This window comes from Coturnix japonica, chromosome Z, assembly GCF_001577835.2.
Source record: "Coturnix japonica isolate 7356 chromosome Z, Coturnix japonica 2.1, whole genome shotgun sequence".
In the NCBI taxonomy this organism is placed as follows: domain Eukaryota; kingdom Metazoa; phylum Chordata; class Aves; order Galliformes; family Phasianidae; genus Coturnix; species Coturnix japonica.
Genome location: NC_029547.1, coordinates 11940903 through 12050098, shown reverse-complemented (window position 1 = coordinate 12050098; position 109196 = coordinate 11940903). Strand labels below are relative to the sequence as shown.

Sequence of the window (109196 nt, the reverse complement as noted above, 5' to 3'; positions counted from 1 at the left end):
AAAAAAAAAAAAAAAAGGCTGGGGGAAAAAATAAAACAGCCAACCAACCAAAAACTCCCTAATCCCCCCAAGTTCTCCCATAAGTTAAATCCAGCACAATTGTTTATAATCATCATGAGATGGGGAATAAAGGGAAGAATTATCAAAATCAACAGAAAGGAAGTGGGAAGGAGTATGGATTACCATCCTTTTACTTCTGGAACAGAGAAGACTTAGTGTTGAGTTGGGGAATTTAAAATAGGGCTCCATTGTCCTCAGATCTCCTCCTCCTGTGCTCAAAACAACTCAGGATAAGTCTGTTGGAACTTTCCAGTGCCATCACTTCCTTTTGAATCACTGAGCAAACTGTTTTCAATACTGTAGTCTTCAGTGGCTTAATTCCAGATTTGAAGTCCAGTAGCTTCACCATATGTAATTAAAACAAGGGAGCTAAGTGGATCCTGACCAGAGCAAAAGCAACAGGAGGCACTCCAACTTCCTAGCAGGAATTGAAGAAACCTAGATTTGCTTCCCCCAGCTCCTGTGGATGCATGCATTTCCCGTAACATCCAAATGACAAACATTGCCTCTTGAGCCTGAGCATAATTATCCCTCGGAAAAGGGATCTGTTTGTTCTGGTTGACAGCAGGTTGAACATAAGGCAGCAGTGTGTCCAGGCAGCCCAAAAGGCCACCTGCAACCTGCGGTGCAATGGGCCCAGCATTGCCATCAGGTGAGGGGAGGGGTTGTCCCACTCTGCTCTGTGCTGTGTGGCCTCACCTCCTGCACTGGGTGCCACTGGGGTGACACAAGATAAGGACATAATGCTGTGAGAGAGCATCTGAAGGAGGACTGCAAAGGTGGTGAATGGTCTGGAGTGCAATGGGTGCTTCAGTGTTTCTGTGATTTATTTTGAATTTCTTTTTCCAGATCTCAATAAAGCAGAATTCTGTGTTGTGGTAGTAAAAGTCTCTGTCAGAAATACCCTAAAGATCTGCACAGAGAAAACAGGCAATTTAAGCACACGTGTACTGATAACAGCATGAAGCAACAGACTTAGTCAGTGGGAAAGAGTCTCACAGAACTGGTACATACAAGATTAATTCATGCTTATTTGTTCTGCTCTTAAAGAGGACATTACTCCATGTGAAATACTTCTTTACTTTGTCTGGGTAAGAAAACACAGGATCTTGCAACAAATATTTCACGTTAATGCTTTAAGTCAGGTACTGAGGCTGAACTTTATTTCTTCCGTTCCTTCTACCATTGACATTCCTCTTTGTGTGACAGAGCTGTGACAATACTGAATTGAAGTGTTTTACATGGCTGTGATCTTACAGTTCTGCAGTATGATCGTACAGGGACTTCGAAAGCTTTGGAAGTTTAAATTCTTTTCTCTAATGCAAGCTGCAGTGAGCATTCAGTCACTGGAATAGTTAAGATACAACCGTTGAGAGCACTAGTTGTAAATAAAAGAATGGTAAAAGCAATTTACTGTATAAAAAACAGAGGTTCAACTCATCTGAATAAAAACCCATTGAAAAAAATGTTGCATCTATAATAAGAAATAATGAATATATATCTTTCACCAGAAACACCGTTCTTCAAATATACACAGTGCAGCATTTTAATACATAGCAACCAAAAGTAAGGTTCTATTACAGTTCTAACAAAAATATACCTTATATACATTTTTTTTTTTTTCTCTGCACATAACATTTTATGAATGTTTCATTTCGTTTTCCAAACTTGGTACAAAACATACAAAAAAGGTTGGCACGTTACCTAAGCTACCTGCAGTAAAACAATCGCTGTCGCCTTTCTTCCACAGCTACCTAAAGCTCCTTTTATTCTTTCCTTAGTTCAGTTGTTGATACGCTGTGAGGGTGTGGGGGAGAGTCTGTCTTGAGACCCTTCGTTTCAACTCAAGTCACTGATCTGACGCTTTGCCTGCAGTGCAAAGAGTTCGAAAATCAGCAGTTCTGCCATGATTTATTAACTGAATAATCAGAGAATAAGTCTAAAACCTGAACTCGTGTTCACTGTCTGCATGTGGTTAAAATGATACGTACAAAAATATGCGTTTGTGCTTAGGAAGCTTTAGCATAAATTTCTTAGTTTAAAACCAATGAAAAACTGTGTTTGGTTTTTTACTTATTTACAACTTTTGGAATGTTTTTTTTGTTTTGTTTTTGAACATGACCAAACAAAGCAGCATTTTGTTAGGAAGGAAAAAAGCAGTACAAATTGTAATGCTGTTATAAATTATAACCTGGAAACTTTATTTATTTATTAAAGATGAAGGCTCATCTGCTAAGTAAGTAGCACAATGTATGGCCTTGTAACGTTTGGATCAGTTTAATCGATGACTGCGTACAACCATCACGTCATAAAAAAGAGATGTCAGTCTACTGCCACAGTGGTTTATATGTAAAGGTAGACAATGTCACATGTTAATATCTAAGATGGCAGAGATAAGCGTGGATGGCACCAATTACACTGAACATACTTATTTTATGGTTTTTATCCTCTGTAATGAAAGTTTTGCTTTAAATGGTGCTAGGTTTGTTTTTAATGTGCCCAGTTTCTTGAGGTTTGCTTGTTCTAGAGTGCATGCTCTCCTTACAACTGTGGTTGAAGAGCTAAAGAACACTGGCAGAACCAGAGCAAATTTATGCTAGGTAACTGGGAAGTGTTCATGGTTGTTGGTCAACTTACTATTTTCCTGGTGACTGGGAAACGGTTGTGCGAAGTGTTAGTGGGTGCAGCTGTATTTGATACAAGATCCAACAGATTTGTATTCAGCACTAGGAGATTAGTTTTGGAAGTACCTTATCTGCCACAGAAATGTATTTCCAAAGTGCACTTGTTTATGGTCTTTCTGAAAATACTTTTGTGTTGAATTCAGAGAAGCTTAAAAAATGATGGATAAAATACTTTGTTCTTGACACACAGTCTTAGTTTCACTTGAAAGGAAACACTATCCCCATTGTATCCAAGTTAATAAGCGATTCACAGTGACACTGGTAGATTGGGAAGTCTGTTTTTCTTGCTTTAGTGTCAGTTGTTGTTTTCTGACGGAAGCCTGAGACTCTTGCATTTTAACTCATCCAGCATTTTCCAGTGTTTGTAGTTATTGGCCAAGTGTTGCATCAGAACAGGCAGGTGTGCAAATGCTGAAACAAGAGGAACAGTTTCACTACATGTACAAAACGTGCAGCAGAACAGCCCAGCTTCGTTTGAAGTCAGTGTTATCCTATCTCCTGTAAGTTAATGCTAACAAGGGGAAGATGTTCTCAGTCTTTCTCCTTCAAGTTAATGCCTTTCTTAGTGTATGAGAAGTTTAGCCATTGTTTCCTGTCATGCAAACACTTTGATATTGGTTTCTGCTTTTCAGAAGACCTACTTAGAATAACTTGGTTTTAAGTCTTTCCCTCTTTATGTAACTATTAAGTACTCAGCTTTTGTGAAATGGGAAATTCTCAAATTCAACTTACCATCCCATGCATCAAACATGTCTGTTATAAAATAGTCAATGAAGGAAATCTGAGACTTGGGAATGCTGCAGGTGTTTCTGTCAAATACAGGCATCACAACAGGCAGGCCCTGTCTCTTCTCTTCGTCTGTCTAAGAAAATGAAACACCAGTTAGCCTCTGCAGCCTTTCATGTTGGAACAGCAAGGCCAGGGGGACTAGATGAGTTGCAGCAGGAGGCTTCAGACCAAACTTTGAACTCCAAAGGTGAACTTCCCATGCTTTGTTTCCTCTGGAACAGGGACTGAAATTAGCATCTCTTCCACCTCACAAGTACTGCTGCAGTGGTGCTGTGACTGTTCTTAGCTCAAGTGAGACAGAGCACTATTATGGTGATTGGGGCACACCAGCTAAAAATGGAAAATGGAGTTTCAGAGTCCTTTAGCAGAGGACAGAGTTGAACTTGTCCACAGCTCTGGTCGCTGTTCCAAACCATTTATCTTTTAAGTAAGAGGGATGCTGCTGCCTGTACTTGCTTTGCTTCTCTTGTGTTAAAAGAATAACAGAAGTCAGAATATGCCATTTAACTCTGACCATAAATGGAAGAGGATTGATTGTGTTATTCTTAGTGTAATGGTGGAGCCAACAAGCCCAATCAGAACACCTTGAACACCTCCAGGGATGGGGCATATCTGGACAGCCTGTGCCAGCACCTCACCACTCTCACAGTGAAGAAATCCCCCCTGACATCCAATCTAAATCTTCCCTCCCTCAATTCAAAACAATTTTCCCTTTTCCTGCTGTTATCTACCCTTGCAAAGAGTTGACTCCCCTCCTGTTTGTAGGCTCCCTTTAGGTACTGGAAGCTGCAATGAGGTCACCCTTCAGCATTCTCTTTTCCAGGCTAAACAAGCCCAGCTTTCTTAGCCTCTTTGTAGGAGAGGAGCTCCAGCCCTCTGATCATTTTAAACACCCTCTTCTGGACCCTCTCCAGCAGCTTTCTTTTTTTGGGGGCCCCAGATCTGGATGCAGTACTCCAGCTGGGGCCTCACAAGCGCAGAGCAGAGAGAGACAATCACCTCCCTATCACTGCTGGCCATCTCTTTTCTGAGGGAGCCCAGGATACCATTTGCTTTCCTAGCTGCAAGAGCACACTGCTGGCTCATGTTCAGTTTTTCATGCATCATTAGCCCCGGCCCTTCTCTGCAGGGCTACTCGACTGCTCCTTCCAGTCTGTATAAATGCCTGGGGTTCCTCTGACCCAAGTGCAAATCCTCACGCTTTGCCATGTTGAACCTCATTAGGTTCACCCGGGCCAACCTGTCAAGCCTGTTGAGGTCCCTCTGAATGGCATCCCTTCCTTCCATTGTGTCAACCTCACCACTCAGCTTGGTGTCATCAGCTGAGGGTGCACTCAATTCCATTGTCAATATCATTGATAAGGATGTTAAAGAGCACCAGTCCCAAGACAGACCCCTGTGGGACACTGCTCATTACCAGCCTCCACCTGGACATAGAACCATGAATCACCACCCTCTGTCTGTGGCCTTTCAACCAATCCCTTATCCACCAGGTGGTCCACCTGTCAAATCCACATCCCTCCAATTTGGATGTCAAAGGCCTTGCTCAAGGCCAGGTAAATGACATTGGTTGCCTTCCCTTTGTCCACCAATACTGTCACTAGACATAGAAGGTACCATTTTAGAAGAGAAAGCATCAGTATCATTCAGTTGAGGTGTTCATCAGGCATGGAATCACTCCTCGTGCTCTGTTCAGGGCAGGTATTGACTAGTAGATAACTAGAAACTAGAAGAGTGATGATGATTGAATGTCAGACAAATAAATGACTTGGTTCTCAGTAGATGGAGAAAGATGAATGTATGAAGCCCTTCTACCACTCTGTTCCACAAGCTTCAGAAGAAACAATAACTTTGGAGTGAATTCTTCTCATGAATGGGGAGAATACTGTACTGTAGTGCCCATGGTGATGCCAGACAGATTCCACTGGAACAAAATAGTCACCTTCTTACACAGGATAATAATCCAGTGATAAAAATGTACATACCTGTGCAAAATATTCCTCAGAAATCCTCCCTGCCCATTCAATACATAGTTCTAGGGGACGACATGGATTTGCTACATCTGCACATTTAATCATCATACGCTTGATCAGTGTTTGGTTATCTGGAAAGTTCTTCATGTTGGCTGTGCATTCACAGTCAGTGCCTTCACTCTGTAACAGAGAGTTGGTTATAAGTACTGATGGCCAGCATCCCTGCTAGGAGTAGATCTATCATTATTAGCAGTGCTTATGTGGCAGGTGGGTACCCAGCCTGGTGCCTTCTCCCTCCATGCAGAGTACCATGAAGTCAGAGGAGAGAGCTGGAAGTCAGAGGAGAGTCTGGAAGCAAAATCTCCTCTCCATTGGAAGCAATGCCTTACAGAGTAGCCTCTGGTGGCAGCTTGAGAGGTTCTCAGAAATAACACAGTTTGTGAAATAAAAAGAGGCTCTGTTAGCCAGGGTAGGTCATCCTCCTCTGCATCCCAGCCTTGCCTTCTGGGAACTGGACCAGAGCAGGGAGTCATACACCCACAGCAAGCTGACAAACCATCATCACTGCTGTGTTTAGAGTTTGGGGGCTGTGATGGGAGGAGGCTGCTTCATCCAGGTGGGTGTTTTCAGATTTAATTCACAGATTAGAAAACTGAGGCAAGCACAGAGGGGTGATGTGATGTGCACAATTTCTTTTGGAGGCAGAAATGCGAGTGTATGCCACTCAGTTCCATAGTGTTCAGTTCCATAGTGTTTTCAATGACACTTGCTCATTTTTTGTGCTGGATTCTGTACCTTGGGCCTGGAATACCTTTTGGTCTTTGGTACCTGCTAAATTTGAGCCTCACCTCTTGTGGGAGATTAACAGTAGGAAAATGGAGTAGTGTCAGACTGAGAGCAGACAGTCTCTGTGTGCTTGCAAGGCAGCCACATAATGAAGCATCCACTGACTGCTGTGGAGAATGAATGGAGGGAACAGAGCATTTGTGAAATGTCTGCTGTGGCATCATCATCTGGGTCCTGAATAGTTTAGAAGGGCACAGGTATATTATGTTCCTTAGTGAGTAATAAAAAGCCTCTACCTCAGCTCAACACGGCATTAATGCTATTCTCAAAATAATACATTTGTGTAGTTATGGCCTCCTTTCACTGCTAAATTCAACTCCGAGTCAAAAATTGAACATAAATACTTTTTACCACCACTGCTAAATTAATGTCTTTGTGGTTTATGGGCAGATACTTTGCAGTTCCCAATTCAGCATTAATCTTCTAACTTTATGTTTAGCAGTTATTTTTTTCAGCGTGGGCAACCCAGGAAAGAGCTGCTAGATTAGACCTGCTCACATACTGCTGTTCAAGATCAAGAACATGAAGAGCCACCATTAAAAATAAGGAACAGAACAACCTACACTAGGGAAAAAAACAAATCAGTAAGGTGTGTGGCTTGTGCTGTACTTGTATGGCTTCTAGCTCATGTATGCTTTAAAAGAGACAGATAAAGGAGGCTGAATTAAAAACCAAAAACAACAACACAAAAAACCCCCCATGTTTTCTACAGGTACATTGTGGTGACTGGAATAGAAAATACAGAGCTCTTATCATTTTTTAGTATAACTGAACTTTACCTTGTTCTTATTTCTTTTCCCCATTTCTAATAAAATACTACTTTATTAGAAATGATAAGTGATAAGATGATCTTTAGGTGAATAAGGCTTCCAGGAGAACCATGTCAGACAATGTTCAACCTCGAGAGGCAACAAATGAAGGTAAAGAGGAGCATGAGCTAGTAAACACATAGGGAATATGTGAAATAGGCCTGGGCTGGCTGTAGAGCCTTAGTGCACATGAACTGACATGAAAAATGGCCCAGATTGCTTTTGATGAAATTAAGAATGGGGCTGGAGTGATGTCAGGAAGCAACAGAGCTGTTCCTCAAGGCTCTTAGACTCCTGATGGCATGGGAACAAAACTGCAGTTTCCTCGGAGACCCAGGCTTAGGGAAATCCCACCACTCAGAGGCAGGATTGTAGGCACAGTGCTGACCTGGTTCCATGTATTTTGCGTGTACAAAAGCATCTACTTCCATGTTTTGTGAATGCAAAAAAAGCTTTGACAGCAAGGCTTACAAAATAGAAGCAGAGTCCAGACAGGCATAGAAGACTGAAGGAAATATTCCTTCACGCACTGAAGTGTGAGATCACAAATCCAGTTGTGTCCTTAGGGCAAGTCAATACAATGTGAATGAAGCGATACCTCATGTTATGGTGGAAAAACTTCACTGAAATGCCGAGAGGTGCAAAGTCACGCGAGTCAAATGAGGTGCAAAGTCATGCGAGCACTCACATGTGAGCTGGTCTCCTCCGATGTCATTGGCTTGTTGATGCTGTTCACAAATTTGTTTACGTGTTCAAAGTGCTTTGTCATCTCTGTTGCCAGAACCATGTCAATAATGGCCTGGCGCAACGTCCGATAGTGATTTCTAGGAAACAAAAGTAGTTTCTGCTCACAAGCCTGCCAGACTGAACCTTGTCCTCTCCTTGTTCTTTCCCAGACTGCTGCAGAACACAACTCAGGGGCTCACCCACATGAGCTGATGCCTTCATAACTAGGAAAGGTGCAGGGTTTGAGAAGGGCCTGCCAGCTGGACCATGCCATACAAGATTACCAGATACCCTTGTGCTTCCAAACAATACAGTGCTGCAAAATGCAGAGCACAGGGGGTGGGGGAATCAAAGCCTATTTTAATATAACATTTACTTGGGATTCTGGAAGAGGTAAATTATCAGTGATGTCTCCATTTAAATGACACTTTCTGGTTCAGAAGTTAGGCTCTTAATCTGCACCAGACCGAAATCCCCAAACCATCAGTCCTCGCAGACACACTGTCCTCCAGCAGACTTACCTATCAATATTCTTGAAAATGTTGCATTTGCTGTCTTTAGCCGTCAGCTGAAATGCCAGTGCTGTGTGATGGCTCTCTAGCACAGCAGTATCATTGTAAAGGACAGCTAATTCACTGCCTGCGTTGCACAGGAAGGAGTTGGTCCGTCCAGGGTGATCTACATCATGAATGGTGGCTGCTATTAATGCAGCCACTTCATCTAAATGGTCAAGGCTTCCCTACAGATGAGAGAGAGATCATGACATGGCCCAGAAATTACAACAAAATAATTTCTGATCATTTATCTGAACTCAAAGATATACAACCTTAAGCTTGAGAGCAGGGACCCACCTCCTTGCAATCATTCCTCACTCACTGTGCGCACTTGGTTAACTCCTCCAAGACCCTCTATGCTCACCCAAATTCTATTAATTTAGATTTTACCTAACAACATCATCCTCTTGTAGGCACTTTTCCACTTTATGCATCTGTCTGAATGACTCTATACTGCTGGCACTCCCACAGACCTTGTATGTTCTGCAAAGCTTTACAAATTACTAAGGAAATAGTCAGTTAATAATATTTTTTTTCCCTGTTGTTGCTAGTTAAAAGCATAAATTCCTTCCTCCTGTCAACGACTTCAGAGAAACTGTGTGGGCCTGCAGGCATCACAGGAAAAGACTTCAAGGGCAGAGTAACCATATGGAGTGAGGACAATTATTTGAGTAAACAAATGACCCTGAATGACACATAGAAAATGGCAGCTCAGAGTGGCACCTGAGCAAGTATACCCAACTCCCAGCTCCTAGGCAACAGTTTTACCTTAACTCTCTCCTTTCCCAGAAAGAAGGCGGTAGCGTGCAGGACATCCGCAGCGTGTGTGGAGTTGTGGTATGCATTGGAGGAGTGGTAGTTGGCTTCCATCAGCTGCAGCCATGCTCGCAGTGTGGCTTCTGAGCAATTCAAAAACTCAGGGACTCCAAACCGGCCGAAAACTTTAAAGCCTAAATAAACTAGTGGCCTAGGAAACAACAAGAGAGGATGGCACTGCTGTAATGTAAGTACTTCTAAAGAGTGATGTTTTCATCAAATAAACCAACAAGACCTTAACAATAAAATTAAACACCTCTAATGCGCACCTGAACCTCTATAAAGCCTAACCAACTAGGTTATGAATGGTTACATCTTCTTTCATTCTTAATGTGTCCTGCAAAGTGGCACAGCTCCACTACAGATTCACCAATTCTTATGACTTTATCTTGGGCTTCAAGAAGCCTCAGATAAAAATGCTTAAAAGCTCTGTTCCTTTGTGTTTTGAGTATTTGTTAATCAATCAAAAATATGTTTGTTTTTGAAAAGAAAAAACACAATTTAAACACAACCACATTCCAAAGGCTAAGAAATAATAAGACAAAGTGCAAACAGTTACAGCTTCATGTAATCTATTGACTTTGTGGGTACAGATTCCTACTTTCTAAATGTATCAGGTTGGCAACACACAAACTATATTGATTATGTCTTATAATCATTGCAATAATCACAATCTCAGTCTCTTATTCCTATCACTGGCTTATCCTCCAGACCAGTTTTTATCCTTAAAACCAAAAGCCATCGTTGTCTCACAGCTCACAAAATCATAGGGTGATTTAGGTGATGGAGGGGAGCAGCTTGCTATTTCCAGCCTGACCATTTGTGCAGTAGCAGGAATGAAGGCATCAGTGGGACACCCAGAATGTAACAATGCTGGGCTTTGATGGCCTGACTTTAGAAATCTGGTGGGAGTCAAACAAGGTAGGAGTTGAAAAGAAAACAACCTGGGAAGGTTGGAGATGCTGTCAGAGAAGATAACAGCCTATAAAGAGATTCCTGTGGCCTATGCATATACTCTAACCCTGATGCATGCTTGGCTTGTAGATGTTGTAGGTAGTATGAACATGTACATGTATGCACACAGAAAACAGGAAGACAGCTCTCACAGACTTGCAGTATCTTTCTTCAGTTCTCCTGAGCAGAGCACTTTATGCTACAGCACCCCAGTAACAGTTTTATGGGCACCCAGAGAAAGAAATCAAGTACCTTTTATTTGTAACAGCTTCCAATTCAAAGATATTGAAGTCCCAGCTTTCCTCATTATCCAGGAGCTGTGCAATACAAGGTGGAACATCACTGACAGTATTTGGCACTGAAAGGTGACTATGGCTGAGGTTCATATCTGATGAAATAGAATTTGGGAATTAAAGCATTTATGGATTTTATTTATTTATTTATTTTGTTCTACATGCAGTGTTCTATTTAGAAAACAGCTCTTTTAAGAAAAACAGCTCTTTCCCTTACAATACGAAGTTTGTAAAAGCCCACCATATGTGGCTTCTGTCACTTCAGATTATCCGGAAATAAATGAAAGAGCTCAACAAATGACAATTTAATTAAGTTTCTGGCCTGATTTTCTACATTTTAAATGCGTTGTTTTAGCTATTTGAACGTGCTTCAGATCCAAAATGGAGGCGGTTCAACACTCATTCTACAGTCACTTAGATGACTATTTCCAATGACATACTACTGCTCCCACTGCTAGCATGAATTTCTCTGTCATTAGCATTTACAAATGAAATTACACATGCAAAGAGAAATTTAAAATGGTGGCTTACTCTTGGAAAACACATACTCATTTCCAGACAGTCTTCTCAAGCCATCCTAAAATAAACAAGGTTATTAAGAAATTGTGGCAAAAATAATTTCCATGCGGTGTTACTTGGAAAAACGCTGTACACATACTGCCTCTTAGCTATTGAGCCTGGGCACTGAAAGTACTGCTCCTACCTGTAGCACTATAATAGAATTATAAGTGTCATTCTTGCTTTACAGCCTTTCAAAACAGACATGAAAGAATCTGAGGAACACTAGCATGAGACCTCCAGAAAGGATATTACCAACCACACAGTGTAGAGCCCTCCTTGACCCCTCCATTCACACCTGAAGCATTTCATCATTCACATTAACCACCATCATTTATCTTCTGTTTCCTTTTCATTATTTTGACAAGGATTAGCTCAGTGCTCATTACAAAATGGGGTAATCCACATTGAAATCCAGGCAGTCTGTCTTTGGCAGACAGCTTTGCTACTGTTAAAGGACCAAAGTCATAACCTGATGAAAGTAAAGGCCACTATTCTCATCTTGTTGTCAGGTTGAGTAGCTGTAGAACAATCCCTCTAATCCCATCTAAGTTTTTAGAGTTTCTAAAAAGTATCTACTTGATACAACGCAGATTAGATTATATGGTTTCTAGTGGTGACTATGTTCACCATTATATGAGGATGAATGCATCCAACAGACTGAGATATAGCTGTGTCTTAGTACACGGTGGTACGTAAGCCAAAACATTTAAGTGAAACAGTGATACATTACAATTCTGCTTCAGCTGCTTTTGGTAGCGGATCACTGAACTGTGATGCACGACTCTGCCAACAGTAATTTCATCTTTTCTAATTTTACTTACAGTCATCAGACCTCCAACAAGATCACTTGTGTGAGGATCTTCATCTTTGGCACCCAGCTGAGGGGAGTAAAGCTCTGTTGTCCGCAGGATTTCCAGAACTCTGTCCAAGGCTTCTGCTACAGTGATGGGGCTGTTTTCCTGGGCAGCATTAATTATGTTAATAACCTGAAAACAGATGAGGGAGGTAGGCAAGGAAGAGTGAATACCAAATATTTTTCTTGCTTTGTAACATTACTAACTGGATTACGCTACTTCTCACTTAGCAAATTATGTGCAGTTTCCCTCAGTCCTTTAACTTGAAAATGTAACTGCTTGCTTTGAGTCCCTGGCACCCTTCTGTTAAAGGTTAAATCTTGTTAAATACAAGATGTGGTAAAGATCTGGATGTACTGACAAAAACTATATATTTCCCAATAAGGGCAGCTCCAAACTCTGAGCCCGCAGAAAAGGCAATGCTCAGGACTCACCTTTGTGATAGGAGCTTCTATTGTCATTGAGTGGATCCTTGCCATAGAAGAGTACCGCCGATTCTGTAAACTTGGAGCTGCCATTAGAGAGAACACTGTTTATGCATAACAGAGTGTAAATCTGACACCATTTAGCCAGTGCCAAAAGCTGCCACTAGGAAACACCATGACAGAGTCCAGCTAGTTTCTGTTTCTCCTGTATCTCCTGCAAGTTTTTGCTTTACTGTTCCTTTTCCTGCATTGCAGACTGCCTCCTGTGCAGCCACCTCTCACTGCTGCTGTCAGATTTTCCCCATCCATCCATCCATCCATCCATCCATCCATCCATCCATCCATCCATCCATCCATCCATCCACCCACCCACCCATCCATCCATCCATCCATCCATCCATCCATCCATCCATCCATCCATCCATCCATCCATCCATCCACCCACCCATCCCACACTTCAGCTATACTGAAAGGAAGATGTACTTACCATACTATACTTCATGCCCAGCAACTCCCACTCCCCCCTTGTTTGCTGATGGATTTGAGTCAGACACAGCTTCTTCTGTGAGAGAATGTAGCCCCCTCATCTCTATGTTGCAGCTGCTCTAATGAAACCCATTAATGCACCCTACAAGGTGTGCTTCTCTCACTACACACTGAAGCAGAAGGAAATCTTTTGCCACCACCATCCCAGGCCTGTCAGTCATAGGTGGGATCAGGACCAGCTCTGCTCTCAATTAACCAGCAGAAATCAGTCCCTCCATGTCCCCCATCAATGAAGCCACCAGTAAAGGTGCCACGCACTGATATGCAGCATAGTTACACTGAGGCTCATGCTGGGGCATTACTTTGCAGTTCAGTATAAAGTCACTGTTGTAAGACACTGAAGAAATCTCTGTTCAATCACTCATGAAGTTGTCTGGTTCCTCTTTCATTCTGTGTTTTTGCTGCCTCTGATCTTTATTTATAATCTTATTCCTAACTGATTTTTATTTTCTTACCATCACTACTTTGTGAAGATATAGACTTAACGTCAGTTGAATCTTTCCTTCTGTTCTTGCATTTGAAGGAATGGGATTCTGTAAATGCAAAACAAAACCTTTTAAAATGTGCCAGTAATAAATGCTTCTCCATCCCAAACTCTGAACATCGTTTAAATAATCTTTACAATACCACATAAATGGGGGAAATACTGTAACTGACAGCTCAGAATGGGGGACTGAGATACAAACTTGGAGTACACCAAGGTACAGCAACTTGCCTAAGGTCACCTGGAAAGATGTTGTGGAAGAAAGACAAAACCATTAATGGAGCAGGGAATTCACCTAACTTCAGCTGCCTAAAAGCAGCAGTTTTTCAGCTTGCCTTTGCCTGAGGTAGCTATCAAAGATCCCTCTGCAGTAATAGAGATGGGCAGTGGCATGCCCATGAACAGGTCACTATACTTCAGGATGGACCCTGCCTGCAACCCTTCCTGCTGTTCTTCACTGACCACTGGACAACTCTGAGCTTAACTGCACAGAAACTTCAATAGGTGAGAAAAACCCCATCTCAGCCAACACTCTCTTTGCCCCAGCACAAGGACTAATCTGTTTTCTCTGTATTAAGACAGCTTTTGCTGTCTTTTCAGTAATTATTTGTATGCTATTTAAGAAAAATGCAACATATTGAGAACAATTACAAACAATTAACCAGTTGCTGTGGAAATTAACCATGCACCAAGCTGTTATTATTGAAATTGCCATTTACTAAAACAAGCAAATAAATAAATAGAAACCATCATAGTCAGACATATGGAAAAAACAGATGAAACAAACTGATGTAAATGACTGGACAACGTCTCAAAGATATGTAGAAAGATCACTCAGTAAAATGCCATTTCCTTCCAACACATTGCAGTCTGCCTTCTCCTTTACCCTTAAGAACAACAACACCCTATCTAGGCAGCTCTGCACATAGTGCCTGCTCACAGAGTACTGAGTAGCACTCAAATATCAGAGACCACAGAAAGCTTTCAAAGGGAGGTAACCACTATGTGAAGAATCAGAAATATCATAAAATTGATATTCTCAACATAAGGATCAACTATTATCCCCTTTGTTGAGACAATATATATGCAGCCTCCTTGTAACAAGGTGTCCTCGTCTTCCTCTGTCTGCAGACTCCATCACCAGGAAAGGAACAGTGAGAAAGAAAACCTGCATTTATTAAAGCAACACAGGAGCAAACCATTTAACACAACACGGATAAGTTCTAACTGCAGAAGTATATAAAGGCAAATGATAGCATTCTAACCTGACTGAGAATTGTCTCCTGAATAATTCTCATCACGGTGACTCTTGCAGAGCTGAAGATGCACCAAGGGTAAATTATGTATGTAAAGGAAAGAAAAAACAAACACAAAGAGATTTAAAAAGGGCTACATTCAACGCTGTCACATTTGCTATTATTTAAAAATTATATATATATTTATATATATATACACATAGGAAAAGACTCCCCTTCAGGTGTAATTATAAGTACAGAAATAATATGAAAGTAAACAGACACTCAAAGCAGGAAATCACAGTTACGACAGTGCTTTTATGTACGAACAATCAGTTCCTGTTTTAATGCCCAGGTCTGTAAGAGAACTGATGTTCCTTTTAGGAAAAGTTTTAAGTACAAATTGCATATAAACATGAAAGATTCCAGAAATTAAATGCAAAAATAGAGAAAAAAAACAAAACCAAACCTAACAAACCCCCAAAACTAAGATGTCATTAGTTTCTTATCATCTGTACAGTATTTTTGACACTATTTTCTTTGTACTGTCTAAGCCCATTTGTATGCACCCTTTCATGGACTAGTGATACAATGGATCATTTTCATTAAAGACAGAAAAGGAACACTCAAAATACTGAGGAAAAGATAGGTCTCACCCACCAGAAATTTGTTTCTCAGTGATTTTTAATCGTTCCCATGAATGAAAACAAACAAACAAACAAACCCATCAGTATCTAATTTGTTTGTGTTTCTGAAACACCTGAAAATATTTCAGTCTTTTCTAGAACTTAAGTAGGATTTTTCCATCATCTTAATGCTTCTACCTACTGCTTTGTAATGCACTAACAGATTAAAAGCTCTTTTGCTTTTCTATCCCTCTCAGAAACAAAGGGAATAAAGGACAGAAACCAAAATTAAGGAGTGATTTACTGTGAGGGGTAAGAATTAAAAAAGGAAGAGGAAATCCTGCAGTAATGTGCTACATAAATCTTGTTTGCGGGAATTTAAGAGGGCACTCTTTCCTCATTAAATTCATTTTAAAAGCTTAAACATCTCTCCTACAACCACACAGAAACTCTCAGAAATCATCTTATCTCAACAGAATAAGATTGTGGAAGCTTGTCATGTATTACAGTGATACAAGGCATCTGAACTGCTCATTCCTGTTCAAAACTGGAGTTATGAGCCCTTGGATACACCTCTTCCTGCTTCCCACTGCTGAAAGAAAACCATGGCACATTCCTTGTGTATATGAAAAATAATCCACATGTCAGTACTGCTGAGGTATTTCTCTTACCCCTTGCTGTAGGCATGACTGAAAGAGCCTAGTAAGTTAAGTAATGAGAGCAGTTATATAGCTTATCTTGAACTGATAAGCTCATAAGAGGAGAAACAACACCTCTGTTATAAATACAACCATGCACAAACACTGGAGACAATCCTGCCAGGCCCCAGTTCACAAACTTAATTAATCATTACCTGGGCTTCAGCACATAAGAACAGTCACATGAGAGTCAATCCTCATTCACAAATCTCCACAATATGAACACTTAATAGTCTCAGAGATATTATTTTATGTGAATAAATCTATTCATTTTTCCTATGTACTATACGTGGCATCGGGTCTTCTCACAGTGATTCCTAATTCCACTGTAATCTCAAATGCTGTGATACACTTTAGAGAGACTGTAATGATGGAGAACATGTTTATTTACATTTTAAAATGTGAAACAATGTACAGGCTCAAAGAAACACAGAAGTGGAGTTGGAAGGGACCTCAAAGAACATCTAATACCAAACCCCTGATTGTGGGCAGGGCTGCCCTCCCACCGGTTCATGCTGCCCAGAGCCCCATCTAATCTGGCCTTGAGTGCCTCCAGGGATAGAGCATCCACTGCTTCTCTAGGCAGCTGTGCCAGGGCTTCACTGTCCTGACTTAAAAATGTCCTCCTCCTTTCTCATCTATATCTTCCCTCTTGCAGTTTAAAACCATTCCCCCTTGTCCTATCCCTATCTCTCCATGTAAAAAGTTTATTTCTCTTCTGTTTATAATTTTCCTTTTAAAACTGCAGCTGACATCATCTACCTGGACTTGTGCAAACTGTTTGACACTGTCCCATGACATCCTAAATGCTAAATTGGAGAAAAATGGATTTGATGGATGGACCAATCGCCCAATAAGGAATTGACTGGATGGTCACACTCAGAGAGTTGTGGTCAACAGCTCAGTGTCCAAGTGGAGACCAGTGACGAGTGGCATTCCTCAGGGATTGGTGTTGGGACTGATGTTATTAGGCATCTTTTAAGGTAACCTGGACAGTGGGATCAAGTGCACCCCCAACAGCTCTGCAGATGACACCAAGCTGGGTGGTGCAGTTGACATGCTAGAGGGAAGGGATGACATCCACAGGGACCTGGACAGGCTTGAGAAGTGGGCCCATGCCAACGCATGAAGTTCAACAAGGCCAAATGCAAGGTACTGCACCTGGGCTGGGACAATCTCAAACACAGATACAGATTGGGCAGAGAAATGGCTTGAGAGCAGCCCTGAGGAGAGGGCTGTGGGGCTGTGGGTTGAGGTAAGATTCAATATGAGCTGGCAATGCGTGCTTGCAGCCCAGAAGGCCACCATATCTTGAGTTGCATCAGGAGAAGCATGACCAGCAGGTTGAGGGAGGTGATTCTGCCCCTCTGCTCTGCTCTCCTGAGATCCCACCTGGAGTACAGTATCTAGTTCTGGGCCCCCAACACAAAAAGGACATGGAGCTATTGGAGAAAATCCAGAGGAGGTCTACAAAGATGATCAGAGGGCTGGAGCACCTCCCCAGTGAGGACAGACTGAGGGAGTTGGGTCTCTTCAGCCTGGTGAAGAGAAGGCTCTGAGAAGACCTGATAGCAGCCTTTCAGTACCTGAAGGGAACCTACAGAAAAGCTGGGGGGGGATGGGACGGGACGACCCATAATAAGAGCAGATAGTGACAGGACAAGGGGAAATGGTTTTAAACTGGAAGGGAAGATTTAGATCAGACATTAGGAAGAAATTCTTACCAAATCTTAAGAATGGTGAGACAATGGAACAGGTTGCGCAGTGAGGTTGTGGATGCCCCCCTCTCTTGAAGCATTCAAGGCCAGGCTGGATGTGCCTCTGAGCAACATGGTCTAAAGGGAGGTGTCCCTGCCTATAGAAGAATTTGGGCCCCTCTCAGTGTTTATTTCACAGGGTACCATTCTTTCAAGGAAATCCCCAAATAATGGCAGCCTCAAAACTTCCTGAACTACATTGACTCCACCATCTTGACAGGACAAGCCAACTCAGCAAGAGGCAGTAGCTTAGAAGGACTATGTATTCTGGATGTTCCTGGCAGGCTGAGGCCTTATGGCCAACAGAAGCCTCACCTGCAATGCTGGTGTTTTCAACGTGTAGATGGCACCTCCTCAAAGGTCACTAAAACAAGCATGGGCTATTTGAGCACTACGGCATGGAAAAACCAAGCATCGCCCTGTAGCACCTGAAGCAATTTCCAGTGGCTGAGAGCACATAATCAACTCACCCAGCTGCTACATTATCAAGGGAGAGGTACGCTCCTTTTTCAGGAGCATACTGACACAAAAGGACAGATGGAAGTGAGGGACTGCCTTCCAGTAGAACCCAAGGATCAGGCATCTAAAGGAACAGATAAGATTACTTGCTCTGAAACTAAAGAACAGGAGTGCTTGTGATGGGCTTGCCTACACTGGAACTTTTTCTATACAATTCTTTGCTTGAGTCTTATTTGACTCAGTGGCAGCACATCTTCAGTGCATTAGGGGGGAACACGGAAAACAGGTACTGAAATTGTTTCCAGCAGGATGATGTACAGCATTTGAAAATACTGCAGTGTAATAAGAACTGTAAACATAAGGAGTACCACAAGGTTAACTAAATAAAAAGCAGCAGGTAATTTTTATACCCCAGAGGCCGTTTTATTAACACTGTATTTGCATTAAATCATTAATAAGCTTATTTTTAATTTTCATCACGTTTTTTGTGGCTCTTCAGTCTGTCCCACCAACTGCTGCAGAAAATGAAGCCCTCCTGAAAAAGTCAGCAGTGCTTTCTCTTTCGTTGAACTTCTCTTTGCCACCAGAGGGTGCAAAACTGCAGTGCTCAAACACTGATCACAATTGAAAAAACACACAGCAGTATCACTGAAAAAATAATTTCAAGAAGTCTTATGAATACAGAACAGGTATTTTCATATATAACCACCATCCCCAATCTAAACCAAAACAAGGCCTCTACATGCTGTTAAGTTTTCTATTTGATGCCAGAGCAGCTGATACTGTACCACAGGCAGGAGAGATTCCTACCACAGAACAGAAACACACAAAAAACCCGCACCTAGTTCTGTGGGCTGTGCCTTATTTTTTTTCCATATAGACCTTCAATCTCTACAGAATATATTTTCTGTCAGGCTGTAATCTTTAACCATTGTAGCAGATTTCTATATCTGTTCAGAATGTTTCAGAGGACATACAACTTTGTCTAAGGCTGCTCAGGAAATAAATATCACAGCATTTGGGCTTTATTTACCAATAACTGCTCATGATTCAGTACTGAAAAGCATGAACTGATTGTGCTTTCCACTGAGCATGGCCTCCAACACACGTTTGTAGATAACATTTTGTTGCTAAGTTTACTTGTTTAGTCCTAAGAACTGGAATATTCCCTTTGCTGTTTTTTGATTGTTTGTTTGTTTTTACAGATGGCTGCAAGTCTGTTAATGTTCTGTGCTGATGATCTTACATAAACCATTCTACATTTACACTGCACCAGCCTTTCAGCTGTGTGTACACTACAGAAAAATACATCAAATGGTACCTCGCTTTCAAATCAACATCAAAGCAGCTGTAAATGCAACAACATGAACAATGAGGTTTTATTAATGAATAAAAAAAGGAAATACTGTGTAATGTTAGTACTTCTTCCATTACAAAAGTCTCCTGCACTCCAGGCTGTACTTTTAAAATCCTGCTACTGTAAATGATACCTCGCTGCTAATGTTAAAATGTGTGTTTTGATCCAAATATGAGGTCAGTTGGAAACATTTCAAGCTTTATTTTTAAGTGGCAGAGCTTCAAAGTTCTTCCAAAAGCTATGCAAATTTCTTCATTGATTCAATACTATCTGTGCAACAGGCATGGTTTTAAATAACAGACAATTTTACAGGATATTACCTGTTAACTTCCAATACTTTTTTTCCAGCAATCTATTACTAAGGATAGGCTTGTTATACTGAAGAACAGGCAACTAGAAATTCGAGTGACCTTCCATGCATCTTTGTGCACACATTGCCTTTAACCACAGAGATGTAAAAGCACACTTAAAATTTTATACAAAACAATATACCTGGTTCCTAAAACCCACATTTTTAGGAAAAATGGAAATTACAGGAAATGTATCATATTCCATAAGCAAATCCTCAGTTTAAATGCTAGCAGCTACCCCTTATGCTCCCTACCTTCCATCTCACCCCTACAGACCTCAGGGAGATTTTACTTTTTGACTCAGAGAAGTCCAGAATTTCTTATTCCACTGGAATAGAACATGCTCAATGGCTTCAGAGGCTCTTTCAGATAGTATGCAGGAGCAGATCAGCCAAAGAGCTTCTCAAGCCTCCGTGGTTTTTACAGGATCTGGTGGATATGTGCCTGTACACGTGTGCAGGGAACCTCCAGTCTCCCAGTATGTGCCCACTGCACCCTGTCCTGGCACTGGGTACCACTGAAAAGAGCCTGGCTCCATCCACTTCACACCCTCCCATTTATAGACACTGATGAGATCCCCCGGAGCCTCCTCTTCTCTGGTCTGTACAGACCCAGCTTTCTCAGCCTTGTCTCACAGAAGAGATGCACCAGTCCCTTCATCATCTTAATGGACTTTTGTTAGATTCCCTCCAGTGTGCACAGGTCTCTGTTGTATGGGTGGCTGAGTACTGGCACCAGTGCTGAGCAGAGGGGAGGAATCACCTTTAACCTGCAGGGAGCACTTTGCTGAGTGCAGCCAAAAGCCACTGAGAGTGGCTCAAATTATGCCCTGGACTGCAATTACATTCCTCTATAACAGACACACTGTGCAGTATATGATACCTCAGGTCCTACACTGAAGGCAATACGACACAGTTTTATTTTATTCAAGATCCATGTATTTACAGATCTTGTAAGAGCTGAGCATAGGTCATTATCAAACGTAAGTATGTCAGATCAGACTGTCGAGAGCCATTGTAGAAACTAACATCTTGAACTCCTTTCCCATTACAGTACATGATGCTCCCTAGTACCACAGACTCATATCTGTGCTCCAGACAATATTAGTCTTTCTCTACTCAGCAGTCCTACAATAAGAGAGCAGCCCAGCAGAAAAAGACTAAACTCGATGCAAATACATTTTCTTCTGCTTCATCTAACAACCAGTGATAATCTGGTAACGGTAATATTTTTTCCAAGGGGATGTGATCTACATCAATTTCTTAAACAAAAAGTATAATTTAGTAAAAGAGATGAGAATTACGACATGGAAGAAACACAGTACCTGCTTGTTGTTTTCATTAGTAGAACGCAGCCTTTTGAGGGACACAAAGTGTCTGATCTTCCTAGCAACAGAAATAATCCATTGTAATTACATCAAATGCTAAAGAAGGAAGTGAAATGACATTCCACTATTTTTTAAAGCTGAATTCTTAATGACTTTATGGAACAAGATATTAAAACCAACACCAAACAACTGACTGAGCAACAAGCAGTGAAACAGCCGTGTTTTCGTTCTAAGATACATGATTCTATTTGTGCTGCAAGAGTTCACTCACACATCTGGGAGCAGAATTTGGCAACATGCACATCATACATGGCAGAAGTGCAAGCACATGCAAGTGTGCACACAAAATGGATCACCTGGCTGCTGACCCTTCCAGTTGCCTGGTTAGCAGTTTGAATACTCTGGAGTAACTTCACAGAGAAATGCATGGTAACATCAACCCAAACATCAATTTTCAGCTGTCTATATACAGCAACACTATCCATTACTATGATTCATGTTTTGTTAGCCAGCAAAGGAAGACACCAAACTGAACAAATCAGTACAAATCATGGCCTTCTTAATGTTGTATATTTATCCTGCACTGTTTGAAGTCAGTGGTGTTACCACCACCCTGCTCCTTAACACATGGAGGTTCATGACAAGTGCACAGATAGGGAAAGCACAGAGAAAAAAAGAAAAAGAAAAAAGCAACTGTGCTCTGGAGATGTTTGTTAGTTACCCTCCTTGACCAATCACTGGTGTTATCTTCACGTGTTGCTGGATACTGTCTCCTGATTTCCTTCTTGCATAGTAAACCCCTTGCCATTCCTAAGAAAACACAGCACAACAGAGAGCATCTAATAATACTTAGCTTGCAGTCAAATATTCATTTATTATCATCTAGTCCTTATGCAGTAAATAATTACATATTATTTCATGTTTATATCCTAAAAAAGTGTAAAATCTTGTAATCCTCAGTATTGCTTTAAGCAGATATTTGCTTGTCTAAGGACAGTTTCAACTTTTTCATATGTTTCTCTTGTGAAAATGTGCCCAACATTTTCAAAACATTTAGGAATTAGAGGAACAGAATTAGGATGGGATATTTGCAACTCAAGAGAACAGAGTCTTGTATTTTTAAACCCAGATATGAAAAAAATAAAGCAGACTGAAAATCCAAATTAAAGTAGCCCAAGCTGATTTTAGTTACCTACCTTTCCCTTTTTAATACATGCGTTGATAGTGTCTGTCAAATCCGCACGGTTTTTATCACTTTTTGGTAGCTCAGTAAGTTCCTTCCCAATGAGCTCTCCCTTGTTATACCCCATCATCTGCTCGAAGGCCGGATTAACATACTGTGAAACAGAAGAACTTCGGGATAAGGAGGTCATACTTAGAAGATGATTACTCACACAAACATACCAAAGTATTTCAGGGCACGCACCTAAATCCAAAACCACCTACAGACTGCCACATAAAATATTATGCAAATGGTGAGAGACTTCACTTGCATTTGTTAGATACATTTTATTTATTTATTTATTTTACGTAAGGCATTGAACATAGAATCTGATATAGAAAGTATGGAAAGAGAACAAGTCCCTTTACTGCACAGGATATCTATTCCTGCAATAGATTTCATGCTTGTTTTATATAAGCAACTGGAAATGATCATATGAATAAAGTGACAAAAGGAAATGTCCTAAAAATTCAGCAAGTGTCAACAGGCAGCATTCAGAAATGCTGCAGAAATATGGCAACAAAAGCAAAACACTGAATTAGAAGAGACATTACTGAACAAAGATCTCTTTCAGGTTTCTGTCTTTGAATTCCACAAAATGACTAATTTTTGCCCCATACCTGAATAACATGATCTTCACTGGTTATTTCTATAGCTTCCTGACAATGTTCTAATGCTGTAAATACTGCATTACATGCCCTGAAATTAGCAAATGATTTACGTTAGTTTTACTGTTAGAACATATTGCTTATCGTAAACAGATTATCACATTGCACTTATCCATAGATTAATCACAAATTAGCCTTCTGTTTCAACCAAACCAAGTAACCATCACCACTGTAATATTCTGTGGGATTTCATCCTTGGACACTCCTGTTGCTGAAATACTCTTCTGAGATCACACTGTAAAATTGCTCAGGGGCAGCACATCACTTAATAGCATGTTGCCTTTTCCAGATTCCCTCTATAGAGCAGGAACTAACAATCAGTAAAAATAACAAATGGCTGTTTACATTGCAATAGAAAGTTTTGTGAACAAGGATAGGGAACACAAAAATCAGCACAGCACATTATATGAATGTATTTGTTCTAAATATATTCTAACACATACCCTAACAAAACATGTCCTGATATACACATAAATAAAATGTGCTGTCCTTATTTTACATGTGCAAATACACATATACATATAAGGACAGACATAAGTTTTTAAGTACAGCAAATGGACCTTGATTATCAAAAAAGTTGTAATGCTACACAATTAGAGGAGATGATTTAAGCCATCACAAAATCTATAATTCACACAGAATAGGATTGATGTTAATATTATTTAATGCTAATTACTTATGTTAATTAAAATAATGTGTTAATTAACACAATAAAGTAAACTATGGAGATGTAGTGCATATTAAAAGATGCAACTCAAACGTATTGTGATAGATCCCAGTCTTTTTTCTGGCCTAAATTCAGACCAATTATCTGCTATGTATGTCTCACTGCAGGGAGCATGAAAAGCACCAAGCATAAACATCCTTGTATACAGCTATAACATAATGGAAACGTCTTGTTCACAGACAGTATAGTGGGGTGTTATTTAATAATGATGATCAGTGCATGGTTAGCACAGAAGTATTCCACCTCTGCATTAAAAAATATAGCCTGTTGGTAGCCCTGCTCATCATAGAAATAACACAGAAACAGACTGGAAATGAAATACACATGAAGGCACACATATACAACAATGTGAATGAAGATTCATAGGAAGAAGTACTGTATACAGAAGACAACTGTACTACTTCAGTCTATACAATAAACTGAGCTGGACAACCTAGCTGTCCAAGTTTGCTCCATGGTGTGACTTTGTGCTATGCAAATAACTGAGGTATCTCAGTGGTAGATCTGGTACACCAGCACTAACAAGTCACTAAGTAGGCTTTCTGCAAGAAAACACAGTGCACTGTTTGCACTATTCAGAACCCACTTTTTGATTTGATCTGGCAATCAAGCTAGCAGGACTCTTTGGTAAATGCAAACATCCTACAGATGCCCAACCAAAATTTAGAATGAAAGAAACAAAAATTCTGTCTAAGAAACAGTGTGCCCATCTGGAATAGGAAAGTCATCTCTGTTCACTGACATAACTTCCAATACTGCTTCCCTGGGCTGGTCCAACATTCTCACAGACTTTCTCTTCTATGCAAACACCCAAAAAATCCTGGATTTTGTCCCAGTGATTTACTTTCTGAGAACATTATGTCTTTCTTTTCACATACAAAGACATATGAAAGACCAGCAACCCTGTGTGGTCAGTATACAGTGCAACATTTTCCCCCCCTTTTCATTAAACCACAAAGATGAAAACATTTGTAACCAAATAGGGCAATAAAATCTAGTTATGCTTAATTTTTCATGGTAAACTCAGTCAGAACATCTGCCTCTTTGGGCAAATGTAGGAAGAAGTCCTTTGTCACAAGGCAAAGCTTCTCTAAGTTACAAGTATGCCCCCTCTGAAAGTTCATCTTTCAGAAGGCTATTTTGATCCACCAGATGTTAGCATAAGGCTTGTTGCATTAAAAAATAACAAAACTCCTCTGTTGTGCTACCAAAGCTTTCTGAAACAGTACTGCACAGAGATGATGTAAATATACAGACATACACATGTGTAGATATATATGTGATGTGTTACTAATATACAAAACACCTGATAACACAGAAAACATCTAGTTGCTATACATTCACATAATTTAAAGGGAAGGAGGTTCACAGTTCACGTAACTGAAATTAGAAAAGTGAGACAAATTACAAGTGGGTGGTACAACACTGTTTACATAAATAATATAATAGAATTGTCAGTACCTGAAAAGCTTCTGAGGGCTGACACTCCTCCAGATTTCAAGATTTTTTTTAATTGGTGATAATTTTAAGTAAACTCACAGAAAAATTTGGCAACCAATGTGAACCACATTCCCTGATTCTGAGTTTTAATTATCTGCATTCATAGTTGATATCACTTACAGAGAGAGGCTTAAACCCTACTGGAACCGAATTCTTAAAGTAGGTTATTCCATTTGTTACAGCAGGTAATTTTCAATGAGAAGGACATAAAGTTTACAACAAAAAGAAATAAAGGAAAACAAAACATAACACAAGAAGTCATTGATAGATACATACACTGATGCTTTAAAGAAAGACAAGGATAATTTCCAATCTTTTATGCTGCAGTAAATAACAAGAGAGAGATGAAAATGGCAAAAAGCTACTACACAGACAGTAATAAGCAATGAATGTTCTTGGCTAAGAAACTGAGGTCACCTGCATTTCTGGTAAGAATCTTACTTGAGACATCATCAGTCAACAAAGTGGAATGTTGTCTAAACTGTGAGAAGTGTGATCCTCAAGACAAAATTCAACAGCTGGAAAAATTTTTCATCTACAGTATGCTTGTTATTACTAAATCTGGTGTATTGGATCTAAACACAAACTACAGGTATTGCTTGTATGGACATAAAGTGATATTTGCTAACTAAATTCACAAGTCACACATTTCACGCTGCATCCACAACTGAACAAAGTCAGGTTCAGCTCTAATTATAACATTTCTGCTTTTTTTCCTGTTGTTGTTTTTGTTTCTTCTGCTGAGCCTTGGAAAATACCTATTAAAATCGTGACATCTTAAAATCCTATTTTTTTCCCTGAAAATTCTACTATAATCATTTTTTACATATTTTTTTGTATACACAAACACATATATGCTTGAACATTAACGTCCTTTGAGAAAGGTTTGCAAATGGAATCTTAAAAAAATCTACTGCCTAAATAGCAACACTGGCTCCAACAGAGAAGTGATAGTATTTTCTGCAGAAGGAGCTGCAACTCACCCATGGGAATCCAGAGAAATATGTTTTCTCTGCATGACAGCTCAAAGGTCTTTTTTTATGTATAGATGAATGGTAAAGACATTTACATGTAGGTGTAAGCACCAGTATTAAATATAAAATCAGTCATGTTAAACTGATTATGCAATTATGTCTTCCTTTTTTATCTTAGTGAGATAATTCTACAATTAAAAATTTCTTATTATGAAAAAAAATTGTGATCTTGGCCTGACAAATCTGGCACAAACTGGGCTAGGAAGATCCAGCCCAACAATGTGCTTAGCTCAAGCTGTCAAACATGAAGTTTCACACATGTAAGATCAAGAATGACTTTGAGAAATTTTCCTGCCATGCCACTTCTCAGCCCATAAACCCTACTTACACACAAGTCATCATTAAAATGCTACCCTTCCCATTAAATGAGCAGAAGCTGTTTTTGCTAAGGGATCTCATTCTGATCGCAATACCAGTGATGGCTGCTGTACTACTGCCAAAAACAGTGTGGGCATTTGAAAGCATATGGGCACAGGCAAGCACCAGAATAAAGGACAAGTACTGCATTTTGCTTTAATGAAAACTATCATTTAAACCACAAGTGAACGAAGCACATCAACAAAGCTTTCTAAAGGTACCACTTACTAAAGTGCTTAAATTTGTCCTGTTTTGTAAATGAGCAAGGAACAAGGCATGGTTAGCATTCAAAGTACATACATCTGCATCTGAGAACACAGACCAAGCAGTCTTTTTTACTTCTTATGCTTTCTTATATGTCTACATACCGTAATTTGAACTGAGATCGCACTTCTCCATGTTCTATTTGAATCAATTCATTGTAACAAGCAGTTATGCTGCTATTCTCCGTGAATCGCTGGAAAACAAACCAAGAGTGCATGAAATAGAACGGAAGGTTTGTAATCTATTATTCCTGTTCTTGCATCTAAAACTCTGACATTATAAAGAGAGCTGGCAACAGGAATGATAAAGGGCCATGAAAATGGGGCTGGAACATCCTTCATATGAGGAATGACTAGATGAGCTGAGACTAGTCAGAACAGAGAAGAGAAGGCTCAGGAGAGACCTCATTAAGGAAAATAATTACTTGAAGAGAGTGCAAAAAGAAGAGAGTCAGATTCTCTTCAGCAGTGCCCAATGTCAGGGCGAGAGGCAATGGGCACAAAATGGAGTACCATAGGTTTTTCCCAGCACCATCCCTGCCAGTGTCAGGATGATGGCTGGACTTGATGATCATAAGGATCTTTTCCAACCTAAATGATTTTATAATTCTGTGCTGTGTGGATGGCTGCACACTGGCAAAATTTCCCAAAGAGGCTGGGACCTTCTTCCTTGGAGATCTGCAAAAGCCACCTGGTTGTGGGCAACAAACTCTGGGCTTGGGCAGGGGTTGGGTCAGCTGCAATGAGAAACTTCACATTCATCACAGAAGTATCAGCACATTCTTTGACTTCAGTTCACGTTTACTGCTCGCTAGTAAACTTTGGCTGTGAGGATTTACATCAGTGATTTGTAAATACATCTGCAGACTTTGTTTTTCACAGAAAATACTCTGTGACATCATTAGATCTCAGAGTACAGCTGCATGCTGAGCCGAGAGCCAGCGGTCAGACCTCTGAAGAACAGAGAGCGTTGTCTGAGGAATCATTGCTTCTCGCCTTTATGAAAAAATGTGATTTTAGAGTCGACAGCTTAAGCCCAAATTTAGAGGTAACTTACCATGGGCCTATCTCACTCCTCATATTAAGACATTAAGTATTTCTATAACTGTCACTTTTCACAGCAGGAAAAAAGGCATTAATATTTATGCATTTGCAGGTGTATCCCCCCCCCCAGAAATATTAAAGGAGCTCTTGGGAATCATCAGCTCTAAATCTGATGCGAAAACTGAAATTCTGTCTATAAAATTCTAGAAAAAAAGTGACAGACTAATTGGCTACAGCATCAGGCTCTTTATTAATCAAGTTGAATCTGCACTTAAAAGACAGGTACCATCAAACAGAACAGTTACAGTAAGAGTTTTGTCAAGGGATAGAGGAAGAACTAGTATGACAAATGTTGATACACTGAATCACTAGATAATGCAAAATAAACTACTGGAAAAGATGGAGTATAAAAATAAAGTTAGGGAAGATAAAGCTGTAATTTGAGCAGCCATGATTTTTCAAAAACCATTTTGTTACACTGTTGAGGAAAAGATCCCCAGATGTGCAGTCCCTCTACTTGGGGAATGTGTTTATTTGGGTTTTTTGTAGCTTTTTTGTATATATATATATAATATAAATAATATATTTTTGTACATATATAATATATATAAATAATATATATATATATTATATATATATAATTGTTAATGGACTTATGGTCTTATAAATCCCTATTTAAGCAGAAATAGTTACTATTCCCTCCAATCTGTGAACACAAGATTTTTGACATCAGGTGTATTTTTAAAGGCTTGAAAATAATTATACTAGGAAATGATTACATGATGTAAACACCATGATATACTTGGGACAGCTGGAGAGAATGGTTAGAGACTGTACACAAACCTCCTTGTTCGCCTGTCAGCACAGCTGGCAGGTGCAAAAAGATCCAACCACTTTCACTTTCCTAGAAGAAAGCATGGCATTGTGATGAATGCACCTCAGTAGCACAGCATGTCCCATGCCTGTACTCAGTACTTACAGCATCCAAAGTTATAATCTAGCCTGCTAAATACAATGTATTGCAGGTTTTCTTTTAATGGAACACCAGACTTGAGAGGAAATTGGCTTCACTTTGAGAAACATTAAAACCTTTTTTTGGTGTGTGTGAGAGAGCTGTACTAAGAAAATGCTAGCAACCTCGACCTGACCTTTCTTTTAGTCCCTGTTTTTCCAGCTATCAGAACACCTCAGAAACCCTTAATGCTTTTGCCCTGCCAGTGCCCTTGCAATAGAGGCAAGAACTATTACCTCTTTCTGGTGATGTTTCACAATGGTGACTCAGGAGCATATTCTTTTTGCAAAGAAACTCAGGCTAAGTATGAATTAGCTCAGATACTAGACTCAGCCTGAAACAATAGGATAATGTTCTTATCCTAATGTATCCTGATAGGGATAATTCTTGTAACTATGTATATTTAATCCCCTCTAACTACAGAGCCTACTGATGAACTCATGTTCAGTATATAACCTTTCTAATGAAGAGCTAGCTTTAAGATTACAGATGTTTTATGTTACATTAGCAAACATTAATGACTACCCAAAGCCACTCAGACAAAGGCTGTAAGATGGTAAGAAACGGAAGCTAGAAAGAACCAAGAATCACTGCACTCCACTAGAAAGGCATTTTAAGAAACAGAGAGAAACAATTATTTCCTCTTCTTATTTCTTGTACAGGACAGCTTACAATGCTCTGAATAGAAAGTGTTCACACCTATGTAACAACTCAATTCAAACCTCACTGAAAAAAACAACAAAACATTGGCTTTTTTCAATTCAGCAGGAGCAGGACAGGGCTGGTACTTTCAGAAAAGATTCCTAGCAGTGTCATGCACACGGACATGTCTAGATTGCTAGGCACACATTAATTAGGGTGACATGACATTGATTTTTAAATGCACTCATAAACAAAATCCACTCACCATCTGTGCAGACCACATGAATTTAATCACAGAATCATTAAGGTTGGCAAAGGTCTCTAAGATCATCCAGTACATGGATGGCAACCACCTACTATCAATCCTGTTCACTGAGCCATACTCTTTAGTACTGTATCTACCCTTTCTTTAAAGACCTCCAGGGACAGAGACTCCAGCCCCCCCACCCCCACCCCACCCCGGGCAGCCTGTTCCAGTACTTCACCACTATTTCTGAGAAGAAATTTTTCCTAATATCCAACCCGACCCTCCTCTGGTGCAACCTGAGGCCTGTTTGTTCTCTTGCTGTTACCTGAGAGAAGAGCCATTCTCCTGCTTATTCTGGAAGGGCTACCTAGATCACAAATCCTCTTATTTCATATGCTTTTCCAATACATTGCTGAATACAAGTGTACCAGTCAACAGTAACTGCTGACTCATAAATACATTTTTAAGAGAAGCAAACATATAGTTTACAAGAAGGATTCATTTAAATATGAGGAAGTAGAAGCGCCTGTAATTTACAAAGCAATCACAGTTACTTTATTAAATACATAATATATGAAGGAAGACATACCCTATCAAAGCCTGCATTAAGAAGGGGAAGAACAGAAGTCTCCTCTTGATCAGCAGATCTACAAGACAAAATGCTGGTCACACAATACGCAAGAACTAGATGGCATCAATTCAACAGTTATCTAAATATAATGCAGTACGAATACTCTTGCATAAAATAAACACATCAAACCATGATATTACAGAAGTTGATCTTCTGAGTGTCTGTTGAAGATGATACAGACGTTTATAGATGTTTGCAGCCATTACTATGGCCAGAAAATAATTCTACAGCAAATTCGATGGGTATTACACAGAGGTCCCTCTTCTCTTCATAGACACACAGGGGTTTCCAACAAATAAATAGATAGATAAACAAAAATAGGATATCCTGTGATATCCTACAAGAAAGAAGCTAAAATAATGCAATTAAGTAAAATGTGAAACAAGCTATAAGGTCTTGTTAAGCAGCAAACATAATCTTTTCTAATCTTGGCAGATTTGTTGTTCTCCTGCTAACTCAGTTTGCTTACTTTCTAATCGAACTAGGAAATCAACAAAATTAGAATGGATTTAGCGTATGTACAAGTATTAACAATGATGGGAAACCACTCTTTTTCTAAAGTATTTGATAAACAATGTATTTAAGTCAGTAAGAACGCATGGATTATGAATTATTCAATGAGGATTTCAGGACGATATAATACCAAGCTTAGTACCATCAGAAATAAAACTGACTCCATTACCTAGTTACCTAATAACCACAGCATTTTATCTGATCTAGTTATTTCCTGTACAACACAACAAACAGTTTTCTATTCTTTCATTTTAAAAACAATTTATTTATTTTTTTTCAGTATGCAAGCCACTTCATAACAATTCTCTGAAGTCAAGGTGATATATTAATCTACATGAAAGGAAGTTACTGAATACTTAAATAGGCCACATACATCATCTAACCATTTCAGGAAAAAACTAACATTAAACTTATTCTGTAAGTTTTTAAACTTAAGAGTTTATATCTTATCTACAAGATACCTTCTGTTATTAGCTAACTTCTGTATCTCATCCTCACAGAGCAAAACAAAAATATTTCACAACACAGAGTAAAACGTACGTGCGTGGAACCACAGCAAGTATTACAGTGTGTTCTGATGGCTTTGTAGCACGAATAGACCTAAGAAAACAACATTTTCTCAGTTACACCACATACTTTCTCAATGTTACGCACAATGTCTTCACAGGCAATACAAATGAAAAACAGTACTGAAAGTGTCCACCGAAGTGTGAAAATAGGACCTAGTGGTCCTCACTTAGACATTCAGTTTCTTTTGGCATCAGCCTCCTCAGAATCTGCACAATACAGTGCAATACAGAGACAATGGTTCCAAATACTCTTCAAACCTAGTAAAGGTTTGTCCTTCTTACCTATTTAATGGCAGGGCAGGCTGCCCTGAAAGCAGGGGTTGACAAGATGCAATACCTATACAGTGCACTCCCAGTATCTGTTAGTTCAACATTTAATTAAACAAGAATCTCCACCACCTTCTCCCACCTTCACAACTGTCATTTTAGGTGTTTTAAAGTCTTCTTTAAGGTGTACAAAGTGCTCTTGTGGCACACTGGTAGGAAAAGAAGGTATAGCAAATACACGTCCCTGTAAAGAACTATCAATCACCACCATGGTACGCAAAATATCACTGCTTCATGTTACTAAGAAACTGAAAATGAACACAACCATGAACACTGCATTCATCTTTCACCAGCAAAACATCATTTTTTCCAAACATGTCACTCTCTCCTGAATAAAGAGTTGTCATATTTATGTGCATTTCTTTTAGAGTCACTTCCATAACCTCAAATCTGTGAACTTTAAAATATTCGTCATAAACAACAGAAATTTCAGTTCATGTGGGACTGAGAAATGTAGCATGCTGCAGTAAAACTGCACCCCAATTTTCCATTTCCACACGTACAGAAGGGTGACGTGAACTTTTGTGAAGAGCTCGCACTGATGTGTGCCTGATGTAGAGGACAAAGAATAGCATTAGTTTCAAGCCTTGCAGCTTAAAACCTTGTTATGGCACTGACTCAGGAAAGCAGACTCAGGGAGAAGCAGATACAGAAAGCACAGAGTGATTTCATAATAGCTGTGGCTTATGCCCTGGATAATGCTCATGATCTGAAGAGAGAATTCTACAGGTCAAGTGTCACCCTGGCCAAAAGCTTATTTTTCAAATTGTACTCCTCTTAGAGAGGTAAGAAAACCTCTTGTACTCAAATTTCCATTCTTTTTTATTATTATTTAATTTTCTTGTTATCAAGAGTATGGATTTTATACAACATATTCCAGAATTTAAGAATAGCTTAAGGCCCTTTAGTTACCTGCAGATATCTTCTGCATCAAAATATCTGGAGTTCCTGTGATCTATTACAATTATTTCCTGGTGCTTATCGAGGAAACATTCAAGTGCTGACTCTGGGGTCCGGGCAATGTTGCACCTGTAACCAGCTCTGTCGCAGGCCCACCAGAATCCATCACTTTGGTTGTCTTCTTTTGCAAAGATCAGCAAAACCTGCAAAGCATGCAAAGCAGCACCATCAGTTTAAACATACAGAATAGTTATTGACATGACAAAAATCTTAACCACTTCTACTATCTGAAAGATCAAGTGCATTCTGAAATATATTGGACTGCAGATGGCAAAACAGCTGGCACACTGGATCACTTTATTAATAGAGTGATTATCAACATAGCATTAACTGTGTAGGACTGATATTTACTGCTTTTGAATAAGCTGTGATTGCTCTGGATGTAATCATGTTAGCAGGTGAGAGGTTACCTTGCTGTGCTTGTTCTTTGAGCATCATGGCTTCAGGAGCACTACTACTATTCAGGCTGTTTTGATGCAGAGGAGCCTACCTAAACAGCCTCCAGGCTCTGTGAGTAGATGTTCAGACATCATTCCCATTCTCAGGTTGTCGGAGTTACACACATTTTAAATTGTAAGGAATTTTCTGAAATGTAACAGCCTTTTTTCTTTCAAAACTGACAAGAACAATAGACAAACAGGCATGGACAGGGCTGGGTAGTAGGAAAAGAATGATTCAGACATTGCAGCTGATCACTAACCATGCCGCTCCATGTGACAGACTTAAAAAACACATTAAATTAATAAAAAGATGCTGTGAGAAAGAAGGGCCTTAAGAAGTCAAAAGTTTGCCTGTAGGTACTCACATCGAACAAAAAGGCAGAAGACTTGTTCTTCAATAAATATTAAGAAATACATCCAAAAGTTTTAATTTATAAGTAAGAGTACGCTGGGTTACTGCCACTCATCAACCAACATAGTAACTACCACTCTACCTAATCCATAATCTCTTCCAGTCATCAAACGCTCAAGAGCAGTTACGCGGTTCAGCTGTAGACCTTTGCATATACTCTGGTAAAGCAGCTACTTTGATTCAATCTTCTGTTTGGCTCCAGTTGCTGTTAGTGAACACGTTTTCCACTGAGCACATTTTGATGTCTTTCTTCTCTCAAAATTCCCAATTTGGAAATACAGGATTGCAAAATTAAACCATCTACCACATGCAAATACTGAAGTTTAATTAAAGCACCTGATCCCCCAGTGGAAACTATCAGTGTGTGAATTGTTCTGAAAACATTAACTTTGAAAGGTACCATTAAAGCATTACAACCATGCCTGCTTATTAAAATTTCTGTGAAGCTTACTATAAAGAATGAAAACACAGCAAAACTCGAATTATGCAAGCTAATGCTCCCAAAATCAAATACAGCAATCTGTGTAAATCAGACCAACAGTATGACAGGAAATTAAACTTAATCTGCATTTCTCGATGGGAAACATTTATCTGTTTTTGGTATATGGTTTGTTAGCTTTGCTGTAAATGGATCGTTTTTACCCAGTGCTGCTTTGGGGTAGGAATACCATAGACTTCTGCTGAGATTTTTTTTTTTTTTTGAGATCTACTGGAATTCCTACCATGTTTTTCTGTATTTGTTTTGCACAGCTGTTGCATGTCTTGTTCCCAGTTTATCATGCAAATTCAGAAAACAGATAAAGATCTGCTTTGAAAATCTCAAAATGCAGGCCAGCTGAGCACAGGTGCAGATATATCAGAAGAAAACAATGAGAAAATCAGAAACAGAACTCAAAAAGTCATAAAACATGATACCAAAACCTTCTTATGCCCCTGCAAGTATCTCAGTGAAATTATTTTAATAGCATCTTTAATATAGCCAGGGGGATATTGTGCGAAACCTTCAATGGGCAGGACAAACAATTAGATGCTGGGCTTCATTAACACTTTGATTGTGGCCCAAGAGGGAAGATCATCACGATCAGAACAGGCCTGGAGCTCAGCATCAACACTGTGAAAGTGAAAATGACCAATGACTGTTGCAAGAGGGAATAAAATGAAGTATTTGAGCAGGGGGACAGGATTAGGCAGCAAAACAAAGTGAGTAAATTATGACAGGTGGCAGACAAACTCTACAGCAGTTCTCTGGAAGGAAGCAAGAGGTATTTGCTTAGACCAAACATGAAAGAAATTCCATTATTGGCACACAAGACATAGACTATGGGGGAAAAAAAGAATAAGCATTTCAGTTTGTGTATTAAAGCCATGAATGAAGAAAAGCACCACAGTAACTGCAGGAAACAAGCACATTCACTTCCAGTATACAAAATTCTGTGAGGAGATGACGGCAAACTTCAACTCAAATGCCAATAAAAGCTTTAGGATTGGTAATTACTACAATTTCTTTGCCTTCCTTGCCTTCCTCTCTTTCCCACTCCAAACTCTTAACTGATTGGTCATTAGGGAAACTACAGCTCATACATGATTTCACTCTAATACAACATAAAAATAACAGAACAAGAGTTTTTTCATTAGTTATTGCTTTAAAAGACATCCAGATTGTATGTTGAAACATAACACAGTCTGACCTTCTGTCTCTGGCCTTACTTTAATAATCATTAAGGTTGCAGATGGAAATTGGCTTCCTGTTTTGCAAAATTGTCCCCAGAAGTTGGTAACAGATTTTTACCTATGATCTGATCTCACAAACCAAGCTCTCATTAATCATCAGCTGAAAAGGTTCCCATTCAATCCATTTGACTTCATGTGAAGGCATTTGATACAAGCCAACTCTTTGGCCATTAAGGAATTATCTCCTCTATCAAAAGCATTAAACCCAACAGAAGTTCCTGATCATGTCCACCGATTTTTCCTGACAATCACTTAGCCTTTCTCCTAGTCTTTAAATCACAGAGGGCACGGACTTAAAAATAATATAGGAAAGTCCCATATACAAATCTCTGTCAATCTTAGTAAACAGCCCTGCAAATGAATACAGTATTTCTTTTACATATGCAGTAGATGTTAACACATCTTTCTCTCATGTCGCTGGGGGAAGCAGCACAAGGGCTGCTCTGAAAGTAATGCCTCTATTTTGTGATGTTGTCCCATGACATCAGAAGCAGATGTTGGTGCTCTGGCAATAAAGGATGAACCATCCTGGCAGTATTCCTTTACATTTTGTTGCCATGTGGCAGATGGCAGCAGAAGGTAGCAATATGGGACTTCCCCACTGAATAAAAAGTTCAAGATGCAGACCTCAGAAAGTCAAGTGATGTGCACTATCTTTTGGGATAGAAAAGTGGTGATCTTTTTGGACTTCCTGGAACCCACACAAACCATGAAGTCTGACTGCTACACCACGATGCTGACTAAGCTGAAGATCTGAACTTCCAGAGTAGTGCCTGAGAAAAAGACAACCTTTCTCTTGCAACACAATAATGCCAGGCTCCATACAAGTCTCAACACCATGGAGCACACTGACTGGCTGGACTGTCCAACTGCTTCTACTGTATGGTTCAGATTTCATGCTTTCCAACTCCTATTGGTAAAACTGATAAAGGATGAATTGCACGGTCAACATTTTCCTACCAACATCATCATCACAGCAACTGTGAAACAGTGGGTCACATCCACTGGTGCGTACTGTTACAAGTACAGTCTGCAGGCTCTTCTTCAACTAAAATGCACAGCTAATGGTGGTGAATGTGTTGAAAAATAGTGTTTTGAAGCTGGGGATTTGCACTATCAAATAGTGTTATTGTGTTCTTTGTATCTGTTGTGTTTTCCATGGAGATCAATAGGAGGCATTACTTTCAGAGTGATCTGTGTATGTACATTTTTCTTAGTCACTTCCAAGGTCTCACAACCCAACTAAGCCAATCTGTAAGCCTTGGTACAAAATCTGGGCTGACACATAAGCTGCATTCTGGGACGGCATTTGGAAGATAGAAGCTGGTACAAACCAAAACATATTTGTCCTCTAAAACAGATGGTCATAAAATCTGAGGAGAAATCTATTAAATGGTTTATGGCAAGTCATAGTCACAACAAAGGTCACCTCCCAGACAAGAAAATACAATCCATTTGCCAGCTGGCATAGGTCTGGTGCCAAACAACAGTTTGAAACATGCACAAGCATACAATGAACATTGCTAAGAAAAGCCCTAGTGACAACTGTTTTAGCAAAGTGAATTATCTTATTAGACAATTAAGAACATGATTAAGAACCACATAAAGGTATTTAAAATGGGACAGTTGGTAGCTCTTTGCTCTTCACAGAGAAATACACACCTCTATCATCAAGATGGAATAAAAGATTAGCACACATTATTTAAATGAATAGGTATGTGTCATCCTTGCCAAATAAGCTGAGGTCATGTAACTTGTTCCATAGAGGAAATGAGTTTATATAAATTATTTTCCCTTAAGTACAAATAATTTAGCATATGGCAAAGTCTTTACAAAATATTCTTCATGTACAAATGTTACTTAAGGCCTGATTTCAGCCTTTTGGAACCTGAAGGGAGTCTATGAACGGGAGGGGAGTCAACTCTTTGAAAGAGCAGATAACAGCAGGACAAGGGGAAGTGGTTTTAAGTTGAATGAGGGAAGATTTAGGTTGGATGTCAGGGGGAAGTTCTTTAATATGAGAGTGGTGAGGTGCTGGCACAGGCTGCCCAGAGAGATTGTGGATGCCCCGTTCCTGGAGGTGCTCAAGGCCAGGTTGGATGGGGCCCTGAGCAGCCTGGTCTAGTATTAATTGAGGAGGTTGGCGGCCCTGACCGTGGCCGTTCTGTGGTTCTGTGATTTCTGTAGCACCACAATTTGTCTCTTCATTAATAAAGGGACAAAATAACAACCACACCTAACTAAATATAAAGATGAATTTCAAGAAGGTTTCTAAACAAAATCCAGAACAATTTCCCTTCTTACATCAAAAACTATTACATGATTAAATTGTCTAATAACAGCAAATACATATAGCATATTTTTGCAAATCCGATTTCTACAAATAAAATAAATTGTGCCATAGCCAGTTAAGTATTCTTATTTAAGTATTACCTTGAGCATCTTGCTGCAGATTATCACAGTCAACTGAGCATTTTCCATAAGAAGTTACGCATATTTACATTGAAATCACTCGCTAAAATTAAGATTGGTCTACTTCTGACCCACAATTATGCAGTCTTTTTATGACATACACTATGACATCTGTTTCAACAGATAAAGCAACTGTCAAGACTTAATTATAATTATTATTATCATACTTAATACAGAAAGAAACATTCAAGGCTTCATGATAGAGGTATGCAGGATTTTTTGACCTCAGGATCAGCACATCATGTCTTCCATGTGTAGGTTTTTCTACTTGTAGGCAGACATGGCAAGAATAAAAATAAGCAAACACAGAAAGAGTGACTGCTAAATATCTCTGAAATTTGCAGTTGACTGACCAAGAGAAAAAGTAAATTTTAACAGACACTGGTTCACAGAAGCAGTATTAAAGATTACACTATATGTTAAAAGTAATGCTCTTGGCATCCCTCTGTTTACAGACAGAGGTAAAAACTGTACAGAAACAGTGCTGAATATGGGTAGAGCTGCTGCTTCTGAAGACAAAATTCAGTGTTCTTGTAGGAACAGATGCCACTTCTTGCAACTGTGACCTGCAAAAATACAGTTCTCTGTCCTGCTGTACAAAACCCAGCAAAACTTGCCTGGTACCTAAACTATATATTACTGCTTTCTGCTGTGGCATATCAGAACTCAGCAGTTTTTAACATCCAGAAGCAGCTGTTTTCCTTGCTAAAGCACACACAAAGGGACACACTCCTGCTGACAGGACATAAAATAAATGTTTTGATGTTGATAGAAATTTGAGCACCTTTTTTACCAATTTAATTTACCCACAGGTCTCTTCTCAAGCACTCAGATAAACTGAAACACCAGTTGTCCAACTCACAGTGCTTGCAGAAGTAAAATGAAAACATTATGCATAACCATGAGGGTTATGCCTTAATTTCTTCACCCGTTAACACTGAATTGACTGTATCAATAAACTGAGAGAACAGCTTACCTGAACTGGATCTTGTGTCAGTCTCATGGGCCCAATTTGTACCTCTGTAGCTGAAGCCTGCTAAGTAAGAGTAACAGAGATTTTTTTCCACTCTACTTCTCAGCAAGATAGCATTTTGCAAGCAAGAATGAAAGATCAAACATAGGCAGTAAGACTCTCAAAGGAAAGCCACACAACCTGAAGCCTTTATTCAGCTGCTTTAAGCGTAGCTTTGATAACATATAACCACGCTCACAATTTTGTTTCATTTCCTTCTAAGTTAAACATTGTAGGGTTTAACACAGGAAAAATCTAACCACCATCTTCCTCCTTCCCCAGAGCACTTCAATTACAAAGGACTCTTATTTTGTTTAAGACTATGGAAAACTATTATTTTTCTGGCCAAATATTGCCTTATTCGTTTGAATGCAATACACACCTTCAAGATCTTTTTATCTTGTATACTGAGAGTAATGTTTTAATATGTTTGGTTAGAAAAAGAGTTTTCAGACAAGTCAATTTGTTTGGGTTATAGATTTTAAAATATTTTCCAGAGCTGTAGCCTTTAATTTACAGGAAACAAACAAACAAAAAAGCAGGCAAACAACAACAACAATACCGATATTCCTAATACGGCTGTTTTCAGAAGACCTGAGAGCACATCACAGTTTAAAACTACAGCAACAAAATCAGCAAACATTGGCTTTGGCTGCTTTGTTGACTTATTTCCTAATAGCTGGACTACCTTCACACTTGTGTTCTGATACATTTCAATATATTCCTCATGTAATGCTGATTTGCTTCACTTTAGATTAGTTACAGAGTGTTCACAAGCAACTGAACATGTCTGTGTCCTCCCACACATGTATGTACTTAAGAAAATTCTTTGAACCCTTTGAATATTGCTCTCCTCACACTTCAGAGGATTACTGACAAGTTAGCAGTATCCAAGAGAGCAAGTTCCCGGCTTTCCTGATATTGATTACTCCATGTGCTTGGGGTAGATAGTTCAAGCACCTGTCCGGTAGGTCAGGTGTTTCAACAAAGCCATAACTGCAGGCATATTTCCAGAACTTTCCTTGACTCCCAGGAATCCTGGATTCTTATTTCTGCTTCATTTTGCTGTGTACTGCTTGTTAGATCAAGCCTTTTACTCGGCTATTACCCTAACCTTAAATATACTGATTTTTCAAAGGACTCTGTCTAAATATTCAATATGGATGAAGTTACTAGGACTTGGTTTTCTTCCTTGGAGAACACACCAGTTTTGCAAGAATTAGAAGCCTTGCCTCGCTCTTGAGACAGTGGAATTACGCTTAGTTACAAATGACATGTTGGACTTTCATGCATCCCTGAGCATTGATCCTTCTGAGTCCCATGTATGCCAGAAGGTAGTAGCAGGTAGTTCTCCAGAATATTAAATCACAAAGCCTTGCCACTGTTTTCCAAAGCAAAAATTGCCTCCAGTATCAGAACAGTTAACCTTTCCACACACGAGAGCTTCACTTCCCACTTGGTCTCCTGCCATGTTGGAGGGGAACGTAACACAAGGAAAGATATTAGAACAGAAATGGAAGTTAGCACTGATCATAAGCCATGAAGTAATTAGTAAACCCGGGGAAACAGAGTTCTCTCAAAGCTCCCATCTCCTCTCCCCTCACAAACAGACCCAAATCAGAAAAAGTATGTTCAAATTACATTGCATTATTTAAGAAACTTTAGAATATTTTTTCAAATCATGAATCACTTTGATTTAAATAAATGTTCTTAAGTAGTCTCATTTGTAGAATCCATATTAAGGGGAACACCCAATGGATACACAACAGGCTTGGGTCTATATCAGTCCAAAATCTTCTTTCTAACATGCACATTAAAATAAACATACACAAAAACAAAACATTGATAAGAGCCTAGCATTCTTTGTGAGGTACGCTTAGGACACCAATAACCATTTTATGACTCATTTGTCAGTGCCACTATAGAACTGACATTCTAAACGAGTAATTTCTTCTTTGCTACCACATCAGAGTGCATTCAGCTTTTATTTCTCAGTTTTGTCCAAGATGTAATAACTTATTATTGCTTAAGAGACAGATCTATGACGTCAAGTCTAACAGATTCTTCTCAGAGATTTCTCCACTTATCTTAGCCCAGGTACTCAAAAAAAAAAAAAAAAGCACATAACTGTGTCTAGGAGCTTCTCTTTGTGCTCCTTTCATATCAGACTCGTAAACAGGAAATACTCAAATGGAAGAACCTGAAAATCAGATCCTGTCTTTTTTTTTCTTCCCACTAGTATTTCAGAGTGTTCCCATACTTGCTGGCAATAGGAAAGCAGCTTCGTGAGGATTAGAAAAATCTCAGCTGCAACATAGGTAAGCTTGTCACAGCCCTGCTCTGCAGAGTTGATTTACTTACAGCCATACAGGTGTGTAGAAATGGTGCTGCTCTACCTGAAAGACTGACATTCTTAAGCCATTCCTTATACAGCACGTGGAAATAAAAGGGGACACCCTCAAATTAAGGCTGATAATAGGACTAAACATGGGAAGACTAATAAACCATCTCATTGGAAAGAACAAGTATGCTCAAAGCCTTCCTTCCTGGACTTGGACTTCTGAGTTTCGTTTTCCTAACTGAATCAATGCTCTAGATATGTACACCTAAATTGCATTTGGTACAAACAACAGCCTCATTTTTCTTTCAAAACATCGCTAGAAGAGGCAGAAGTGCCTCGTTTTCAAAGATGTGGCATGGGTTTTTCCTTGGCCTGAAAGAACTAACTTCAAATCTTCCTAACTCCCAGAAATGTGTGATGATGTGGATGCTGCATACTAATGATACCATGACCATACCTCTGCTCATTTCCTGGCTTAAGTGAACATCTCATTGCTGATGATTTCCAATTAAAATAAATCTCCCATTATTTTACTGACTGGCAGGAAGGACTGCTAATAGACTTGCATCCTAAATCAATTAGTACAGTATTTCATGACAAACTTTTCTGGTAAAACATGCAGAGCTTGTTTCCAAAGAGGTCTGTGAAAAAATTCCTGTTTTCATTGTGCAGAAGAACAGACACTGTAAATAAACTAAACATCTGGGGATAACAGAGAGCTTAAAAACTGTGAAGAAATTTTTGTTTTAACATTTTAAACTGTCTAACATTATTTCCAGTATCATTGTGACCTCCAGAGGAATCAGCTATTAATCAATGAATTAAAGACAAAGTAAATGGTATTTTCTTAAATTGTTTTTATATAAATCTGTGATTATCAATTACCTTCCTTTCAAAGCAGTACATTGAGCAAAATGGAATCACCACTCAATTATTAATTTCTGCTCTTTTAAATCACTAATACAAAAAGCTTCGCTCTTCATATGACATAAGGCCCCTGCAGTTTATGAATCATCAATAATTAATAACACAACTATTGTAAACATGATGACTAATTAGCACAGCAAAATCTTCTTGAATAACTCTTCATTGTTCCAGAGAAACAACAGCAGCTGGAGCCAGCAAAATAGTGTAGCACAGTCTTCTGAATGGTTAGATTTACTAACCAAGCTATTGTGAATCACAGGGAAAAAAAAAAAAAAAGCCCAGTAGAGATCTCCCTTTTTCCCTGACCAAGAACTGGCCCTGAAAAAGATTATAATCACATGTGACCTCCACACTGGACCTCTGTCCTTCCATTCTCTTGGAGGCTTGAATTCCCTTCTGAGACACAGGGCTCATGGCTTTTCTAGAACATCCCCAGCTTGCAGCTGTCAACCAGCAGAGTGAACACATCCTCTTCCATTGTTGAGCAGTCTCTCTTCTTTACTCTGCCTCATGTTGTTCAGCAGAACTATACCCCAAACTTTCTTCCTTTCTCTCTCAAATAATTTATTGTTCATTCGCTGATGTTGTTGTGTAGTCACTTGAGCTCAGTCTTTCTGACTGCTTAAGGCCTCTCACATGCTTCTTTTGTGAACATCAGCTGTTACATATTCCTTGTCCTGTTTGGCAATTTACGTGTGTTGAAATAAAGGCACATTTACAAAAGAGAAATGAAATGTTTTCACAAAGATGCCACCTCAGACTCAGTAAGACCCTTGATCATAATCTGTCAGTAGCTGAGAGAATAAACAAAACAGATCACTATCTGCTCCTCCCAGGGTTCCTGCTGCTGGAGATCTGGTCCTGAGCTAGATGGTTTTTGGGTGGCCTCCATGGCTTTCCCAGACACCATTCCTCCCTGATTCATTCATTTAATCAGTTGTCTCAGATGAGTTTCTCCTCTCACCAGTACAGCTACTCATCCAGCAGAGATCTATCTTTGTTGTAATGTACTCCCCAATAATTCAGAATGCTCCCATCTGATTTTTTACTCTTCCTTTTCTGCGGCTTCCAGTTGATCCGTGGTTTTGCTTTCCCAGCTGGTCATGCCCTGCATTTCGTTGGTTCTCACTAGAGGGCTGTAAAGCCACTGCTCTTCTCAATGCCAGCCAGCTGCCATCTTCCCAGAGTCACGTTTATTAATTGAAAATAGTGATCAAACACAGATACTGCCTAGAAAAAATAAGGCCTTGTTGTTGACTTAGCTGATTAGCCACTGCAAACTGCAGTCAGGAGGTGATTGTCCCCCTCTACTCCTGTGAGGCCCCATCTGCAGTACTGCATCCAGTCCTGGGGCCCCCCAGTATAGGAAGGATGTGGAGAGGGTCCAGAGGAGGGCCACTAAGATGATCAGAGGGCTGGAGCACCTCTCCTATGAGGAAACGCTAAGGGAACTGGGCTTGTTTAGCTTGGAGAAGGCTCCATGGAGACCTTATTGTGGCCTTCCAATACCTGAAGGGAACATATAAGCAGGAGGGGGAATGGCTGTTTACGAGGGTGGATAGTGATAGGACAAGGGGGAATAGTTTTAAACTGAGACAGGGGAGGTTTAGTTCAGATATTAGGAGGAAGTTTTTCACACAGGGGTTGGTGGCACACTGGAACAGGTTGCCCAAGGAGGTTGTAGATGCCCCATCCCTGGAGGCATTCAAGGCCAGGCTAGACCATGCTCCAAGCAACCTATCTAGCTGTGGATGTCCCTGTTCATTGCAGGGGAATAGGACTAGGTGATCTTTAAAGGTCCCTTTAAATGTTAAAGGAAACAAAGCATAGTTCCTAGATGACATTTTGAACTCCCCAAGGAAAGCTAATGTATGTTTAGATGTGGTACTGAGGGACATGGTTTAGTGGGGAGATACTGATGGTAGGTGGACTAAATGATCTTGGAGGTCTTTTCCAACCTTGGTGATTCTTTGATTCTGTGACTGATTCTGTGATCCAGTTTTCACAATGCTGGCTGCCACTCAGATCAGTTTAAAGAACAGGTAACACACCATCGTTATTATTAAAGTTATTCAGCAGTTTCAGGTTTATGTGAATTCCTAGGTGAATATGCCAACTAAGTCCTAGTAATCTCTTCTTCTCATCCCCACACAAACTGATTTTAATCCCCAGATCTGCTTCTGTCTCCCAAGAGCAGAGTGCTAAGAGGACAGCCTGCTCGGTTGCCTTGCCAGCCACTTGCATAGCTTGAGAAGGACATAGTCTCATAACACGTAGTTATCATTATCAGAGTACTGTCAAGGATGCTTTTATAGCAATGACATAGAATTCATAAAAATGCCACAAATGAAAAATATGCACCCAGGAAGACACTGAAATATAAAATGTTGCATCACACTCTGATACTTTTCTTTCAAGAAATCCTACCTTCAATGGATCCTACCTTTTTTTTTTTTTTTTGCTCTAAATTCAGTACTGATCTTAAGAAAAAAAAAAAAGAATCACATTTCTTTTTTGATTTCCTGCTTAACATTTTACTTCCTATCTTTTGATGAGAAAGCTAGGAGTTTCTTCCTTTGGACATCAAACTATTTTAATGTATTGAGAGTCTTTCAGTCTTTTAATTAAGTAGAATTTTAAAGGTATATTTAATTAGAATGGGCTTGATTCCTACACTGTTGTAATACAATATTTGTGAAACCAAGCTAGCTGTGACAAGCTGACATTGCGAGACATATCACAGACGCTGTTTATGTCTTACAGAAAAAAACAAAACAAAACAAAACAAACCTTATCCTGCAACATTTTTTTTTTCTAATCAGGGAACAAGTCATGGCAAAAATCTAATATATCAATTTTCAACAGTATTTTGTCTAAATTTTTACTACATTTTCCTGCTCACAGAGCAAGCAAAACACAGGCATTAAAGGTCTGGAACAGTAGGAAACTCCCTCTGTTACAACTACGTATTTAGAACCCAAATGAGAAGAGGGGCCTTGAGTAATGCTTAGAGATACTCACCGTAGTCCCAATGAGTAAAGAATCAAAAGAACATTTTTTTAAGAGACCCCTGAAGGTCATTTAATCTCTCCAACTGGTTCCATTATAACACCACGTCAGGCCAACCATGCTTTTGTCTATGCCCTTCTAATACGACTGCTGCTATGACAACCATCACCCAGCCTGTACTGATGAAAAAGGGATAAAAATCTAAAGAATGGCCAGAAGTATTGACTTGTAAATCACAATGTGAGAGAGAAATATCTACTATCAAAACACAGTTACATTTTACCTCACTTCTTCTACCTACCTGTAACACTGAGCCATTTCAGCTCATGCTTTGGTAAGCCACTAGCATATTTCATTTTAAACTGAAATGACCTACTGTAGGCAACCTGCTGTAGCAGGGTGGTTGGACTCGATAGTCTCTTCAGGTCTCTTCTAACCCCTGCAATTCTGTGAATCTCTGAAAACAGTTTTAGAAGTAAACAATGAACACCTATGGACTCCTTCAGAGAAATAAAACTTTAGCAGCTCTTAGTATATTTACTGGAACAAGGTCATTAGTAATATTCTTTAAGAAAAATAGGCTTCCATGTTTCAATCCAGCAGCACAAAGGTAATGAAGGGATAGACTTATTTTACAAACAGTGAAGTTTTTAGACTTGTGGAAAGAAAACTATTTACAGAGTATTGTCTCCAGGGATATTTATTTTGAATATTGACTTTGTCAGCAGAGGTTTCTCAGAAAGTGTGTTTATTCTGTTAGCATGAACATTTCAGGTTATGTTAATGTCCTGGAATGGGGACACTGGGCATAGGGAAAATAAACATCCGACAATGCACCAAATACGCCCAACATTTGTAGATTTCAGGCTGAAGAGAATTCTTTCTGTAAATCCATTTGTCATTATTGTCCAGTCAAACTTAGTAAGAAAATGAGTCATACACTTCACTGATGAATCCAGTCAAACCTTGTTACATCAATCCTAGGGAAAAATACAGCAACTAAGTCTAAACTATTCCAGAAATCCCAGGTATTTATATAAACTGGGGGGAGATCTTGAGAGCAGCCCTGTGGAGAAGGACTTGGGGGTCCTGGTGGATGAGAAGCTGGACATGAGCCAGCAGTGTGCACTTGCAGCCCAGAAGACCAACTGTGTTCTGGGCTGCATTGAAAGAGGAGTGGCCAGCAGGGAGAGGGAGGTGATTGTCCCCCTCTACTTGGCTCTTGTGAGGTCCCATGTGGAGTACTGCATCCAGGCCTCAGGCACCCAGAACAGAAAAGACACAGAGCAAGTGCTGGAATGGGTCCAGAGGAGGGCCACTAAGATGATCAGAGGACTGGAGCACCTCTCATATGAAGAAAGGTTGAGGGAATTGGGATTGTTTAGCTTGGAGAAGGCTGTGGGGAAACCTCATTGTGGCCTTCCAATATTTGAATGGAGCATATAAACAGGAGGGGGAATGACTGTTTACATGGGTGGATTGTTTGAATAGTCTTCAATGTTTTAATGCAGATTTCAGCATCTAGAGCATATGCCCTGAAATTATACATAGAAACTCCATTAAAACAAAAAGCAAACAAACACTTCCCCCCAAACCAGAAACAATTGATCAAAGGAACAAAATAAACCCCAAAGCTTCCTGACTGCACAGAGCATCGCCACCATATAAAGCAAATGACATTCATATATCACATCCTGGGAAGTGCACAATGCTTTGCTCCCTGGTGAATCATCTAACAGCATGGATGGTTCACTGCATGGATGTTACTCAAGACCAGCATTATTAACCTCTGTATTTTGTCATTCAAGACTAAAGTGTTCATGAAACTTGTCTCATCTGTTTAGGTTATAAATCGCAGAGGGAAAGCTCACCTCTTATTTTTATAATATCTCAAACAATAGAGAACAGTAGGGAACCCGGATTGACTGTATAAATATATATATATATTTATATTGACTGTATAAATATATAAACCTACCCAAACAAAGATGAAAAGTGAGTAAGAGTGGAAATAACATCTGTATAAGCTGGGTTTAGTGGTGCAAATTAAGTGGTCAGAAGAAGGGGAAAATCTGACTCAAAAGAACAGGGAGCAGCAGATGCAAAAAGTAAGAAGTGCCCTGATAAGCTTGTTAAGTTAATAACCCAGTCTTACAAATCTGGAAACTTTACTACCCAGTCATAAACACCAGAATTTAGTCATACTTATTTCACCGTCCCTACTCTACTCATGCAAATACTGGTAGGAGTAGCATCGAATGTTAACATTTAACTTCTGCACGCAGCTACAATCCAAATGAGCTCTGCAACAATACAGAAGGAAAGCATTACATAGCCCTGAGCTAGCCTGCTGCACTGGAGCAAATTATTACTGAAGCAATAAGAGTTTCTGTATTAGTCAGTGCTGTTTTCACAAACTGGGAGGAAATCATTGAAAGCTTTCTGAAAAAGACTTCTTTGACATTTTATTCTATTCTCAACAAGGAGAAACAGAACCATATTCAAGTGTCACTTTCGGAACAATGTTCTAGAGTGCTTACTATTCCAGTTTTCATGTCCTGATGCCTACTCGAGCAGAGTACAATCAGTCCATCACTAGAACAGTCCATCATTAGGACATAAGATGCAACTCACCCAACACAATACTGAGAAAAAAAAAACCAAACAAACACACCATGTTATACTGTTATATTGTTTACAGATAGCATAAGGCTGTTCTCCAACAAATGTCTCCAGCATATGTACAGCATCTGAACTTCCATGCCTAAGAGTTAAAAGCAGAAGTTCTGGCTGTTGAATACAGTGTTAACCACATGTTCTCTCTTTAAAAGAATATTTGCAGCTGGTTATTTTCAATGTACCTTGTACTGCACTGAGATTCTATACACCACAGCCTCAGTGCAGCAACATGTTTGATTTTACTTTATCATGTAGACAAAAAGGATTTATTATATGATTAAAGTGGTAGCATAATCCAAACACTTAGCTTTTTTTTCCCTCTCTCTCTCTCTTTAGAATTAAGTAACTACTAACAACAGGAACTACGTACATTTAGTGAACTCTAAGAAAATATTAATTTCCTCTCCAATGTTTCAGTTCAAGTTCTGAAAATTTCCAACCAGCACCATCTAGAAATCACATCCCTGAAAGCCGTGGAAGATTTCAGCCCCAATTTACTGACAAACTGTTTGGCAACAGAGATTTTGTTCAAGTATCATTTTCCCATTTTAGTGGCTTAGAGTCAGTATTACACATAGCTCCACTGAAGAGCTACTTGTGCACAAATTCTGAATTCTCAAGAACAAGAATGAATGTGCTTAAGTCCCTGAGGCCTAAAGACATGTATCTCATGGCCCTGAAGGAGTTGGCTGATGTGGCTGCCAGGCTGTTCTCCATGATCTGGAAAATCACGGCTATCAGGCAAAGTCCTCAGTGACTGGAAGAAGGGATACATCGGTTCAATTTTCAAGAAAGGAAGAAAGGAAAATCCAGGCAAATACATGTCAGTAAGCCCCACCTCTCTGCCTGGGAAGATAATGGAACAAATCCTCCTGGAAGCTGTGTTAAGGCGCATGAGGGGTGAGGTGGTGATCCACAAGAGCCAGCAAGGCTTCACCAACGGCAAACTGTGCCTTATCAATCTGGAGGCATTCTGTGATGGAGTGACAGTGTCAGTGGACAGTGGAAGGATAACTGATGTTGCCTACCTTGAAGTATGCAAGGCTTTTGACATGCTCCTACACTACATCCTTACCTAAGAATTGGAGAGATTTGGATTTGAAGGCTGGACTGTTTGATGGATAAAGAATTGTTTGGATGGTCATAGCCAGAGGGTTGTTCTCAATGACTATGTGCAGGACTAGATGAGTGATGGATGAGTGGTGCTCCCCAGAGGTCTGTCTTGGGACAGTACTCTTTTACATCTTTGTTGAGGACATAGATTATGTGATTGAGTGTGTCCAGGCTGGGGTTCCCGGCACAAGAAGGACACAATGCTGTTGGAATGGATCTAGAAGAAGGCCAGAAAGATCATCGGAGGGCTGGAGCACCTTTCCTATGAAGAAAGGCTGAGGGAACTGGGCTGGTTCAGTCTGGAGAACAGAAGGCTCCAGGGAAACCTGATAGCAGCCTTCCAATGTTTGGAGTTTATAAACAAGTGGGAGACCAACTTTTTACACAGGTAGATAGCAATAAGACAAGGGGGAATGATTCTAAACTGAAAGATATATTTAGATTATATGTCAGGGAATTTGTTTTACTGAGAGGGTGGCAAGGTGCTGGCACCAGCTGCCCAGAGAAGCTGCGGATACCCCATCCTTAAGAGAGGTTCAACGCTAGGCTGGATGGGGCCCTGGGCAGCCTGAGCTGGTGATAGATGTAGTGCTTGGCAACCCTGCCCATGGTAGAGGGTATAGAACAGAGTGATCTTTGATGTCCCTTCCAACCATAAGATTCCACGACTACAAATTACAAAGGGGTTAGCGTTCCACAAAACACAAAACTTGCGTTCATGAGGACACAGAAAATATATGTTGTACCTTTTGAGGACAAATAAATAAAAAACGACTTCTATATATTTAATAGATCATTGTGGCTACAGGAGGTATCATGAGCTTGCCCTCACCTTATGCTATTATCCAGTGTAGACCACTCTGAGAGATAAGATACTAGCTTGGCAGTTTGATCTGATCCATTACACCTGCGATTATGTATTTGCAATCCTGCTTTTCACTGAAGCCTAACTTAGCAAGATATTTAAGCACACCAGTAGAACCAGCCAGCTTGACTGGAAAAACCAGAGCAGTGGCTGGACTTATATTTCTACAGGGTCATTGCACTTGAAAGAATCCTTAAAAAACCCTGAGGTGGTTACAACCTGTGTCTGGCAGCTAAATATAGAACAGCTGGTTAGCTCTGTGTCACTATCGAGGTCTAAAAAGGAACACAGAAGAAAAGTGCTGCTTCACTGGGAGGAGCTGTGGATGTGGAAATTTCTTGTTCCGATTGTGTTATGTGACTCTGAAGACTTCAGGCCTAGATTCTGTCATGAGCAGTATTAATATACCACAACTGAAATAACCAGTGATATTCCTGTGTTACTCAGTATGGAGAAAACAGCTTTCCTACTGCATTTCATCATAGGGATTCCACAGCTGTGATCAATAAGCCAGTGTGCCTCTCATGTATGACCGCAAAGGAGCTTTTTATGTTCAATGACCGTAACAATTATCGATATTTCATCACACATTTTGTTAGGAGGCCCCCAGCTCAATGTCTTTTTTATTTCACAAGAAGCATTTGAGCTTTAACAGAAACCTTGCTATGTGAAGTCAAATGTGTTTTCAAGAAAAGATTATCCTGTCAGAGAGCGGGTCCCTGCAACTGTGGAAAGTCATCTTCTATAATCCCTTTAATCTCATCAGTTTTGGAAAGGTTTGCTTCTATTCATCTTTGACATTACTCGACTGAAGTCCTAGAACACTAACCTGAAGAGAAACTTCCTTTCACTTATAAAACATGCTAATCTCTCCTCAGTTCACCTCTGTTTATCCTGTTATATTCAGCCAAAAGTCTTCCAACATACAGCAGCAAACCTAAGTGCACAGTGCAGCGCTATGTACTGTTTGAATTTCAGTCCATTTCTACTACTTCTGCCATCCAGGTTCTCTGCCACCGTACCTAAATTACTTTTATCCCATTTGCTGTATTTTTTTAAATACTTTTCCCTTGGATAACACAAATTCTTTCCTAAAAGTTTAAGATTATTAACTTTCCTTTCTTTAGAAAAATCTCTTTGTTTTTATCAGCTCTCACATTAGGCTGACCCAGTAAGCTTAATAACATTATAACAGCCATTTCAGCCAATAAAGCAAAGCCATTTGTTCTCAAGTTAGACAAAAGATCTTATTTTCAACGTTTCTGTGGATCAGTGTATTTCTAGATATGCAACAAGACAATAGCTTTAACAGCCCTTAAGGCAATTTAACAGCCAGCATGGTTACTTCATCCTGCAGATGATTTTTGTTTCCCTACAGAAAGGCGAATGCTACTGGACAGTTCCAGATTATGACCATCTCTTGATTTTAGGAGGCCTTGGGATAGGAATCAAAAATAAGTCAGCATTAAGTGTGAGGAAGGTGAGAAGTCATTTTCCTGGTGATGAGAACCTTGGAGACTTTACAAAAGGGTGCAGTGTCGACCCATTTCAGAGTCTCTTTAAAAAATAAACAGAAAGGAAACACAAATTGCTGAAAAAGAGACATTTCCATATAAATGTCTAGGTACTGGTTTATGGTTAATATTTCCTGTTTTAGAAGTTTCTTCTGTTCCATTTCCTCCCACAGCTTCCAGTAAAGTGGCATATATATTTGCAGATACAGTTCTTCCTGCAAAAGTTCTACTGAAACACATTCATAATAACCAACACTTTCGTGTTTGACTTTATGGCAAGAGCCCAAGAAATATCCTTATATGCTTTGCCCCTAAAAATAATAATAAAAAAAGTTCTGATATTTTAATTTCCTAATATCCTGATATTTTAATTTCACTCATAATACATACACGATTGCAAATCTCTGCAGCCAGACATTCAGAGGAGCCAAAAGCCACAGCATTAAAGACATGAGGCCGTCTTGGAATTTTGAGTCCTTTACTCCTGAACTTACTTTGCATAAAGGGTTTCCTTACATCAACAGTTAATAAAACTTACGGCTTTGTAGCTATCTTTAACAAATTCAGAAAGTGAAAATATGATGTCAGAATGGAAACGTCACTTATGCGCTCATAAGTGCAGATAAGAATCGTTCCTCCATTTCTCATGCATGTCAGACTTAAATGAATTTCTCCTTTGGTGCATAAGATACTTGCTGTAACTGCCATGAAAATGCATGCAGGTCCAAGTAACCAGATTGTAGCATGAACAAACTAATTTCACTGGTAGCCACCACAAATTATTTTATTATCCTTGGAAGACTAGTGGAGATGCTGCAACTGAGTACATAAGTAGGATAAGTATACTTTATTAGGCAAGGACTTATAAATGAGCTCTAGTGAAAATACTGATTCTGAGAAACAGCTGCAAGAACATCTATCTTATTTAAGATGGCTTGGTTTAATGACTGCCTGTGCCAGTCTTGAAAGGTAGGCTGCAGACATTTCCTTCTGAGATTACTTATCATTGAAAGGTGTACAGCATGAAGCAGTACAGAGCCTTCAAGAATTTTTAAGTACAGAACACACACTACCGTCAGTCACTTTCCATTTCTGCTGCTGACAGTAACGTCAGATAACCATTCATATGCTTCCGTCATACCACTAGGCTCTCCATGGAAAGAAGCATAACACCAATGCATTGAGCAGCAGCCTGGTCCAGCTTTTTAAGTCACCAAATGAAGAGGAGCAGCAGCAACAAGCAGAACAATCCTATCTGTGGAACTAGTGAGCCCTTCTAGCTAAATCTAATCCATCTGTCAAATGCCACTTGGTTTTCTCTACAGTGGTGACACAATGGAGAAATTGAGGTACCTGGTCAGGCCCCTTAGCACAAGGCTGACTGTCTCAGATAGAACTGAGCTCTGTCCTCTGCTTCAAAGCTCAAGATCACTCACCAAAGGGCAATAATTAGGTGTACTCACTGCAGCCAGCTGCTGAAGTGTATCAGTTTCCATGCCGGATATATCAGCCTCCTGGTGTCTGTTTCACACTTGATGTTGCTGTAATCATCAAGCCTCAAGCTGTAGCAGCATAAAGCTGGTTAAAATGAATGTGTGTACCTCCATGATAACATGTCTTTGGACCTCACAGCTGCAGCATGAAATGATTTAAGTTAGTTAGCACTACCAGACAGATGGAAGTTTTTCATCTGGATATTCCCAGCCACCAGAAGTAAAGCCTTTGTAGATGCAGTAATTTGGGTGGACGTTTTCATGTAAGTATAAACAGAACCTGAGGTTAAATTCACTAAGTTTTGATCGACTTCACACTTGTTTCCAAAACCTTATCTCAGAAATATTTCTCTTTCTGAAGTGATATTTCCATACAAAATCCATTTTCCTTAAACAAGTCACTTGCCAAGCAAATTTCTGAGCAGAAAAGCAGCAGAAATTTGGAAGGAGTTAAGACAAGATGCATGGAAGATTATCATCCCTCTCGTATACTCAGTCCTGTAATGGTCAGTAATGAAAGTACTGTTTTAAGCCACATATCTGTGACATGATACTGTCCTGTCTGATGCTGGTCGTGGCATGCCACTGCCTCCTTTACTCATCAGCAAATGTTGTAGATCTACCAGGGAGAATCAGGAACAAAGTATCTGGAGATGCCACACTGCCCAGCCCAACTACTAGCTACAGCTATAACAGATAAGGGCTATGTAGGAGGTAAGTGATTTTGGACCATGACTTGGGCAGTCACAAAGTTAAGAAGAAGAGAAGATATCAAGGCCCACTCATTGATTTCCATTGAACTAGAAGTGAAATATGTTGACATTTTCAGAAAATCTGAATAGCGTTTTACCCATTGCCATATTCTTCTCTGCATAAGAGACCAAGTCTTCATCTCACTAATGCCAGTGGAGTCTTTCTGGAAGCAAGATTTGGATCCTAACATGTGTCGAACTTCAAATTTGGTACTCTGTGTACAAACTGCACTTTTCTGCACTGGGGAAGAAAAGTACAAAAAGGTAGAAAGTTTTTACTATTGCATTACTGAACACTGATTTGTAGTTTAATCTCTTTCTTCTCTTCTTCTCTCTCTCTCTCTCTTTTTTTTTTTTTTTAAATAATATACCATTTTTGATACACAAATAATTCTAGAGTACTCCTTGGCAAGCACCTTAAAAAGACAATCACATTTGTTTTCTTAATTTTCTGGTGTTCAGCCAGAAAGTTAGCTCTGTTAACTGCTAAACGTTCTTAAAAATGGATGTCTGCAATCAAATTTATTCTGATCTCTCACCTAGGCTTTTGAAATACACAGAATCACAAATCACAGGGGCTGGAAGGAATCTCCAGAGATCCTCTGGAGGTAGACGTCCAGGTGGGTCTTGAATATCTCCAGAGAAAGAGAATCCACAACCTCCCTGCACAGCCTGTTCCAGTGCTCTGTCACTCTCACTGTGAAGAAGTTCCTTTGCATATTGGCATCAAACTTCCTATGCTCAAGTTCATGGCCATTTCCCCTTGTCCCCTTGTTGACTGCTCTACTTTATTCCTAAAAGTGCCTGATGTCAGTATCTTGTAAGGGTAGACTGTTTTACTCAGCCTCAAGAATGACTGCCCCTGGAGGTGCTCAAGAAACATCTATATGTTGCACTTAGGGACATAGTTTAGTAGGAAATATTGGTGATGGGTGGGCGGTTGGACAGGATGATCTTGGAGATCTTTTCCAACCTTGGGGATTCTATGATTATATGATCCTATTTCCACTACTATACTTTCAAAACACTGATTGCACAACTGAAACACATTGCAACTGACAGAAAATTGCTTGCACTCTCCTCCATTTGTCCTAGGAGATCCTGCACAACTGTGCTACTTACATTCAAACATAAAACAAGGATATGTTGAAGATACTCTTCACTCACTTGATCCTTAGCAAGCTAAATTCCAAAACTGTATGTATATCATAAAGCACCAAGCTGTAAACACAACTGTATCTCAGGCTTGGACAGATCAACTACATCATATACTGATATCAGAGAATAAACATGAGCAAAGTAGTTAAGTACCATCCTGTCACAGGCAGATATCTGCACTCAGAGTACAGAGAACCAGTCTTCTCTGGTTTCCATGTAAGCTATAGAAATACAGAGCACCTCACAATTTTAAGCTATCTGCAGACTATTAGCAATTAAATGAAAAATAACAATAATGTGAACATGAAAGGATGGCCCTGAAGAACCTGCTTTCAGAACAGCAGATATTTCAAATCTTAGGCAAGGCCACAGATGTCTTTAAGTCCTAAGGGTAAATTAAAAAAAGAAAGAAAAAGAAAGAAAAAGGTCCTTGATCTAAAAATAGCCTCTTGTATAAATTTGGTGGAACCCGTGAAAAAGATTATCTCTTTTGAAGATGATTCATTACTGAACTCTTTGAACTATATGGATAGTCCCTAAGCCACCGAAATGCCAGAGGGCCAAAAAAGATCTACATGTGTATCAGCTGTTCTAGTTAACACGTATCTGCAAAGAGACAACAAAGGAATCTTCCAAGCTGACAGAGTAGGAAAGAAACAAATTTAAGCCTGAAGGCTAAAACTGTTGGTTTCGGCTATTTTTAAGAGTTTATTGCTACCTGCTTTATTTATTTATTTACCCCTTTAAAATCTGTAAGAATTTGCCTGGACAAACTGATAATTACTATGGCAAAATCCAGGAACACAGAGAAATACAGAACTCTGTTTCACATAAATTAATGAAGACCGAGAGAGCATCACACAGATGTAATCCACAGCTGGGATCTTATTAGAGGTCATGCAATATCCTCTCACTTTACAGCTGTAACATTGGTCAGCTCCCTGTTTTTTTTTAATTTTTATTGCTGATGTTAAGATATTCCACCTCTTTAAGCATCTGGATTCACACCTCAGTACTTCAGTTAAACAACTAAGCTTGCTGCCTGCCTGACAGGAATCTGACAATTCCACAATCATAATGCATAGAATCTAATTTACAATTATGATATTCTAAGTATGCCTTAAAATTGGCACATATCTTGCTTGCCCCCAGCTTGTGACCTTACCAATATTTATCAAACAGTTAGAAAAGAATATCTTTTTGGAATGAGAACACTTCCACTGATGGTGCAGTGAACAAGTTCTGTCGCTCACTACCAAGCTCACCTGATGGGCCAGCATAGTAAAATGTAGTTCTGTCACTAATATGAGCAGAATTTGTCAGAGAAAATACTGAACCAGATAAAGTGACATTAATACAAAGTCTCTTTTAAAAGAAAAGCTGATGCTAAGATCAGATTCATTCCTGCAGAGCTGAAAGGTTGTGCTAACCCTTCACGCTAGAACATGGGAGTCATTTCACAAAGTTGTACCAGAAGTACTTGTATGTTTACAGGTTTCATCCTTATGCCTGAGTTGTTTATTTTCTTTCCTTTCTTTTCACCTTTTTGTCAAGCTCTCTTTAGGTCAACAAGACCTCACAGTAAGCTGCTTTTCCTGTTTAAGTGATTGAGCTACCAGCACTTTTCCCTCAGGCATCGTGACACTACAGTAAAGCAGGATGGTTTGCTTGGAGCAGTACTCGAGTGAAAGAATACTTTGAAAAAGACTTTCCAGAATGTACATCTTCCAAACAGACTGATCAGAAACCTCCAACTTGTGCGGATAAATATTAGATACTTTTGTCTTGTTCTCAAATACAAGATGACGTGGATTTAGTAGCCTGTATCATTGTGGAGGAGGAAAAACAAAGACAGAAAAAGCACAGACTATTCAGGTAACTTCAGGCTACAGTGAACTCATCTATGTATTCCCTGTTGCAGTGAAACAGATGTGTAATTGAGTGGCTTTAGAAATATCTTAAGAATACCACAAGGAAACTTCAGAAGCAGCATTTTCAAGAAGACCATCATAAAACAAACTTCTCAGCAATGAGTTGCAAACTGCATTCCTGTAGCTTAGATATAAGATTTGTATGAGAATATATAAATTCACACATCTTCAGGACTTCCAGGTGTCAGCAGCAGTCAGTTACATCAGGAAAAATCTTTTCCCCAAAACATTTTCCTTCCCATGTGCTTCTTCAGCCTCACTACCTCTGGCTTAGATCTAAATGCAGGCCTTTTCTACCCTGTATGAGATGGTCCTTCCACAAATTCCTGAACCTAGGCTGTATATAAACTGATTTTCTTTTTAACATAGAATGGACTGGAACAGAATGAAACAGCTGGAAGTGGCCTTCAAAGATATAAAGTCCAACTGCCTGAACACTTCAGGTCTAATGAAAAGTTAAAGTGTTTATTGATGGCATTGTCCAAATGCCTCTTGAACACTAACATCCATGTGGCACAACCACCTCACTAGGAAATGTTTCATGTCTTCCAATACAGTTACCAGCTTTATTGCCTTCTCTAGATATTTTCAGGGACCTTAAGACCCTTCTTATACTGTGTAGCCCAGAACTGCACACAGTATTCAAGGTGAGGTTGCACCAACATTGAATGCAGTGAGAGTCAACTCTTTTGACCACGTGGCTGTGCTGTGATAATGTGCTCCAAGACGTGATTTGCCCTTTGGCTGCCAGGGCACACTGCTGGCTCATGCTGAGCTGCTGGCACCAGCAGCCCCAGGTCCCCTCCTGCTAAGCTACTCTCCATTTGTCTCCCATTTGTGTACAGCATCACTCTGCCCCAGGTGCAGCATCCATCCTTTTTCTTTGTTGAATTTCATGCTCATGATGATTATTAAATGCTCAACATCTCTACATCTCTCTACAAGGCTTCTCCTCCCTACAGGGAGGCAACAGCCCCTCCCAGTTCAGTGTCATTGCTGAGGGTGCACTGCACTCCTGCACACAGATCACTGAAATGTGCAACAGGACAGGCCTTAGAATGGACACCAGACACAGATGGTGACTGTCATCCAACCAGATGTAGCCCCAATCACTACAGCCCTTTGTGCTCTACTACTGAGACACTTCATCACCCAAGGCAGCATGAACTTCTTTATCTCACAGTGGGACAGTCTGTCCAGAAGGACACTGTGAGGGACGAATCAAAGGCCTTACTAAAATACAGACAGAATACACCTGCTGCCTCCTTTCATCCACTGTGTGTGAGGGCTCATTGCAGAAGGAGATCAGATTACTAAGGTAATCTTTCCCTTCACTAACCCATTATGGCTATGCCTGATAATAGTTTTGTTCTTTAAATGGCTTTCAGCATCTTCCAAGACTAACTTCATAACGTTTCCAGGGACAGAAGTTGAACTGATAGGTCTGTAATTTTCTGGGTCTTCTCTCACACCCTTTTTGAAGCTGAGTGTAAGACTTGCCACCTTCCAGCCAGCAGGGACCTCCCCAGACTCCCACAACTTTCAGTACACTGTTAAGAAGGGTTCAGCTATAACATCTGTTAATTCCTTCAGTACCCTGGGGCAAATCCCCTCAAGCTCTGCAGTATTCAGAACACCGAGCTATTCCAGCTCTTCCCTTACAATTTCCTCTGATCCTTCTGTGCCTCCAACCCAGCAGGTCTAGGGAGGTAATTCTGCCCCACTACTTTGCTCCTGTGAGATCCCACCTGGAATACTGTGTCCAGTTCTGGAGACCCCAGCACAAGAAGGACATGAAGCTGTTGGAGTGGGCCCAGAGGAGGGCATTAAGATGATCAGAGGGCTGAAGCACCTCCCCTGTGAGGACAGGCTGAGAGTGCTGGGCTCTTCAGCCTGGAGAAGGCTCCACGGGAACCTTATAGTGGCCTACCAGTACCTGAAGAAAAGCTGCAGAGGGTCATTTCATAAGAGCATGTAGTGAGAGGATGAAGGGAAATGCTTTTGGTCTGGAAGAGGATAAATTCAGACTAGATATCAGGAAGGAATTATTTTCTGTGAGGGTGATGAAACTCAGGAATAGATTGCCTAGAGACACTGTGGATGCCCCCTCCCTAGAAGCATTCAAGACCAGGTTGGATGGGGTCTAGAGGAACCAACAACCTGGTCTAGAGGGAGGTGTCCCTGCTGGTAGCAAGGGGTTGAACTAAGTGATCTTAAAGGTCCCTTCCAACCCAAACCATTCTGTGATTCTATGAACCCTACCCCAGAACAAAGACAGTGAAGCAGGTCCTTCATTCTCTCTAAAGGCAGTGCTAACTGGATGCTCTGGCTGTTCTGCTCAGTACTGTCTCTGAGCCCGCACCTCACCAAGTCCACAAGAACTTAGGAAATCAGACCTTCTGAGACTTTTTGTCATCATGGTTTTCCTCACTGTGTTCTGTGAGGTGAAGCAGCTTGAAGATAGGCTGCAAAAAGGTGCTGTGCATCCATTAACTCACTGGTTCCATGAGTCACAACACAGTTCAGCACATAAACAGAGACCTAACTATATCATGCATCTGAACAGTTTTATTCTGAGATAGAACATAACAGTTTCTCCTGAAAGTCTGTGTTATTTTCCAAAGTAATTAAGCAACTGCTTAGGTAAGTCTTTGCGACACAAGGGAATAAGCAGGACAGAATTCTTTGCAAATGGTGGATTTCAGGGAAGCTGTCTCAGACATACAGAAGGAGAAATCCACTACTGTCAAAGCTTCAGGAGGCAAGGGACGCACTGTTTGAAACCAGAGGACTGAACGTGAGTGTCTGTTCTCCATAAGGTGTCCTAACTGCTATATTATCACCAACCCTGAGGAAAGCTTCTGACAGAGTTTCAAAAGAAATCTGCTTCACCTTGAAAATAAACAGGAAATTTTAAGTTCCATTTTTCTGCTCTCCTAAAAGAGACTCCTTGGTTTTCTGACCCCATAGTGGCTTGGTGAGTCGTGGCCTTTAATCAGACGCAATGATTACTAGCCATAACTACAAGACAAGAATGATTGCTGACAACTTTCAGGTTCACAGTGCCTTCCAGAAGACATCTACACCAGTAACATGGGAAACAAAAAGTCCTTTTGCTGCTCTTGTAGCAAAATTGTTGACCTCCAAGGAAAGGGAAAAAGGAGTGCTGGAAGCAGCTCCGAAGTTAACTTAATAGGCCTCATGCCCAAATCCACATTAAACTAAGCTTATTTTTTAATAGTACTAGACCATGTGCCACTGGTAAGTATACCACTACTTTGATTAAAATGTTTGTAAAATAAGAAGGAAATCCGACACGGCTCCTCCAAAAATAAACAAATATGTTGTAATTAAATCTAACAGGTTGCAGCTCCACATGCAAACTGGCAGAGAGCACAATTTGTCCTAGGCTTATAAACAGCTGTTCAATAGCTTGTTTTCCAATAGTTACAGTGCTGCAAAGCTCCTTTCTGCCCATTTCATCTCATTCCCCCACCTCACAGTGCACATTACTGACTCTGCCAATGCACAGTCCCTCAATTAACAGCCATTTATTTGTATTTCTCATTTAAATATAATGTTGTAATATTTATGCACATGATCACACCCTATAAACCCTCAGGAACCAGGAAGAAATGGTGGTTCTATGGAATCCCTGTGGGCCTGCTTGGGATTTGGTAGGCTGCAGTCATATCGGCCCACATCTCTCTCTGCAACCTCTCTCCCATGCTATGAAACCACCTGATACTGGTGGATAATGTGCCTTTTCCTCACCCAGAAGCAAAGATGGCTCAAGGACCAGAAGCCCACAGCACTGCGGTGCTTTGGGGAGAAGCAAGAGCTCCTACAGAATGAGCTCGCTGTACTTCATCACCTGTAAGAACTGCCACCAAATACCATCCCACAGAGCAGCGAGGCACAGCCAGCTGCTGCAGCCCTGCAGGACAGGTGCCTTGCTGGGCTAGAAATGCAGCTCCTAAACTGGGCCAGAGGGAGACAGCAACACACAAGAGATCATTGTGTAGCACTCGCTGCTGCAAACTTATGCCCTCAACCACAACACAGTGCATTTCAAACACACATGCTGCATACCACAGTGCGCTCTATGTTTATACATCTGAAAAGGCAACAGATGATTTTCTGAAGCCACAACCTGGCTACCATCAACTTATTTTGAAGTCCAGAAAATTCTAGGCCTGGTTACCATGACAGCAATCCCCCAAAAGAGGCAAACTCTGCTACACCACAAAACACTTCACATGCTATCTCCTAGCAACCACACAGGTACAGAAAACCTTCGTCAAAGGAAATTTCAGAGAAGTTATACGTACATTAAAGAAACACCAACAAGCTTCACCTGTAATGTGCATCCTTCACTTTGGGCTTCACTAAATAAGCCTGAGACAGAGCTGAGCCTTTGGGAAAGGAGGAGAGATCAACAGGTAGCCAGGAGATACAAGCAGAGAATGGTCTACAAAAACTAAATACCCTGAAATCTGTCAGCACCGCAGGTGACATCAGAGGAAAATGAAGCCTGAAGTATGTCTCCTTTTTCACTCCTGGCTCCACGTTGCATCTGTCTCACCACTCCCTCTCACCAATTCTTATTCCCCTGAGTGTGCAGCTACTTGATCTGGGACCACTCACACTCACGGAACTAGAAAAGATACAGCAACCTGCCTGAAATAAACAGAGAAGCTGAAAAACCCTCAAGAGGATCAAACACAGTGGAGAGGCTGGTACCTAGACACCCATTACAGCAACAGGGCAAACTGATGATGGATGTCGAGAAGCCATCTGTAAGGAAGGGTTTACTTTAGCTGTTTGGCACTTTTGCCAAACAAAACCACTTTTTTTTGCCACTTTTTTTTTCAGGTTAGAGTACCTGCAGAGCAGGTGTGAGGTTTGGTTGTACAGCCTAAAACTGCCAAGTTACTTCACTTTCTAAACCAGTCAGCATTGTTAGTATGATACAGCTTGCTAGGATATTTGTCTCCTCAAGGAGAGAAGAAGGGAAATGATGCACCCATTTTCTGTATGACACCCTAGCAATCATTAAGCACACAGAAACAGGAAGATATTATCAACTGCGGGGATTCAAGTTTACCTTCTACATCCCAAGAACATGCATTATTCTCAGGATGCATTGCATAGCGTCTCAGTTTGCATGACTTCTTTCACCTGTGTGGTCAGTTTGAAACCCTTCTCCTCTGCATTCAGCACTGTCATAGCATATTAGAAATTGACAAATGATCGAAATCAGACTCCTCAAACAATCAGAGTCTTATTTTGCACATAGCAAATGGTGCAATGTAGGGAACAGGTGCCACCATTACTTGGTTACTTTGGGCTCTTAAAGACTTACGGGGGTGAAGTCATCTGGAGATGACTGTTGATTCCGTGTCCGAATGAATGAGTCAGATTGATCTCTTACAGTTTTACAGAACATTTCCTATACCAGCTAAGGAAAAAGGAAACAAAGGAACAAAAAACAGGCACGTTTTATATAAAATGATAAAAATGTCTATCACCTAAAATAGTTCTCAAAGTCCAGAATGTTGTGTGACTCATTGCCAAGTAAATCTTACCTGTCAGATTGTTCTTTTTCCTTTGCCAAGCAGCTTATTTTCTGACAACACCGTTCTCTCCATTCTTCAGTCTACACACTTCCACTGTCAGTGTGTAAGAGTACAACCACAGCACTTGTTAAGTGCTAAATGAAAATGATAATGAAAAGATCAGATATGGAGTGGCAAATCTTGGCAAAAGTGACTTCAGCGTGCTCCTATAAGCAGTCTAGGCTTAGTCCAAGGAAAGCACTTCTCAATTAGCAACCTATTTTTTTTTATGGCAAGAGTTATTCCAGCCAGCACCTCTCACAGACCAGCTGAGCTAAATTGAAAATAGCCTGCACTGTCACATAGCTCCAACATACCATTGCTACTCAGATCACCCCTAATTTCCATTTCCCAGCTCTGCAGTCCCACAGTTACGTTCAAGAGAACCGTGATGTCTTAGATGTCAAATCAAGTTTTGAACTGATTGTCACACTAAGTCACAGAGCAGGACAGCTTCTCCTGGTGTTATCTAGAGCTTTGTTTTTCAAGCTTACTCTGTGCCAGACACATCCCACATACTACAGAATGTACTACCTGCCAGTAGTTACACAGTAGTACAGTTCAAACAAAACAAGAAGTGCAAGTACTACAGTACAGACTTTTTGCAGTCTTGAACATGATACTTCTTTAAAGAGAAGAAATGTACTCTAGATCAAGGCAGTTCATAGGGCTGCATTCCACCAGGGCCTGTGGACCTTGGGACAGCTCTGTCAGTACCTGTGTTTCTCAGTGCTCTCCATAGCACTTTGAAGTCCTCAGACTTGTAATTGACAGCTGCATCATTTCTGATAAGTATATCAGAAAAGCTACGTGTTTGATACATTGAGGAGGATCATCTCCTCAGTGTTTCCACATCAGAACTTAACGTAGAATCACAGAATCGCTCAGGTTGGAAAAGACCTTAAAGATCATCAAGTCCAACTACAACCTAACCATAGCACCCTAACTCTAACAACCCTCCGCTAAATCATGTCTCCGAGCGCCACATTCAAATGGCTCTTAAACGCATCCAGGGATGGTGACTCAAACACCTCCCGGGGGAGCCCATTCCAGTGCTTAACAACCCTTTCTGTAAAGCTGTTTTTCCTGATATCCAACCTAAACTTACCCTGGCGCAACTTGAGGCCATTTCCCCTCGTCTTATCACCTGTCACCAGTGAGAAGAGACCAACCCCACTCTTGCTGTAAGCACCTTTCCTATACTGGAAGAGAGCAACAAGGTCTCCTCTCATGAAACAGTATTAGAGATACTGGTTCCTTTCATTTCTTTCTGTTCCTGAGCTTTGATTCTGTTTTGATATGGAAATGCCTGAAAATTGTCATAAGCTATTTCCACTGCAACTGACTTCCATGGGAGGTGCATAAACACATTTTTTTCTTCCACAAAGAAGTTTTCCGTCATTTCAAGAAGAGGATAAAGTAATCAATCAATGAAAGTCTATGGAGTTGTTTGTTTGTTATGCTTTCCCATTTGTTGCTATGCTTTAGTGATAAGAGCTGTGAAGCTTGTTTGTTCTTGTAGTCCTCTGGCCAATGCTTAAGTACCACAGTGTGCAAGAAGCGTCCCTCTATGCATATACTTTTGCTCAGTATCTGTACTGGCCATAATAAAAATAAGCATTTGCATTCTTTGTCCACTGTGAAAATACTTAATTACCTTTTCAAATCACCAAAGAAATCCAAGAAGCCTCTTCTTCCTGCTGAACAGCTGGTATTGCTGCATTTCAAAACTGGTGATATTTAGGCAATGGATCAAGCAAATACTATTCACTATCATCTCATATTAGCCTTCAATTGAGCAAATTAAGTACATCATATCTTCATAAAAGTCAATGGAAGGTTTGAGATGTTGATAGTTTACAACCATGACACTGTTTGCATTGTTTGCAAGTAGGATTTGGTATTGCAGTCAACTCATCACAGAAGACTACATCTACTGTGTGCAGGGGCTTCATGTACATCATGATTACCAGTTGGCCATGGATAATACATAAATCATGGAATCATTAAGAATTAAACATGGGCAAGGGATGGCAGTTTTTCAGTTCAGAGAAAACCAGCCAAGCTCTGTAGCAGCTGAAGCCCTCAGGTATTGCTAGACACATGATCTCTATAATAAAGAAAACTTTTTAAATGTTAGTACATTTTGTTATCTAATTGAAGAACTGTAGTTCCATGCTCTTTTACAGCCAGATACCAAATACTGCTTTGCCTTTGTGATAGTTCTGTAATATTCGGACCTCGTTTTTGTCATAAAAGAACATACTGTCCCAGAGGAAATAGTAGGAGGAGTGGTAACAGAAATGGGGAGCTCTGACTTGGTTTTAAAATAGTGCAGAATATTTTACAGATCTTAACTCATGTAAGATGGAAAGTTTTCCACTGCATCGTTGAAGAAGTTCTTAGTTGAACCGCACCATCTCCCTGAGCATGGGTCCCCGCACTTGTGCAAAACACTGAAGCCATGACATTTGGGTGCCAATTACGAAGCTCAGAGACATCTGAAATACATTCCCTTCTGACAACCAGAAAGCTGACATACATTTGCCTACAAGAGCACATGGTGTAACAGCAAAAAATGTAAACAAAGTATAAACAACCCCTAAGAACAAAAAATGGTATTACCACTTTCAGAGCCTCCTTCCAGATTTCAGCGTAAAGAACTATGCAATCATTTCTACTCTGTGCAATTATTTTTTATTCTGCATCTTGAAAAGCTGTAGTTTATCTCAAGAAGCATCCCACTCTGAGTGGAAAAAAAAATCAACAAATGTAATATTTTTACTTCATGGCATGAAGGGGGTTCAGTTGTTCTGGTCGTTTTTTTCTGTGACCTAACCTATGTTTTCATCAGATGCTTTCTGATTTATATTTTTAATTACAGAGTATATTTTAAGCTTACCTAATCTCCTAATTTCTTAATTATAACCGAGTACTAGGATCTGCTTAATCCCAGAGAACGACTTTATGGCACGATACCTGGCTTTATTAATACGAGTGAGGAGGAGCACCCCGGGGTGCCGCTGGGATCACCACACCGCTTGTTTTGCGAGCAAGTTTTGGAGCGGGACGATGCTGCAAAACAGAACCCTACAGGGAACTCGCAGGGAGAGCAGTGCCCACCACGCAGGCAGCACGCGGTGCGTCAGTCAGCGCCCCATCCCGGGGCAGCCCCTTGGCCGTCCGCTGCCTCCGCCACGACGGCTCGAAGTGGAGCGGACAGACGGCCGCTGTCCGCCCACTGCGAAAGCCCTGCGGCTGCCGGCCGTGCGGATAAGGACGGCAGAGCTCCTGAGGGAAGAGCTCAGCATCCAGGAGGCGCATCTCTGTCAACCCATGGTCCTCTCCCGGACGCCCGCTCCCCGCCACCCACTGCAACGCCGGGAGCAGCCCTTCCCATCCGACCGCGCAGCTCCCAGCCCCGGGGTTCTACAGGATGGGCAGGGAGCGGTGAGTCAGCGGGGACAGCAGCACCCCAGCGCCGGGACGGCACTCCCACCGCGCTCCGCTCGGCGCTCACCTTGAGGCTGGTGCTGCTGGTCTGGGTCTCCGCCTCGATGCCGCAGCAGCGCGGCGCCCTGGGCTCCCTGCGGCGGGGGCCGGAGCAGGGCGGCGGCTGCCGGCTCTGGTAGGCGAGGACGGCGGGGATGGAGTCGGCCGCGTCGCTCTTGACGAAGAGGCCGTGCAGGGTGGCGGCACCCTGCGAGATGGTGGTGGTCTGGTGGGGGGAATTGGACTCGTCCGAGTCCCGGCAGTAAATCACGCCGCTCTGCGAGACGTGGATGCTGGGCGCGCAGCCCATCCCTCCCCCGCCCCGCTCCGCTCAGTGCCGGCTCCGGCCCGCTCCCACCTGCCGCCCGCCGGGGCTGCGGGGCCGCCGCCCTGCGCCGCGCTGCCCGTGGCACCACCCCCCGCCGCCGCCCAGCCTGCAGCTCTGCCCCGGCCGCTCCGCTCGTACGGCGCCCACCTCTCCCGCAACGCCTCCCTGCCGTCGCCGCGCCCGCCCGGCGGAGCGACACCGCCGCTCCCTCCCCTCTGGGGCCGCCCCACCGCTGTCAGCGATCTCGGCCCCGTCCGGTCCCCTCGGCCCCGTTCTGTCAATTGCTTTGATTACTAAAGCTCTCTCCAAAGTGCTCCTGCAGAAAGATCCGGCCGCGCTTACTTCTCTTAGCCATTGCAAGTGAGCGTCAGTTATTTTGTGGGACTGCAGGTGCGAGTTTGGAGCCACACAGCATCTACCACAGGTGTAGGAAGAAGGCCAGGACTGCTCAACAGCTATGAACGCTGCCTTTCAATCAGGGCTCAGAGCTGATCCTTCATCTTCAGCTTGTACATGCAGTAAGTACCAGCCCCTGCAGCCAGTCCTAGAGAGACCATCAGGCTGAGTCCAATAGGAATGTGCACACCTTCTTGGCTTTCAACAGTGAAGTGTCACAGACCTTGGTGAAAACCAACCACGGTTCCTAAGTCTTTGCTGCAATTTAGTTTAAACTCCTCTGTTTCCCATGGCACCTGTTAAATCCTTCAAGAACTGATACTGTCATCCAGTCTCTGTGCTGACTGCCTAACACCACCTTTACCCGACATCCAGTTACCAAACAGTATGTCTGTATACATCTTTCTATTCCCTGGAGCATCACTTGATGTTTGGTCCCTCTTCCTCCCTCTGGTTTTAAATAAGCATTGTAAATACACTAGAAACGTGAAGAATGATTGGTCTAAGTACTGTGATGACAAACAACACGCTCTGAGCATTTCATTTCACTTCCTGGTGCTCCAAAAGCAGTCTCGTGATGATCAGAGACCAGTTCACTCATTACCACAGGAGTGATGGCTTCACAGGCAAAATGCATCAGCATAAGGAGACTACTTGATGCCCTGCTAGTGCCAGTCCATTCCACGGGTCATTGTGTCAATATGGACATTCAGTCATTCATCAAGAACCAGTCTGAGATTACCAACCTATAGAACAAATTATGGCTTTACCATAGAGAGCCTGTCTGTTCTGGCCCTAGCAATCACATTTCTCTCAGTAGTCTTTTCCCCACTTGTTGCCTAAGTTCACAAAGTTATGGCTCACGTCCTGCACATACAGATGAACCCGTCCTGTAAAATCCATAGGCAGGATTGGTGGGCTAAGGCCAGTGCGCAACAAGACCAAATGCTGGGTCCTGAACTTTGGGCACAAAAACCCCACTCACTGCTACAGGTTTGTGGCAGAGGGGCTGGAAAGCTGCATGGAGAAAAAGGATCTGGGGGTTCTAGCAGAAGCTTCTGAATTTCTTGCTGTGGGCCACACCAAAGATTTAGAAAAAACTCTTACTGAGATGTTTCAATTTTGCTATTTATTCTAGACGGCACTGCAGGCACCTGCTTGTTCTCATGTGGACTTCCTGTGTTTGGGCACGATACCTGTCAGAGATTTAATGGCAGGAATAGAGTGTAAGTCACATCTCTGGAAAATTTTGACTAAATGCAACTGTTGAGTATCTCTCCCTGTTCTGTTCTACTGTTCGTTGGCTAATGGGGAAGAATCACCACAGAAGGAACGAAATTGCCTGTGCAGAGTGCTAGAATGCTTGAGAGGAGGGAAGGCTACAAGACAGAGAACTGCATGGACAGCCAAAAGGCTGCAGAAAGGAGAGTGGCTGCTTTGTCTGACAGCAGGAGGAACTTTGAGGAACGGAACATGGAAGTGATGACCAGTATGAGCAGAGAGTGAGGCAAAGTAAGTGGATGCAGAGGAATAGGATGACTGTCTGCAGCTAGAACAGGTGAAGAAATGGAGAGGCAAGGTAAAGATTCCTTTCTAATATCAGTGCTCTTGCTGTATCTTGCCTGTGAGAAGACAGCCATAGATTTATTGATCAGGGCAGAGAGGGAACACGTAATGCACATATATACATCCTTGTACCATGTCTTATAGCTTACTTATCCTGACTTATGTCCACTAACATGGAAGATTTTACTCTAAGTAGCATGTGCTAATTCAACCAGGGAACTACAGGAGGTACAGGTAAGGTAGTGATGCAGATTCTGCCCATAGAATTGTGTATTTCATATGGCCTCAGCATTCAGCAAGAGCCACTGGAAGATAGGCATATGCACCCACTTCTCCACTATTAAAGATCCTTCACTGGCTTTAATTGCAAATGTACAACAAATTTTACACTGTACAGGAAACCAGTTCCTTAAAGGACTAATTTCAGCACAGTGACTGAGTGTATGAGTGATTCTGGAAGACGTCAGCGGAACATCTGTGTAACCTTGTCTGTTTTTCCAGTAAAAAGCAAGAGATGCACACTCTCTGTGCTATTTACACCTGCAATTCCCCTCCTGCAAACTTTGCATCCCTTCCAAATCCAGTCACAGGCTTCATTCTCAACATTAAGCCCATGCTACAAGTAGATTGGTAAGCTTATGTTGGTGCTATTGGAAGCAACATCTGCAAATCTGAGTTCATTGCAGTATGGACATACTATTTCGGAGGTCACATTTTACAGAAAATCTGGTACTTTACAGCCAGCTTTTGAAGACAGTTACCTCTGTTCTTGGTTCTTTTGCTGTGAAACCAGTTTAAGAAGGTACAAATAAGCTTGTATATCTAAAAAAAAATTTACTAGGCTCTGAGGAGGCTCAACAGTTTCTCAGCCCTTTCATACTGGTCCAATGGATTTCAAAACTACACTAAAAACTAACATGCGTGCCCAAATGAGAGCAAAGTAAATACCTAAATATTAATTTAAATTAGTCAGACTAGATGCTGTGTTTGTAACTCAAAATAGGTACGAGGGAAAAAATGATCACGGTAGCTAGAATGAAAGCCTTCTATGCATGCTTCTATTTTGTTGAAAAGAAAACAAAACAACAGCTGACCAAACCGAACCAAGAAAAAATGCAGCTCTGTAATAACAAATTATCAAATGCTTACCTCATGCTTTTACTCATCGACAACACAAGAAATGACGTTGCTTGGAAAAAAAAGAAGATGTTAAATACAAGAGTGAGGGTTATTTCTTCTGCCCGAGGAAGAGCAGAATGTATCTTTCGGCCCACAGCTATATGAGAATTCTCACACCAGTGTAAACAAGAGTAACCCACTGAAAGCAAATAGTTTCCTCTAGTTCAGCTAGAAAGCAAAATCAAGTCCTGTATTTCTTTTCTCTGCTCAAAACTCTTCTATTTCATAACTTCGAAAAGTAACGTTGTGGCTATTTATTTTGTAATTTATTATGTTTGTATGTGTTTGCATACTAAATTCTGTGTTTGTACACTAAATATCACACTACAATAAGATGCTTTCGGGCAGATACTGCTCAAACTGAATGGCTTTGCTGGGACGATCACATCGTGAAACTTTTGAGCAAATGTGGTCTTCTTTCACAGGCATATTTGACTGGCTTGAACAACAGCAGCTCTCTCAGTTTTCACCATAAGTACATAGAATACTTTGCCTTATGGGTATTTTGCAAGGGGGAAGACTGAGTCACAGAGAAGCCCAGTACCAAAACTGCTCAAGGAAGCAGTGTTGAAGAGGGACCCCAGAGCATTTGCCCTTCCACTAGCAGCCTGTGCTGGTCTAAGTACTGCTTGGCAGACTGCAGAAAGACAGGGGCCCTCCGTTGCTCTTCACCTCCAGCTCTTCCTGCAGGAGTGAGGCAGGGCTGCACTTCCCACCTCCTGTGTCTGCAGCTGTTTCTCTCCCCTGGGGCAGGTAAACGTGCAGTCCTGAGCTTTTGCACACTGGTGCTGACGGGCAGAAGCCCAAGCCAGAGGCTGCCTCAGAGTACTCTGGGATGCAGATTCCCTCCAGGAGAGACACCTGCAGTTGTTTTCCCTAAAATGGCCTAGCATAGCACTGATCAGATCAGCACATTCTTGAGACACACAGATACCCTTTGGCTCTGAAGAGGAAAAGTAACATACAGAAACACAGACACATGCTTTGGTCAGTAGCAATGCCGTTATGTGTTAGTGTTAATCCCCTCAAGGAGCAGAACTCTGGGCAGGATGCTGGTCGGATGCCAGCAGTTTAAAGCAAAATTTGTAGGGCAACAACGATCACATCACATTACAAAGCCTAAACGTCTCCTGCTCTCCATCAAGCTCTCTGGTTTGCTTCAGAGTAGGAGTGAACCACCTACTTCACAACACTCAGAGTCAAAAAGAGCAACTCACAGCACCAACAAAAAGTCCCCAAGCAACACTTCACCGGTCATTTCCTCTTCATCAGCTTGTTATTCACTTGCTACAACTTCAGTAACACAACTGTTCCCCATCGATTTATTGTTGCATGGGAATTATTTGCACAGCAAATACCGCTCGGGTGGTTAATGCATTTGGCTGAGCACAACTCTCGGCGAACTGAGCTGAGCTGGACGGGCCCGGGCTTCAGCCGCAGCAGGCAGACAGACCTCCACCTGGATCCGCTGCAGCCAGGCTCCGGTCCCGGCTAGCTCTGACCTCCCCGCTCCCCAAGCGCAGGAGACCCACCTGGCCTCAGCCCGCCGGCCCCAACCAGCCCTTCCCAACGGAGAGAGCCCCTTCTCACCTTCCTGCCAGGCTCGGCCGGCAGCCTCGATGCGTTCATCCTCCGAGGAACGGGCTGGATCTGGAGCGGGAGCAGCGCGGCCGTCCAACCTTCACAGGTGAGCGGGGCGGGACACACCGCCGGCACCACCCCGGGGCCGGGCCGCAGAGCCCCCGCCGCTCCCATGGGATGGAGGTGATGCCGGCTGCCCCGAGCCTCCAGACCGTGCCGTTCTGTTCGTTTCCTGACCCGAACGGGAACGTTTAGAATGGGGAAAGTAAAATGAATCAGGAGCTGGGTTTGCTTCAGTGTGCTAGTAGTTATGTAGCCTTTGGAAGAAGGCAAACCCTTACAGCCGCTCGAGAGAGTAAACCCAACCATGGAGTAGATCGCTTGTGTCCAGAGATATCTAAGGTCCTCAAGTAAAATCCTGCCCCTCAATCAAAGAGAAGGAGAACAAACAGCCTGGGGTTAAGAGAGGGTAGCGTTACCCTGACCTTGGGCAAATCACAAACATCAGAGATGTGACCCAAGATATGCTGTATTTTCACCTTTGTGATAACTCCAGTTTGCAACAAGTGCCATGCTGGTAGAATGCATTGCCTTGGGAATGATACCTTTGGGCTTGACTGGACTTAAGTCTCTCACATCGTTGCTCTCTCATTCAAGATTCAAAAGCAGTATGTTTCTGTTTTCCATTTTGGAGTATTGCTGATTCTTGGTACTTCATTACCATGGTTGATACTGTTGTTGCTCTATAGTGAAACCCAGTGCCTCAGTAAGTGAGCTGCACAAGATGCTCAGCAAACAAAACAAGAACCAAAACAAAACAATCCCTACACCAAAAGAGTCAAAGATTTGCATACAAGGCAGAGGAGAGCCCCTGAATGACACAAAAATAAAGCAGCAGTGAAGATGACTGGGAGCTGTGGAACAAACTGGTTAAATCACAGCAGCTGCTTATCCAAAGACCCACAGAACACAAGCCACATCACAAAATAAGTTAAAAGCACTAAAACTGTACATAAAATCAGTCCTTCAGAGAAGCAGCAGAAACACTGTGGGTCAGCAAGTTGTGTCAGACTGAGGCTGGGGACAGTGTAGAGCTGCTCTACTTCCTCGGGAGAAGAAACACCGTCAACAAGCACAATTCTGATTGAGCTCCCCAGAAATCCCAGGGAGACCATACATTAAAATGTACTTAACTGGTGGCCATACACATGCAAGAGCTGTTGTCTAGGAGTGCATGTCCCTTCCATTTTCTCAGAGCAATCAGAGTGTTGGACAAGTTTGCTATTAGCCACATTCTCAGACACCTGGTCCTGTAGCTCAGGTCAGTCCCAAGGGAGGTATAAACTGGTGTAAATCAGCCTTTAACTGCAAACCCCAGAGTCAGCTTTGCCTAGTTATTTCAAAGGACATTCAAACTAGCAGCACTGCAGCAAGCGTCACAGCCTGCCTTGGGACCCTGGCTTCCCCAGATGAACAGGTCAAGAACTAACCCAAGGATGCCTTTTGCTCTGGCCATTCTGTACAGCCAAGTTTTCTTTCCAACTAAGACACAGGAAGATAAGAGAAGGGGCAGGAATGTGCTCAGACCTTACCTAAGGAACGCATCAGGATGAGGGCACAGCATTTATCTGGACACAGGGGTTGGAAGTGCTCACAGAGGTGAAGGTTTAGATACAGCTGCAGAGATCTTTTGCAGCTTCCACACATATCTTCCCTGCATTTCTCCTTGCTCTTTCCAGCTGACGTGGTTTTTCAGGGCTTGCCAGAGGAATGCTGAGAACAGCCAGTGTCAATTCCAGGCAAGCACTGAGAAGTTGACACAGGAAACACAGCAAAATTAGCCCTGTTGCTAACAACCATGCTTGGTATGTGGCAGGCAAATGGCACTTGGGGTGCACTCTCAATGGAGGATGCTATCCTCCATCAGCTGTTTTGTCAGCACAGGTTTTTGTGAACAATCAAAGAGCACAGGCGCAGCTCCACTTGCCTTTTATTCACCTGTGACTTGAATCTGGGCTGCTGGCACTAATGTCAATGATTTAGAAGACAAAAAAGTAACTAAATCTTTGTTTCTGGAGGAGCAGCCCAAATGTAGTCCATTTTTCTGCCTATTCTCCTCTTAGATCTAGAAGTAAAATAAAACATTAATTGTCTGCTTTTTCATTACATTTTCCACACATATAGATTTTAGGATCCAGTATGGACTCTAATTCAGGCTCAGTATACTAATCCTACTGGACTTAATGGGAATGTGGCTGTTTATATTTTAATAGGAATGGAATTAGGCCCTTCATTTGAACTTTACAGCCTTTTTATTTGCGTTTTTATTAATCCATTTCATCTCTCTTAATTTGCTTCTGCTGTGTTCTGAGAGCATTGTAAGTACACTCTAGTGTCCTGAGTAATAACTTTAAATTCTAGTATGCAAACATTGTGCCTCCTAGTGGGTAATGTACACAGACTTCAAGTCCCCATTGGGCTGTATTTTCATATTAATTTCTTTGGGACTTTCTTCTGTTACTATCAAGAAGGTAATCTTCAACATTTTTATCACTCTAGAAGTCCCTTGTTTCTTTCTGTTTCCCTCTTTACTCCACACCAGCCTGTTATGTTCTTAACATTTTGCCCTCTTGATTTCCTTTGCATAAATCTGCCATTAAAATTAATCTCTTCCACAAACTAGTTTGTGAGGAGCCCATTTCTGAGAAGTTATCACACTTATGCCAATAGTAAGAAAGTGGTTATTTGACTGTCTCCTAGTATGCACTTTCTGTAGCACCTTTTTTTTTTTCCTGAACAAGATGCCTGTGCTGTGATAGCAACAGAGCTCACATTTTCTGGGCAAGCAAAATACTCACTGCACTGGCTCTGAGGCTTTGGGCTCAAGCAGAATACAGAGCTCAGGCTACGTTTGTGCTTGACCATTTGTTTAGCTTCAGCAAAGTACAAAAGATTCTTGGTCTTGCAGAATGACCTGTCCCTGCTGAATAAGTCCTCACTTATTTCCCTGCCATCAGTTTCCTCCACTGATTTAATTCCTACCTCTTAGGTAGGAGTAGGGTTTCTGTGTTCTTTGGCAAAAACTATTCTTATTTTTGTTTGGCCAGCCTTGAAAATATTGCGAGATATCAATAGATAAATCATTCAAAATCAGCTGTTTAAACTGAACAATCTTTGTTTATGAACATCCATAATCTACGTGTAAGCTCCAATATTAATATCAAAAAGACCACAGTCTACAAGACTGCAAGCTAAACTAGAGCACGAAACACTTTTGCATCCTTGCTATTTTGTTGTTGTTGTTGCGTTGGTTTTGTTTTGTTTGATTTCTCTCTCAGTGCTTAAACACAAACTTTGTATTAATCTCTCCTCAGGTTTTTAGGTAGTCACAAGGGCAAACAGAGACAAATCACTGAAGATTAACATTGGAAGCTGTGGCAAATATCTAACAATACTCTGGCAGAACACAGCTGGGTGAATACAATGCTGCCTGACAGATGTCATGTGATGCATACTCAAAAAAGCATTGCTTTTGTCACTAGCTAAGAAAGAACCATTCTTCAGAGAAGCAAGCGTCATTCAATTATAGTAGTAATAATAATTAATAACAACAATAGCAACAAGAACAATAGCAATAAATTTGCATTCCCAAACAATTAACTGCTGCTTCATATAAAGGCACAGATGAAGCTGAAGGAGCAGTGGGCTTTATGTGGCATTTTAGGTGCCTGGCTTTTGGTTTTACATTGCATTTCCAAGCTGTTCCCCTAATCCTATTCCACCTGCACACATCATCTGCACATATCTCTGTGAACTTCTTGACCAAAAAACCAAGCAAACAACAACAAACAACAAAAAAAAAGCACAGAACAGCTGAATTGCTCACAGTCCCATTTTTGACTCTGGCATGCAGAAACAAGAGAATGGCATGAAGAGACTTCTGTTCACTTGAGAATGAGGGGTCTCAGTTCAAAGACTTTCCATCAGGCTTCAGATAGTCCTAACAGCCTTTGGCTTTACTGGGACAATTAGTATGAGGAAAAGGCTGCAGGATCCTGCATTAATCTTCTTGCTGTCTATAGGCTTCAAAGAGTATCAGTTACTTGAGTTGCCTTTAATTTGTCCTAATTAATCTTTTACAGTGTGATATTTGTGATATTTGTCAATGCCATAATATCTTAAGTCAGCTATACAGTTGATAAGCTGAAATGTACAGTCGTGTCTTGTATTGCCTTGGAGTGGCTCATTTGGTTGGTAGACAATCAATTTATTAAGTGTGTTCTCAGTTGAAAGTGTGACTAGCATCTTGTACACCCTTGCCTGGTAAATCAAAAGTAATGGAGTATAAAAATACTCCAGCATAAGAAAATCTGTAAACTACAAGCCAGGAAGCTGTAATCATCACAAAAAGCAAATACTCACCACGGGAATCAATTCTTTATAGACTTACAGCAAATTGGAAGAGAATACAATCACAGAATCATAGGGTCATAGAATTGCTCAAGTTGGAAAAGACCTTAAAGATCATTGAGCACAACCACAACCTGACCATACTACCTTAACTCTAGCAGCCCTCCACTAGATTGTGTCCCTGAGCACCACATCCCATGCTACATTGAGAAGAACTACAAGAGCAGAAAAGCTTAGTTCAATGAGCCCCTATGGCAGAATTAAGCGATGCTCAGTCATTCACAGCCATTCATATACTCCAGTATGGAACTTACACCTCGTGAGGTATATCAGGCAGTACACGAGAAACACTGCTCAAATTGCTAGAGAAAACAGTTCAAGTAATGATTCTCTACTCTTTTTGCTGTCTACCCCACAAACAAATATCAACTTTTGGCACTGAGATTTGCTGTTGAATATCAACTGACATAAATTTTACTATCATATTATGTTAAGAGCATTCATTTTAGGCATCACAAGAAAATTTCTCTTCTATTCATTTTGGCAGATTCTAGGCTTATGAAAGATACCTGATTCCCTGGAAAGACATAAACATGGCTTTCAAGAGCCACAATACTTGGCAGAACTCTGCTCGCAGAAATAGTTATGGCTGAGCAAGAGCATGCTGGTGAAAGTGAGGGATAAGAAGGACATGCACTGGCAGTGGAGGGTGGGATGTGTACTATGGGAAGAAAACAGGGATGCTATCCAGACATATAGATATGGAAACAAGAAAGCCAAGGCACAGATGGAACTGAACTTTGGCAAACGATATGAAAAATAACAAGAAGGAATTCCACAGGTACTTCAATCAGAAAAGAAAGGCAAAAGAGAGTGTACACCCTCTGATGTATGGGAAGGAATAAATGGCACAATAGATGTGGAGAATATGGAGGTACTGGACAAATTATCTCAGAGAATCACAGAATTTCAGAGGTTGGAAGAGACTACAAGAGATGAGAGATGATTGAGTCCATCCCCCTGATAAAGCAGGCTCCCCACAATAGGTCACACTGTAGCCAAATGGGTCTTGAATAGCAGGAGACTTCACAATTTGGCACCTATTCCAGTGCTCCATCTCTCTTACCATGAAGGATTTCTTCTGCAAGTTTGCATGGAACTTCCTATGCTCAGGTTTTAGTCTAGCCAGGGACATAAAGGGAAAACTAGAAGAAATTGATCAGAGGGCTGGAGCACCTCCCTGTGAGGACAGACTGAGAGAGCTGGGACTCTTCAGTCTGGAAAAGAGAAGGTTGCAAGGAGATCTTACAGAGGTCTTTCAGTATCAGAAGGGGTCCTAGAGGAAAGCTGGGGAGGGACTTTTTATAAAGGCATGTAGCAACAGTATGAGGGGAAATGGATTTCAACTGGAAGAGGGTAGATTTAGATTAGATATCAGGAAGAAATTCTTACTGAGAGAATGGTGAGACACTCAAACAGGTTGCCCAGTGAGGCTGTGGATGCCCCCTCCCTGGAAGCATTCAGGGCCAGGCTGGATGGATCTTTGAACAGTGTGGTCTAGAGGGAGTTGTTCCTACCTATGGCTGGGGGTTGGAACTAGGTGATCATAATGGTCCCTTCCAACCCAAGCCATTATGTAATTCTATGATAAAGGAGAATGTTTTTAAACTAAAAGAGTATATATTTAGGTTAGATATTTGGAGGACACTCTCATTTCAAAGAGTGCTGAGGCACTGGAACAGGTTGCCTGTAGAAGCTGTGGATACCCTATCCCTGGAGGAATCGAAGGCCAGGTTAGGTATGATGCTGGGCAACCTGATCTAGTGTATGGCAACCTTGCCCATGGCAAGGGTATTGGAACCGGATAAATATTAGGGTCCCTTCCAACCTAAGCTATTCTATGACTCTATGGTTACTCAGCAAGGACATAAATAGAAGAGGTATCAATAATCATTTTCTGCCTATAAACGGACAGGTGAATGCTTTAAACACGCAAACATGAATCCCACAATTTTATATCTCTCTCTACAGCAGGGATATGTGGTAATGCTTTGTCAAGCATGATTACATCACAGGATATATGACTGTGCAACCAAATATAAAGTTTGCACAACAGACTGTGTACTATCTGCAGCACTCATGACTGAATGGAAAAGCACAGGGCTAAGGCAGCTATGATGAATACAGGACTCTCAAAGCATTACTGTTCGTAAAGCTCATTGGTGTTATGGGACAAAAGACAACATGGCTGTGCAAAATAGTGTTAATGTGATGTTTACAAATGAATACTTCTGCACCTGCTGGGATAAAAATATTTAACAGGTGATTTTATAATCTCTCCAGTGTTAAAGCTCTAAGAAATCGTTTCTCAGCTCATCACACAGAACTATAACCTAATTTTTTTTCAAGTCTTTGCAGTCATGTAAAGTATCTCCATGAACACAGTAGTTCCTAAACAATTATAAAGACTGAAGTAGCAGCAGATTTTTATTATTATTATTATTATTATTTTTTCTGCATTCTACAGTGTCTAGCCTAGATCCATTACATCCCTGGTATTCAGATCTGCAAATCATGGCAACCTGCAGACAGTCTCAATTTAGAAAGTTCAGCCTTGTTCTTTCCCCTTTAGCATACAATTATGTACATGGATGAATTAGTGTAAGTATATGCAAGAAAGAAGTATTATCTGACTCCAGGAATAACTAGAACAAATTAATTTTACAAAATCTTGAGAGGTTTCAGAAGGTGACAGAAAAATTATCACACAACTTTTCCACTACCTATCACAATAAAATTGCTATCATTTATTACAGTGCCTATTCTACTACATAGATATTTGCTACATAAATTAGAATATATGACAATTTTGTGGTTTCCACACAGTTAGCTGTCATTATGCAAGTCCTGGAGAAAAAACAATATTCAGAGTGGGAAGGGAAAAGCAGCAATACCTTTCTTTTATTTAAAAATCGGAATTGCATGAAGGCTTCATTCTGATGTAAGGATTAAGGGTATGAAAGTTACAACTTCTACACAAATGGCTCTTCTGGTAATAGAGTGAAGATATGAAATCATGGACAGTCCTACTGATGTCTGGAAAACACCTTTTAGAAAATGCAGTTAACTGCAAGTGTGAAAAAATGAATGCTCTTTTTTCATTCTGTCTTTCAGTACACAACACCATTTACAGCTTGTTTGCTTACCCAGATTACCTTCAGCCACAGTCCAGGAAGGCAAAATATTCTTTATTTGCAGTCAGAAATGACTGTGTGCAACATTTCCAGGCTTATTACAATAAAGCAAATTCAAATCAATTTTAAAATCTGACCTTTAAAATGACATATCGGGTATCGTAAAGGATTGTATGACAATGATAATTCTTCCATTGCTTAATTTCAGATGATAATGAATAACACAACTTCTGCTAAAGAAGGAAACATACTTCAGGAAAAATCATGCTGCCTTGGACTTAAAACAGTACCAGTTAATTTTCATTAAAAATAGGGATTCCCTTTTGCAGAAGGAAAAAAAGCGTCCTGCCTTAGTTTGCCTCTAAAACTTGTGCATTCACCCCATTATATCTCTCCCCATATCATTTTNTTAATCTTTTTCCTACCTGTCTACAGGAATACACCTCCATCTTCCAGTCTGAACAAACTTCTCCTCTGCAATAACTAGTGAAGTGTATTGACTGTAAGAGTTGTGACATGCATAATGCCTAAGATTCATACAAGTGCTGTGTATTTGCATAGGCTTTCTAGTATGGGTGACAGAATGAGTAATTTTAGGACATGGAACGTCTCTTTGCATGGGAAATAGGTGTTGGTAAACCTGGAGCATACAAATATCCTTAGTTTCAGGAGAGGATGGAGGAGGGAGTGAGCCAAGGTTTGCTTACAGTCCTGGATTCCTGGATTCTACCACATCTATTTTAATCACTTGAAAGCTGTTGTTTAATGCTAACTTCAGTGTAGTGTGGTAGGTTTGGCTGCGATGTGAGGAGAGATGAAGGGAGAGTATTTGTGCTGTGCTGACAAACACCATGAAAATAGTGTCACAATTATGAACTACTAACTCATTCAGAAGGAGTTTCTCAGTTTGCAAAAGTTCTATGTAAACAAATAAATAAAGGAAAACAAGCAAACAAACAGGCCATTCAGAGCAATTAGGAATATAAGAATTACGGCTGCAACGAGAAGAAATTTCAAGAGAAACTTTTTATAAATTAATGGTAATACTAAATCTGAGCACCCTCTAGTGGCAATAGGCAATAAATATCTCTGGAGAGAAAAATCTGATCCCACAGGAAATAAATAAGCAGAAGATGTAGTATCTGGCTGGCTTTCTTCGTACAACTAATTGCTGTATGTGAATTTCTGTTTGGAAGACAGGGAAGTAACTCAACACTCAAAGTGTATATATATTGTTATTTTTTCTCCCAATGTTGTGCCACCATCATTTCCTAAATTTTCTTGTCATCCATCTGCTTAAGACTTCCATTCCTTTTGAAGTATCCCAGTGACTGGTCAGCCTTTGACCACAGCTTTATGACAATATTTCTGCAGAAAAAAATTTATCTCCTGCCTCATGGACAGGGAAGATAATCCGTGGTTGCACAAGCCTGTGCGAAGAGAAGAGCTTGAAGGAGGAATATCTGTAACTATGGGAAGGCTTAGCACACTGAATCATCAAATCAATCCTATAGCAGAGCCTTGGCTCTGTGATGCCAGAAGCACAGGTAGGACTTTCTGAAGCTATCTGTCTTTGGTACCTGGTTTGCCAAGTGTCCAGATTTGGCTAGTAATAATAATTTAAAAAAATTGGTCATTTCATAAGGTGAAAGGTTGCTGTGTCACACTATATCCCCAAGGGCTACTATGATGCATGAGGTTATGTATGTGGATACATACCTCAGCTAAATTACTTAGCTGAAGATATCTCTTGCCCTCAGTGGGTTGTGTCCACAGTTTCAGGGTTCTTGCATCCTCCCACGGGTAGCATGGAAAACAGTCCAAGTCTAACACACCTTATGTAATTGAGTTTTTCACACCAGAATAAAATGGTAAATGAGCATGTTGCTGTTGATTCCTATGGAAAATGAATAAGTTCTTAGGTTTATTACTTGAGAAAGGAAAAGTGAGTACATCTTATGTCTTGGATGAAAGGCATGCTGGAAAACTGCAGTCCTAAGTAATTAAAAGAGCAAGGTGAAATACTAGTCCAAAAATGTCTTCTACCTGGATGGTGGAAATCTGTACTCTGAGATGTTTCAGACATTTCACAGCATCTTGCAACATCAGTATTCACAGCTCACAGCCTTAAGTACAGTCATGATACACTGAAAATGCATATTCCATCTTAATCAGACATATTCTGAGGGAAAAACAGAAGTTGGGAAACTAGGAAATATGTCTTGTTTCCAATTATCTCAAACTTCATCTTCTCTTTACATGAGTGAGAGAAATAATTCTTACCTTGATAGTAAGACACAGAGGCACAGTGGTAAGTCAAAACGCTGATCAAGTATGTATCCGAATAACTCAAGCAAACAACAACAGAAAAACCCCTTCATTACATTTAATGGAATTTGGAAGAGAAAATGCTCCTATTTTAAAGGCAGTCATGAAAAAATGTGGATCAGACCCCGATTCATACTTACTCTGGATTTTTATCTGCAGCCTTGTTGCCTTCAGAAGATTTTCTCTCCCTCCAAGCACCAGAAGAATTGGGCCCATAGCCTGCCTTCCCACCCTTGGCATCATGATGATAATAACAATAATGAAAAAAATTAATGAACCTGGAGTCAGTATTAAAAATTGCTCTTACCTACTACTAATTTTCCTCATGGCTGTGAAGCTCTCTTTTTGAAGAGAAGGAAAACAGAACAGTTACCAGCTGTTCACATAATGATGAACACTAATAAGAGAAGACATGCATGTTAATGAACTAGGGGAAAGGAAGTGAAAGGGGCAATCATCAGTGTGCAGCTGTAGGTGTAAAATTTTCCTCAGAGTATGTGGGAGCGTTGATGGCATGTCACTTAGGCAAATAGGCTTGAGACTGAAATGAGTCCCAAGTAAGGAAAGCAGCACTTCTAACAGATCAGTACTGTCCATGTAGAGATCTGCCTGTCTTTCACCATGTTGTTAACAAAATTAGACTCAGTATTTTCACCACAGATGACTTTTCCACAAAATCACTACTGCAGTCACAGTAGGACTACTGTGATGACCTCATGGATCCAGCAGAAAATAACAAGTGAAGAAATAAAGAGACATGGATCAGAGCTGGGAGAGGAACAATGATTACCTTTGTATTCTTTAGATTTTACATCATACAAATTTAAGCTCAAAGGCTTGTCTAAATGCAGAGTCAAAGAGGTTTCTTTCAAAGTATGTTTTTAAACTTGATGTTAGCTGATTCAGCAAAAAACACCACTGAAAATCAGTCTTTCTTTCTTTAGTTCCAGCTCATTCTTATTTATGTCATGCAAGCACAAACTTAAGCTGAAATATGCCATTATTATCAAGATACAGTCTGCATATAAGCTTAGAGTGCTCCAGCTAACCCAGATTAGCATGTGCTCCTGGGTCTTTCAGAAGCAATGGATTTCAGGCTAACTCAGGTGCAAAACCATTTCTCCTAGTCCCCTTCCTCCCAGTTTTCCTTAAACTGATGGGACATTAGGTTCATGGAGGACCTCGGCAACAGCCGTCTTAGCAGCTTTATTAGGAGATAAATTTGTTCAACTTTTCCAGCCTAAGTAATGCTAATATAAATCTGCATTGTCAGAGACAAGACTGCCTACAGGAAAGAATGGCTCAGGAAATAGAACAGATGGTATAAAACTGCATAGTTAGGGATCTGCTGGTTTACATTAGCTAAAAGTTTCTTTCAGTTTTTAGGTGTGCAAGTAAGTATGTATAAAAGGATTAACATGGATGCTCACTTAGTAGGCTGTTATTTCTCAATAATACGTAAAGTACTTAAATCAGGTTGTTAGATCAAATTCCATATCAGGCTTGGAATGAAGAAAGGCTGCTTTGGACAAATTCTCTCCAGATAAATATGAAGATGGATTTAATTTGTTTTTAAGTCAAAGAGAAAACTGAAGAGAAACACCATTCTAGCTCTGTTTTAGCAGGAAGAATGTATGCTATACAACAGTCAGCACTACTCAGCAGGAAACTGAGGCCAAGAACTCAGACAGATGAGAAGTCAGAGAAGAAATGGAAAACATAATAACTGGAGATAAATTAGAAAAATCATTTTTAAAAATTAAATTTCCTAGTAAATTCTCCTTATTCTCATGGAGTGCACAGAAATGAAAAGCAAAACAGGGAGCCTGTGTAAGATGCACGGTATGGGAGACAAATAAAATTGTATGAATTTATTTAAATTTGAAAAAGTCTTCAGCAAAGTAAAAGTATTTCTAGCCTTTACAAATGGTTTTACTGGCAGAGCCTGAGAGAAGTACTAACAACACTATAAAGTGAAAAGTTAAGAAAGCAACAAGTGTTGCTGACCTAGACAAATCCAGCAACAGCATGTCAGCCAAAGCACCACTGCTTTTGTGAAGATGCAACAATATGAAATACAGGGGAAATTTGGCCATCAGAAAGGGACAATTTAGCTGCACAGTAGTTAAATCACAATGTGATCAACTCAAAATACTTCTATGTGGACTGCAAACCTCTCTTTGGAATTTGAACTGTCCAAGGTTGTTAAGATCTTAGCTTTTTACTTCCACGACTGCAATACAATAAGACACTGGTCACAGATTAGAGCCTTGGAATTTTTGCTTTTAACATCAAAGCACTTAAAATGTGGTGATTAAACAATCAACAGCTCTTGAAAACATTAGGCGCTTCATTCCTTCACCTTGAAATAAAACAAAAAGATTCAGTTGTCGGTACGATGTGCTACAACATTTTCAGATTTACTCTTCAGAGTTACTAGTTGTACTGCTGTAGTGCAGACAGTGCAGGGCAAAGAACAGCGGAATCTTAGTGGTGAGAAGAAGGGACGGTCAAAGAAAGAGCATGGGACTTTTGGGGCAGATCAGAAGGTGTGAAGAAGAGTTGTGAGTGGGGAAATGGGATGGTAAAACCTCTGATTCGATTGCTTGTGTGCTAAGCATATTAACTCCTGTGCTCTGAAAGCTGTTAGGAATGCTATAAGTGTATAGAACATAAGAATACAATTATACATTAAATTATAAAGCAAGAAAACTCCAATGAAAGAACACTGTTAGTATCATGCAGTGAAGCACTGTGTAGCTGGAATCCTTATAAATGTTTGGGCAACTGTAGTTCTTTGTTACACCCAAGGGCCTGACTGCAATGTCAACAATGTATTCATCATATTGATTTCGTATGTGATTCAAGTATCATATTGTTCCAAGTAGTTAGAGCTTGAGACACACTTTTCTTATTAACACTAGTGTCAATTCCAAGTAACTGTACTGAACTGAATTTAGGTGAGACACTGTCATAAAAAATAAAAGAAATTAAAAAAAAAAAATGATGCAGGCATCAATTAGGTTATTTTATATTCTTATGTAACCAACAGAAACTGGAAGCAGCAAGTAGCTGGTAAAAAACACCAGTATGAAAGACTGATGCTATCTTCACTTTGTAAAAAATGATTTTTGCCCTAAATGAAATCCAAAATATGCTTTTTAAAATCATTGCTAATAGTGAGCTACAGTTACTCTAGCTGAAACCAGTAAAAAATCACAAGACTGCAGCTGTCAGAGCTACAGACTTTAAGGCTCTGTGCTATTTCTAACAGCGGGTGAAGGAACTCAAACCATATAATTATTCAGATAAGAAAAGCACAATACGAAATGTATAGTGTTTTGAAAATAAGCATGCATTCTGATATTTACAATGCTGCTGCAATTTGGCTGACACTACGATCACACCAACTATCAGTGCAGCTGTCATCCAGAATGCAGAATACAAGCAGGGGGTAAATGCTTCATTGAGGTGAGCTAACATACACGGGATCCTAAATGAATGACAACGGGAAAGATTGCTGTGATGCTGCACAGACAGATAGGCAAGAAGTGGTGCTGGGAAAGAACACATCTGGGTTTCTGCTGCTGTTCTGATGTCTGACAAAAAAATAAAAATAAAAATAAAAAAAAAAAAAGGATTTGTGTCTCCTTGGAGAATTCTAAGAGTTAGGGCATGTGTGTGTGTAGGTTTCTGTACTGACATCCATTCACTCCATTATCCATTTACTATCACTGGGCTATGAGTATTGTGGGCAGGATCATTATCTGAAGAGTGTTAGCATGTGTTCTCTGAAGACAAGGATACATCCCAGTCGAGACTCCTGCCCTTGTAGTTCGGATTCTATCAACTGTTTTATCCAGCTTCCAAACCCAGACACAATGTCCCTACCCATGTCTGCATAACAAAAGCTTCTTCCTTTCAAAGCAAAACAAACAAAAACTGAGGTGAACGAAATGACATGACTCATTAGTTAAAATCCCACGAGAAAACAATTCTTTACCTAAATCAGTTGTGGCAGCATTAATAAGCCTGCCAGCTGTTACAGGAGGCCTCTTCAAGTGTACTGAGATCTGAAAATTTAAGGTCTCCTGACAGTGCATCTACTCCAGCATTTTTAAAAATTAGCCTTATACTCAGTTAAGCCTTCATAATCTTTATTTGTAGTGACTGAGTTGATTTATCCAGGATTAAACACTTCATTAGTTTTAGTGTTGAATACTTGGATTTGTGACATTACCACTGCCAGGTGTTAGCAGTGTCTAGGGAAAAACAAGAACTTCCCTGAGTATAGGTCACAGGACAGCTAAGAAACAGGTAAAGCTCACATCATATTTTTGCAGTCTTCTTCTGTGCCTTGAATAACCCAGTGCATACAGCCTCAGGGGAAAATGGCTCACTTTGGTTCTTGCAGAATGTCTGAGGAAGAACAAACTGTGGCTACCCTACACAAGAATGATTACAGGTTAAAAACAATATCTAGTTTTCATTCCGTTTCAGGATGAAACAGTTAAGTCAGGTGCAGATTTTGATGCTCAGCCCCATGGCAAGGTTTCTGTAGGTCACCACACATACAGACACTTGAGAAAGCAGATACAGCTGAAGATCCCATTCATCTTTTACATGTATTAATCAAGTCAAAACAAACACTGGATATTTCTACACTCTACTTGATGGTTACTGTGAACAGTTTCCAAGATGGTTCTTTTTTCTACAAAAACAGAAGATGGCTAAAAAGAGCCATCTATATGATAAACTGAAAAATGGAGTAACAGCCTCAAAGAAATAATATTTCTGCAAAACATCCCAACTACACTCGCCTTCTCAAAGAGTGCTTTGAATAACTTCCAAAAAGCCAGACAGGGGCTATGATTCATTTTGTCTTCAATCAGATCAAGCATTAGGACTCTACTGCTTCTTGTTTATCATTTTCACATCCCACAGACTTCCTCTGCAGAAAGGTTAGGAGCTCTTTATTATCAAATAACCCACCAAACCAGAACATCTGCTTTCCCACAGCAGTCATGACAACCATTCCTCTTCGTTGGCATGATTCTGAAGTCTTTTCAGAATCAGTGAACATGCCTCTGAATCACCTCACTGCTATTTTCCCTGACACTGCCTTTGCAAAGGATCAGTGTACCTTCATCACACTTAGCAGTTGCCTACAGGTAGATGATGCCATTCTGACTTGCCTTGGAGCAAAGTCTGATAACACCAGAAGTTTGCACATCGTGGGATGGAGAACTGCTCTTTACAGAAATACGTGACAATATTTTAAAAAGTCAGATCTGCCCTCTGCTGTGCAACTTACTTGTGCACTGTGCATTGTATTCCTTTTTTCCTTTAACTGATCATTTATTTGTTATTCTGTGCAGGGAACACAGGTCTTGCTGACCTGGAGGAGCTTGTTTTTCCTCAGTGGTGGCACAAACTGCTTTGGGGAAGATCTGCTGGAGTTCTGTTCTGACCTTTCAAATCTTAAGGCTGGCTTTTACACTAAAGAACAACCACTTCTGTACTTTCTAAAATTCCTGTTTATCATTCAAACTTTTCATACTTGCCCTCTTGTGCATCATGAATCGTTACCTCAACAAGCAGGAGTGAGTTCTTCCAGCATAGGTTAGGCTGGATGGCAGGTTATCTCTAAGTCTCCAATTGACCATTCTAAGTTAAGATATTTTTCTTGATATCCTGAGTTCAAGAGTTCTCTATGCCTCTCCAGATACATCCATGGCCTCCAGACATCCTGTGTCCAAACACAAATCAGCTCCTTGTGGCACATTCTGTGATTAAAGAAGTATTATTTTTCCCACTGAGAAAATAAAGAGCCAAAAGGAGTCCCAGAATGGTTGAGGTTGGCATGAATCTCTGGGTCCATCTGATCCAATCTCTACTTAAGCAGATGCATTCTTATGAAGGCAGAGTAGAAGGGGACAATCACCTCCCTCTCCCTGCTGGCTATCCCTGTATTAATGCAGCCCAGGCTGCTGCTGGCCTTCTTGGCTGCAAGCACACACTGCTGGCTCTAGTCCAGCATGTTGTCCATCAGAACTCCTTAGTCCTTCACCACAGGGCTGCTCTCAATGAGCTCTTCTCCCAGAGCCTAAATCTGTCCTGTTGTATTACACACCTAACAAAAAAAAAAAAAAAAAAAAAAAAAAAAAAAAAAAAAAAAAAAAAAAAAAAAAAAAAAAAAGTTGGAAGGCTGAAAAACCAAGCCCAGTGACCAGTGTGACAGCAGTAAGTCAAGCATCAAAGCTTTATTTAACCAGCATTTGATTTGATTTGATTTCTTTTTTGTTAGAGGTGCTGCCGAGGCAGCCTCTGTGCCTGCCCCCCACTTGGCTGTGCTGGCTGCTGCCTGTCGTTTCTCTCAGAATCTCTCCTGGGCCTCATTTTTCTCATGATAATTTTTGATCCTAAATGCTCAAAAACTCATTTAGACGCATATTTTTCACACAGCATCTGTGGGTCGTGTTTCCTTTAGCGGCCGCATACCGTGAACGCTGCCGCCCTTCACTCCCCAGCCGACCCCAGCTCCCTCAGCCTGCAGTACAGCACTACAGTGAAACCGCGCCTCTCCGCCTTCGGCTCCTCCTCTTCCTCTTCCCCTTCCTCTTCTCGCGGCCGCTGCCTCAGAGGCCTCACGGTCAGGCTCCGTAGCCCAGCGCCATAGCAGCCTTCAAACAAGCGGGGTTCTCCCCCGCGGCCCTGCTTCAGTCTTCTCTATGCGGGGTCGATGGACAAGATGGCTGCGGCGGGGCCGGGAGGTAAGGGCAGCCCGCGGCGGGGCGCGGCCGGCAGCGCGGCCCAGCAGGTCCAGGCCTTCCTTAGAGCCACTGTTCTGATGGTAGCTTTACAAAATTCCCTGTTAGGTCTGTATAAGCTATTTTGTTTACATGTCTGGAGGTCTGAGAAGGTAAGACAGTTTAACTTGATGCTGTATCTTACTGGTTATGGCCTCCAACATTAAATCGGTGCAATGGCAACTCATGTTTCCCTCCTGACATGAGGGAAAGCGAAACTGCATTTGCACATAAGGCTCGCATGCCACAGAAGACATCTAATCCTACTTACTAACGGGTGACTAAAGTAGGGGATAAGGGCCTTACTTAGCTCAGTGCTCATCTTTCTACTCGATAAACAACTGCTTCATGAGGATTAGTCATACCTTATTTTCCACTTTTTTTTCTGAGTATTAATGGAACTGTTTTTCCTGTTTTCCCAGGCAGCACCAAGAGATAATGGGATTTGTCATGCCAGTACTAAACTGAGTCTAAGCTTCAACCTTTTATGCAGAATTGTTAGTTGAAAAAGGAAGCTGCTGCTCTACCAAAAGCAGGTATCTATGAAGTGCTGGACTGGGAGGCTGTGTGCATCACTGAAGGAATTAACTCAGACTTCAAAACCTCTACAGACTGCAAACTCAAATATATTTTAATGTATTTTGCTTAGCAACAATAAAACAGTGAGTGACTTTTCCCAGAGTTGTGACTTGAATAACTGCGGAGGGGGGAGGGAAAGTAAGGTTCATGCTGGGGTAGCCACAAAATACATCCTTTTCAAATCTAAATTTTTAGTCTGATATACATAAGGACCATAGAGATCAACTTTTTCTTCTTTTTTTTAAAGACAGTAAACTAAAAATTACTGTGCAAGTATTTAATATAGAACCATATTTTCCTCAACTAGACGTCCTCTGAAGATGTGAAGTTGTTAATATAATGGCAAAGTAAGCCAGTAATTCACAATTTTAGCTACAGCTATGAAACAACAGCTACTTAAAAAAAGAAAAGCAAGTGGTGAACTGACTCTTATGAACTGATACTGCTACAGGCTTTCAGAATGCTTGCAGCTAAATCACTAACAGTATGCTGCTGTCAAGTTATTCTAAAAAAGTTTGCTTTAGTGATTTAAATAACACAGAATGAATATGTTGTTTATTATTAGAGTCTGAGGATATAGTAATAGTATAGCTAGCTAACTGTCCTGGATTTACTTAGTGGTGCTTGATAGCAACCTGCATGACCCAGGAGGATGATGAATCTACAAGTTCCTCTTGTACAAGTATCAGAATTGTAACATGACTAAAAATAGGTTAGTTCTTCTCATTGAAGAAGAGCACTCATATCCTGCATATGTGCAAGAGTATCAAGAAGCACACTGCTTTAAATTTATAATAATTTATTATGTTCAGGAACAGTGAATAAAGAAATACCAAGCTGTTAGCTTCAGTTTGGCAATCCTTTTCCCACCAAAGATGAGTTGGTTGTTGTTGCTTTCTTTTCTGGCAGAAACTCCATTGCCAGCAATGGATGCATCAGAATAAGAAGTTAATAAATAATACACATACCTCCTGTTTTAAAAGGCATAATACAGATTTACTAAGCAAGTTTCAAACAAATTCTTCACAGAAGAAAATTTCTGCTACAAGCTGTCCTGTCCTCTGAACACTGTTTTCTAAACCAATGTGTGTTGTTTATTTCATGGAATACTGTATTTATTTCCAAACAGTACCAACGGATGATTAAAAAACAAATTTTTTTCCACCGAAGGTAAGCTGAGACATGGCTAGTAGTGGACTGCATGAACTTAAGAGTGATGTACCTCTTGCTGAGCAGTTTCATGACAATCGTGAATAAACATACAAGAGAGGAAAAGGCAATACAACATTCTGTTCACTAGGCTTGATAAGGTTAAGGAGTGTTTGCGTCAGCTTCCTTTTAAAACACTGTTTGAAAGTAAAAAGAGTTGTATTTAAACATAACAGATGTTTTGACCTTCCACAAACATCTGCAGTAAAAACTGAATTGAAGAAACTTCCTGCTCATGATAAGATTCATCTTCAAGTACTTTAAAGTTGAATATCCCCTATGTTTCATTCATTTATTAAAACTGTGTTTTTATAAAAGCATGAAGACTACAGAAAACCAATCAACATACTCAATCTTGCATATTTTTTTTCACAACTGTATTTTACATATCACCAAAACTCTGCTTTAGCAAAAGAAAAAAAGAATAAAAATAAATTCTCTCCCAACTATTTACACACAGGTAATACCCACCCTGGTGTGGAACAAGATACTTCACTCTGCAGTCCCCCTAACCCAAGGTGTATTCTTAGGTGTATCTTTTTGTGGTTTAGGTTCTTGGAAGTTTTCAGCAAACCTTTCTCTTGCTTTATCCCAGTTCTTCTTATTCTTGCTTGGGATGATCTGAATATCTTCAATTGAGGTTGGTCTACTTGTACCCAAACCTGCATGTGCCTTATGTAACTGAAGGTGGATCTGTTGAATACATTAAAGATTGTTACAAGTGTTAGGTATTCTAAATACTTAAAGTATACTAATACTAATTTACCTAGGTCATACACAAACATATAAAGTACTGTTAAAGTGTTAAATCATAATCTGTAATCTAGGTATCTGTGGCTTTGGCCAGTTTTTCCTCTCATTGGCTTCCTTCTCTTGTACTCACATCACTTACATAGACTCAATTTTCCTCCAGACTTTGTACTCAAATTGGAGATTATTAATCCAGTATCTCTCATCCTCCATTGTTTCCTAACAACCGTGAATATTACTGTCAGTTTCTACTGTGATTAAACCATTTAAAAACTTCAGACTACTTCACCGATAAAACTGATCTGAGGTTAGTCCTACTGAGATTACTCCCCTCCCACTAAGACTTCTGAAACATTTAAAGTGAATCATTGCTTATAATTAGACATTTTGTACTGCAAATGCATTTCTATTTCTTTGTACTCTAAGCAAAAACCAGAAACACTTACTGGATCCTTCATACCGCTGCCATCCTTGCCCAGACCTTCCCCTTTTTTCCATCCCATTTTCTCCAACATTTTGTGTCCTTTGTTGCTATCGCTGATTTCACTGTAAAGAAAGTTTAAGACTGATAAGCAAGAGTCAAAATATATGCTCTGTACTGAAATACTGAAGGATATGCAACTCTAGAAACCAGGACCCAACCACTCTTCCATCAAGAGCTACCCAGAAGGACCTGCTGCCTTCTTTGCAAGTTCCTGAATGCTTTGTTCAATTTTGGATCCCTCTCTACAAGGACATCCAGTTGCTCAAAAGTGTGAAGAGCAATGGAATGGTGAAGGACTTGAAAACAAAATTTATGAGGAGAATGGGAGGAAACTGGGGTTGTTCGGTCTGGATGCCAGAAGGAGACCTCAACTGCTCTCCACAAATATGTGAAAGACTGCAGAGATTTTGCTCTTTTTTCTCAGGTGACAAGTGACAGGATGCAAGGAAACAGTCACAAGTACTGTAGGTTTAGAATTTCTTCATGGAGATGGTGGTTAAGCACTGTAACGGGCTGCCCAGCTGAGAGGTAGAGTTCTCATTCTTGGAGGCATTTAAGAGATGCAGACATGGCACTAACAGACATGGTTTAGTCAGGGAACCTGGTAGGTCTGGCTGAAGGTTAGACTTGTTCATCTTGAAGGTCTTCTCCAACCTCCATGATTCTATGCTATTCTTCTCATAAATATACCAAAGCTATTCCAAGACTCTGGTCAATACCAGCCTTCTTAATTCCACATTCTATTTGCTGACTTTGGGACCTAAAAGATACAGCACAGGAGGGTGGGAATCAACTGCACTAATGAGAAGGCAGGACCACTGCTTCCCACGAAATCACTCAACACACATTTCATTGTCTCACATTTCCTTTTACTAACTTACCAGCACCTACAAGATCATGTTTCTTTAAAACAAGATAGCAACTAGAGAAGAAATAATTAAGAAGGAAGATTAAAATAAGTGTGACTGAAGAGGTAAAAATATACATACACTAAGAAATGCTGGATGAGTGAGCAGTAAAAAGAAATTATGCATAGGCAATCTTGCCTATGTGCCATTACTGGGATGAGACAAAAAACTGAGGCTATTCAAAGTGTCAGAGATGTCAGTAGTGCAATTGCTGAGTTCCATATCTTTTGAGATAGGACAGTGATTTAGCCATCATAACAGCCAAGCTGAATTCCGTAAGGAAAAGCAAGAAGTTAATATGAACTGGGAAGTGAGAATAGCTGTTTTCTAGTTCTCCTAATACACTGTATACAGGTAAGATAACGAACTGTATCTTAATAAGTAATTGATATTTACTGTAGTTCTGTACTATTCATTAGAGGACTCTGAAGATTTATTTATTTTCAACATCCACAAACTTACATATGTACAGAAGCTGGAGTATCTCCCCTCTGGAAAGTTCCTTCACTTCCAATGGTCTCTCTGCGTTTTCCTGCCCTGTCTTTGTACTTTGGATTATTCACTGCTTTGTTGTCCTCATACTCTGTATTCTTTAAAACAAAATAAAGACAAACAATATTTAGATTCTTTATTTCTGATGACCTCCCTGCTCTGTCTTCAGAAATCTGTAAATAATGATTTAGTGTACAAATGACATGCTTGAGTTAAACCACGAGACTCATGACTCCGAAAGCTTTCTTTATTCACTGAAATTTACTGCTTAAACAGGAATCACAGGGTAGGAGTAGATCTCAAACACTTAATTTTCTGTAAACTCACCTGTAAACCATATTTGACCCGTATTTGTTTTAATGCTTTTCTTCTGACCAACTCTCTCTCTTCTTTGCTAAGTGCTGGGCAAACTAAAAGGAAGAACACAGGATTCAATTTCTAATTAATAGTGTAACTCTTTTCCACCATAAGACAAAATTTTATTCTAAGATTATTACACAGACACATGCCAAAAAGAAAACATATTATTGTCTATTTCAGAGCTATTCTCAGTTGAGAAGAAAATCGTAACAGAACTCTGATATATATACACATATTATTTATAAGATAAAAATCAATGATAATACTAAAAAACCCCCACCATATTCAAAGATAAGGTAACTAACCAGAAGATTCTTTTTTCTTATCCAGGCGAAGATGTGCTCTGACTTGACCCGGTTCACATCCATCACAAGTGTCACTGCCAGGATGTATATGAAAAGAAAGCACAGTTTCACCAATCTTCACTTCATCACCGTGCTCCAAGATGTATGGATCACATTTCGTTTTAGGCTACAGCAAAAGAAAGTTTTGGCAGCCATAGTTATTAGTTACTAATGCAGGGCACCAATGCTATTACATGAATACTGCTCATAATTTACTGATAAAGTCTGAAGTAACAAATGCAGGTAAACGTTTAAAATACAGTGGGTTCTTCACTCTAGCAACTCCAACAACAGTAGATTTTTTTCTAATTCCTAATATAAAGCCAATGTAAAACATAAAGAATGGCCCTAGGACCTGAAGGAGATTGAAGAACAACAATATTGTTAGCAATTTGCCATGACACATTTAAAATAACCACACAATTAGTTTTCTGCAATGTACACAGCACCGTAGCAGCAAATACTCACCTGTAAAATCTGATTTCCATTAACAACTGTTCCATTCTGACTGCCTTGATCCACAAGAACATAATTTTGCAAATCATGGTCAAAATATATTTCTGCATGGAACTGATAAATAGAAAAGTGAAATGTTCTCATTAAGCAAATACTTGACAACTTAAATACTGTTTTAAAGTAAGATTTCAGAATGTATTTGCGAGCCTAAAATATATAAATATACAAATATATAAGTATAAATATATATATATAAATATTGAAACATTATTAGCTATGCTATTATTAGCTATGCTAAGAAGCAGAAGGGAAAATATAAAAACTCTTTGGCTGTTTTATAACCCAGTTTCATATACAAGCCAGAAAATGTCATCAATAGCAGGAAAAGATTATCTCTAAAAAATTTTCAGTATAAAATGTTACGCTGCTTATTAGTTAGAACTATCACCTAGAACAGACATAGCAAAGCTTATTTAAGATCCATGCATTTGCAGGTGTTTTATCGACTTTTTTGTTAAGATTATAGGTCTTAAACTTACACTGAATTAAGAGAGCTATATTTACTGTATTTACAGTCTGTGTTGCAGTAGTTAGCAAACTTGAGCAAATAATTTATTTTTAATCCTTCTTAATTCTATAACAATGTAACTTCAAAAAAACTGGTATTTTCAAACGCTCTGTACATCACTTATACATTCATACAGCTATCTTAAAAACAAAACACAACCTGTTTATAGCTCAACTATAAAGATCGGATTTTTCTATACCTAGCTCCAACTAGCTGACACCAATATTTTACAATATAGTCAATATCTAACACAACCACCCATTTTCTCAAGTTCAATTATTAACATAATTAATATAACATTTATATAATTAATATAATATAAATCAGGTTTCAAAATAGAATTATTTATTATGTACTGAACTGTGCATTACTAAAACTCCAATTAAATTAAAACAAACAAACAAACAACAACAATACAAAAAACAACAAACTTTGCTTTTCTGGAATACAAAATCAGAGCGCTGTATACATTGTATTTCCGTAGGGTAAAACACTGTATGCTTTCTTTTTTCATAACTTTGTTACTAAAAGAAGTGGCTAAAATTACACGTAAAAAAAAAAACCAACATAAATAAATAAATAAATAAATAAAAAATCAAGCCCCTCATAATTTGTCAAGATGTAAAGCTAAAAAAGAAGACAAAGCTTTATCCAGATAAAAAGATCTGCCTATTAGCAGAGAATAACAAGAGTTACCTTACTGACTCCAACTTCAGGAATTTGAAGTGTGTGGCCAACATCTTTTTCTCTGAAAAATCAAGTTAATAAATAAATTGTGACAAAATAGAAATAGATCAAATAATATCTTACAAAAGGTGCATTTCAACTGAACCTTAGTACTGCAAGCTTTACAAATACAGAAATACTATCTTAGAATATACACAACATAACGCCCTTACTTCATTTGCTTCTGTAAACTACATTATTATAACTATTATAAATAATTATTAAAAAAACAGATTTTTCTTTTAAAGACCCTGGGAGGGATGATGAATGGATTTACATGTTAATTATTAAGCTAGGGGGCAAATAAACAGTATACCTATTAAAGGAACTATAAGGTAACCAAAGCATTTTCAACAATTGAATTTCACACAGATGTGCCTAGAAAACTCCAGATATAGGAGCAAATCAAAATACAAATCAGCAACAGATCAAAAGCAGTTGAGAATGACTGGAGTTTTTAGTAGGCACTGAAGAAAGCATTAATTTATCATTAAATTCATCATCACTATGATGAAACCTGATTCTGTTTTAACTACCAGAACTTAAGGAATGGATGCTGGTTAGCAAACAATGCAGCACGTTATTTCAAAGTGGTGAATCAACCCTACCAGGATTCAAATGAGAAGCCCAACTTATGCTTCCTCATGAATCTGAATTATTGAAGGAGCTTTCTTAGCAACACAGAAATAAAGTGTGCTTACTTTCTTAACTTCTAATTATGTTGTTATTAGGACTTAGTCAAAATACCAACTTACCACAACTGCTGAGCTACATAAAATACATATGCTGTTATCATAGCAAATACAACATTATGTGACATGGCTGAAGTTTCTTACTGTCCTAAGGTTAGCTAAGTAAGCCTCACAACTACTGAAGGCTAGCAGGACAAGTAGGAACAGTGGGGACAAACAATCCCCATGCTGCCCTAGAAGATATATATAGGTATATATATATATAGGTAACATTTTTAACTCAGTTTTACCTTCCAATTGTAGCAGGTTTCACAGCTGTGATAATATAAAGTGATCCAGTCTGTAGAACCGGTGACCTTATTACTATGACTCTGATACAAGGAGGCCAAATCTTTTCTTCATCTGCAATTATAAAGAAGAAAAGTTACCACCAACAATTTCACTCCTGTAGTCCATAGTTTTCTGATAGTAACTGATACACACTCCACAATTTTCTGGCACAATCCTATGAACTTTTAGCAAAAGAAATGTATAAGTACATCTGAGAGAAAACTTTGATTAGACTATTGTTTTAGACTTTTGTGCCCCCACACTAAATTATCAGTCCAAAAATAATCCTCCTCTTTTGCATGCCTACAACTGTTTATGTACAGTCATAAAATACAAAGAAAAACACAGAATTTACTAGCATCACCCATTCGTCAAAACTAGGATGCCTGACCAAGTACTCTTCAAAAGGCCACATCATAAATTTCATGCAAATATAACTTTATATTAGACAATTTCTGTCAAATATATTTTTACTGATTTTGTTCTTACTATCTTTAAGCGTAAGTACAGATAACACAAGCTGACAGATGCATATTTACAGCAAGTTTCCAATGGTCTCAGGTAGAAACACATTGGCAAGAGTGGAAGACCGTAGATAAAGTTATGAGAAGAGATATCATCTTCATTTTCATGAAGATTTTGGCACTGTGGTGGATTTTTAGAAAATCAGTAAGAGAAAGCATGCTTGACAGCATCAGCATTCAGACATTTTGAATGGCACTAATTAATCAGAACTGGAGTAGCTGAGTAAGTGAAGGACTGAAAGCAGAAGAAACAAACTTGACTGTTAAAACTCTGAGCAGGTCCCAGGCTGCAGTACAGACTTCTTATGACTTGCAGTATCATTTGCATGTACCAGCTTTTTGTATTATATCTTTCCACATTTTCCCCTCACTTTCACCTTCAGAAAACACCACTTGGTTCTTGAGGTCTTAAGACTCTAACTTTTTTGGTGAAAAGAACATACATGTTTTTCTCTCTATGCCTGTTTCTCATATGTTACCACAAAAATACACTCAAAAGATTTCAAATACTACTGGGTACTCCTTTTCACCACAGTGGGTTTCTTCTCTCACTGAGTTACATGCAATTGTTTATGAACAGCATTAGAAATACAAGATTCAGTGATGAGACTGGGTAGCTCAAGCTGATGGTTGAACTCTTCAAACCCAGATGATTCTATGAAATATCATACACTAACTGAAAAACTATTTCACAGAATTACCGCGGGGTCTGCACTAGAAATCTTTAATTTTAGCAACAGACTTTCTATTTTCTTGTCACTACCCTAATGTAGACAAATTTATTCCACTGCTGAGGTTTTCACATAAGCCCAGGTAGTTACAGCTCTAACAGCTTTTAGAAAAAACACCACTAATTAGTCCCACCTATACTGGAAATGAAAATAAAGGAACACTGGTAATATATAACACTTTTTATCCCCATAGTATCTCAAGTCAGATGCTTCTATTTATTTATTATTATCCAAACTGCTTCACAATTTTTTTTTTCCTTAATGGGAACTTGGAAAAATAGAATAATATCATACAACAAAGGTACAACAATTCACCTTCATTTTCTGAATCTTCTGAATCATTGGTTTCTTCACTTGTTACTTCATCTGTACTGCTATAAGGTTCATGTTCAGAATCTGTAATTTCACCTTCTTCTGGCTCACTTTCTGTGTCTACTGTTCTACTGTCATCTGTATATGCTGCGGTATCTGGTATACTTTTGTATGAATAAGAATTCATGCTGTCTGTAAAAATTGATTCTTTGGCTGTTAGATTGTTTCGTATTTTTGTGTCCATTTTTGTCTTCTTTCTTGCATTAGGAGACTCTTCTTCTTCAGCAGAACTAACTTGCTCAGCAGTGGAAAGGCAATTCAAATTGTTAGATGATTTCTGCTCTTCTGTGTCCATATCCTGAAGAAGAGTTACAGAAATCACACTTGAGGAAAGTTCTGTTCTTTACAAATTGAGTTTAAATCCACTGTCAGCCTGGAATTAAATTCTTCATTAGCAATTACTTTAAAACTATTAAAAAACACATTTTGAGAAAGTTCTGCACATTTCATGTCCTACTGGATATAATTAAATCCATCTTTTATTTGATTAGTGGGACGACACTCCTTTTCCAGTCTCCACGTAACTCTTTCAGCTTTTCCTATAAAAAAAAAGTTGCAATCCTTGCTCTTACTCTCAAACTTATAAATACCATTGACTAATTTCCAGTTTTGCTTTTATGACGCTCCTGATCCTCTCTAACACAATTCTTGCAACTTATTTTAAGCTTCTTTAATCTTCATTGTAATTTCCACCTGTTTTTTTCTCTTCTTGTTTGTTTTCTTTTTCCCCCCAGAACGGTTCCACAAATCAGAAATACTCACTATCCTTTGCCTAACAATTGTCTCTCTCTAATTTAAAAATGGCAACTTAAACAAAAGCCTGTGAAGAACTTCAGAGCCTAATTTGTGCTGTGTGGAACAGGTTCTACTGAGAATCCATTTTTGACTGCAACAGACATTGAAAAGAAATACCATATCAGACTTTGTGGTATAATTACTTGCCTTCTTAGATTCAGAATTAAAGCATTCAGTTGTCTTGAAGCATACAAAATTTTGCAACATAAGATTAAAAAAAAAAAAGTTGATTTTTTCAGGAAGATATGAAATTGACTATTATTATAAAAACTTATCAGTTACACAGCTACAAGTCAAAACTAAGAATTCCTCTCAATCCAGTAGTCAAGATAGTGCTTTATTATCTTTACTTTAACGTATGCTTTTGAAGCACATTCAATAAGACAACAAATACTAAATGACCTCATGTTTTACCTTAAAGAATACCAGTTTGCAATTGCCCTTCCCCCTGGAACTCCTAAGAACTATAAGGAAGGAAGAGGATTGCAAAGCCACTGCCTGTGTTATTTTCAACAGTGATCTGGCCAAAAGTAAGTGTTGACCAGATCATCCATATAATGGGCTTTCACTTTCTGTAACATCCTCACATCTGGTGAGACTGACCAAGATTTTAAACCAGCACTGACAGGGGAAGGGAATACTATTAGGAGCACTGCAATTAAACTCAGCAATTGTACAGCACCATCTGAGGGTGACAAGCCTAATGGTAGCATCTACACTGTTCCAGGGATTTTAGAAAGAAGTATCTGCAAAGCTTGTATCCCAATGCAAGTTGTATGAGGAACAAAATGGGATAAACTAGAAACTATGGTCATCCCCCCCAGAGCTACGGTATCACAAGTGAGACTTGGTAGGACAAGTCTCGTGACTTGAGTGCTGGGATGGAGAGCTATTGGTTGCTCAAGAGAGACGGACAGGAGACGTGTAGTGGTGGTGCTGCACTGTATCTAAGTGAGAGAGATTAGACAGGACAGCCCATGCCATTAAGAATAGTACAGTAGAGAGCCTCTAGGCGAGGAATAACAGGATGGATAGTAAAGCAAATATTGTTGGTGCCCACTCTCAACTGCCCCCCCAGGACAATGGGATGAGCAATTAGAGAAACTAATTATGGCTAAGTAGGGAAACTATGGAACTGGTCGCTCTTGTTCTTATGGAAGATTTCAACTTCTAAGACATAACACAGAAAAATCATATTGCTGCAACAAGCAAGTCTGGGAAACACCTAAAGCATGCTGAAGGTAACTTCCTTTTACAAGTTTCCTATTGAAGAAATCCTTTTGTGATATCTAACCACTAGAAATAAAACAGAATATATGTAGCATACATGAACATGCAACTCTGTAATCAGCTAATAACATGCCTCCATATAGCCACTGCTTTTATTTAAAGGTAGAACCAACAGTAAACAGAATATTCAGTAAGCTTCATCTTGAATGACTAAAACACCATCAGTGCACTTTAATTCTCAATAACAAGATATTTAACTCATCTTACTCATCAACTTATGTATCTTTATGATACATAACAAGGATGAAAGTACATGCTTATAATTAATAGTAGTTACATCCTGAACCTAGGTACTTTCCTTTTGTATATTTTTTGCCTTGCCTAAAATCGAAATAGTCACTAAACAGATCACAACTTGGACAGAGACTGCCTCTACACCATTCAGCTTTGAAAAGCAGGATCACTACGCAATCTCTGACTTTTCCTCTGTCAGCCTAGTAGTCAAGTTCAGAGGTGGGATGAAGTTAATCCATAATAAGCTCTCTCTTAATTACAGGGTTGAAGTGTTTTTTTTTTTTCCTGCATTTCTGACACAGACAGACCAAAAAGCAAGGGAAGCAGTTTAGAACCAGCAAATTGTTTTCATGCGTCCTGTGGAAGGAACTGATGGTTTTGCTTTCTGAAGAACAGGTCACAAACTACACATACAAAGACCTTCACAAGTATCATCTCCCATATGTGAGTAATGTGTTTTTAATTATGTATTCAAAATATTTAAAACATTTAATTATACTTTTTCTGTGACAAGAGAAAGACAATCTGCTCTTTCCAAGAAGCTTCATATTTTTCTATATTACACCTGAGCTACATGTATTCTCATGCAACTCTTGGGTCTGCCTACAAATTAGACCTTAAATTATTTTGTGTATGCATAGTGTAGTTCTAAGAAACATTTCCTAGCAACACTTCCACTCAGTTGACTAAGCTTTCACTTGCTAACACCATTTCACAAGTACTCCAATTACCATCTTCTACTCCATGCAAAACTGGAAGTTCCAACACAAAAATCCAACTAAAAACCATAAAGTGAGTAACGCTCTTCCTATATTATGAAGTCATTCATTAGTGGAAAGCTCTGAAACACTGAAAGTACCTATTTGCCTTACCTAAAGAATATGTAGTGCAATTAGTCAAGACATCCCATGTAAAAATAGTGACACTAAATAGGTGTTTTCCCCAGATACTCAGAGTACCATCAAAGTTTTCTTCAGATGTTTTACTTATACGGTGTTTCAATTTACTTTTTTTTTGTTTGTTTGTTTACTTTTTAGATAAACTGGTGTTGATCAAATAAGTTTTTTAAAAAGTGATTTCTTTTGGGAAATAGGTATCTAAACATCAACTTGTAGATACTTCTTCCTCTTAATATATAAATCAAGGTTAAAGGTAAACATCCACAGACTAATGTGTTTGGTGTCTCAACTCTACCTTTACCAGAAGCTGCCAATCCAAAAGAAGAAATCTTCAGACTAGCCATGGTTTCTGTCAACTGACGTACCTAAAGATGGGATGAATATCAGCAACAAGTAAACTACATGTGTTAAAAATAAAATCACTGTTTCAAGAGTCATATGGGAAATACTACTATGAAAGCCTTGTCTCTTGCACAGAAGTAATTAGGACAGATCTATAGTAGTAAAGAACACAGTGGAAGTTAATTTTGAGCACCACACTGAAATAAAATCCAGACAAGAATAAACTGTAAGAATTATTTGTGGGGAAAAAAAAGTCATAGGTCAGAGCCTATTGACAGCAACAAAGTTTTGCTGTGTGTCACTCAAAACCCTAATCTAGCAAATAAAACCTCATGATGACCAATGCATAAAGTCTATTCTCCAACTAGTGTGAAAATGTAAATCTAGATAGTGGGTCAGAGATCACATCATTCATGCTACCCTGTGAGGTTTTTTGTTGTGAATTTTTTTTGTGTTTTTAAACTTCTTAAATAAGAAAATTCTTGACTTATCACTACAGAAAGAAAACTAAATCCTTGTAATTCCAAGAATTCCACGAATCCCACTCAAGCAAGCTAAATTCTATATTTTGTCAAACATGACATCCGATTGCCTATTAAATGCAAGCTTGTGAGCAGCAAGCTTGAAAGAAAACCATTCATAATTAAGAAGTTTGATTAAAACAACCTCTGCATAAAGCTCATAATAAATCAGGCACTAATTATGTGAGTTACCCCTCCCCCACCTTTATTTTTTTGCCATTACAAGTACATTCATTTTTCACAGAGGCTCATTAACATCTTCTTGTGTGGTAACTTGGCTTGTTAAAAACACAAGAACATTTACTTAACTATTAGAGTAATTTTATTCTTTGGATTCTCAGATTTGTATTTCTTTTTCACAAACACTGCAATATTTGTGGAGAACAATTTTTATGTCCGTAGTGCTATTCATCCCAATATCTTACTTCTAAGTAAGCAGCATATGTAAGATAGTGAGCACAGCAGATTCCTCACAAATAACAGTAGCCACAAACAAAAATGCAACTTAAAACAAAATTTAAAAAAACCAAAAAAACTCCACCTCTTCCAGTCACCAGAAACAGGAAATTATCTGCTTGATGGATAGTTATTTTTAGATTAAAAGAAGAATAATATTTTTTAAATGGCTTGAGTATTTTTTTTGTAAAAACTCCTTAACTACCAATATTATATATATGCAATATATATTTTTGATGATTATATGTATGACTACTAAACTTCCTTACGCTTGTATATAAGTTATAAGTAATATGGAGAATCTATCAATATTTTTTACATTTAATCCCCTAACTGAAAAAGAAAGCAGGAATACTTAACAAGTACTTGTGTACTTCAAGCTTTTTACCCGCTAATCACTGTCTTCATCAGATCACATGCATTTTCTGTAAGTATTCTAGTCTTAACTGGGGAATGGTAATAATGTCCAAGTGCATTTGGACATTCCCAGAATTAGATTTCAATATTACTTTATCATTGATAAATCAGAAACTAGGAAAATAAAATAAGAATCTCCTATTTGTAATGCTTGTGGGGGAAAAAAAAGAGTACGATGTCCAAGAAATCAGTTAATGTTCAGAGGAATCAAGTATGACCCTAAAGAGCTCTTTGCTTTCTAAATCTAGTTGTGCATTTACACAGAAGTGGAATGACAGGAAGGCTTTTTATTTAAAAAAAAAAAAAGTTAAAGTTAAAAAAAGTTAAAGTTAAAGCAGAGTAACTGTCAATTTGAACTCTTTCATAAAAGAATACAAATAGCAAGTGCCACAGTTACCGTGACACAACCTTTACCTCCCTGCTCAGAGGTGCACAAATCTGTGTGCAAAAGAATATACTTTAAACAGTTTTCCTGCTAGCTTGTTGGTTAAAATGAATTATTCCACAAAGCTAAGTATTCAGTTCCTTATCAATAAAACTCATTGTCAAAAGTGGATGTTTACCTCCTACCTTGTGACTGTGCAAACTTCACAGAAAAGACACCTTACACATGACATGAGGTAAAGACAAGTAGCTACTTGCAATACAGTTGGATGATGAAGGCAGACGGGGATGGGATCCCACAAGGTAGCCAGTGTTATTTTTTACATTAGAGCTATGTAAGTCATAAAGCTTTTAATATATTACATTCAGGTAAGTTGGAAAATTTCACCACAGAACTAAATTTAAGGGATTTACTAATTGCACTGTTTGATGAAGGCTAATTCCTACAAATTTCTCCAACTTGTTTTCTGGACACATGATGAAGTTCTGGATTAATAATGCCTTGTGAGAGTTTCAAGAATGCTAATTCTGTATTTGCTCACAGCATGTGCAGAACTTAGATACTGGTAAAACTACCAACTAGGTTCAACTGCATTACCTCCCTGTATCTAAAGAACTACTACACTCAGCGTTGCTAAGTATCTTTTGAATCTTTTGAAAAGGTCTACATGAAATGTTTAGCCACAATATAAACACAAGAACTGTAATCAACCAACTACCACTATCCAACTAGCGTACAATGTAAATTTCTGTTTTCAAATCTTTCAGATAACCTGAACTCTGAAAGCACAATTTTAAGCTCTGCCCTGATGTTACATAATAATTATGCTTGCACACTATGTGATTCTTTCAGACTTCAATAAATCAGCTGTGCTGGAATCTCTATAATGAAATTATGCCATGGTTAAAGCAATGGCTTTAAAAATGCACACTAAGGAAGCCCTGCAGACCAAAGATAACACGTTCAATTAAATCCTAATAAAAAAAAATCTACAGAACAGCAACATAAATTTGATTCAACACCAGTAACAGTGTTCATTAAGAGAAGATTTCATGAGTTTTAACACGCATGTGACAACACATTCTTCCAAGGTACCTTCTAACTGTACTATTTGGTAGATTTTTTAGCAATCAGAAGAGAATAGAAATGAAGCTACAAAATGTAACTCAAAATACAAGTTAACTACAGTCAGCACTTACTAAGATTACAGTTTATTTGAACTCTGAGGACAACAAAAATGTATTGATAAAAAAAGATATCAATAGAAGAACATACTGAAGTAATCAGAACTCCACAGAGATTTCACCAGTTTCTGTGCAACCTTATTTTAATGAAGGAGCACTGAAAAGTGAGGGAATCCAAGTCTAAAATTCCGTCTGTTACAGTTCAATGAGAAAACTTTGTCACTAGCTACATCTAAACAATTAGTCTTTTATGGTTTGAAAACATCTGACCCTTTCAGAAAACATGCATAAAACATCTAAACACCAAATCCCAGAACCTCTAAGTTCCATAATGAAAAAAACCAAAATAATACAAATTTTGCTTTTTCTTTTCTCCCCTAGAAGTTCTGAAGTTACCTTATACTCATTTGTAGCAGACCACTCCGGTTCTTTTCTCTTCTTTTTCCCTTTCTTTTCCTTGGCATGCTGAGAACCAGAAGCCTGATAAGACTGCAGATCCACTCGCGAATGAAACTGATATCGTCCACTTTCCACATCACAGTAGTAATAAATCCCAGTTGCCGGATCATAATACAGTTGATTTTCCTTTACAAGAGAAATAAAGAACACCATAAACACCATACAACAGAACACCCAGTTAAGAAAGTGCCACACAAACCTTTTGCGTTATTTCCAAACCTCTCCCCTAAGAAACACTCAAACCTATAAGAGAACTGAAGTGTTTTGATCTTTGTTGTTTATGTGATAACATGACCACATCCACAACTGGTAACACTGATACTGTTGCAGCTTGAGACTTTAAATAAAAAGTAACAGAGAGAATAGATCTTAAAATTACTAGTTTTGTTTACTATGGCCACATTTGTTTTTAAAATGAGTTGCACATAATGGTGCAAACAGAACCTGTTTTCAGCGGAGTAGTTCCAACATAATTTGTTACTGTTTATACTTGCATCTATATATGCTTGCACATACACCTCATAGGACAAAAAGAGAGCTCTGAACAGTCTCCTATGAAAAACACATTGGAGAATATAATCATTATGGAACTTTGATTAAAGCTAAAGAACTTTGACTGGATCTTAGCTCTCTTCTTATATCAACTTCTACAAAAACATTTGCAGTAGAGAAAAAATACCAAGCATTCTGAAAACTGTACTTACTGAATTATAGTAGAATCCAGTGCTGTGATCATAATACAACCCCGTATTTTCATCATATATAAAGCCAGTCTGTGAAACAGCAGCTTCTGCAGCAGCTCTCAAGCTCTCTGCCAAAGAACCCTCCTGTACTGAAGTATCCTCTGCTTCCTAAAACCAGAAAGGAACAAACTGAACTTCCTTCTGAAAAAAAAACCTTGGTTCTTCAGCACTTCACAGTGTGGTATTTTAAACAAAATATTAGTGCTCTATTGACTTGGTTGCTCAAGGGACTATTAGACAAGAAGGTAAACAACTGTCATTTACTGCTAAATTCCTCTTGATTATAATGGAATCAAATTTTCATCCCATATCTTCTGTTTTCCCTGATCATATTCAAACGTAACTCAGGGAAGCATGAAAAACATTGACTAAAACATCAACAACAGCAAGAGTAAAAAATATCCGACCAACTTTATTCCCCTTATATGTTGCCTACGTTTCCTTATGGAAAAAAAAACAATGGGACCCCAAGTGAAATTCACCATGTTCATATTAAATGCTTTCTGCTGTTAAAAAATGCCAGATTTTTATTGTTTCTGAACCATACTGAACATCTGTTTTAGAATGTCAACACTATTTCAAGCAAATCTAAAACTAATATTACACTGAACACACAAAGAACTCAAAGCATAAGAAAGTCTGTTATCACTGTTACTTCATCAGCACAGAAGAGATCATTCCACACACTGACATCAAGAATGAAAAACTTTAAATGAAATTAAATATTAATAGATTTCTAACTTCAAAATTCACAACCCAGCCCCCCAAGTTTTATAACCTGTGAATTCTGGATCAAATTTTCCTCTTCTCCACCTTCAGCTACTTCAGTGCTGTTCTCCCTTAAAGGAATATTAGCGTCCATCTGTGACTCCTCTGTGAAATCACGCTCGGTGCCTTCAGTCCCATGATTGTCCTGTACAGATAGCTCAGATGCATAGTCCTGAGCATCAGTGTGATTGTAGTAATTCTCATAGTAGTAATAATCTGCAGGGAAAAGAAGTTGAAGACATACAGATCAGCAAAGCAACATTTCACACAAAACAGTTTCAGACTAACTGAAAATTAAAGCACAGAAGTAGTCTAACAAAAAACTATTACTAAGTCGTGCCTCTATGCATTATACCACTTTTACTGAACCTTGTCTTGTTTTAACATAATTTATGAATTGGTACAACAAGAAACACCAGCATAATGCTGGAGATCACTACATATCAGAGTAACGCGGTAAAAATCCACGTACAAGTGCATGCTACACTTCACCCTGCACTAAAAAACACCACTTGAATAAACAGTCTAAAAGCTGATTTTCAGTTACTAAGTTTAACGCATCTACCAACAGGAATTTGAAACATGTTTTATGCAAAACAAAAAAGCAAATAAAAAAAACCCACTCTTCACAACAGTGCTCTAGATTGACACCCAATGTCCCCTCTACCTGCTTGTGACCACTCATGGTCCTCCGTTTGCACTTCCACGCTACATGTGTCTTTTTCCTTCCTACTATGGATTTCCTTAGTGAGCTCTTCAACCTGAAAGTAAAATGTGACTTTAGAGAACACAAAGATACACACCAGGAAAAAACATGCATCCCATTTAATTGCATTAAAACATGCATCCCATTTAAGTTTAATCCCAATTAAACTCAATCGAAGCATAGTTGCCTTCTACCCACTTCAGTCAGTCTTTGTTTAGCAGGTGATAATTTCCTGCATGGAAGTTATGGATGGGTGCCATCATGAAAAACACTTCTGCTCAAGAAAGTGACGCTCTTAGAAGAGAACACTCAACTCACGTTACTTGCAAGGAACTGAACTGCAAGAAAAGACCCCCGCGCTGTGTTGAACGAGCATGACTTCGATCAAACTTCACAGAAGCTTGATCAAAGAAGCTTCACAGAACTTCACACACACAAAGGCGGGACCTTCGCTCTGCTTTTCCCTCACCACCCCCACTAAGCTCGTCTCTTCCCCCTCACACTACGGAATCACCTTTGCGGCTCAGAGGCCTCTACCACCGTCTCTATCACCGGAGCAGATCCCCGGGCCCTACCTGCTGTCGCAGCGCTTGGCTGCCTTGCCGAGCCTCTCTGTAGAGCCGCTCGGTGCGCCTCAGCCGGCGCTGCGCCCGCTCCAGCTGCCCGCGGCAGGCGGCCAGCTCAGCCTCCAAGGCCTCCACCTGGTCCCGCAGGGCCCGCACCTCGCCGTGTGGCGGGGAGGCCATGCCCGCCCGCTCCTCAGCGCCCACCCGCCGGCCGCCGCCACTCGGCGCACGGCACAAAGCGGCGGCCGCGGTTCCGACGGCCGAACCGGGCCATGGCGGGTCGTGTAACCCACACACCAACCGCGACCGATGGCGGCGCCGAGGGAAAAGTTTCCCCCAGCAGCGCGAGAACCAGACCGCTGAGCGGGAACGAGGCACGACCCGGAAAGGAAATGGGGAAATAGGAAGTGGTGTCACTTGGTCTTAAGGCGCCTCAGGGTGTCGTTTCAGCAGCTTATGGGGCAAAGGTTATTCTAGCAACTCTAGAACCTTTATTTCTCTTTTTTCTTCTGAGATTTTTCAAGTCTGAACGTACTAAACTTCATATCCTGATAAAATGCTGTGGCTGAAAGTACTGCAATCATTCCTACATGAGTAGCATCCAAGGCTACTACCTTAAATCTGCAAATTGCATTTTTTCCCCATATGTAATATATGTATGTTAAGTAGCATACTATTCTAGTATAATAGATGTTGGTGACAGCAGTATTCTGTTGCATTTGGCAGGTGGCAGTATTGGGGCAATCTGACAAAGTGGTCTCACACACAGAAGCGTGCATGAAGCAAAGATGTTCTTAGTTACAGCTACTCAGCAGTTTCTCACACAAAAAAAGTTTATTCTAGCTACATGCAGAAGCTAGAGGCAGCTTACCTGTGTTCCTAAACTACCCGGAGCCCTTTCTCTCAGGCTAGTCACCTGTTCACACCATCATCTGTTTTTTTTTTCCTGACTGCTACTTGTTTCCTGCCTTGCAGCAAGATGAATACACTCCAAAGAGAGGTGCAAGTGGTGATGGTGTGCCTTGAACTGTGATTTTTTCTTCAAAAATCACTTTGGAACTTGACTTGACTAAGCCGGCCTTGACTTAGTCTTGGGCTAACAAGGGATCCCAGTGGCATCCTCTTGGAGACACAAGGAGTATTTCTGCAGAAGTGTGACCCCAGAGCACTGTCTCTGAACAAGGGGCAGCTGGTCAGTGACTCCCCTTCTGGTGGACACTGACAACATTTGGGCACAGGGCTTTTGGAAAGCAGTACCAGAAATTATGTGCAAAAGTCATCAAGGTGCTAAGGCCTTCAAGAAGCATAACTAAGAGGTCAGTAATTTTGTTTCTAATTCACAGCACACAGACTGGGCTTGTTTTGAGCCAGTACAGAGATTTTAAATACAATCAGCAAACTGTATCTTGGTGTTTTAGTTGGTAATGCTTGTTACGGTCTTGTTGCATCACTTTTGAATTAGTTTTGACATACCATGGTATATCTTGGCATTCAAGCATATTAGTTTTGCTTTTTTCTTTATTGTAAATTTTCTTCTCTCCGTGTAATGTAGCTGGCTCCATGTCCAGCATCCTGGGGCTTCTTGGTTCTTATGGGGATGTATTGCATGTAGGAGAGTTAACTGCTATCCTACTGCACAGACAGGCTCCTCCTTTGCAACTTGGTGTCCTGCTCACTTGAAACTGAGACACTGCAGAGTTTAGGACTGGTGTTTCCTTCATTCGTGGTGCTTTGAAGTTTACTACATTCAAAGTTAAGAAAGTGATGGAAACTCAGAAATCTACAGAGGTCTATCCATGTCTTGGCACAATTCTCCTTTGCTCCATAAGACAGATATGTGAAAATGTTTTTTTCCACTAGATGGCATTTAAGGATTCTTTTCCTTTTCTCCTTTTTTTTTTTTTTTTTTTTTTTCATTTTTGGGTTACAATCAGTCAGATCTCAAATAGATCTAGTCCAAATGGAACCACACAGCCTGTGCTTGGGCACACAAGCAAGTTAGCAACATAGAGTTATTAAAAAAAGGATGATAAAACTGAGAAGAATGAGTTGTGGAAGCTGGCCTCACACTCCTCATCCTCCACAAGGTTTACTTAATGAGTTGAGCAAAGCAGTGCATGGCAATAACAGCAGATCTTAGCTTTGTTGAATCAACTGGTGTTGGAGATAGCCACCAAAAACAGTTGTTGCTGTGCCTTGGGATAATGTGATTTATGATCTGCTAGCACAGTGACAGATCAAGGTTTGTTTGTTGGAC

At 39.9% G+C, this 109196-nt stretch overlaps 2 protein-coding genes, 1 long non-coding RNA gene and 1 other non-coding gene across 8 annotated transcripts; 2 read left to right on the top strand and 2 right to left on the bottom strand.

Annotated features, from left to right (window-relative positions):
* Nucleotides 1-869: 869 nt before the first annotated feature.
* On the bottom strand, nt 870-66213 carry PDE8B (phosphodiesterase 8B). Of its 5 annotated transcripts, none has more exons than XM_032441227.1 (22): nt 65887-66213; nt 38931-38990; nt 32852-33042; nt 31584-31643; nt 30489-30546; nt 27060-27148; nt 23026-23104; nt 22380-22520; nt 21905-21993; nt 21181-21241; nt 14640-14691; nt 13346-13423; nt 12354-12448; nt 11887-12051; nt 11036-11081; nt 10464-10599; nt 9210-9408; nt 8409-8626; nt 7850-7985; nt 5519-5686; nt 3477-3606; nt 870-3155 (listed from the first exon to the last, which is right to left on the bottom strand). In XM_032441227.1, the coding sequence occupies exons 1-22, from the start codon at nt 66166-66168 to the stop codon at nt 3040-3042; spliced, it is 2649 nt and encodes an 882-aa protein (XP_032297118.1). In that variant the 5' UTR covers nt 66169-66213; the 3' UTR covers nt 870-3039. The 5 variants fall into 5 exon arrangements, with proteins under 5 accessions (XP_032297118.1, XP_032297119.1, XP_015704123.1 ...); XM_032441228.1 differs by having other exon boundaries at nt 38931-38987; XM_015848637.2 differs by having other exon boundaries at nt 12354-12430; nt 65887-66212.
* Nucleotides 66214-87399: 21186 nt separating this feature from the next.
* On the top strand, nt 87400-88330 carry LOC107305927. The gene is made up of 2 exons (XR_001551928.2): nt 87400-87613; nt 88072-88330. It is a non-coding gene; the product is annotated as an uncharacterized LOC107305927 (long non-coding RNA).
* On the top strand, nt 87748-87876 carry LOC116652577. The gene has a single exon (XR_004305737.1). It is a non-coding gene; the product is annotated as a small nucleolar RNA SNORA47 (small nucleolar RNA).
* Nucleotides 88331-89010: 680 nt separating the features above from the next.
* AGGF1 (angiogenic factor with G-patch and FHA domains 1) lies at nt 89011-107311 on the bottom strand. Its single transcript, XM_015848633.2, has 14 exons — nt 106949-107311; nt 106335-106428; nt 105678-105883; nt 104861-105007; nt 104094-104282; nt 97118-97472; nt 95508-95619; nt 94496-94547; nt 93244-93345; nt 92737-92902; nt 92399-92481; nt 92042-92169; nt 90634-90733; nt 89011-90130 (listed from the first exon to the last, which is right to left on the bottom strand). Exons 1-14 carry the CDS (start codon nt 107117-107119, stop codon nt 89930-89932), a joined length of 2106 nt encoding a protein of 701 aa, XP_015704119.1. The 5' UTR covers nt 107120-107311; the 3' UTR covers nt 89011-89929.
* Between the last annotated feature and the right edge of the window lie 1885 nt (nt 107312-109196).

What these genes read in the sequence shown, in the direction of transcription:
- PDE8B (XM_032441227.1), bottom strand. Translation starts at nt 66,168, where the DNA reads ATGGGCTGCGCGCCCAGCATCCACGTCTCGCAGAGCGGCGTGATTTAC. An exon ending in CCAGTGATTGGTCAAGGAGG is followed by an intron (nt 21,242 to 21,904) that starts GTAACTAACAAA and finishes TTCTGTTGCTAG; the next exon opens with GAAGATCAGACACTTTGTGT. An exon ending in TAGAAGCTCCTATCACAAAG is followed by an intron (nt 12,052 to 12,353) that starts GTGAGTCCTGAG and finishes ATCTGTTTTCAG; the next exon opens with GTTATTAACATAATTAATGC.
- AGGF1 (XM_015848633.2), bottom strand. Translation starts at nt 107,119, where the DNA reads ATGGCCTCCCCGCCACACGGCGAGGTGCGGGCCCTGCGGGACCAGGTG. An exon ending in ATGGAAATCAGATTTTACAG is followed by an intron (nt 92,903 to 93,243) that starts GTGAGTATTTGC and finishes CTTTTGCTGTAG; the next exon opens with CCTAAAACGAAATGTGATCC. An exon ending in TAAGAAAAAAGAATCTTCTG is followed by an intron (nt 92,482 to 92,736) that starts GTTAGTTACCTT and finishes TCTTCCTTTTAG; the next exon opens with TTTGCCCAGCACTTAGCAAA.